At 42.2% G+C, this 144179-nt stretch overlaps 6 protein-coding genes and 2 long non-coding RNA genes across 9 annotated transcripts; 4 read left to right on the top strand and 4 right to left on the bottom strand.

Moving 5' to 3' along the window:
• Window positions 1-10578: 10578 nt before the first annotated feature.
• LOC135516144 (cerebellin-1-like) lies at window positions 10579-16294 on the bottom strand. Of its 2 annotated transcripts, none has more exons than XM_064940213.1 (4): window positions 16167-16294; window positions 14574-15336; window positions 14258-14377; window positions 10579-11114 (listed from the first exon to the last, which is right to left on the bottom strand). In XM_064940213.1, the coding sequence occupies exons 2-4, from the start codon at window positions 14889-14891 to the stop codon at window positions 10917-10919; spliced, it is 636 nt and encodes a 211-aa protein (XP_064796285.1). In that variant the 5' UTR covers window positions 14892-15336; window positions 16167-16294; the 3' UTR covers window positions 10579-10916. The 2 variants fall into 2 exon arrangements, with proteins under 2 accessions (XP_064796285.1, XP_064796286.1); XM_064940214.1 differs by having other exon boundaries at window positions 14574-15264.
• Window positions 16295-18396: 2102 nt separating this feature from the next.
• On the bottom strand, window positions 18397-21531 carry LOC135516145 (uncharacterized). The gene is made up of 3 exons (XR_010451899.1): window positions 21197-21531; window positions 20189-20296; window positions 18397-18665 (listed from the first exon to the last, which is right to left on the bottom strand). It is a non-coding gene; the product is annotated as an uncharacterized LOC135516145 (long non-coding RNA).
• A 15340-nt stretch (window positions 21532-36871) lies between these two features.
• Window positions 36872-46884, top strand: LOC135516143 (E3 ubiquitin-protein ligase TRIM39-like). Its single transcript, XM_064940212.1, has 8 exons — window positions 36872-37126; window positions 40089-40666; window positions 40891-40986; window positions 42069-42302; window positions 42834-42981; window positions 43191-43217; window positions 43390-43571; window positions 45584-46884. Exons 1-8 carry the CDS (start codon window positions 37120-37122, stop codon window positions 45947-45949), a joined length of 1638 nt encoding a protein of 545 aa, XP_064796284.1. The 5' UTR covers window positions 36872-37119; the 3' UTR covers window positions 45950-46884.
• Window positions 46885-71382: 24498 nt separating this feature from the next.
• LOC135516140 (E3 ubiquitin-protein ligase TRIM39-like) lies at window positions 71383-76828 on the top strand. Its single transcript, XM_064940210.1, has 8 exons — window positions 71383-71452; window positions 72073-72650; window positions 72807-72902; window positions 73126-73359; window positions 73517-73664; window positions 73760-73786; window positions 74064-74245; window positions 74524-76828. The coding sequence occupies exons 2-8, from the start codon at window positions 72075-72077 to the stop codon at window positions 74920-74922; spliced, it is 1662 nt and encodes a 553-aa protein (XP_064796282.1). The 5' UTR covers window positions 71383-71452; window positions 72073-72074; the 3' UTR covers window positions 74923-76828.
• On the bottom strand, window positions 73942-80818 carry LOC135516142 (uncharacterized). Its single transcript, XR_010451898.1, has 3 exons — window positions 80642-80818; window positions 79846-80021; window positions 73942-74256 (listed from the first exon to the last, which is right to left on the bottom strand). It is a non-coding gene; the product is annotated as an uncharacterized LOC135516142 (long non-coding RNA).
• rpgrip1 (RPGR interacting protein 1) lies at window positions 79636-91783 on the top strand. The gene is made up of 27 exons (XM_064940211.1): window positions 79636-80040; window positions 80274-80327; window positions 80705-80822; window positions 80954-81165; window positions 81632-81734; window positions 82769-82915; window positions 83147-83252; window positions 83362-83385; window positions 83481-83627; window positions 83736-83809; window positions 83957-84177; window positions 84473-84579; window positions 84727-84777; window positions 84895-85074; window positions 85361-85478; window positions 86480-86992; window positions 87244-87539; window positions 87796-88147; window positions 89006-89190; window positions 89296-89355; window positions 89481-89819; window positions 90240-90315; window positions 90437-90534; window positions 90650-90839; window positions 90955-91039; window positions 91227-91360; window positions 91536-91783. Exons 1-27 carry the CDS (start codon window positions 79953-79955, stop codon window positions 91781-91783), a joined length of 4326 nt encoding a protein of 1441 aa, XP_064796283.1. The 5' UTR covers window positions 79636-79952.
• Window positions 91784-93349: 1566 nt separating this feature from the next.
• fam113 (family with sequence similarity 113) lies at window positions 93350-110925 on the top strand. The gene is made up of 11 exons (XM_064939112.1): window positions 93350-93422; window positions 93746-93825; window positions 94374-94454; window positions 94607-94758; window positions 107578-107728; window positions 107953-108199; window positions 108415-108480; window positions 109291-109395; window positions 109613-109752; window positions 110067-110238; window positions 110494-110925. The coding sequence occupies exons 1-11, from the start codon at window positions 93350-93352 to the stop codon at window positions 110643-110645; spliced, it is 1419 nt and encodes a 472-aa protein (XP_064795184.1). The 3' UTR covers window positions 110646-110925.
• Window positions 110926-111113: 188 nt separating this feature from the next.
• Window positions 111114-137774, bottom strand: LOC135516139 (dynactin subunit 1-like). Its single transcript, XM_064940209.1, has 31 exons — window positions 137688-137774; window positions 135587-135841; window positions 134186-134270; window positions 133840-133871; window positions 133644-133661; window positions 132956-132979; window positions 131596-131766; window positions 131256-131279; window positions 130658-130855; window positions 130240-130444; window positions 126327-126405; window positions 126027-126186; window positions 122882-122986; window positions 122346-122537; window positions 122008-122124; window positions 121661-121813; window positions 121358-121524; window positions 119926-120094; window positions 119530-119598; window positions 119230-119351; window positions 119058-119148; window positions 118726-118887; window positions 117917-118048; window positions 117585-117710; window positions 117272-117414; window positions 116768-116934; window positions 113114-113244; window positions 112619-112817; window positions 112428-112501; window positions 112230-112319; window positions 111114-112134 (listed from the first exon to the last, which is right to left on the bottom strand). Exons 1-31 carry the CDS (start codon window positions 137757-137759, stop codon window positions 111997-111999), a joined length of 3870 nt encoding a protein of 1289 aa, XP_064796281.1. The 5' UTR covers window positions 137760-137774; the 3' UTR covers window positions 111114-111996.
• Between the last annotated feature and the right edge of the window lie 6405 nt (window positions 137775-144179).

Genomic DNA, 144179 nt, shown 5'->3' with positions numbered 1-144179 from the left:
TTTACGAGGGTATGTTTGGCAGCATGAGTGAAGGATGCTTTGTTGTGAAATAGGAAGCCGATTCTAGATTTAATTTTGGATCGGAGATGCTTAATGTGAGTCTGGAAGGAGAGTTTACAGTCTAACCAGACACCTAGATATTTGTAATTGTTCACATATTTTAAGGCAGAACTGTCCAGAGTAGTGATGCTGGACGGGCGGGCAGGTGCGGGCAGCGATCGGTTGAAGAGCATGCATTTAGCATTTATTTGAAAGATTGGGATGACATTCAATAAATAGATTGTTTCCTTGTTTAGGGATGATATGCAATGAATATGTTGTTTTTTAACATGAGGGAAAAGTGCAATGAATAGTGCCAGTTTCAAGGATTTCAATATAAATTAATTAATTTATGGTTGTTTGTAATTTCGTCTTGCCTTTTAATCATTCTATGGGGTATTACTTTTGCCACCGAGGACCGATTTGGAAACAATTGAATCAATACTTTGTTAAGTGTTATCCTCTGGGTCCACATTGTACATTTGTTATATATGTCTATTACCCAAATAGATTCAATTCAATTCAACAACGTAAATTACTGTAGGCCTAATTAATCCATGTATTAACAGAAAAGAATGTTACCAAATGACAGGGATTAAAGGTACATTTACTACTGGTGAGATACTGTATTTAATTGGGAATTGCTAAAAAATAAACAATCAAATGGCAAACTAGAACAATAAAACAATGAATGCGCAAAAATTGTCGGGAGACAGCTCAGTGCACTCTGGAGCGCAGCATCTCAATCAGCTAAGCAAGATGCCCTAATTGCGGGCTTCCTAACAAGACATATAAGCCTACTCATTTGTGATTTGAAACAATCCACAGCAAGAAGCTCATGATCCTCTGTGGCTAAGTCATGCTCTTCCCGCAGCTATGAATAAGGGGGCAGTTGAAATTGATGAGGGGCACAGTTTTGGGGGGTTCTTGCATCATAATTATATAGAATTCTGCTTACAGTGCATTCGGAAAGTATAAAGACCCCTTTACTTTTTACACATTTTGTTACTTTACAGCCTTATTCTAAATTGGATAAAATAAAAAAATTAAATACATTTTTTACTCATAGATCTACACACAATACCCCATAATGACAAAACAAAAGCAGGTTTTTAGATATTTTTCAAATGTATAAAATAATTTAAAAAAACTGAAATACCTTATTTACACAAGTATTCAGACCCTTCGCTATGAGACTCGAAATTGAGCTCAAGTGCATCCTGTTTTAAATCAAATCAAATTGTATTAGTCACATGCGCCGAATACAACCGGTGTAGTCAAAACAGTGAAATGCTTACTTACAAGCCCCTAACCAACAATGCAGTTTTTTTAAATTATAAGAAATAAAAGGGACATTGAAAAGGGGCATTGGTTAGTTGAGGAAATATATACATGTAAGTAGAGTTATTAAAGTGACTATGCATGATGATAACATGATAACAACAGAGAGTAGCAGCGGTGTAATAGGGTGGGGGGATGCAAATAGTCTGGGTAGCCATATGATTAGGTGTTCAGGAGTCTTATGGCTTGGGGGTAGAAGCTGTTTATAAGCCTCTTGGACCTAGACTTGGAGCTCCGGTACCGCTTGCCGTGCAGTTGCAGAGAGAACAGTTTATGACTAGGGTGGCTGGAGTCTTTGACAGTTTTTAGGGCCTTCCTCTGACACCGTCTGGTATAGAGGTCTTGGATGGCAGGAAGCTTGGCCCTAGTGATGCACTGGGCCGTTCACACTACTTTCTGTAGTGCCTTGCGGTCGGAGGCGGAGCATTTGCCATACCAGGCGGTGATGCAACCGGTCAGGATGCTCTTGATGGTGCAGCTGTAGAACCTTTTGAGGATCTGAGGACCCATGACAAATCTTTTCAGTCTTCTGAGGGGGAATAGGATTTGTCGTGCCCTCTTCACCACTGTCTTGGTGTGCTTGGACCATATTTGTTTGTTGGTGATGTGGACACCAAGGAACTTGAAGCTTTCAACCTGCTCCACTGCAGCCCTTTCGATGAGAATGGGGGCGTGCTCTGTCCTCTTTTTTCCTGTAGTCCACAATCATCCCTTTTGTCTTGATCACGTTGAGGGAGAGGTTGTTGTCCTGTCACCATACGGCCAGGTCTCTGACCTCCTCCCTGTAGGCTGCCTTGTTGTTGATCAGGCCTACCACTGTTGTGTCTCTGGCAAATTTAATGATGGTGTTGGAGTCATGCCTGGCCTTGCAGTAATGAGTGAACAGGTAGTACAGGAGGGGACTGAGCATGCACCCCTGAGGGACCCCTGTGTTGAGGATCAGCGTGGTGGATGTGTTGTTACCTACCCTTACCACCTGGGGACAGCCCATCAGGAAGTCCAGGATCCAGTTGCAGAGGGAGGTGTTTAGTCCCAGGGTCCGTTGCTTATTGATGAGCTTTGAGGGCACTATGGTGTTGGAACGCTGAGCTGTCGTCAATGAATAGTATTCTCACATAGTTGTTCCTTTTGTCCAGGTGGGAAAGGGCAGTGTGGAGCGCAATAGAGATTGCATCATCTGTAGATCTGTTGGGACGATATGCAAATTGGAGTGGGTCTAGGGTTTCTGGGATAATGGTGTTGATGTGAGCCATGACCAGCCTTTCGAAGCACTTCATGGCTACAGACATGAGTGCTACGGGTCGGTAGTCATTTAGGTAGGTTACCTTAGTGTTCTTGGGCACAGGTACTATGGTGTTCTGCTTAAAACATGTTGGTATTACAGACTCGGACAGGGAATGGTTGAAAATGTCAGTGAAGACTCTTGCCAGTTGGTCAGCGCATCCTCGCAGTACTTGTCCTGGTAATCGGCAAGTAGCCTAGTGGTTAGATCGTTGGACTAGTAAGCGAAAGGTTGCAAGATCAAATCCCTGAGCTGACAAGGTAAAAATCTGTCATTCTACACTTGAACAAGGCAGTTAACCCACTGTTCCTAGGCTGTCATTGAAATTAAGAATTTGTTCTTAACTGACTTGCCTAGATAAATAAAGGTAAAATAAAAAAATAACCTTGTGAATGTAGACCTGATTAAAGATATTACTCACATTGGTTGCAAAGAGCATGATCACACACCAGAACAACTGGTGCTCTCATGCAGTTCAGTGTTATTTGCCCCGAAGCGAGCATAGAAGTAGTTTAGCTTGTGTCACTGGGCAGCTCACCTGTCTATGTTTCCATTGATCATCCTTGAAATGTTTCTACAACTTGATTGGAGTCCACCTTTGGTAAATTCAATTGATTGGCATAATTTGGAAAAGCACACACCTGTCTATACAAGGTCCCACAGTTGACAGTGCATGTCAGAGTAAAAACCAAGCCATGAGGGTGAAGGAATTGTCCGTAGAGCTCCGAGACAGGATTGTGTTGAGGAACAGATCTGGGGAAGGGTACCAAAAAATGTCTGCAGCACTGAAGGTCCCCAAGAATACCGTGGCCTCCACTATTCTTACATGAAAGATGTTTGGAACCACCAATACTCTTCCTAGAGCTGGCTGCCCAGGCAAACTGAGCAATCGGTGGAGAAGGGCTTTGGTCAGGGAGGTGACCAAGAACCCGATGGTCACTCCGACAGAGCCCCGGAGTTCCTCTGTGGAGATGGGAGAACCTTCCAGAAAGAAAACCATCTCTGCAGCACTCCACCAATCAGGCCTTTATGGTAGAGTGGGCAGACGGAAGCCACTCCTCAGTAAAAGGCACATGACAGCCCGCTTGGAGTTTGCCAAAAAGCACCTAAAGACTACCAGACAATGAGAATCAAGATTCTCATGCCAAGCGTCACGTCTGGAGGAAACCTGGCACCATCCCTATGGTGAAGCATGGTGGTGGCAGCATCATGCTGTGGGGATGTTTTTCAGCTGTAGGAACTAGGAAATACAGAGAGATTCTTGATGAAAACCTGCTCCACTCTCAGACTGGGGCGAAGGGGTGATGGTCAGATTCGCGTTTATTGTCGAAGGAATGAGTGTTACACTGAGGTCTGTACTCTGGAGCTGGATCAATTTGGCGGTGGAGGGTCCGTCATGGTCTGGGGCGATGTGTCACAGCATCATCGGTCTGAGCTTGTTGTCATTGCAGGCAATCTCAACGCTGTACGTTACAGGGAAGACATCCTCCTCCCTCATGTGGTACCCTTACTGCAGGCTCATCCTAACATGACCCTCCAGCATGACAATGCCACCAGCCATACCGCTCATTCTGTGTGTGATTTCCTGGAAGACAGGAATTTCAGTGTTCTGCCATGGCCAGTGTTACGAATCCCTTTTGGCCCGACAGTCTAGGGGGGATGGTAATGAGACTCGTAACATAACTCATGCAAATTATTATTGTGACAAAGGAAAAGTGTGAACGAAATAAGCACGACAACTGAAATCTACCGTCAAACTCTAGGTTTATTTATAAACACATGGTAATGGGGGGAGCAGGAAAAGGGGCTGGGCTGGACCCAAGGAAAGAAACAATAAGTATTCAAAAACACCCCTAAGCTAGACTAGCCTACTTTAACAACAGCTAACTAACTAACCAAAAATACAGTGGGTGGTCCGCCCAGTTCTAACTAGTGTATTTAACAAAGTTCACCTACGGGTAGTGTATGCCCATGGGCGACTTGTCTTGGTTTCCCCCTTTTCCACCAGCAATCAAACACAAACACCATAACCAAAAACAATACTCACAGGTGATGACAAAGTGCTATGAGGTGCTTAAACAAAAGAGAGAGGTTACGACACAAAGCGAGAGTGAAACACAGAGACCTACAGACATGGCATTTACAGAGAGATTGAGCTGAGCTGAGCTGAGCTGGGCTCCAGAACAAACAAATGATGGGGTTTTTAAAACATGGGAAAGGAACTGTGATAGGTCAGGAAATATGAGGAGGTGTGTCTTCTGATTGATGATTGATTGTTGACTGATTGGGGAGTGATGATTTTCACCTGTGAGGGGAGAAGGAGAGAAAAGAAACACACACACAGGATACACACACACACAGGATAACTGTATCCGTAACAGCCAGCAAGGAGCCCAGATCTCAAGCCCATTGAGCACGTCTGGGACCTATTGGATCGGAGGGTGAGGGCTAGGTTCATTCCCCCCAGAAATGTCTGGGAACTTGCAGAATATACGCAGGGGAGAAGCCATACCACTGTGACATATGTGGGAGAGATTTCCCCCAGCTAAGTAACATGAAAGCGCATAAATAAAATCAACAAAATACGTTTGTATGCAACAGGTGTGGCAAGCGGTTTGCCTTAACCGGGCCTTGACATATACAAATAGCCACCAATGCTGAGCCCTTGGGGCATCCACATTTAACAGTCTAAATCCATTTCATAATTAATAAATCCATTTAATATACACCATCACAAATAAATCCATTATTGTGTTTAGGCAGATCATAAGTAACATTATTATACTAAGAAAATCTATTTCAAAAGAACAGAATAGCTGAGTGTCGCGAGAGCTCACATGTGGAACCCGTGTAACTGGTTATAATTTGTAAAAAAATGAAAAACATGTGCTCCGTTCTCTCTGGGTCAATTATACACTGCACTGTTCATCAGTCTCTTCATACACTGTTTAACAATTTATCATAATGTCACTCATCAGACTATTGTTAATTCATCTATTAGTATATGCGTGAAATTAGTCTCAATGTAGTTTAGATGTAGTTTCATTGGGCCATTATCAGCTGGGCCGGCAACTGTCGGTGAATAACAATTTAAAACTACTTATGACAGCTTATAACAAGAGTCAACATTTTGCAATGACCACAAAATCAACATTTTACAAGAGCCAGATCAACCTTTGAACTCGAACCTCATTGAAGACCCCTGGTTTGAACTGAAGAGGAGAGTCGATAAGCGCAGACGAAGAATATCAATTATCTTTAAAAGATTTCATATGGGGAAATGGTCTAAGATCCCTCCCAACGTGTTCTCCAATCTCATAAAACATTTTTAGAAAATAGCTCAGTGTCGTTATTCTTGCAAGGGTAGGGTTCTGGAGTACTGAAACAGAGGTGGCAACAATTTTGACATATCTTTTTTAGATTTTTTAAAATTACTTGTTAAACACATTTTTTTGTTCTGAGCAATTGTATTACTATAACATACAATACTGTTTTTAAATGAGCATGTGATATAAGTTATTATTTATTTTAGACAGTATTTTCTCTCATTTTTATAATGAGTGTCAATAATTATGGACCTGACTGTATGGCATCTTCAGATGGGGATGGGGAGACTAGATATATAAATAGCTTCATAAATTGTTTTCATTTCATTTTCGACCAGTGCCTCTACACATTTTGCACTCGACAATCCTTAACGAACAAGTCTCTTTTTCTGTATGAGTTTATCTCTGACAGTGACTTTGACCTTGATATGCCTCACTGAAACATGACACAGAGAGGGTGGCTTTTACCATCTTTATGAAGCAGCTCAGCCTGGACACAAATACATTGAAAATGCGTGCAGCCTGACCACAAGACTGTGACACTGTCTGGGCACTGCTCCAACTCCTCTCTACTGCCCAAAGGAGACCATTCAATTCCTCAACCTGAGTAAACTTAACCTTTCCTTCTTTCTAGAACACATCAAGCCCACCTTTGCGTCTGACTGCCGTAAGATGGCCCTCGATGACATGGTCAATCTGTATAAGAGCACTCGGAGTAATACCCTGAACATCATTGCCCCTGAAAAAACATGGGAAGTAACATTCCAACGCTCGTCTCCTTGGTTCACTGATGAACTGCGCAGAAGGACGACCCATGGCTGTAAGCTTGAGAGACATTGGAGAAAGGATGGCCTCGTACTGGCCTATAAAACCACCAGCACATGCCTTCAAAGCAGCACGATCAGCCTTCTACTCTGCCACGATTGACAATAACGTTAACCCCAGAATCCTGTTCTCTACCATCGACCACCTGTTCAACCCTGCAAACTCATGCTCTCCTGCAGCCTTATCTGAGCAGTGCAATAGCGTCTCAGATTTCTTCACGACATAAATTGACACTACCAGGACAAACATCATCCTCTAAGACGGCCTGCACCACACCTCCTGAGCCTCAAACCTAGACTGCGCCTCCCTTCAGCAGCTTTACAGAAGTCACATCCGCCACTGAGCAGTCAATCATCTCTAAAATGAAGGCCACCACTTACCACATCCCTACTCAAAGCCTGCGCATCTAGCATGCTTATGTTCGTCACAACCCTGATCAGCAAGTCCCTGCTGACAAGAGAGGTACCATTGATCTGCAAAACAGCTGCAGTCACCCTCTTACTGAAGAAACCCAACCTTGACCAGGACATCCTAATCAACAAACAGGCCGATCTCCATCCTCCCCTTCCTATCAAATGTACTGGAGAAAGTGGTCGCAAAACAGCTTCAATTGCATCTGGCATTTAATCAGTTGTACCAGGTTATCCAGTCTGGTTGCTGATTCTGGATCTCCCAGCATCCTCCACCTCCTCTTAGATCTCAGTTCTGCTTTTGACACCGTAGACCATATCATCCTCCTGTGGTCATCTCAGAGCACACTTCTGTCTTTGGAACAGCTCTGAACTGATTCTCCACCTACCTCTCTAAAAGGAAGCAATACATAACTAATAGGGAATCCAGATTAGAGTAGTCTGCAGTCCCATGTGGCATACCACAGGAGTTAGTGCTGGGGCATATCCTGTTTTTTATGAACATGCTCCCCCTCGGCCAAATCCTCAGAGATTCTAACATCGACTTCCACTACTATGCTGACAATACCCAGGTCTACATTAACACCAAAACGGACAACATCTCTGCCCAAGAAAAACTCAGCAGCTGCCCAGAGGACATCAGTGTAGCAAGACTGAGGCTACACTTATTGGGACATCTAAGCAGGTCACCAGTGGTGGAAACATCTGCCAACGGCCAGGTCAGCTACCTGTCCTCTGTCATCTCCAACCTAGGAATCGAGTTTGACCCTTCTCTGTCCTTCGATACCCACCTAAAACAAATATGTAAAACATAATTTCCATCTTAAAAACAAAGAAACTCATCCCCCGCTTCATCTTCTCTCGGATTGACTATGGTAATGCACTAGAAGTCCTGAAGACACGTCTCTGAACTATGGGGCGAGAGCCTTCTGCTCCGTTGTCCCTCGCCTATGGATTGCTCTCGGAACTTTTGAAGCGGTCCTTAAAACCTACTTATACAGACGGCCTTTTTTATAGTCTTACTCCCTATCTAAAAATGTATTTAGCACCTAGCCCACTATTGCTATTTTAGCTGCCTTGATTCCAAATTAATGTTGTTTTTATTGTACTGTATATAAAATAAAGTAGAGCTTTAACATCACTCTGTAATGAAATGTGCTATACAAATAAAATGTATTATTATTTAAAAACAATTGAACAGTAAATCAGATATGGATGGAAATACCAAATAAAAGGTGACATTTGTAAATTTTGTCACCTCATATGAAACATTTGATATCAAATCCAAAATGCTGGAGTATAGAGACAAATTTAACATTCTAGCATCACTGTCCAAATACATACAGTGGAGAGAACAAGTATTTGATACACTGCCGATTTTGCAGGTTTTCCAACTTACAAAGCATGTAGAGGTTTGTAATTTTTGTCATAGGTAAATCCAGAAAATCACATTGTATGATTTTTAAGTAATTAATTTGCATTTTATTGCATGATATAAGTATTTGATCACCTACCAACCAGTAAGAATTCCGGCTCTCACAGACCTATTAGTTTTTCTTTAAGAAGCCCTCCTGTTCTCCACTCATTACCTGTATTAACGGCACCTGTTTGAACTCGTTACCTGTATAAAAGACACCTGTCCACACACTCAATCAAACAGACTCCAACCTCTCCACAATGGCCAAGACCAGAGAGCTATGTAAGGACATCAGGGATAAAATTGTAGACCTGCACAAGGCTGGGATGGGCTACAGGACAATAGGCAAGCAGCTTGGTGAGAAGGCAACAACTGTTGGCGCAATTATTAGAAAATGGAAGAAGTTCAAGATGACGGTCAATCACCCTCGGTCTGGGGCTCCATGCAAGATCTCACCTCGTGGGGCATCAATGATCATGAGGAAGGTGAGGGATCAGCCCAGAACTACACGGCAGGACCTGGTCAATGACCTGAAGAGAGCTGGGACCACAGTCTCAAAGAAAACCATTAGTAACACACTACGCCGTCATGGATTAAAGTCCTGCAGTGCACGCAAGGTACCCCTGCTCAAGCCAGCGCATGTCCAGGCCCGTCTGAAGTTTGCCAATGACCATCTGGATGATCCAGAGGAGGAATGGGAGAAGGTCATGTGGTCTGATGAGACAAAAATAGAGCTTTTTGGTCTAAACTCTACTCGCTGTGTTTGGAGGAAGAAGAAGGATGAGTACAACCCCAAGAACACCATCCCAACCGTGAAGCATGGGGGTGGAAACATCATTCTTTGGGGATGCTTTTCTGCAAAGGAGACAGGACGACTGCAACGTATTGAGGGGAGGATGGATGGGGCCATGTATTGCGAGATCTTGGCCAACAACCTCCTTCCCTCAGTAAGAGCATTGAAGATGGGTCGCGGCTGGGTTTTCCAGCATGGCAACGACCTGAAACACACAGCCAGGGCAACTAAGGATTGGCTCCGTAAGAAGCATCTCAAGGTCCTGGAGTGGCCTAGCCAGTCTCCAGACCTGAACCCAATAGAACATCTTTGGAGGGAGCTGAAAGTCCATTTTGTCCAACGAAAGCCCCGAAAGCTGAAGGATCTGGAGAAGGTCTGTATGGAGGAGTGGGACAAAATCCCTGCTGCAGTGTGTGCAAACCTGGTCAAGAACTACAGGAAACGTATGATCTCTGTAATTGCAAACAAAGGTTTTGTACCAAATATTAAGTTCTGCTTTTCTGATGTATCAAATACTTATGCCATGCAATAAAATGCAAATTAATTACTTAAAAATCATACAATGTGATTTTCACAAATCGGCAGTGTATCAAATACTTGTTCTCCCCATTGTACATATAGTACCAACAGTAACATAGAGAAGTGTATCTGTATATATTAAGCTTGATAGTAACACAATTCCATAATCACTCACTCCTATATGTGCTAACACATGCCTCTGCTACACCCTCCTATGTGGTAAGACACACACACACGTCTATGAAGAATGAAAAAGCACTCCTATGTGCTTATAACATTCCTCCGCTGTGTATTCGAGCAGCGAAACAAATTGGTTGTGACAGTGTACGGTGTGAACCCCACAGGTTCCTGGCAACACACACACACACATACATACACACACGGCCCTCGCCAAAACTCCCATCTGTCACCGGATCCACCAGGACGAGCCGCATGAGCCCTTACCCAGAATCCTCCTCTCGGGGCGTTGAAGGTGGATGCGCTATTTACAGGACTAACAGATGCACCACTGGGAGAAAATGAAAGTTTCCCCTAATCACTGATTCAGGGTCAGATTTTCTTCCTAATGGAGAAAAGGAGGAGCAATTGTTTCAGCTAGTGATGGTCACCTTGAAGAAAATCCCGTATTTACTGTATGACCAAACCTTTTTATTAGCGCGTACAATTATTTGCATGCAGACAACAAAAGCCAACACATATTACATATTACTCAAGCATAAACTGTACACACTACAGTATCATTTAAATAATGGAGCAGTGTATTTAAAAGTGCATTGAAAAATCGGAGCATTCAGGATTTTCAGATACAAAGCGAGTTGTAAACTCATTGTATCTCTCATACATACACACTCATCCTCCTAACCCTAGCTGTGTCCTTACTTGATGTCTACCCTGTGTCACCTTGCTTGCCTTTCCCCTGACCCTCTCTCTTTTTCTCTTTTACTCTCCCTCCCTCGTTCCCTCTCTACAAAGGAAACACCAGAAACCCAGAGAAGGTGGAGTATTTCCATCCCCCCATCAGGTTCCCTCTCTCCAGTTTGAGATAAGCCTTGTCTCCTCTCTCCATGGTAACCAACCCAGCGTTGGTGGCTGCTTCCCTGGTCACGTCCTGGTCCCCGGCGAATGCTGAAATCACCGGGTGTCCGTTCAATACCAGACTCACCTGAGAGAGAGGGATAGAGGCATAGGGGGTGGGAGGGAGGGGGAGAGAGAGAGTAAAGAGTTGTTCACATTGGCAGTTTGAAGTGACTCATATCCTATTATTTTACATTTGAATCTTTTTCCTGCAGTCTAAAGAGCCAAAACGCACACGGAATCAGATATTTAAAGCCACATTTCAAACCACCTTCGTAGGTTTGACAAGAACATGTCGTAGCTAACTAGCTTGTTAATTATTTACAAACAAATTAGTGAATGTGCTAGAAAGCTAAACAGCTACCTAGCTAACTAGTTGACTGCTGTGGTTTGCCAAAAAGTACTTGTTTTGAAAGTTGAATCATCTTATTCAGTGAGGCTTTAAAAGTACTCTTACACTATGATATTGAACATTCAAAGCAACTGGGAAACTTCCATGGCAGGCATTGTTGTCACCTTAGCTTGCTACATTGGCCTCCTGAGTGGCACAGCGGTCTAGGACACTGCATTGCAGTGCTAGAGGCGTCACTACAGACCCGGGTTTGATCCTGAGTTGTATCATAACCGGCCGGGATCGGGAGTCCCATAGGGCGGCACACAATTGGCCCAGCATCGCCCTGGTTCGGGGAGGGTTTGGCTGGTGGGGGTTTAAAAGTAGGCCGTCATTGTAAATAAGAATTTGTTCTTAACTAACTTGCCTAGTTAAATAAAGGTTAAATGAAAGATAATACAATACAAATAACTTCTGAGTTATAGGAAGCACAAGCACCATCAGCAATCAGCCTAAAACACTGCGCACACACTCCTTGTTACTAGCATAGTCATGTCAGCATATTACTGCTGTCTGAACACACACAAATCCAATTTGGTCACTTGTAACTTGCTGTTTGGACAGTCAGTATTTCAAAACAGATTTGAAAAACATAACTGATTTGAGCATTAAGGCCTGCTGTGTGAACAAGGCTTTATGTCCTGGTCACCGGTGAAAGCAGTGATCCCAAATCGCTTTGTCCGTAAGGGAGGGGAGAGAGAGAGAGAGAGAGAGAGAGATAGGGAGGAAGAAGTGGTAGTCGGTGTCATTTAAGATTAGGGATGATGATTATTTATTTTTTATGAGCATGGCCTTATTTGTATTACAGCATATTGGATGACCGTCATTCATATTCCATTCACCCAGCTCAATGTAACATTGGTAGGTTTAGGCTACTACATGATACTCACATTTTTTCCTATAGCCATCACGAGGTTGCTACAACGTAGCCTACGAACACACAGTGTCTTCAGAAAGTATTCATACATCTGGACTCTTTCCACATTTTGTTGTGTTACAGCCTGAATTTAAAATGGATTCAATTGATTTTTATTTCTCACCCATCTACCCATATTGAAAATGAAAACTTGTTTTTAGAAGTGTTTGCAAACTTATAGAAAAGTAAATTCATAAATAATTTGCACCCCTGAGTCAATACTCTGTGGAATCACCTTCGGCAGCGATTACAGCTGTGAGTCTCTCTGGGTAAGTCTCTACGAGCTTTACACACCAGGATTGTGCAACATTTGGATGTTGATCAATGCCGTACAACCATTTTCAGGTCTTTTCATAGTTTTTCAAATAGATTTCAGTCAAAACTGTAACTCGGCCACTAAGGAACATTTACTGTCATCTTGGATTATTGCACCACTGAAAGGTGATTTCATCTCCCAGTGTCTGGTGAAAAACAGACTGAACCAGGTTTTCATCTAGGAGTTTGCCTGTGCTTAACTCCATTCCGTTTCTTATCCTGAAAAACTCCCCAGTCCTTAACGATGACAAGCATACCTATAGCAAGATGCATCCACCACCATGCTTGAAAATATGTTGAGTGGTACTCAGTAATGTGTTGTATTGGATTTGCCCTAAACATACTAATCTTTTTGTAGTATTGCTTTAGTGCCTAGTTGCAAACACAATGCATGTTTTGGAATAATGACACATTCAATACGGCATTGCACACTGCATCTAGCTGATATAGGGTGTAATCATTATTCCAAACAATTGCAAACAATAATTTCAGGTAGGTTTATCCCTGTTTTGCTCCATTTGCTTCCATTTTAGAAATATTTTTTTAAACATAATCGGCAGAATGAATACACCCCTGATCACCCGCACACACCGATCACTTTTATAGCACCCACATACAAACAGCATCATCACTTTGCTCATTGTATAATTATTTCTTGCATCTATGCACTCTCCTCCTCTCATCTTTTCCCTTTGCTAGTGGACTTCTGTGCACCACACAACAGCTGTCTGTGGCCAGGCAAAAATAACTTTCATAGCATAACCGCTAACTGCTGCACACAGCCTACATCGTTGTCAATGTCACCATATTAGCTAACATCATAGTCAACATAGCTACTAGAACTAACGTGCAGGTAAACCCAACAAATCTGTGGCAATAGATGAACAAAACCGAAAGCTTACCTTGACTTGGAAAAGTTCCAGTGTTGGATAGCCTTAGCCAGCTCCCTAACATAAATAGCATTCCTCTATCTTTGAGCCAGGTGTTTGAGTAGGCTAAATTAGCTAGCTGTATTAGCTAGCTAAGTAAGTGAACGTGCTGCTTCTCCTTGATTTTTCATTAATTTGTTCAAAACTGTTCAACTATTGTCTTTCTCTCTCTTTGAGTCAACTTACTTACCATATTTTATGCACTGCATCACTAGCTAGCTGTAGCTTATGCTTTCAGTACTAGATTAATTATCTGACCCTTTGATTGAGTGGACAATGTCAGTTTATGCTCATCATAATTACTGTGTATGTCTAAGAAAGGGAGTAAAAACTGAAAACCATGAGCCTCCTAAGTTTTGTATTGAAGTTAATGTACCCAGAGGAGGACAGAAAATAGCTGTCCTCTGGCTACACCGTGGTGCTTCCCCAGAGAGTGCTTTTGAGGCTACAGTAGACCTTCATTATAAAACAGTGTGTTTTAGACCAATAACTTGGTGACTTGAATATATTTAGTATTATTATCTAACTTTTGAATGTTATACTATTTTTATTTTGATGAAATCCACTAAGTAGGATGGTACTCCCCTTCCTCCTCTGATGAGCCTCCACTGGAAGGGATAGAGAGAAAATATACATCAATTTGCGGTAATATTATTTGTGTTTTCGTGTGTAACCCCTACCTGTATTGTCTGTCGGTTGTATACTTTGACCACATGGAAGCAGAAACTGAAGACTCCTTTTCTGGGAGCCACAAAGATGCTGCGTGCTGGGTCAAAATGGCTGCCCACATTCACCAGGATCTGAGAAAGAGACGGAGAGAGAGAGGTGGGGGGAGAGAGAGAGGGATAGAGGTGGAGGACCGAGAGGGAGAAAGAGAGGGGGGAGAGACGGAGAGAAACAAGTTGATAAAAGTTGACAAAAGTAGATTTTTTTATCATGTAAAAGTTGACCACAGTTATTCAGTCTATTGGATGGTCATGGTATGGTCTCACTAACCTGGTCAAAGTAGATGGTCATGGTACGGTTGCTCATCTCAGAGGGTTCGTGGTTAGTGTTCCGGACAGCGGAGAACGCCACTCGACCCGCCCCTGACCGCACAGACATCCCCAACGCGTTACCTGACGGTTCCGACGACGGGGTGGAGTCACAAACCACCAGACACTTCCCCTCCAACACGATTGGCTCAGTGTCATTCTGAGCTCTGGCCCCCAGGGGACCCCATTGGAGGATTAAAATTAGTCCAAGGAAAAGGGCGTGGTTAAGTGTTGTTATGGGGTGGGGCAAAGATGAACAAGAAAGAGGAAGGCGGTGCATATTGTCTCAAATGGTTGTAAGGTCTTGGATGTTCTTTGGATGTTGGTTTTTCAATTTTGACACAGTTGGAAATGTCAGTTTCCCACACAGTTTCAGTAGAAAGAAACAATCATTTGTGAATACTAGACAAATTTCAGTAAACCAATGTCTGTCTTTTCAGTCTTGTCTAAACCACACGGTAATCAGCTAGACCACAGTTTAAATCCTTCCGGAATCTTCAGTTGGCTCTGAAAGGTTGAATCCCAGATGGTCAATTGATCCAAACTCACTGAATCTGAATGGTGGATGGTGTATGCCCAATCACTTGAAACCCACCTTTGGGCGACAACCCAAACCTCCTGCAGGTACGGCCAAGTTTGTCCAGGTTCCCAACCTGTTTTAGAAGATTTGTAATACAAGTCTCAGTGGAGTTGGTCAGATGGTTTTTCACAGGCCAACCTTGACTCTGCCAAAGATTAAGATTCAGAACAGAAATTGATTCACTGAGGAAGACAGTCTAAAGTCTTAGAATCATAGTATACAGCATTAAAATATCAAAGTATCCTAGACAAACTCTTGAAGCAGGCCTAAAGTGAATGTAGTGCTCAAATGTAAACGATAGTTAAATTTTTGGGTGGTGTAGATGGAGAAAGAATTGAGGGATGAGAAGGAAAGGAGGAGGAGGTAGAATAAGGGATAGTTTAATGGATTGGCTTAAAGAGGGAGGGGGAGGGAGGGGGCTGAGGCTATAGAAGCCAGCTGGACACAGGAGGAGGGCAGGAGAGGGGGAGGGGAGGGAGGCGGAGAGGCCTGCATCATCACTTCTGAGCTGCCATCTGTAGGACACACTCTCCTCACATTCCTTTACACACACACATGCATGCACACACACACATAGACGCACGCATGCGTAATCGCCCATGTATTTGCAATTCAATATATTTATCCATATACAAAAACGCACATAGAAACTGTACATTTCCCCATTGTTCCCCATAGTCTAAATTCCTTTAAGGTCATTGGATGGTGAAGGACACACAGTTCAAAATGAGCAGTTTTACATAAGACGTCTATATTTGCCCCATGTGGAAAATGTTCTCTTTATTGACAAAGATTATTTCAGAAAACATAAATGAAAGAGTAGTAAAATGACAGAAATATGTCATGACAACAATATTGAACCATTTTCAAAAAAACATCTCACATTACCATGGAAAAAGTTTTTTTTTGTGTATAGCGGGAAAAAATAAATAATAATAATTATAACAGTGAAAAAAACGAAATATTTAATCTTACCTTATACGATGAATATATTTCCTGTATCGACGTGGAAGTTACTCTGTCCCAAGAGGCAGATTCCCCTTTCTCTGTCTCTTTTCTCTCTCTTTTCACCGACTCCCTCTCCCTCTCCCTCTCCCTTTCTTTTTCTCTCACTCACACTTTCTCTCCCCCTCCCCACCTCTCTCTCACACACTCACTCACCCACTCTCACACCTCTCCCCCCTCTCTTCCCTTTCTCTCCTTCCTCGATCTCATCCCACCCTCGCTCCTTCCAACTCTCTCTCTTTTTCTCTCTCCCTATCTCCTCCCCCCTCTCTCTCTGTCAGGGAACCCCTGTGTTCAAACAGACGTTTAATCATATCACAACCATCATACATCGTCTGTTTTCTCACCCCCACAAACGCCTACCTGTTCCACACTCCTCCCTCTTCTCTCCATCATCTCAGATCCTCTTTCCATTCTCTTTCCTTTCCCACTCCCTTTAATGCCATTGAGCTACTGATAAAAGGTGATTTTTGCTTACCCTTGTTGCGCATTTAGACACTTAGATTTAGAAAAATGTAAGAATTGAATATAGACTTCTCACAGTAGAATAAGAATATCTATATCAGTAATTTGACCTTACAAAATGTTGATTACATTTTTTTTATCCGTCCATCAGTAGAGTTAGTTATTTCTATTTCTGGCCAGAATTGAGAGACGATCTCCAGTCAGACAACAGTCTCAGAACAACGTGATGTGATCGAACGGATGATTGACGGCTCCTCACAGCTATAGACAGGACCACGGGTGGGAATATAGACCTAACAACTGTATAAGCCCTTTCCACCAAACAGGGCTGTGTTCTTTCCTCCACCATGGAGACGGGCTAAAGTACTGATACAGGGTCTCGGTGAAGACACACCAACTATAACTATAAATATGGGCCTTATTTTCCACATTATAAAAGGAGACCAATCCCTCCTCATAATCCAGAAACGCCCCCACCTTCGTGGGCTTGTCTCTCAGGTTGCCCGGCACAGGGATGGATGGTTCTGCACAGGCATAAACCATGGAAACAGTGCCAAGTAAACTTAACCAAAGCATGGATTACTGTCATACCTTGTCTAAGAATACCATTATGTCATTTTGTAATTTTGGGGAACGATCCATTTAAGTTCAGTTCATTTCAATTCTATTCAATTTATTAACATTACTTTATTTATCCCATCTAGGGAAATTTAGAAAGGCAAAGTCAGTTTACAAAATAACATGTTATATCAATGTATCAGTATTGAGATAAAAGAGACACTGACCTGTATGAAGTGTTGTTGGTCCTCAGTGTGAGAGCTGCTCCAGCTCAGTGCTTTTGTTTTTTACCTCAGTGATTTCCTGATCCAGCTCTTTGATTAGCCCCTAAGCCCACCTCTCTGCTGCTTTCTGCTTCTCCTCAATCACCTTGATGAGCTCAGCCTGGCTTCTCTCAAGCCTGGCTTATCTCTTTTTCAGCACAAGACCAAAGAAAATAGAAAATAATGCAATATTAAAGACAATGGTTTTGAACAAGTGTTCTTGCTGAAGTCCTGCATATTCATCAAACCACGTTAAATTAATACAACTGCAGAGGACTCAGAGTTGAGCCCTGGGGTACCCCACATAGATGAAAACAATAACAGTCAGGATGCTTATCATAAGAACTCACTCTACTGAGCTTACGGTACTGTATATTTAATCAATATTATTTATCAAACCAGATTGAATTAATACAACTTTAATGGACCCAGAGTTGAGCCCTTGCGTACCCCATAACATTCAGGATGCTTATCATGAGAACTCACTCTGCTGATCTCAACTGAGTGTTTGATCTCATCCATCTTACTCAGTATGTCCTGAACCATCCTCAGCAAATCTCCTTCAGTCTTTTTCATAAGTCTCTGAAGACAACCCGGAAACTGTAGGATTACTAGCCTGTAAATTTGGAAATGTCTTTGGATAATACTGAAAATCACATTTGTTGGAGAGTATGTGCCTGAATTGGCAAGATACAATTTAGTAACACTTTATTTAAAGCTTGCAGGTATAATGTTTTATTATGAAGTTAACTATACAGCTTTTAATATTTAGAGCTATGTTCAACTTGCTCCCATCTTTTTTTGCGCTCTCTCTCTCTCTCTCTCTCTCTCTCTCTCTCTCTCTCTCTCTCTCCATAGGAATAGTGTTGGAGCCCTTGTCTCGGTGCACCTCGCACACACTGGTTGTTCCTGGTTGTTCCTGGTTGTTCCTGCAGAAGAGGCCCAGGGGCCGCTCGTGCTTCCTGCATAAGGCGGGCGTGGTGAAGGTTGCTGTGTCTGTCAGCCTGTGCATCTGGAGGGACGGCTCTCTCTGGTGAGGCCCCAGGTGTGTCTTGCAGTATGACCCCAGGCTTCGTCCCAGTCCAGAAATCGCAGGAAACTGCATCGGGCTCCCTGGGGAACACTGTGCCACTGATAGTCCTATATCTTGATAATCGTCTTCCTCCGCCTGCCGGGCTTTGACCTTTATAAGATAATATAAAAATTAATAATAATATTAATAATTATATAAATATAATATACAGTTGAAGTCGGAAGTTTACATACACTAAGTTGACTGTGCCTTTAAACAGCTTGGAATATTCCAGAAAATGATGTCATGGCTTTAGAAGCTTCTGATAGGTTAATTGACATCATTTGAGTCAATTGGAGGTGTACCTGTGGATACACTTCAAGGCCTACCTTCAAACCCACTGCCTCTTTGCTTGACATCATGGGAAAATCAAAAGAAATCAGCCAAAAGAATTGTAGGCCTCCACAAGTACATCCTTGGGAGCAATTTCCAAACACCTGAAGGTACCATGTTCATCTGTACAAACAATACTACGCAAGTATAAACACCATGGGACCACGCAGCCATCATACTGCTCAGGAAGGAGATGCATTCTGTCTCCTAGAGATGAACGTACTTTGGTGCGAAAAGTGCAAATCAATCCCAGAACAACAGCAAAGGACCTTGTGAAGATGCTGGAGGAAACAGGTACAAAAGTATCTATATTCACAGTAAAACAAGTCCGATATTGACATAACCTGAAAGGCCGCTAAGCAAGGAAGAAGCCACTAGTCCAGAACCACCAAAGAAAGCCAGACAAGGGTTTGCAACTGCACATGGGGACAAATACTTTTTGGAGACATATCCTCTGTTCTGATGAAACAAAAATAGAACTATTTGGCCATAATGAACATCGTTATGTTTGAAGTAGAAAGGGGGAGGCTTGTAAGCCGAATAACACCATCCCAACCATGAAGCACGGGGGTGGCAGCATCATGTTGTGGGGGTGCTTTACTGCCGAAGGGACTGGTGCACTTCACAAAATAGATGGCATCATGAGGTTGGAAAATTATGTGAATATATTGAAGAAACATCTCAAGTCATCAGTCAGGAAGTTAAAGCTTGGTTGCAAATGGGTCTTCCAAATGTACAATGACCCCAAACATACTTCCAAAGTTGTGGCAAAATTACTTAAGGACAACAATGTCAAGGTGTTGGAGTGGCCATCACAAAGCCCTGACCTCAATCCTATAGAACATTAGTGGGCAGAACTGAAAATGCGTGTGCGAGCAAGGAGGCCTACAAACCTGACTCAGTTACACCAGCTTTGTCAGGAGGAATGGGCCAAAATTCACCCAACTTATTGTGGAAAGCTTGTGGAAGGCTACCCGAAACATTTGATCCAAGTTAAACAATTTAAAGGCAATGCTTCCAAATTGTAATTGAGTCTATGTAAACTTCTGACCCACTGGGAATGTGATGAAAGAAATAAAAGCTGAAATAAATAATTCTCTCTACTATTATTCTGGCATTTCACATTCTTAAAATAAAGTGGTGATCCTAACTGACCTAAGACAGGAATTTTTTTATGAGGATTAAATGTCAGGAATTGTTAAAATTGAGTTTAAATTTACTTGGCCAAGGTCTATGTAAACTTCCAACTTCGACTGTATAAACACAATACATGCCATTTATCACCTTCAGTGATCCCTTACAGTGCTCTGTGAAGTCCTTCAAAGCACAGTTGATGCATAACTCGAGTCGGCGGCGGAAGCACTCCTTACAGAGGGGGCACTCAAAGCGGTCGCTGGTGTCCCAGTAGCCTTTGATACAGGCCAGGCAGAAGTTGTGGCAACAGGGTATAGAGAAAGGGTTAGTGAAGATGTCTAGGCAGATACAGCACTGGAACTTGTTACAGGAATCAGGGATCGAAAGAAGAACATTCACTCTGTTACATCACCTTGTATGTGTGTTTTGCACATGTGCAATTATGTTAAATAAACGTGAACCTGTTTCTTTGTTTGCATGAGATTTACAACTAGACTACTTTACAACTAGCTGAAGCATTAAAGGGTAGGTAGTATAAACGTAACCACATATAACATATGCATTTGCATTAACATACACATCAAAGTCCCTATGCAAAGTTCTACCTTATTTTTATTTTTTTGAAGTTATTACATAAAATCGATCAGAATTCCGAAGAATACCAAAGCCATGTCGAAAAATATTTTTCTGGGGTGTGATGTCATATGGAGGACCAGGCAAGAGCCTATTCCCTATCATGTAAACTCCAACAGAAATAACTTAAAATGTACAACTTTAAATTAAACCAAATTGTTGGCACTCATCACTACTGGTTTTAATGATATTTTTTGCCAATTTACAAGCAAACACTTTATGAATGTATTGTTACAAATCAACTTGCAAGGTTGCTAGCCAACTAGCCTGCTAACAGTAGCCCTACTATTCTGCTAACGTTCAGCCTTACCAGCCCGCTAATGTTACGTTAGCACTGAATGAGTCAGCCAGTTGCTATAAACACCTAGCTTACAGCTACATTAAAGTGTTCGCCAGCTAACATGAGCTATTTAGCCAACTAGCTATTAGCCTAGCCAGACTAGCCAACCACCACGGTTATGCTTGGCAAGCTAGAGCCCAACAGCTAGAACACAACTAACACACCACAACACAACTAAAATATAAATAGAGGAGAGACTTACAGACTAATGCTTGGGGCCCCATCTGATGGTAAAACTTTTAAAAGAGTGCAGACTGAGTTAGCTGCCAAAGTGAGGGGGAGGTGGGCGCTTCACCGGGCCGAAATCCCCAAAAATAGATTCCAGATATCAGTCAGCTAGCATGCTAGCACTAAGCCAAGGTGGTAAAAGTTACAAAACCCATAACCTACTATACAGAGAACATGTTGAAAAGTAAAAAATAAAATAAAAAGTCATTTAAAAAAAAAATGTTTTTAAAGCAGAACAGACAAGGTACTACACAATTAGAGCAAGCAAATATGATTTTCTCTTTAGTTTTTCTAACGTTTTCCCATTAGATAACCCAGCCACAAAGTCTGTGAATAGTTTGAGGTGTGGCTAATGTTAGCCAGCTTGAGCTAGCTACCGAGCTAGCATTTAAAACTCGGTATCACAGAGTAGATCCTCCAAATGACGTTGAGAAATAGTGCATTGTGAGAAGTTTAGAAGTTATCCGGAAATAAATAAATAAATATGTATTAATCCCAAAACATAACTATGTTTGTACTTACAAGTAACTAGATTGTGACTACAACTAAGTTACTAAGTAAAAACTCATGCTTCCTACCCTTTAAATAACAACCAAATTGACCTCAGACAGGAGGCCTTAAGTTGTACAGAATGGACCTAAAGATAAGTACAGGAATCCTAAGGCCTTGGAGTTCCATTTCATGTGTTTTGTCATCCAAAAGACAGGGAGGGGGAAGTTGAGTGACATGAATCAGGATTCAGGGTAGAGTACTATAAAATAGCCTGTTGATGCCTAAGGGAGGACAGAACTCTTAACTGTGTTTGTTTTGTTTATTTGAATACATGCTGTTACCCTGGATCTACCACAACACCCTTAGCAAGGGCAACACTATCAAGTAACAACCAAATTGACCTGAGGAGAACATATACTGAAAAGCTGCAGCTGATGATTTGAGTCATTACCAGAATGTCAAACCATTAACTGGTTAGGTAGCACACAAACTGAAACCTTAGGAAAACAAAACCGTTTTTCATTGTCACATGACTGGAAATTCCTCGTCCCTAGCTTTCTCCTACAGTGACTCAACAGTGCTTGGATCACATCCTGTGAAATTGCACAACAATTCTTCTTCTATTCTTGTTCTTATTTTTTTACGCTACCAACAATGGAATGCTGTTGAGCTTGTGCAGGAATGATGGTGTGAGAGAGATGGTGCAACAGTGGTGTAGTGGTGCCCGGAGTAGTGCGTATACTCTAATTTTGTCAATTTGTTCAGGTTTTCTTTTTCAAAGTCACACTTTGGAGGCCTCTAAGACATGTTGATTTTTGAGAGCAGTTACCCTTTAATTGAAGTGTGCAGGCACTGAACACTATTGTTTGATCAGCAGGGTTTTTGTAGAACATGAGATGTTAAGGGTGTTGAGCCAGTAACCAAAAGGTTGCTGGTTTGATTCCCCGAGCTGACTAGGTACAAAATCTGTCGATGTGCCCTTGAGCAAGGCACCTAACCCTAATTGCTCCTGTCTCTTTTGATGAGAGTGTCTGCTAAATGACTAAAATGTCAACTGCATCATAACAAGCCAATATCTATGAAGAATATGTGTATATGTCTCTATACGAGATGTGTTTTTCATTGATATTGGATTACACAAACAATGTAAGATTGACTCTATCACGTTCAAGGGGGTGATACAATTGTGCAATGGATATAATTACGTAAAAGTTGTTTTAAAGTGTTCGTCCCATGTTTCATGAGCTGAAATAAAAGATCCCAGGAATGTTCCAAAGCCTGTTTCTGTTTGTTAACATACCTGTTAGTGATAATTATATCCTTTGGCAAGATAATCCATCCACCTGACAGGTGTGGCATATCAAGAAGCTGATTAAACAGCATTATCATTACACAAATGCTAATTGTGCAGGGGATAATAAAAGGCCACTCTAAAATGTGCAGTTTTGTCACACAACACAAAGCCACAAATGTCCCAAGTCTTGAGGGAGCGTGCAATTGGCGTGCTGACTGTAGGAATGTCCACAAGAGCTATTGCCAGAGATTTAATGTTCATTTCTCTACCATAAGCCACCTCCAACGTTGTTTTAGAGAATTTGGCAGTGCGTCTGACCAGCCTCACAACCGCAGACCACATGTAACCATGCCAGCCAAGTACCTCAACATCTGGTTTCTTCACCTGCGGGATTGTCTGCGGGGTATCTCTGATTGGCTGGGCCTGGCTCCCAAGTGGCTGGGCCTATGCCCTCCCAGGCCCATCCATGGTTGTGCCCCTGCCCAGTCATGTGGAATCATAGATTAAGGCCTAATTAATTTTTTTCAATTCACTCATTTCCTCATATGAACTGTAACTCAGCAAAGTATTTGAAATTGTTCCATGTTGCGTTAATATATATATATATATTTTTACCTTTATTTAACTAGGCAAGTCAGTTAAGAACAAATTCTTATTTTCAATGACATCCTAGGAACAGTGGGTTAAACTGCCTGTTCAGGGGCAGAATGACAGATTTGTATCTTGTCAGCTCAGGGATTTAAATTTGGAACCTTTCGGTTACTAGTCCAACGCTCTAACCACCAGGCTACCCTGCCGCCCTGGCTACCCTACAGGCCTTCATATTTATGTTCAATATATACAGTACTAGTCAAAAGTTTTGACACACCTACTCATTGAAGGGTTTTTCTTTGTTTTTACTGTTTTATACATTGTATAATAATAGTGAAGACATCAAAACTATGAAGTAACACATATGGAATCATGCAGTAACCAAAAAAGTGTTAAACATATCAAAATATATTTTATATTTAAGATTCTTTGAAGTAGCCACCCTTTGTCTTGATGACAGCTTTGCACACAATTTGCATTCTCTCAACCAGCTTCATGAGGTAGTCACCTGAAATGCATTTAAATTAACAGGTGTGCCTTGTTAAAAGCTAATTTGTGGAATTTCTTTCCTTCTTGCGTTTGAGCCAATCAGTTGTGTTGTGACAAGGTAGGGGTGGTATACAGAAGATAGCCCTATTTTGGAAAAGACTAAGTCCATATTATGGCAAGAACAGCTCAAATAAGAAAAGAGAAACAGCAGTCCATCATTACTTTAAGACATGAAGGTCAGTCAATGCGTGAAATGTCAATAACTTTTCGAGTTTCTTCAAGTGCAGTCACAAAAACCATCAATCGCTATGATGAAACTGGCACTCATGAGGACCTTTACAGGAAAGGAAGACCCAGAGGTACCCCTGCTACAGAGGATGACTTCATTAGTTACCAGCCTCAGAAATCGGCAGTTAATTTCTACCTCAGATTGCTGCCCAAAAAAATACTTCACGGAGTTCAAGTAACAGACACATCTCAATATCAACTGTTCAGAGGGGAACAGGCCTTCATGGTTGAATTGTTGCAAAGAAAACACTACTTAATTAACCTGTTTGGGATAGGGGGCAGTATTTTCACATTCGGATGAAAAGCATGCCCAGAGTAAACTGCCTGCTACTCAGGCCCAGAAGCTAATATATTATTATTAGATTTGGATGGAAAACACTCTGAAGTTTCTAAAACTGTTTGAATGCTGTCTGTGAGTATAACAGAACTCATATGGCAGGCGAAAACGTCGGGAAAATCCAACCAGGAAGTGGGAAATCTGAGGTTTGTAGTTTTTCAAGTGATTGCCCATCCAATATACAGTGTAAATGGGGTCATATTGCACTTCCTAAGGCGTCCACTAGATGTCAACAGTCTGTAGAATGTTGTTTCAGCCTTCTACTATGAAGGAGCAGTGAATAAGAGCTGTTTGAATCAGGGGTCCTGCAGAATGCCCTGAGCTAAGTCTCGAGCGCAGCCGTGAGCGCGAGCTCTGTTCCTTTTCATTTCTAAAGACAAAGGAATTGTTCGGTTGAAACATTATTGAAGATTTATGATAAAAACATCCTAAAGATTGATTTTATACATCGTTTGACATGTTTCTACGAACTGTAATGGAACTTAATTGACTTTTCATCTGGACTTATTGCTCACGCCTTGTGAATTTTGATTGGTGAACTAAGCGCGCTAACAAAAAGGAGGTATTTGGACATAAAGATTAACTTTATCGAACAAAACTAACATTTATTGTGGAACTGGGAGTCCTGGGAGTGCATTCTGATGAAGATCATCAAAGGTAAGTGAATATATGGCACGTTCGTTGTATGAAGGAAACCAAGCGTACCCAGCGTGGTATGCATACATTCTCTTTATTAAAAGCATGAACACTGACCAAACTAACAAAATAATAAACGAAACGTGAAGCTATACAATATAGTGCTGACAGGCAACTACACAGGCAACTAGACATACAAAAACCCCTAGACACACAAAAGCTAGAGTACCCACCCTAGTCACACCCTGACCTAACCAAAATATATAGAAAAACAGAGATATCTACGGTCAGTGCGTGACAATATCTTTATAATGCTATTTCTGACTTTTACTGACTCCACAACATGACGGGTATCTGTATGGCCTGTTTTTGTGGCTGAGCGCTGTACTCAGATTATTGCATGGTGTGCTTTTGCCGTAAAGCTTTTTTGAAATCTGGCACAGCGGTTGTATTAAGGAGAAGTATATCTTTAATTCTATGCATAACACTTGTATCTTTCATCAAAGTTTATTATTAGTATTTCTGTAAATCGATGTGGCTCTCTGCAAATTCACCGGATGTTTTCGAGGCACAACATTACTGAACATAACGCGCCAATGTAAACTGAGATTTTTGGATATTAATATGAACTTTATCGAACAAAACATACATGTATTGTGTAACATGAAGTCCTTTGAGTGCCACCTGAGGAAGATCATCAAAGGTTAGTGATTAACTTTATCTCTATTTCTACTTTTGTGACTCCTCTCTTTGGCTGGAAAATGGCTGTATGTTTTTTGTGACTCGGCGCTGACCTAACATAATCATATGGTGTGCTTTCACTGTACAGGATTTTTGAAATCTTATGGCTAGATTAACAAGTAGTTAAGCTTAAATTTGGTGTATTGCACTTGTGAATGTTTGAAAGTAAAAAAATAAAAAATAAAAATGTGAATTTCGCGATCTGCCATTTCAGCGGATGTTGTCGCTAGTGGAACCCCTAGCCATAACAGGTTTTAAACCAATAAGAAAAAGAGACTTGCTGGGGCCAAGAAACACGAGCAATGGACATCAGACCAGTGGAAATCTGTCCTTTGGTCTGATGAGTCCAAATTAGAGACTTTTGGTTCCAACCGCTGTGTCTTTGTGAGACACAGAGTAGGTGTACGGATGATCTCAACATGTGTGTTTCCCACCGTGAAACATGGAGGAGGTATGATAGTGTTGGCGTGCTTTGCTGGTGACACTGTCTGTGATTTATTTAGAATTCAAGGCACACTTAACCAGCATGGCTACCACAGCATTCTGCAGCGATACGCCATCCCATCTGGTTTGCAATTAGCGGGACTATCATTGGTTTTTCAGCAGGACAATGACCCAAAACACACCTCTAGGCTGTGTAAGGGCTATTTGACCAAGAGGGAGAGTGATGGAGTGGTGCATTAGATGATCTGACCACAAACAACCGACCTCAACCCAATTTGGCATTTTGGTATTGTATTAGTATCCCCATTAGCTGTTGCAAAAGCAGCAGCTACTCTTCCTGGGGTCCAAATTGAGATGGTTTGGGATTAGTTAGACTGCAGAGTGAAGGAAAAGCAGCCAAGAAGTGCTCAGCATATGTGGGAACTCCTTCAAGACTGTTGGAAAAGTATTCCAGGTGACTACCTCATGAAGCTGGTTGAGAGAATGCCAAGAGTGTGCAAAGCTGTCATCAAGGCAAAGGGTGGCTACTTTGAGGAATTTTGAATATAAAATATATTTGGATTTGTTTAACACTTTTTTTGTTACTTAATGATTCCATATGTGTTATTTCATAGTTTTGATGTCTTCATTATTACTCTTGGTTTTTCCGAAATAGCGCTAACTTCTGTATACCACCCTTACCTTGTCACAACACAACTGATTGGCTCATACGCATTAAGAAGGAAATTAATTCCAATATTGAACTTTTAACAAGGCACACTTGTTAATTGAAATGCATTCCAGGTGACTACCTCATGAAGCTGGTTGAGAGAATGCCAAGAGCTGTTGAGAGAATGCCAAAGCTGTTATTGAGGCAAAGAGTGGCTACTTTGAAGAATCTCAAATATAAATTATATTTTTATTTGTTTAACACTTTTTTGGTTACTACATGAGTGTGTGTTATTTAATAGTTGTGATGTCTTCACTGAATGGTGTGTCCACACTTTTGACTGGTAGTGTATATTATACAATATTCTACATGAATGTGACTCACCTGTGTGTAATTACACCCAGGTAAGCAGAAAAAAAACGTGTTCAGTCGATTCCAATACAGGTGTTCCTGATAGGAGGTGGGGAAATGGTAATATTTAACCACACCTATCCAATCAGGGAACATACTGTCCCCTTAAACCCGCCCACCTCTGCCCTCACTGCTCTGGGTAAGAGTTGCCCTTTAAAGTATGTGTTGACAAAGAAACAAAAACAGTCACAAGTGAAGTAGTCATCCTTTATTATAATTTGCTTCCAAATTACAAAGAACAACACTAATTCCAGAAAATGTGTACCTTATTTATGACGTTTTTTTAAATTAATGTAATGTCATGATTATAATTAAATAAAACAAGAGGACCAAAATGGAAATAGGTTTTTACACTATGTACATATTTATCCTCAATGATTTTAAATGAATTCTATTCGTGTTTTTAAATTGTCAATCAAATCAAATGAATAATCTCCCCACAAAAAAAAGTTGAGATATCTTAACACACGTTTATAATACACACTCAAATGATATTTCATACAAAATGTCAGATGATATCTCAAGCCAAAAGGTTATAAGTCACTTATATGATCCGACATCATTTAGAGTTAGATCTTTGTCTTTCTCTTCGTTCTCTTCTTCCCCCTTTTCTCCGCCTCCTTTTTTCCTATCTGCCTGTTAATTGTTAATGATTGCAACAGCATATACAGTAATATAATATATGTAATGTAATACATACTCTAGGACAGGGTTCCCCAACTGGTGGCCCAAAGGATGAATTTGTTGTTGTTGTTGGACATAAAAGACTGTAAAAATACCCGCAAATCAGCTCCAAGTGATTTTACTTTGGGGAATCTGTTCTAAAGTATTCTAAAGCAAATAGAATGATATACATTGAGTGCACAAAACATTAAAAGCACCTTCCTAATATTGAGATGCATTTCAAAGCAAGGTTTGAAATGTTTATGTTTTAGTCAAATATTACGTCTGTTTTGACTTAAAGGTCAATTTGCTGTCTACAAATGATTTGAAATGATGTTCCGGCCCCCTGACCATCCGCTCAAGAACAAAATCGGCAAGCGGCTGAATCTAGTGGATGATCCCTGCTCTAGGAATACGTAGATGTTCACAAAATAATGAATAATTTTAAATCATTTAATTAATTAAGGATAGTAACAATCTTAATGTGTGAATGTAAAATATGATCATTCCATATAGTTGGAAACATACAAAACTCAAAATCAGCTCAAATAATATATAGGAGGTGAGTTTTCCTACGAATCAAGAAATATAATAACATTTACAATCCTCTTTTTGTCATAACTGGTTCTCTCTCCATCTTTTGGGAACCCCCTTTTCTTATTTGTGGAAGATCTTCCCATCGGGTTGCTCCTTCCATTTCAGTTTGACGTCATCAGACATCCCCTTCTCCCTCAGCTCCTTCTTTATCTGAGGAACAAAAATACACAGAACACAGTATAATGTGCAATGCTATAATATAATAATGGATTATAATATAGTGCATCATGTTATCTTTTTTATACTTTAAATGTGTCAATAATAGACCCCAAAAAGATACCACGAGACTCACTTGCTGTAAGATGGCCTCCTGTACGACAGGATCATTCATGTCCGTGTTTTGGTCATTTGGGGTCAGTCTCACTCGCACCACCTTCTGAGTCGTCTTCACTGTCGGAGCTTAGAAATAAACAGACACGAGAATTAAGCTTTTGTCATGTTTATCTCAGTGCATGTTATATAGGAAAGTGAAGGGAGGGTTACATTTACATTTTGTGTAGACCCTAATGCTCAAGACTACAATTAGAAATACATCATGTATTTTTCTTTTTTACAAGCAATCCAGTTGTTTATCACTTTGTCAGAATAGTTTATACATTAACTCACTGCTGTAGCAAACAAATGGTTGCCAAGTATTATCACAGGGCCAATCTGTCCATTCGTCTGACACCGTGTTTCCTTCCTTGAACACTGCTCCACCACATCGAGGTTTACTGTCATTGTTATTGGGTTCTCCCAACTTCCAGTGCCTAAATGAGGAACCACTGCCATCTGACCACTTCCAGGAGTCGCTAAACAGGCCAATCCACACGTCACTATCACCAACCAAGGTCTCAATCTCCTGGTTCTCAGCCTGGTTCCTCACACTGGCCAGGTCTCGGTAGCGATTTCTGCAGTATTTCTGAGCTTCACCCCAGCTTTTTTTTGTTTCATTGACGAAGATAAATCTCGGACTGTTATTTTTCTCACCTGCAAATGATGGATGTATTTAGAAATCAGGATGAGTGGGTACTTTCTTACAAATCTACATTTTGCACTTCAAGTAAGGTGGTCATGTGTGACTCAGTTGGTCGAGCATGGTGCTTGCCAGGCCAGGGTTGTGAGTTCAATTCCCACAGGGAAATAGTAGGAACATTCATGCATTTTGGATAAGAGTGTCTGCTAAAATGTTTTTAAAAAATGTACTTGACTGGATTACACTGAGGCTGCTCATCAGTGTTTACAGTATGCCTGTTTGAGTGTGTGTTTGTAAACATGAAAATTACAAGAAAAGTGATTAGCATAGTAATAGTCTACTTCAAACTCTAGACGGAGGAATACAGCAAAGAAAAAAATCACATTTCTCACCGGTGCAGCAGATGAAGGAACGATCCAGCTTGCAATCCTGATTTTTCCACATCCCATTTTTAATGACCACACAGGGTTGTTCCGCAATGTTATCAGGTGCACCGCTCTGCCAGTGTCTAAACTCAGCCTCTCCCTTACTGTAGTAGTCACTGTCTTCAAGAGACCACCACCAGCTGTTAACCATATCATCATACAGCCCTATCCACACAGTGCCTATCCAATAATTAACACTGAACCTGTCCATTTGCATCAATCTGTTCATATCCTCAATATTGCCTATGGTGGCCAGGTCAGTGTACGTATCTCTGCAGTAGGTCTGTGCTTCCTTCCAGGGTATCCATCTTTCCACAAAGTGGTACTGATAAGGAAGGCATGGAGAAGGCAAATACAACCCTGGGAATAAAAGTCATTTAGTACATACATATCTAGTCATACATGGTCACATACCTTCCATCCAACGACACAGAAATATAACATACTGTACAGACACACATTTACTGTACTTACCTGTAAGAAATAGTAAGAGATGGGTTCCCCACCCCATCGTTTGGCTGACTAATGGAATATAAAAGGGATTAATCAATTAAATGTAATAATAATGATATAGTACATATTTATTATATATTTGGCATCTATTTCTTCATCATCAGTGATTGCTAACAAGGGCTAACATCTACCGTTTCTCTTTGGTGAAATTTTCTCAAGTAGGAATTCAAATTTCACAACTCTGAAAACCAATCATCAAAGTGGTTCATGTTTTAAAACTCTAAAGACAATTTCCATTGAGTACAACAAATTCATATTCCTTTGTTAACTGAACCAAATTGCTCTTTCACTGTTTTCACAATGCAATTCTCACACCACATTATAGTCATTGTTGTCACTTCTTAATCCAACTGCTCAAAACGGATAACTACTACAACTAGTTTGAGAATTGCTAAATTCAGTCAAATATATACAGTATTTTAGATAACAAATATCAATTAAAATCAATTTACTTTGGAAGGTAAAACATCTTTACCAAAAGATGTCAGGAATGAGTACCTTCGTCAGCCACTGTGCATCAATATATAGGACAAGGTGGAAAGAGTCACGATACGCTAACATTTTAAACAGAGAATCCAATTACGAAAACTTAGCTCTCACACTTCAATTCAACGTATATTGCGACAATATCACTTAAGAAGATCGGTGTTTAACTTAAAATGAAAGATTTGGGGTCAGAAATAGTTTTTTTTATGTCAACTGTTTGTACTCAAATTGGGTGCATTGTTTACTTCACAGGGCTTAAAATAAGACTAATAAGTAAGACTCATAACGCATCCAGAGATAACAAAACAATTAAGATTGGGTTACAATTTCAGAGAACTATCCCTTTTCACCCCCTAGAGTCGATTGACCAACCTGTGCATCAATCTAAGTTACACAAATCCGTCAGTTTAAGCTAGAGAACAGTATTTGTTGTATTGGATGCATCTCAATCCACTGCATCTGCCAGTGTCACACTTCCACATCTGCCAGTGTCACACTTCCACATCTGCAGTGAAAGGTGGCATTGCAAGAGCGGTGTTTGTCAGACCATAAGACATCCTGAAAAATCAATCTTCTCACGAAAACATATGTAGCATCCGAATAGTTTGACCTACAAACTCTATGGAAAGTGGAGCTTCTCATTGAACATTATGGTGTTCTATTTTAACGCTAGGGTCCCCACAAGTGTCACGGGACTGTCTGAATGTAACTGGTACAGGTTTTTTTTTTTTTATCAAATGAAAGTATGAAGGTAGTTGTGCCTAGCCAAAAAACGGGGTTAAATGTATACGTAAAAACTACAATTGAAAAAAAGTATATACAAATGGAAAGTATTCAGACCCCTTGACTTTTTCCACCATTTTTTACTTTACAACTTTATTCTAAAATGTATTCAATAGTTTTTTCCCCCTCATCAATCTACAAACAATACCCCATAATGACAAAGCAAAAACAGTTTTTATAATTTTTTCAGATGTAAAAAAACTGAAATATCACATTTACATAACTAATCAGACCCTTTTCTCAGTACTTTGTTGAAGCATCTTTGGCAGCGATTACAGCATTGATTCTTCTTGGGTATGATGATGCTACAAGCTTGGTACACCTGTATTTGGGGAGTTTCTCCCATGTTTCTCTGCAGATCCTCTCAAGCTCTGTCAGGTTGGATGGGGAGAGTTGCTGCACAGCTATTTTCAGGTCTCTCCAGAGATGTTCAATCGGGTTCAAGTCTGGGTTCTGGCTTGGCTGTGTGTTGAGGATCAGGTTTTCATCAAGGATCTCTGTGCTTTGCTCCATTCATCTTTTCCTCGATCCTGACTAGTTTCCCAGTCCCCGCTGCTGAAAAACATCCCCACAGCATGATGCTGCAACCACCATGCTTCACCGTAGGGATGGTGCCAAGTTTCCTCCAGACGTGACACTTGACATTCAGGCTAAAGAGTTCAATCTTGGTTTCATCAGACCAGATAAACTTGTCCCCCCTCACCTCCCCCAAAGTGTTAGACTCTAAGGAATTAAATACTGGCACCTATTTTAGTCCAATTGAAGCACTGAGTAAGCCTCATAAAAATGAATGACATTGGGGTAAAATTTCAGAAAACTATCTCCTCAATACATTCACTGCAAATAAAGGTCAAATCTATTATAAATCTATAAAAACATTTAAAACATTTTATTGGTCCATATTTACAAAAAACATAAACTGATGAATTACTCAGTTTGGATAATTCAGTTTATATTCAGAAATTTGAATTAAAGGATATTAACCTGTTGAGTGGGTCTGGCCTGGTCTCTCTCTGGTCTGTGGACTGAGGTCTCCCTCTTGTTGTGTGTCTGGTGCCGTCTCTGTCAGTGGTTGTCTCTCCTCTATACAGAGGTCCTTTAGAGGGCTGAGATGCAAAGTAACCCTCCAAACAACGCGTTACAGTGTCTTTCCACTTCGACAGGTGAAACAAAATGGCCGCCGCTGCCGTGACTCTAAGTCATCCATTAGAGACTCCTAATGACTGGTCATTTCCCTAGCCTCGCTCACCATGTTAATCGAATTGCATTGCTTACCATGGTAATAGGCACTCCCTATATTAGCCTGTCAAATGCCAGTGGTCAATGATGAATATGGCTACAAAGGCACTTGGGTTGGAACCTGGGTAACCTGTGTTCACCAGATGACTGTGTTAGCCCTATGAGCTAAAGCATATAGCATAGGCATTAGGTTGCCAACATGGGGCGTTGAGTGTAATTTTTAGCACTTTGTGACAACTGATGTAAAAAGAGCTTTATATAATACATTTGATTGAAAAACATGTGTTTCTACTGTGCTCCAGGATGATGTTACACCTAGGTACAGATCTATGATTAGCTCCACCTCCCCCAATCCTTACCTTTAACATTAGTGGGGGAAATTCAGAACTGTCCCTGGATCAGCATCTATGGGCAACTTCCCCCTACACCTTCCACTGTCCCCCCCCAGCTGAGACTGAGGATGGAGCATGTTAGAGGTCCAAGTGCACCAGGTCCAAACCTTCATGACATTGTCACACAGGCGCAGAACCATTATAGGCCTGAGGGACTGATGAGGGGGATGAAAGGGGGGTGAATGAGAGAGACTGGTGTAGGGTGAAGTTTCCCCTAGACACTGATCTCGGGTCAGTTTCTCATTTTCCCTACTAATGGTTACGTTTGGGATGGGGGAGGGGAAGCTGATCCTAGACTTGCAACTAGCAGAAACTTCACCCCAGAGCGAAAGAGACTGAAGAGAAAGAGGAGAAAGTGAGGGGGGAAGAGGAAGATGAGTAAAGGCAGAGATCTGGGCCTTTTCTCGTTTGGGCAAAAGTCCATCCTCTGTCCTCTCTACTCTGTCCTTTCTCCTCCAAGACCCGGAAACCGATAAGTGGTCAAGTGGTTCAGAAGCATGTCAATTCATTAGTAGGCAAACGGAAGAAGGTCCTCCCCTCCTCGATAGCACAAGTGTATCATACCACGGAAGAGTTTTGACATCTGCCACACCCCCTTTGATGTTGCATTGTTAGATGACAAAAAGCATGCACACAATTTTTTTCAATATGCTACTTACAGTGCCTTCAAAAAGTATTCATACCCTTTGTCTTAATCCACATTTTGTTGTGTTATAGCCTGAATTCAAATGGGATCACTTTGTTTTGTTTTTATCACCCATCTACACACAATACTCCATAACGACAAAGTGAAAATATGTTTTTATAAAAAAAATTCGCTAATCTATTGAAAATTAAGTACAGAAATATCAATACAAGTCAATTCAGGTTACAACTGTGAGTCTTTCTGGGCAAGTCTCTAAGAGATTTGCACACCTGGAATGTACCATATTTGCCTTTATTCTCTTAAAATTCTTCAAGCTTTTTCAAGTTGGTTGTTGATCCATTTGCAGATGTTCAAGCCCAATTTAAGTCAAAACTGCAACTAGGCCACTCAGGAACATTCACTGTCTTCTTGGTAAGCAACTCCAGTGTATATTTGGCCTTGTGTTTTAGGTTATTGGCCTTGTGTTTTAGGTTTTTGTCCTTCTGAAAGGTGAATTTGTCTCCCAGTGTCTGTTGGAAAGCAGACTGAACCAGGTTTTCCTCTAGGATTTTGCCTGTGCTTAGCTCTGTTCCATTTCTTTTTATCATACCCATAACATGATGCAGCCACCACCATGCTTGAAAATATGAAGAGTGGTACTCAGTAATGTGTTGTGTTGGTTGTGCCCCAAACATAATGCTTTGTATTCAGGAAATGAAGTTCATTTCTTTGTCACATTATTTGCAGTTTTACTTTAGTGCCTTATTACAAACAGGATGTAATGTTTTTGAAAAATTGAATTCTGTACAAGCTTCCTTCTTTTCATTCTGTCATTTAGGTTAGTTTTGTGGAGTAACTAAAATGTTGTTAATCCATCCTTAGTTTTCTCCTATCACAGCCATTAAACTCTGTAACTGTTTTAGAGTCACCATTGATCCCTGAGCGGTTTCCTTTCTCTCTGCCAACTAAGTATCTTTGTAGTGACTGGGTGTATTGATACACCATCCAAAGTGTAATTAATAACTTCACCATGCTCAAAGGAATATTCAATGTCTGCTTTTACATTTTCTACCTGTCTACCAATCGGTGCCTTTCTTTGAGAGCAATGAAAAACCTCCCTGGTCTTTGTGGTTGAATCTGTGTTTGAAATTCATTGCTCGAGCGAGGAAGCTTACAGATAATTGTATGTGTGGTGTACAGAGATGGGGTAGTCATTCAAAAAGCATTTTAAACACTATTATTTCACACAGAGTGATTCCATGCAACTTCTTATGTGACTTGTTAAGCAAATTGTTACTCCTGAACATATTTAGGCATGCCATAACAAAGGGGTTGAATACTTACTGACTCAAGACATTTCAGCTTTCCATTTGTAATTAATTTGTAAAAATGTATAAACACATAATTCCAGTTTGACATTATGGGGTATTGTGTGTAGGCCAGTGACACAACATCTCAATTACATCCATTTTAATTTCAGGTTGGAACACAACAAAATGTGGAATAAGTCAAGAGGTGTGAATACCTTCTGAAGGCACTCTATTATTTTATTCATAAAATGTCTTGCACAACTAACTTCATTTGTTTTTATCACTTTACACATTTATTTTGGGATTCACCCCTGTAAACATAATTTGCTTCATGATGCACGAATGGAGAAGGAGCATCTTGTTTCATACAAGCGCATTTTCGACCACGTTCCCTCTCCTCGCCGCTTCTCCTCGATTACCTTTGACCTTTTTTAATAAAAGAAGGCGAGGGAGGACACATTAGGGAGGACGCAGGAGTTGATCAAATCTAATTGAGAGAAGGCCCTGGTTGGATTGAGGATGGGATACTCATATCAGGAAATGAACAAGAGGGTATGGAGGAACCAGTCCTGACAGACACAGATATATTGATTACTACCCCCTCGAGGTTGCTGTTGAGATGAGCAGCTCTCTTCAGTCATTCTAAATAATATGCTAGTATTGATATTGAAAGAGATCCAATTGCCTGGGTTGTCTGAGTTCCCATTTGTCAGTAAGAGCTGGAGGGGGAGGGACTTAATAGATGCAGGAAGCTCAGGTGCTGCAGTCGAGTCCTGACACAGTCACACTGATTCCACATGACCTCATAGTCACACCCATAGCCGAGTCAGTGAACACACCTTGGACTATTGGACTGGATGCATCATTTGATTTATGATTCATTAGTGCCTAGAGTTTTGCAATTGTGTTACTGTAATGAACTTCAGTTTGTCAGTGTTATGTTACTCTGACCTCCTTGCTTGGTTGTTTGTGTGTGTGTGTGTATGTGCGTGCCTATGTTTGTTCAGCTTTAATTTGGTAATGCAGCATTCCACATGTCAGGTGGTCAGCCGCCCATTTAGGTGAGTCATCATGGCTGGAAAACGTTGCCACATGGACTGAATAGGCACGCCTCTAACACACACACACACACACACACTCACAAAAATAAGTCATTGCATTGTAAAGTGAATGCGTCTACGCAAAACAAATAACCACGATTGTGTTTTGTGGTGAATGCTGTCGCATTAAGGCAGGTTTTAAACAGAGAGAGAGACAGACAGACAGACAGACAGACAGACAGACAGACAGACAGACAGACAGACAGACAGACAGACAGACAGACAGACAGACATGCACCACTGAGGCACATGAACGGGAGGGGTTAACTGACCTGTGAATAACTGCATTGATACCTTATGACCTTTATCTGATTTACAGCTAGCCTTACAAAGTCTACCTGCCACACTCACAAGTCACCTTTCCCGGTGTGCGTTAGAAGAGATCTTCAGGGCTGGCTGCTGCTAACTGCAGAGAGCTGAAGTAGGTACCCAACACAATGAAGAGTAAGTATCGATATTTAACATTCAAGAAAAATTGACAGTGTAAACAGATACTGTTATGTTGACAGCTACAGTGCAAGGGACTGTTTGATCTATTGGAGGGACAGTAGTTATATGCTTGAACTGTCATTATGTGTCAGAAAATACATACCGTACCAGTCAAAAGTTTGGACACGCCTACTCATTCAAGGGTTTTTCTTTATTTTTTACTATTTTCTACATTGTAGAATAATAGTGAAGACATCAAAACTATGAAATAACACATATGGAATTTGTAGTAACCAAAAATGTGTTAAACAAATCAAAATATATTTTAGATTTTAGATTCTTCAAAGTAGTCACCCTTTGCCTTGATGACAGCTTTGCCCACTCTTGGCATTCTCTCAACCAGATTCATGAGGAATGCTATCCCAACAGAATTGAAGGAGTTCCTACATATGCTGAGCCCTTGTTGGCTGCTTTTCCTTCACTCTGTGGTCCAACTCATCCCAAACCATCTCAATTGGGTTGAGGTCGGGTGATTGTGGAAGCAGGTCAATCTGAAGCACCACTCCATCACTCTCCTTCTTGGTCAAATAGCCCTTACACAGCCTGGAGGTGTGTTGGGTCATTGTCCTGTTGAAAAACAAATGATAGTCCCACTAAGCGCAAACCAGATGTGATGGCGTATTGATGCAGAATGCTGTGGTAGCCATGCTGGTCAAGTGTGCCTTAAATTCTAAATAAATCCCTGACAGTTTCACCAGCAAAGCACCCCCACACCATCACACCTCCTCCTCCATGCTTTACAGTGAGAATCATACATGCTGAAATCATCCATTCACCTACTCTACATCTGACAAAGACACGGCGGTTGGAACCAAAAATCTCAAATTTGGACCAGACCAAAGGACAGATTGCCACCAGTCTAATATCCAATGCTCATGTTTCTTGTTTCTATGTTGATTGGCCCAAGCAAGTCTCTTCTTATTGGTGTCCCGTAATACTGGTTCCTTTGTACAAATTTGACCATGAAGGCCTGATTCACACAGTCTCCTCTGAACAGTTGATGTTGAGATGTGTCTATTACTTGAACTCTGTGAAGCATTTATTTGGGATGCAATTTCTGAGGCTGGTAACTCTAAAGAACGTACCCTTTGCAGCAAAGGCAACTCTGGGTCTTTCTTTCCTGGGGCGGTCCTCATGAGAGCCAGTTACATCATAGCGCTTGATGGTTTTTGCGACTGCACTTGAAGAAACTTTCAAAGTTCTTAAAATGTCCCAGATTGACTAACCTTCATGTCTTAAAGTAATGATGAACTGTCATTTCTCTTTGTTTATTTCAGATGTTCTTGCCATAATGTGGTCTTGGTCTTTCACCAAATAGGGCTATTTTCTATATACCACCCCTACCTTGTCACAACACAACTGACTACCTCATGAAACTGGTTGAGAGAATGCCAAGAGTGTGCAAAGCTGTTATTGAGGCAAAGGGCGGCTACTTTGAAGAATCTCAAATATATTTTATATTTGGATTTATTTATCACTTTTTTGGTTACTACATGATTCCATATGTGTTATTTAACAGTTGTGATGTCTTCACTGTTATTTTACAATGTAGAAAATAGTACAAATAAAGAAAACCCCTTGAATGAGTAGCTGTGTCCAAACCTTTGACTGGTGCTGTACAGTATGACATTAAAAAGGCACTGTCACGTTTTACTATTTCAATGGTGAGAAATATACTGAACAAAAATATAAAAGCAACAATGCAACAATTTCAATTATTTTACTGACTTACAACGAAATCCATTGAAATAAATGAATTGAGCTCTTATCTATGGATTTCACAAGGCTGGGCAGGGGTACAGCCAATAAGAATTATTTTTCTTCCCCCACTAAAGGTCTTTATTTACAGACAGAAATAGGTCCTGGGGTGACGTAGTTACACGTGGTCAGCAGTTGTGAGGCCAGTTGGACGTACTGCTAAATTCTCTAAAGCAACATTGGAGACTGCTTAAGTTAGAAGGAGTAACATTAAATTATTTGGCAACAGCTCTGGTGGACATTCCTGCAGTCTTTGGCATTGTGTTGTGTGACAAAACTGCACATTTTAGAGTGGCATTTTATTGATCCCAGCACAAGGTGCATCCGTGTAATGATCATGCTGTTGAATCAGCTTCTTGTTATGACACACCTGTCAGGTGGATGGATTATCTTGGTAAAGGAGAAATGCTCCGTAACAGGGATATAAACAAATTTGTGCATACAATTGGAGAGAAATACGCTTTTTGTGCGTATGTAACATTACTGGTATCTTTAATTTCAGCTCATGAAACATGGAACAAACACTTTACATGTTGCGTTTATATTTTTGTTCAGTATAGCTATTTAGAGTATTATAATCCGTAAATTGCATCGCAATGCCAAGGGTGTTGTGCTAATAATGTTCATGTTCAAGTAGTGTCACAAGGGTTTGTCTTTTTAGTTTGGAAAACAAGGGTGAATACAGGGTGTTATCTGTAAGAACGAAGCTTGACTCATTTCCCAGTGTAACCTTATGTATATAACAATCAATATAGGAAAGACAATCTACTAAAATGATTATCAGGTAAAGAAATTAGAATACTGAAGGCGGAGGAAACGCACACCTGGTTAAGCGAAGTGCTGGCTGGCAGAGTAGAACACTATCAAAAATAAAGGAGAGCCACACCCTGTAGGACCTCAGATAAGATATTTTAATACCAACGTTTCAGAAATGAGAAAAAACACTTTTTTGAATTGTTATCAAACCGATCTTGTATTGCTTGTCATTGGTCATCCACTCAACACTGACTTCCTCTCTCAGTGATCATTATGGACTGTATAATGTCAAACTGTCTGTGTCCTAAATGTCTCCCTATTTCCTAGGGCTCTGGTCAAAAGTAGTGCACTTACATAGGAAGTAGTTTGCGACATACACTATATGTTCCTCTTTTCTCTCCAGGGATGGCTTCCCCTACTAGTCTGTTATCAGAGAATCAGTTCCAGTGTTCTGTCTGTCTGGATGTGTTCACTGACCCAGTCACGACCCCATGTGGCCACACCTTCTGCATGGCCTGTATCAGAGGGCTCTGGAAGATCAGTTATGGCTGTAAGTGCCCAACCTGTGAGAATACCTTCACAGTTAGGCCCCAAATCAGCATCAACGTTGCATTCAAAGAAATCACCGATCAATTCAAGAGGATTCAAGTTGGCGTCTCAAACCTAACTGTGACTAAGCCTGGTGAGGTGGCCTGCGATGTCTGTACCGGAGGGACGATCAAGGCCCTCAAGTCCTGCTTGGTGTGTCTGACCTCTTACTGCGAGCCTCACCTGGAGCCTCACAAGAGAGTTGCTACTCTGAAGGTCCACAAACTGATTGACCCTGTGGAGAAGTTGGAAGACAGGATGTGTAAGAAGCACGAGAAGCTCCTGGAGTCGTTCTGTAAGACCGACCAGATGTGTGTCTGTCAGTTCTGTACCGAGACGTGCCACAAGACTCACCACACAGTTGCTATAGAGGAGGAGTGTGGGGAAAAAAAGGTACTGTAGGCATCGGGGGATGAATGTTGATACACAATAGTGATTCATTTTTTTCGTGATCAATAGGGCCCAAACTCTGATATTGGGTTTAACCCCAGTTTGGAAAAATCTACTCCTGCCAGCTCATCTTGACCCAGATCTTCACCCAGAATTGCAACATTTACTTCCAGACTAGTATTACTACACCTTCTTCTTAGATGGTTTGCCTGTCCTTCTTTCGGTAGGCTCAGATAAAGAAGATGGAGTCAGGAGTTCAGCAGATGATCCAGGCCAGACAGAAGAAGGTGGAGGAGATCAAACATTCAATGGAACTCAGTCGGGTAAGTTCTGCAAACAATCACAGATGGATGCGCAATCAATACGGCAGGGTTGAATTATTGTCCAAATGTATTTAAACTAAAAGGTGCAACCCTATATATGTAGCTGTAAGCTGAGCATTTCTGTCTTTGTGGGGTAACATAGGGTCAGTGGTATAAAATACTTAAGTAAAAACACACGACTATCTTTTACTTTTACAATCCCAAAGGAAAGATGATACTTTTTACTCAATACATTTTTCCCGGCACCCAAAAGCACTCGTTACATTTTGAATGCTTAGCAGGACAGAAACATGGTCAAATTCACATACTTATCAAGAGAACATCCCTGGTCATCTCTACTGCCAGATCTGGCGGACTCACCAAACACCAACGCTTCATTTGTAAATGATGTCTGAGTGTTGGAGATAGCCCCTGGTTATCCATAAAGAATAAATAACAAATAAAATAAAAATGGTATCGTTTGGTTTGCTACATATAAAGGAATTTGAAATGATGTTTACTTTTGATACATAGCCTTTCCTGCAGTCAGATGACCTAGTGGACTCATGGGTGGAATGTTATTAATAGTTTTCATCATTTCATCATTAATAATCATTATTTTAAAGATCCTGCCGAATACAGGATGTTTCTATTTCACACAGTTTTGCTATATTTCAGTGTTCTGTGCTGCATATAAAGTGTAATATTGGGATTCAAACTTGAATACATTTCAACTCTATATCTGACATGGTACAGGTGTCTTCTTTTTTTAAGCCCATAACCATGTGTGTGAGGTGTATACTTTTGTTCCAAAATAGATTTGTTTAAAACTACTAAGAAACACTCTGCGTGACCCTGATTTAGTCCTCTTCAGTAAATTAAGTATATTTTAGCAATTACATTTACTTTTGATACTTTTGATACTGAATTATATTTCAAACCAAAGCCTTGTAGAATTGTACTGGGTGACTTTCCATTTTACTTGAATCATTTTCTATTAAGGTATCTTTAATTTTACTCAAGTATGACAATTGGGTACTTTTCCCACCACTGCACATGTTTTAAGTCTCAGTCCAACTTTTTTCAAAATGTATTTCATTTAGATAACTTCTAAGAAAGAGATGGAAGATGGTTCACAGATCTTCACTGCTCTGATGAAATCCATCGAGAGAAGCCAGGTCGAGCTCAATGAGGGGATCGAGGAGAAGCAGTCAGCAGCAGAGAGGCGAGCTGAAGGGCTTGTCAAAGAGCTGGAGCAGGAAATCACTGAGTTACAGAGGAGAAGCACTGAGCTGGAGCAGCTATCAATCACTGAGGACCACCTCCACCTCTTACAGGTTAGTGTCCCTCTATCTGGTCAATATGGACAATTGAACTTATACATTGATTTTAAGACTTGACGAACCAATAGACCAGGGGTCCCCAACTACATTCAGTCATGGTGGTCGGGGGACCGGAACTTAACTATAAATCATTTGTATATTGTAAATTGACTGCAAGATGCCCAAACAGACATAGTACTTGACAAAAACATAATAATTTCAAACCTTGATGACATTGATGACATTGGTATACGATCACATAATGTCTCTCTATTTATGTGTGGGAATATTTGGGGAGAGATTCACTTCATTGTAATCACTTGGAGCTGATTTCCTGGTGAATTACAATCTTTTAGGTACAACAATGAAAATTTTTATCAAATAAAATCCTCCGAAAACTTGGGTGACCAAATAAAATCCTACACAGGCAGAATTTGGCCCCCAGGATGCAAGATTGGGAACCCTGCAATAGGCCAACTAAACAATCACAAGACAAGACATCATTCTCCAGAAAGATGGACGTGTTTCTTTTTTGTCCTGTCTTAGAGTTTGCCATCGCTGTGCACCACTCCACCCACCAAGGACTGGTCTGAGATCAGTGTTGACTCTGACATGTGTGTGGGGAATGTGAGGAGAGCTCTATCTCAACTAGAGGACACACTTAAGAATGAGTTAGATACCCTGAAAGAGAGAGGTAACTTAAACGCATTATACTTTTTTTATGACTTGCGGAAAACCTATGCATATGCACAGATACAGTATCAGTGAAGTGGGAAATTATACTAATCAAGCACATGGCTATAATATTATACTGAATGTTACTTTCATGATGAGAATAATATGTAGTTCTGGTAATGTATTCCTGTAACAACTGAGAATATTTCATTTTCTATTGTGCCCCAGAATTTAAGAGGATCCAGAAGTATGCAGGTATAATTTCCCTATTACTATTTTCATAATGACTCTCACTATCTTCATCATTCTCACTATCTTCATACTGCTCTATGCCTGCAACTCTGAGGTGCTATGACTGTTTCTAAAAGGCAATATAACACTTCATAAAGCATTTACGAGAATTTCCATGCTCTCTGTATCTCAACAGTGGACGTGACTTTGGACCCAGACACCGCACACCCCAATATCGTCCTGTCCTCTGACTGCAAGCAGGCACGGCGCGGTGACATGTTGCAGATTCTCCCTGACAACCCCCAGCGCTTCGACCCGGTGCTTTGTATCTTGGGGAAGAGAGGTTTCTCCATTGGGAGGTTCTACTTTGAGGTTCAGGTAGACAAACATTGGGCGAATCCTAACTTCCACTGATATTAGATCAGTTTCTGCAGTTTTTCTTTGCCTAAACCGTGTAGTTTACCAAGCTAACCCTGTGTTGGGGAAGCTACTCTGAAGATGAAGTTTACCAAGCTACCAATTACTTGACAATAGAAGAAGTTAAGCTGCCCTGAAGCTACCATTATGAAAAATATTGTTTAGTTAAATAAAGTTACTTTGAATAAGTAGTTCACTACATCTAAACTATCACATCTAAATCTGAAATGTCATAGACTACAAATTGCAAGAACAGATCACACTGCAGTCAGCCTACAAAACAAAAAAACTGTTTGAAGTGATAATTTGGCATGTCTGACATTCTTGCCTATGTAGCCGATGTGAAATGGCTAGTTAGCGGACGTGTGCAGAGCGTCCCTGGTTCGTGCCCAGATCGGGGTGAGGGGACGGATGTAAAGTCTACACTGTTACACCTACTTCACCCATATTTTAATTTATTTTTTACAAAAAAGTGGGGTGTAGTTCAGTGGAGGCTCCTCAGAGAAGGAAGGGGAGGACCATCCTCCTCAGTGAATTTCATAAAAATAAAAATGGTAAAAAATAAAAGTAATCCTTTTTAGATAAAACTACACAAAAATATTTTCACATACCAACAAATAATTTATAAAAATACACGGTTTAGCAATGAAGTTCTATAGTAGCCTCAACAGCACTCTGTAGGGTAGCACAATGGTGTAGTCGGAGGACAGCTAGTTTCCGGCCTCTTCTAGGATACATTGACTTCAATACAAAACCTAGGAGGCTCATGGAACTCTTCCAAGTCAAGGTAAACTTTTGTTTTTATTAATTTATTGCCACCGGGGCTCACCGGTATGACTGCTAAACAGATTGCTAACTGTACACCGCACTGCATGATTGTAGCAGGTTTACTAATGCATTAGTTCTAGTAGCTATGTTTACTTGACGTTAGCTAATATGTTTGTAGCGTTAGCTGTTATGATTTTTTTTTTGCCTGATCACAGACAGCTGATGTATTGAACACTGAAGTCCATAGGCGAGGGGAAAAGGTGAGAGGAGGAAAGAGCGTAGATGCAAAAAGGAATTATACAATTATTAAAGGGATCATGCTGTCTGTATGTGGCTGCTATGAAAGCGAACTGTTTGCGTGTGATCAGGGGGGTATTTATTCCACAGATTCTGTTGAAAAACATTTCTTAAGTGGAAGCAAACAGAACAGGGATAAACATGCCTGAATTTGTCCAATAGAAACTCTATATGTTTCTTTTTTTACCTTTATTTAACTAGGCAAGTCAGTTAATTAAGAACAAATTCTTATTTTCAATGACAGCCTAGGAACAGTGGGTTAACTGTCTGCTTAGGGGCAGAACGACAGTCGGCTCGGGGGTTTGAACTTGCAACCTTCCGGTTACTAGTCCAAAGCTCTAACCACTAGGTTACCCTGCCACCCCTGTCATTAATGATAGTGATTACACCCTAAATCAGCTAGATGAAAAATGAAGGCAAGAGTGTGCAAGGCGGTATTGAATGTGTCAGTCTGTCCCCTTGGTAAAGTTTCATTCATAGGCTAGGTTGTAGCAACTTCATGATGGGTGTAGAGACAATTCGGTTATCATGTAGTAGCCTAAAACTATACACTGAGCTAGGTAAGTGGAATATGAATGATAGTCATCCAATATGCTGTAATAGAAATAAGACCACGCTCATAACTAAAATTACCGTCTTCCCTTATCTTAAACGGCACCAACCGCCACTGGTGTAGTTCCAGTAGCTAGCTACACGGCTACATGGCAAAAAGTTATTAATTACTGAAAACACTACCTAGGTTTAAATTTAGCTCAACTACCACCAAGCTACTGCAAATTTGGTTTGATTACTTGTTGAACTACACGTAGTTCACTACCCAACACTAAACCTAAGCCTAAACCTAAGCCAAAACTTAACCCTAACTCTAACTCTAGCCATAGCACTAATCCTATTTTTGGTCTTCACAGGTGGGGGACAAGACCTACTGGGATCTGGGCGTGGTCAGAGGGTCCGTCAACCGGAAGGGGATGATAACTTCGACCCCAGAGAACGGCTACTGGACCATTAGGCTCAGAGGAGGGGAAGAGTACCGGGCCCTTGCATCCCCCTCCATTCTCCTCTCCCTGGGGGAGAAACCCCAGAAGGTTGGGGTGTTTGTGGATTATGAGGAAGGGTTAGTGTCCTTTTACAATGTGGAGGCCAAGGCTCATATCTATTCTTTCACTGGATACTCCTTCACTGAAAGGCTCTATCCATTCCTCAGCCCCAGTGTTAGTGATGATGGTAAAAACTCAGCCCCATTGGTCATCTCCCCTGTCAATCATGAAGGTTAGGTTTCTGATTTGCCTCTAACCATTCCTCAGTTCCAGTAGGTGTGTTCAGCAGGACACAACGTTTTGGAACTTTCAGATAGAAATATGCAATGTAGAACACACGTGCCTCTCTGACATGTAGAATAACGGTTCACGTCAGCTCTATTTATGGCATTTCAATCTGCAACATTCAACAATGTTTGGTTATTTAATGTGGCACACCCGACACAATACGAATGCAGCCATTGTAAAAACATATTTTACTTGTATTTTACCTGGTTGACTGAAAACACATTCTCATTTATAACAGTGACCTGGGGAATAGTTAGAGGAGAGAAGGTCGGAATGAAATGAGACAATTGGAAGCTGGGGATAATTAGGTGGCCATGATGGTATGAGGGCCAGATTGGACATTGGGATTAACACCCCTACTCTTACAAGTGCCATGGGATCTTTAGTGAACACAGAGAGTCAGGACACACATTTAACGTCCATCCAAAAGACAGCACCCTACACATGGCAATGTCCCAATCACTGCCCTGGGGAATTGGGATCATTTTTTGGACCAGAGGAAAGAGTGCCTCCTACTGGACCTCTACCACCACTTACAGCAGCATCTGCTCTCCCATTCAGGGATTGACCAGGACCAACCCTGCTTAGCTTCAGCCAGCAGTGGGATGCAGAGTGGTATGCTGCTAGCCCCATTGGTCATCTCTCTTGTCAATCATGGTGTATGCATGTAAAATAACTTTGTGATTAAAGACAAACAAGTCGCTTAAATGCTTTGATTGACATTGCACTTAATCTTGACCAGTTGTCTACAAATTCTAATAAATGTATTGTTTTAGATTTTTCAATTAAACTGTCTCTGATAAAAGTTTGCATCAATATTTGTCACATTACTTATTACGCCCTATGTATTATAATACTCAATGGGAATAAACATTATGAATGTGCTCATTTACTGTAATGTCATACTTTTCCTTCCATCTGAGTGTAACTTACTAGTTTGCATCCACCCAGAACCAGAGTTTCCATGTGTTTTGCATAGGCCTACTGGTGCTGAGAGCTCAAATGCATGCAGAGACCTCAGAGGACATTGTCTGCATCCCAAATTACACCATATTCCCTTTATGGTGCACCACTTTTCACCGGGGCTCTGGTCAAAAGTAATGCACTATTTACTGTAGGAAAGATGGTCCTATTTGGGACTTGATCATTTGCTAAATGAACCATGGATATAACCACATACTTTTTTTAAAGGGGCAATCTTGGATTCAAACAACAACAAACACTTGTTTATTGTAAACGCCTCAAATTACCGATGGTAGTGTTCTTCCACGTCTTATCAGTCAGTGAACCATACCAGGAATGCTCAAAAAAATGTACATTCTCAGGTTCCAATTCCAATATTTATATATGCTTCTATTCTAATACTTTACTATGGGGTTCTCAAAGTTTTTGCGTCCGGGGACACCTTTCGTGTTGGCAAATTTTTCAGGAATCCCCTCCATAATCAGAACACCACTCGAGTGCGATTAAAAATAGCCTACAAGGAGTTGTACTACGACGTCTTCAGTACATGTCTGTACGAACCAAGTCTCTGGCCCGGAGAAAGAACATTTAAAAGGCCCACCTCTTGGCATCGGAGAGAACATTTAGCAGTTGTCAAGCTAATTACCTGCAATTCAAGGGGAAGAGATATTTTTTGTTACTGCAGCTTATTACATAATATTGTATTGTATTACACACTTTACACTTATTTAATGGATCCCTTGGCTTAAAGTCACACTTTTTTTGTTATGTATTTTTTGATCTAACGACGGACTCCCAGCAATAACTGGGCGGACCCCACACTTTGAGCAAACCGGGGCTAGTAGACCCTACAACTCTAACGGCCCACAGAAGGAGATACCTATTGCATTTTGAAGGTCAGGTTCAACTTGTGGACTGGAAAATATGTCTTAGAAACAGCATGTTTACTCAATAAAGGAAAACATGATTTGGTTGACATAGTGACAGTGATCTAGCCCTAACCCTAACCTTAACCATTACCCTAACATAACCTTAGCAAGCAGTTGCTTAGCAACATATAGTTTGTTGATAGTACTACAGATTAAAAAACAGGACTATCCAAATAAAGTGTGACCTGCATTTCCCCCACTAATGGTTAGGATTGAGGAAGGGGAAGCTGATCCTAGATCTGTGTCTAGGGGTAACTTCAAGGAGCCTAACACACATGCTCACATACAGGTGCCTGAGTAAAAAGGAAGGAGGCCATGTCACCTATATGTCTAATGTTTGCATCTTTCCATTTAATCCCAAATGGCACCCTATTCCATAAGTAGTGCATTACTTATGACTAGGGCTCTGGTCAAAGGAAGTGCACCATGTAGGGAGCTAGGGTGCCATTTGGAACACAACCTCCAGGTCAGAGAGAGAAAAGACCCAACTGCAAAGGAGGAGGGACAGATAAAGAAAGAGGGAGCGAGAGAGTGCGGCAGTGTATCTCTGGGGTTGTCTTTGCATCATACACAGAATTGCATTTCTCCACAGGGCTGTGCACCCTCTCCTCCTGCCTCACCCATGAGTACAACTATGTTAACAACCCTAAGAACTGGACTGAGGCACAGAGCTACTGCAAAGAGAAGTACACTGAGCCGGTCACCGCATTGAAGACATGAACCTGCTGATCAACACTGATAATGGATCAGTCTAGATACGCTGGAGAAGGGAGACACCATGGTGTGGCAGTGGTCTCTGGCAGACAAACATTACTACAGGGATGGATTAACCAGTATTTTCCATTCGCGCCGGTTGTAGGCAATGTCATTTAATTCTAATTAGCTCCATGTAATTTAATTCTGCATTTAGACGAGGTACGCAAAAACTGTCACATCAGTCGTTATAGAGAGCCAAGAAAGCAAGAAAGATGATGGTGGCACAAGCATGGTATGCGTTGCCATGGTAATTACAGTAAACAAACAGTGCAACTCAACATCCGTAGATAACAACGCTACAGCAGACGCCAAAAGTTTAAATATTTGAACTCAACAGCATTTACGTTCGTTCTCTCATTGAAAACAATGACATCTGGTTTGCTGTCTACCGTCTACCCGGTTCCATCTAAACACAACATAGTTGTAAAGAGTCGAAAATCACTAATTATTGTTTTCTGGCACATTCATTTATTTTCTTTTGCGTGTTTCACATAGCCAGCCAAGCGGAGTCTAGACGTATTTAAACTATTGACTGTGCTTTGATTGACAACTGAACAGCAAGTGTTTACTAATCGATAAAAGATGTCGAACTGACTGAATAAACTCGATCTCCTATATCCCTTTGCCATTCATAAATCATGCAACGTGGTTAGATGTCCATGGTATCACATCCCGAAAAGTAAATCAAATTATTTCCTAGGTTTCCTTTCTTAGGATGTCGGGGCTTGCTAGACAGTGGCGCTAAAGTGAGTGACTCTCCCCTTGTCAGTCAGTGTAGCCTACCGAATGAGAGCCGATCATTTAGCTCCCTAATTTGCATAGGCCACTGGTAGTAGATCTAGACATTTTGGAGATTATCTGCAGATAAATTATGAAAACATTCAATGAGGATGGTGAATCATCACTGCAGGAACAATAGAGAGAGAGAGAGAGCCTCATTCAGGTCCAAATTATGTATCAGGGCCGTCACAAAATCCAGGCTTTGAAACAGAATTCAATAATATTCAAAAATGTATTGACCTTAGTAGAGAATTAACTAAATGTAACTATATCCAAAAACCTAAATTTCTCTGATTGGTCTCCTGGTGTGATTTAAGAACTGTTTTTATTTTACCCGTCTACCAATCAGTGCCCTTCTTTGCGAGGCATTTCAAAATCTCCATGGTCTTTGTGGTTAAATCTGTGCTTGAAATTCCGTGCTCGACTGAGGGACCTTACAGATAATTGTATGTGTGGTGTTCAGAGCTGAGGTAGTTATCCAAAAATCATGTTAATATTGCACACAGAGTAAGTCCATGCAACTTATTACAGGACTTGCTAAGAACATTTTTACTCCTGAACTTATTTATTTAGGCTTGCCATAACAAACAGGTTGAATACTTATTGACTCAAGACATTTCAGCTTTTCATTTTTTGTTATCTGTAAAAGAATTCTAAAAAGTCAAGGAGTATGAATACTTTCTGAAGGCACTATATTTCTCTGGGAATGAGTGGATACATAGCATTTAGCAAAAAAACATTATTATTTGTCTGTAATAGATTTTCACCAAATACATGTCTGTTACTATCTAATCATGCCATGATTAGATAGCAAAAAAAACTAAAATCTCTTCTAGAATTTCTTTAAACAATAAAAGCTAATTTACCAACATTTCTGAAAATGGACATATAGCATTTTGGAATTAAACTCTTCATATGTATGATCCATATAAATCATGTTTGAAATTAATTATAAACGTGTTTGTAAAGTACTAATTCAATACATTTGAGTTAAACCTTGTAACTCTGGGCAGTGAAATAATTTCCACTTCTGTGTGATGATGTCATGGCCGCTGGTAGTGTGACTGTGAAGGTTTGGGCCTGATGCACCTTGACCTCTCACCTGCTCCATCCTCAGTCTCAGCTGGGAGGGACAGTGGAAACACTGAGCTTTTCCGGTCTGTCATTCAAAGCCACATGTTGGCAGCCTAATGCCTAGGCTTTAGCTCAGTGGTTCTCAATCCTCTCCTTGGGGACCCTCAAGCATTTAAACATTTCTGAACTACCTTATAAAGGGCTTGAGGATGAGTTGAAAAGGTGATTCAGGTGTTGCTAGCTCTGGAAAAATGTAAAATCATGGAATGGCTGGGGGTCCCCGAGGAGAGGTCTGAGCATCACTGATTTAGCTCATAGGGCTAACAGTTGTCTGGTGAACACAAGTGACCCATGTTCAATCTCATTTGGTCACCTTGGTCACATTCATCACTGGCCATTGGTATTTGCTAGGCTAATGAAGGGAGTGCCTATTACCATGGTGAGCGAGGCTAGGGAAATGACCGGTCATTAGGAGTCGCTAATGGATGACTTGGAGTTTCACCTGTGTTAGTCTGCTTACGTGCATTTTCATGGTAATGGAATTATGCTTTGAATCGGATTTTTCACTTTAGAATGTATGCCAAACAAAAACCATGGATTTCTAACTGCTTTGAACAATTTACACATTTATTGGAAGAACTGTGCAGATGCAAAGTTTGTTAACAGAATTAGGGTAACATCTCCCCCAGTTTCTTTATTCGACCACATTTTCCAAAAACTCCAACTTGAGATTCAAAGATGTCTGCAGAAAGAATGGCGTGTCAGTTATGTGAAGTGGATTTACATCCGGTAACCAAATTACATCATGGGTCCATGATCTGTACTATACAGAAAATTAGTCACATATTAAGCACATTGCTTTTCTTAACAACAGGAGTATAGCCTACCTGGGCTCCCGAGTGGCGCAGCGGTCTTAGGCACTCCATCTCAGTGCTAGAGGCATCACTACAGACCCTGGTTTGATTGTATCACAACCGGCCGTGATTGGGAGTTCCATAGTGCGGTGCTCAATTGGCCCAGTGTCGTTCGGGTTTGGGTTAGGCCGGGGTTCTTAACGGACTAGTTAAATCAAATAAAAATGTAATACCTGGCTGGCATGAAAATGAACCATATGAAAAGCATCCTCCATTTACATTACATTTTCTTCAGCTGCCCCTGTTTCGAGACAGGTGCATGATAATGGTCCATTCTAAATCAAAACACATTTCAAACATATATTATTTAGTATGTGTAAAAACCAGATTAAATCAAGAATTGTGTGATGGGTGACAAAACTAGCCTGTCACTCATGAATGATATATTATCACTTGTGGATGATGCCCAGTTTAAGGCAAGAAACAGTGCGTGCTTTTTTTACGACTTTTTCAAATCCTAGTCCCTGTTGGTAAATTATTCAGTTATTTCTTCACATTATAAGCACAGTTATGCGCATATGGCAGTAGGCTATAAGCGCAAAACTTCCATTAGCAGGAAAACACCTTTCTCAAAAATTACCACAAATGTGACCACAAATGTATGGAATGCATGGAATGCTTTTATTATAAAGGTGCATTTTTATGGTGAAAATTATCTTCCCCAAACTTGAAACTCACACATATAGCCCAAAGGCGTATACGTTTTTAAAAGGTTTGTATCACAACTAAAGTGGCTAAATAACTTCTTAAAATGAAGCACATTAACCCGCTTTACAACTGGTGTAGAGCCTAACTGGCAGACATACGCAGCGTGTGAGTTTCAAGTTTGGGGAAGATAATTTTCAACATAAAAATGCACCTTTATAATAAAAGCATTACATGCATAATCACATTTGCAGTCCCTTTTAAAAATGGCGTTTTCCACTAATGGAACATTCGCGCTTATAGCCTACTGCCGTGTGCACATTGCTGTGCTTATAAGGTGAAGAAATAGCCTCATAGTTTATCAACATTTTAAGCTAAACGTTCTCATCTGTTATGTCAGGCTCATTGCTTAAAACTGTTTTTTATGCTAATGGTTGTATTAATTTGGGATCTATCACATCCCACCACTGTTCTAGACTATGTTTGGAATATTTATTTTTCGCACAGAATAGAATAGGTCAACTTTGGTACTATGGGGGATAGTAGATTGTCACAGGCTAGAGCTTTTGCTGTTCGTTAGGCCTACCCATTTTGTTGGCAGAAGAAAAGTAAATGTCTACAGTTCTTCCAATATCTTCAATATAAGCGCAGTTGCGTCCCCGATGTGTCTGTCTTCACTTGGAGCCTGTGAAAATGACCCGATCACGTGGCGGAGAGACATGTGAGTGAGAGGTGCTTCGGCATGCAGCTGGGAGAAGGGAATTATAATTACTATATTCAGCCCAAGGGCACAATGGCCAGGGGCTGCAAAAGGCCTGGATATTTTAGGGGGTATTACAGCCACACAAAGGGGATGCAGTTGGGAAATTCGAGGCCTTATCAAGTGCTCGTCAAATTGGGAATGAGAGACTGATGAAGTGTGTGCAGCCTGAGCAAAAAAACAAAGCAGAGCTGATGCCTTTCATGCAACTTTTTTCAAATCATCATTGGAGTCACATCATGCAGCCTTAGAATGTATTAAAAAATCTAAACTTATAGCCCAACATTTGTATCACAACTAAAGTTACATAAATAACTCTAAATTAAGCATATAATGTCTTTGTTAACTTCTCAACACAGAATAGACACGTGCGCACTCACTCAAATCATTTGGAGAAAATATCCTTTCTATTTTATTCAGCGATGTTAAATTGTATTCCTAATACTATAAAAAAATATAAAATAATGCCAAGGAATTCTAAGCAAATCTTGTCTGCTATGTGAACAAGTGTAGCCCACAGCCATACGGCATAGCCAGATCAGGCCCTAACATAAGGACAACTCAGAGTATGCTATTCATTCTGTTTTTCTGATATAGACTACATTTTCTTCATATCATGTTTCTTTAGACCTGTCTAAAATAAATAATGGATTTATTGTGGTGTGGGCTATATTAGATGGATTTATTATACTTTTTAAAATGTAGATGTTCCAAAGGTCTGCATCAGTGGCTTGTAGGCTATGCGTGGAAGCCAGGAGATGCTAAATGTGTTTATATTCATTAACGGTCAATTACCATGAGGCTGTCAGTTATTTGCTTGACAATCACCAGCTGACAAAATTACACGACCGCCACAGCCTTAGCTCCACCCCCAAACAAGACCACATTATGTTGGTCCGACCAGACCAAATATGGAACAATTATAGATGTCTGTGTTTCACAAGTTTGGACATCACAGTACAGCACAGCACAGTAGAGTACAGTACAGCACAGCATGGTAGAGTTTAGTACAGTACAGTAGAGTACAGTACAATACAGTACATTATACTGTACTCTACTCTAGTGTGCTCTACTGCATGTACTGAACCCCACTGTACAGCAATCTACTGTACAATACTGCACTCTATTTGTCTCTACTGTACTCTGTTGTGCTGTCCAAACCTGTAAAACATAGACGTCTATAATTGGTTCAGATTTGGTCTGGACTGACCAAATTTCAACTACTTTTCAACGTCCATAGACGCCCGGTGTCGGTCGGTGCTCAGGCATGAGGATGCTTGTTACAGTAAATGGAACGGTGGTAGGTGGTAGGTATCATGGTACAGTAGGTGTCAGTTAGAGCCGGGAGAGTATACATTAACTGGAGAGAGAGAAGATAGAGAGCGGCAGAGAGAGAGGGAGGTTGAAAGTGAGGGGGTTCTCCAGACTGTTTTCAAAGTCTTGCTGTGACCACCAGACAACAGAAAGATAAAATGACTCAATAATTCATAATGTAAGGTTCTGAACAAATAGAGTAAACATTCAAATGAACGAGTAGGAAAAAGCTCAAACCAAGTTTATTCACCCCACTGGGTCATACAACTGCAAAGACAACATACAAGTCACACAAGCACATCTTTATACCGTCCAACTAGGTGGAGTCATCTACTTGTATGTCTAAGATAGACACTCCTCTGTTGTTAGGAAGGAACACAATGGGTTCCTCTTACTGGTATTTTCATTGCCCTTCCGAAGTCTAGGACTCTCATGGGCGTGGAAATGTGTCTGCTAGATAGGACTGTAATCAGATGGTCTTTGAGGTGGGTCTTGTGGCCAACCTCCCAGCAGTCTTCTCTCTTCAACTGTTGACGTTATCTGGAGTTGAGTTCCACATCCCTCAAGGTCCTGGTCCCGCACGGGAACTGCCTTATCAGGAACTGAAACTAGACTGTTGCACTTTGCATCCCTCCTTAGGAACATTCATTTTCAACAGCAACATATTAGAACAAAATATGAACTTTCTGCACTTCCCCTTTTCTCACTCAGTAACTTTCCATATCACTCAGTAACTTTCCATATCACTCAGTAACTTTCCACACGCAAAGTTCTAATTTACCCTTGCTTGACCCTTAACATATACATTCCTTATACATAATTAATAACATAATTAATAATTAATTAATCCATTAATCATTTCTGGTATGGTAACATGAATAAGTATATTTCAAGCTAGAATCCAACAGTCCCTGCTTTTTGAAAAGTAACTCCATACTGTTCAACGTTACACAAACTTGAAATTACTTATAAATGAACAGAAAAAACAACATGATTAATATTCTCACAATGAATTTGTATGTTCACACCTCCGAGGCTTCTGACTATGTAATCTGCTTCCATGGCATAAGGCCCTGGTCTCAACTTTTCATCACACTAAGCACACTCCTACTTCCCCCTATCTGCCATTACTCCTGCTATTGTAGAACTGATAATGACATTTCAGCTGGAGCTTTTGACTTTCTCATCCCTCTTCGGGCTCCTAAGGGAGTGATAGCAAAAGACTTGAAAAGAAAAACACCAAATATGACAAGTGTTGGTAATGCGTTAACCTATGTACAGGTTTGATAGGTTCTCCCTTACTGACTATATACGTTAGGGATACTATTCTACAGGGGTCCACAAAAACGAAGGCTCTATACAACTCCTCATGCTAATACCCAGACGTCCCCCTCCTGGCTGCAGGTTTACAAGAGGTGTTCCCATGCGATGTCATCCTCACTTCGCCCTCTATTCCCAGACAAACCCTCCCCCCTCTTGAGTCTAGGATGTACAATGAATTTCTGTGGCTAGACAGGTGGTGTTTTCGTCCCATCCCGAGTCCAGAACATTTGGTACTCCTCCACACATCTCTCAGTCTTCTTACAAGTAGGGAATACACGTTATTGCACCCTGCCCCAGTCCATTGTTAATTATCCAGACTCAACCACAAAGAGCTATTTGAGAATAATACTCAAGTGAATATCATGATGCAAAACATAGAGATAATACAATAATATAAAACAGGGAAGCTATAAGACAATGGTATAGGGCTATAGTTCACTATCTATAGTATTTGCTCTATCATATGACTCCTATCTCACCCTTACAGAAACACTCTGTCTCAGAGACAGGCCCCCTTTGTACTTTGCACATAGTACATTCCATCTAACCCACAACAAGTTAGTCACTACTGCTAGGCCACTTACAGTGCCTTGCAAAAGTATTCATCCCCCTTGGTGTTTTTCCTATTATGTTGCATAACAACATGTAATATAAATATATTTTTATTTGGATTTCATGTAATGGACATACACAAAATAGTCCAAAATGGTAAAGTGAAATGAAAAAAATAACTAGTTTCAAAAAATATAAAAATAAAAATGGAAAAGTGGTGCGTGCATATGTATTCACCCCTATGATAGAGAAATTAACATTAAATTATCTGGCAACAGCTCTGGTGGACATTCATGGAGTAAGCATGCAAATTGCTGGAGACATCTGTGGCATTGTGTTGTGTGACAAAACTTCAGATTTTAGAGTGGCCTTTTATTGTTCCCAGCACAAGGTGCACCTGTGTATGATCATGCTGATTAATCAGCTTCTCGAAATGCCATAATTGTTAGGTGGATAGATTATCTTGGCAAAGGAGAAATGCTCACTAACAGGGATGTAAAGACAAACGCAATTTTGTGAAAATTATGCATTTTGTGCATATGGAACATTTCTGGGATCTTTTATTTCAGCTCATGAAACATGGAACCAACACTTTACATACAGTGCCTTGCGAAAGTATTCGGCCCCCTTGAACTTTGCGACCTATTGCCACATTTCAGGCTTCAAACATAAAGATATAAAACTGTATTTTTTTGTGAAGAATCAACAACAAGTGGGACACAATCATGAAGTGGAACGACATTTATTGGATATTTCAAACTTTTTTAACAAATCAAAAACTGAAAAATTGGGCGTGCAAAATTATTCAGCCCCCTTAAGTTAATACTTTGTAGCGCCACCTTTTGCTGCGATTACAGCTGTAAGTCGCTTGGGGTATGTCTCTATCAGTTTTGCACATTATTTTTACCTCAGATTGGTGATATTTGTATAAAAGTTTAAAAACTTTTTAAAAAGTCAACACAATAACACAAGATCAGTTGTGTAAAACAGATCAATATATTTGGTTTTGTATTGTTGATTTTGTCATACACGCTGGGGGTGTAGGACTGAGAATGGAGCTATCATTTTCTTTCTCAAAATAGAACGGATAACTTGGGGCGGTCTCTCTATAAAAGTCACTAGCCCCACACCAATAAACTGATTTGAGAGTCAAACTATTACTTAAATAGCAGCCAACCGTTGTCACTTTTGATATCATATGCCGGGTCGTGATTCCTTGAAGTTAAACTAACAACAACAACAAAAAGTGGTTTTCAAAAATAAAGGAGGACCAAGGCACTCTTCATCTTCAGATAATTCATTAAAATGGCTTTATTTGTATGGCATGTTCGATGGACACGCCATAGAAATAAAGGCATTTTAATTAATTATATGAAGAGATCCTTGGTCCTCCTTTCTTTTTGATGACCAATTTAACCCTTTTACTAAAGAGCACATTCTGCCTACCAAAATCTACTATTGTGTACCTTAGCAGCGCTTCCCTTCCTCATCTTTTTTTTTTTACCAGAAAAAGTTGTTTGTTCCCTTTTACGTGATGGCAGCCTCCTTAAATCAACATCCACTATTCCAAAATATTGATAGAAGCCTTCTACCAATTCTCATCTAACCAACCACGTATAGGCTATTCCAGGTTTCCGTGTGTCCTTTGAATAGCGTTAGCTTTAACAGCTCTATGTTTGTACCATTCTATTGATTTCAGAGTGATATCTATGGGAGTCATTTTTAAAAAGGTGTTGCGTTACACTAACCGCACTGGTGACCTACTTGAATCAAAAAAGCAAATCTTCAAAATGTAGCTATCTGTCTTCTACAAATTGTCTTCTAAACAGTGATGTACACGCTATTCCTGGTCTGTGTGCTTTATGAGCTGTGTTAGTTTTAACAGGACGTGCAACCTCATCTACCCCCTCAATGTGATAATCCATCTGAGTTATTTGACAAAACAGTTTGTTTCTCTTTCTGCTACCAAAATGTTGCTGACTGTGTTCGGTAGGTTGTCCTCTAACCAGTGCTGTAAAAATATGTCCAACAGCACATATCCCTCCTAATCGATGAGTGATTTATTGCCACTTGACAAAACAGGGGTTTTGGTTTGTGTGTAGTTTATAAGGTGGTTGTTTAAAAAAATACAAGTAATATGATTACTAGTATCGTTTTAAGGAAACCAATGCTAATACACTGCACCGTGAAAGTCCAGCATGTTCGTTGCACTTGGCCAGTCAAGTTAATTTGAAGTGCAAACATTTGTTTAAAAAATACCCACCCAGGATGATTTTAAAACCCATCCACAACAAACATCTGAGATTTATCATAGTAAATGAACCCCAAAAAAGCTGGTGTGATGCTCAGAGCTACTGTAGAGTTCGCTACACAGACCTGGCCAGTGTGAGGAAGCAGGATTAGATACAGACACGAGTAGAAAATGAGGCTGTGTGGCTCGGCCTGTTCAGACTCCTGGAAGTGGTCAGACAGAAGTGACTCCTCGTTCAGATACTGGTGGCCTTGACAACCCAATAATGACAGAGGGATTCAGTCCTGTGATGCTGCAGTGCACAAGGCACGAGACACGTAGTCAGACAGATGGTTCAATTGGAACTGGAATGACAGCTATCCTTTCGTTTGCTACAGTTGTGAGTTACTGTATACTCTTTTACTAAAGTGACAACTGTATTTCTTGTGAAAGAAATAAAGTATTCTGTATTCTTCCATTTGTGGTCTTTGAGTGTTATACAAAATTATAGTGTTGCAACCGTGAAATATAGTTATAAACAGTTTTCCATAAACAAGGTCTAAAACATGTTTGATGCAATTTGTAAGTAAAAATTTGTGCAGAACAAAAGGACCGTATAACTTTCCTTTTACTTTGTAACATTCACTGCGATCAACATGACGTTTTATCCACGTCGGTGTATTTGTAAGCTCCTCCGGTGAAGAAGACAAAGTCGGTGGTGAGAATGAGGCTGACCCCAAATGACCAGAACATGGACCTGAATGAACCTTGACTCATTCCACATTTTGTTGTGTTACAGCCTGAATTCAAAATGGATTAAATCGATTTTTTCTCTCTCTCCCATTTACACACAATACAGCATAATGACAGAGTGAAAACCTGTTTTAAGACATTTTGCATATCTATTGAAAATAAAATACAGAAATATCTAATTTACATAAGTATTCACACCCCTTTGCTATGGCACCCCAATTTGGGCTAAGGTGCATCCAATTTCCTTTGATCATCCTTGAGATGTTGCTACAACTCGACTGGAGTTCACCTGTGGCCAATTCAATTGTTCGTACATGATTTAGAAAGAAACACACGTCTATATAAGGTCCCAAAGTTGACATTACCTGTCAGAGCAGAAACTTTACCATGAAGTTCAGGGACCTGTCCGAGATCTCTGAGATACAATTGTGATGAGGCAAATGTCTGGGGAAGGGTATACAACTATTTCTAGAGTGTTGAAAGTTTCCAAGAGCACAGTGGTCTCCATCATTGGCAAAATTCAAAAATTTGAAACTACCCAGACTCTGCCTAGAGGCACGTGAAAGACTCTGTGATTATAAGGCAAAAGGTTATGTGTTTGGCTTAGAGAGAACTGTAACTCTTTGGCCTGGAGAAATCCAGGGACAGCTCATCACCCGTCTAACACCATTTCTACCGTGAAGCATGGTGGTGGCAGCAGCATCATGCTATGGGGATGCTTTTCAGCGGCAGGGACTGGAAGACTGGTAATAATAGAGGGAACAATGAATGGAGCCAAATACAGGCAAATTCTTAATGAGAACCTGCTTCAGAGTGCAAACGACCTTCGACGGGGCGAAAATTTACATTCCAACAGGGCAATGACCCCAAGCATACAGCCAAAGCAATGCTGGAATGACTTCAGAACAAGAATGCAAAAGTCATTGAGTGGCCCAGCAAAAGCCCAGACATGATTCCCATTTAAAAAATATGTGGAAAGACTTGAAGATTGCTGTTCACCACGTACCGTTTCCAGCTAAAACAGTCATTTACAACATTAACAATGTCTACACTGTATTTCTGATCAATTTTATGTTATTTTAATGGGCAACAAATGTTCTTTTCTTTCAATAACAAGGACATTTCTAAGTGAACCCAACATTTTGAATGGTAGTGTAGGTCCTGGATAGCAGGAAGCTTTGCCCCAGTGATGTACTGGGCTGTATGCACTACCCTCTGTAGCGCCTTACGTTCAGATGCAGAGCAGTTACTATACCAGGCGACGAGGCAACCGGTCAGGATGCTCTCGATGGTGCAGCTGTAGAACTTTTTGAGGATCTGGGGATCCATGCCAAATCTTTTCAGTCTCCTGAGGGGGAACATGTGTTTTGTCGTGCCCTCTTCACGACTGTCTTGATGTGTTTGGACCATGACAGTTCAATGGTGATGTGGACACTAAGGAACTTGAAACTCTCGACCCGCACCACAACAGCCTGTTTGGCCCACCTTTTACTGTAGTCCACGATCAGCAACAAAAGGTTGTTGCCCTTAGTTTGAAGATGTTATCCGTAGCCTTCTGTGTTCTCTTTTCGACCCCATCTGCATATTTGCAAACAAACGGCAGAATTGTCGCCATCTCTTTAGCTATCACACTCTAATTCCACTGATGTCAACACTTGGTCCTCCAGAAAGTGGAGAGCATCACTTATGCAGTTCCACTACGTGACATCTTTCAAAAAAGCTGTGTCAGAAAAGATTACCTACAAATACTGACCAGCTCATATTATAGCTAGAAGCGTGCTACATGGCAGACCAATCCGAACTCATTCTCGGCATGTTCAGCCCACTCATTATCTCAACCAATCATGGCTAGCAGGAAGGTTTGCCATATTTTTCCATGGCTAAACAAACTTTTTAAAACAATTTATTTCATATTTACAGATGGCATACAAGTTTGCCATTAAGGCACATTAAAGTTCACATGTTCCAGAAGGCATTTCTGCCAAAAACATGCGTTTGGATAAGAAAATGGTGCTCCAAATGGCGCTCCTGTGAGGTAGTGACACATGACATATGCTTAGCTTACTGAAACGAGTCACATTTGGATAATAATGCATTTAAAGACTGGCAATTAGTTGATTTCCAGATTTTAAATATATATATATATATATATATATATTTTTTTTTTTACGATGATCGAAGGGAAAAGTATCATCATACCCATTGGGTATCTCACTGGATCATCATTTACCATGTCTTGAAATATGAAGACAGACAAATTAAAAGTACATTTCCATTGTAATACTTCTGACAGTCAACTCTCTAACTCCGCCCATAACCTTTGTACTTTATAACATTCCCAGAAGGCATGGATTTTTATTATGCAATGAAAAATTAGCCTGGTAATCTAATTTAATTTACTGTGGGCCTAAGACCTATGGGTTTAACCTTATGAATTCATTATTATATGAGTTCCCGAGAGCCCATCCATTACACAAAAAAATAACAGGAATATATTTAGCCTAATTGTTTTTATGACTATATACAGTAGGCTATTAAACCTATTTTCCTGCATGAATTAATTTGTCTGCATGTCTATTCAACAGCATCAATATAGCTTCCCTCCCTCTCCTCGCCCCTACCTGGGCTCGAACCAGGGAACCTCCGCACACATCGACAACAGTCACCCTCAAAGCATTGTTACCCATCGCACCACAAAAGCCACGGCCCTTACTGAGCAAGGTGAACAACTACTTAGCCTAAAGTAGGCTACTGCAATTGAAGGCAATAAAAAGTTGCTTACTAAAACACCCAAAGTCATCCAATTTTTTTATTAGGATTTGAAGCAATAGCCTACCCGCGTGTGGTCAACTATTTCAGCACCGTTTTGCGCTTCTTTGAGACTAGCATGGGGATTGGTTTCGATAAATCCGATTTTTATTTTCACTGAATCTTCGTTTGGATATTGGTTAGGCTACAATTAGGCTGTGGAAATGCAGTGGTGGAAAAAGTACCCAATTGCCATACTTGAGTAAAAGTACCTTAAGATACCGTAATAGAAAATGACTAATATAAAAGTGAAAGTCACCCAGTAAAATAATACTTGAGTAAAAGTCTAAAAGTATTTGGTTTTAAATATACTTAAGTATCAAAGGTAAATGTAAAAGTATGAATCATTTCAAATTCATTATATTAGGCAAACCAGACAGCACATTTAAAATAAATGTTTACAGATAGCCAGAGGTACACTCAGACAATTTACGAACAAAGCATTTGTGTTTAGTGAGTCCGACAGATCAGAGGCAGTAGACCAGGAATGTTTCCTTGATAAGCATGTGAATTTGACCGTTTTCCAGTCCTGCTAAGCATTCAATATGTAACGAGTACTTTTGGGTGTCAGGGAAAGTATATGGAGTAAAAAGTAAATTATTTTCTTTAGAAATGTAGTAGAGTAAAAGTCGAAGTTGTAAAAAATATTAAAAGTAAAGTACAGATACCCCAAAAAATGACTTAAGTAGTACTTGACACCACTGTGGAAATGTTAGGATTATTTAGGCGTACTAAATGACTGGTCAACGGAAACCCTGAGGCCTACATATGCTACTATAAAATGCATTTTTTGTTTTTCTTGGAATAGAAACACCATAATATTGATCAAAGATGCCCTCTGGTGGTTGAACTAGCATTAATGCAGCAATGGCTGACAGTAAGATACTATGATGTCATGCACTCAAATATGCCATGCCATACCATACTTACAGCAAGCTGTGCTGTGGTATGACGCAACTTTTAAATGAGGACCCACTGTAGTATTTGAAATAAAGGTTTTAGTTTATCTACCATACTGTAATGTGTGTTTATTCTTGGATAAGTTTTACTATATGAACACTTTTTTCTACTGTATGGGGGGGAGGGGGAGGATAAAATAGAACACTGTTGTCATAGCATGTTCTACCCCCATTGGACTCTTGAAAACAATTTACTGTGTTATGCTTGGGATACGTCCCAAACAGCACCCTAGTCCCGGCCTATATAGTGCATTACTTATACAAAAGTAGTGCACTATATAGGGAATAGTGTTGCATTTACAGCACCCTAGTCCCGGCCTATATAGTGCATTACTTATACAAAAGTAGTGCACTATATAGGGAATAGTGTTGCATTTGGGATGCATATGTAGCGGTCTCCAATTCACCATCTGACAAGATGTTCGACAGAGGAGCATGAAGAAAGGTAAAACACATACCCTGTCTTACATCTCCAATACATTGCTAGGTGCTTACAGTGTTAACAGTATTAAAATACAACAACTCATGTACAAAAACACCGTAATACAAACAAGCTACAACGTGAAATCGCATTTATCCCGTTCAGACCTTTGAGGGTTAAAACTACATCTCCCATAATGCAATGCTAGAATAAATAAACAGCTCAGCTAACCATCTGCACCACAGAAAGACATGCTAGCTCTGTAAAGCTATATCAATAACGATAAAACTCTGAAAGTTACATGTTTCAATAGTCTCACACTCCCTTATAACAATACCTATAGCATTAACCTTGGGATGCTTTATTAGTTAACGTTATGGACTTCTAATCTGCAACACACCTTTCTCTCAGTGTTTTCTCTGATTGATGAGAACGGGAGCTACAGGTAGTACCAGGGTGATTGTAGGTAATGTATGCACCCAGATGAAATAAAACACATTTATTTATTTTTTAAACGAAGATGTTAATATCATCCAGCTACTGTAGCTGCCTACGTAATATCAACAGGCAGTACTAGTAGTTCAACAATTGAAAATAGAAACCAAAAGTAAAGTTCCTGTTGATCATAGCGATCTGACTCCCCCTTCTGTCTGAACTTGGAATATTCCCTTTCGCGGGTCTTGGCAACTGATCCTTAACCTGGATATATTTTCTGCGTTGTGTACTATTCTAATAATTTTAAATTTGATGGAATAACCATATTAACTCTCATACACATCCATGGTCCCAACAACTACAAGGAAACATTTGGTAAGGAACAGAGAGGGGAAGCCCTTAAGTGAGAGGAAGCCCCAAAGGTTTTCTGAGATAGAATGACATCCTGGATAGTATGTACATTATGTAATGTTCTGAGTGTACTGCATTTACATGGAAAGGTGTCTCGAGTCAGCTCCAGAATTCATGCTCCCTTAATGTACAGCATGTGTCACATTACGACCTGTGACTATAAATGGAAACAACAGTAAAGCGTCACATTACAGTGCCCTTTTTACTATGTAGATTTTATCCAAGTGTTACCATAATTGGCTTACTGGCATGGTGAAACATGGCACTCATAAACATGTGACAGAATGTCTGTGGTCTGTCTGATGATAATGTTGTAATGTAGTTCATTCATCCTTGTGGAAATATGTAGTTACTGTAGCTGCCAGAAACTAAGGCTGTGTCCCAAATGTCACTCTATTTCCTATGGGTCCTGGTCAAAATTAGTGCAATAGAAAATAGGCTTCCATTTGAGGCACAACCTGACAGAGAAAAAAAATATTTATAAAAGAGATTTTGATGAGGAGCTCGCAGAACCCTGAACACTGAGGAAATGCAAATAACCATTGCCATATATGGATCTGTGCCATTCACTTTGAACTGGGCATGTATAGGTCGGAATGCGGTTATCAAAGCAAAGGCTCCAAGTAGCCACATGTGCACATTTGTTCATATTCTTTGCTAGTAAGTGAGTTATTAGCCCAGTTATAGCTAATTTCTAGTCAACAGTAGTTGCTTTCAACAAGAGCACAAAATGTGTGCATTTCTAGCCATCTTTGAAAAGCATTCAGGTTGAGCGTTTTTTTTTTGTCTTAAAGGGGCAGTGTTGTATTTTGAGACATCTTGAAAAAGCTAAGTAGCCACTAGGCAGAGTTTAGCGTAATTTGTCTGATTCTCTGTAAAGATGGTATGTGAATAATTATGCACTTTCTTTTGTAAATTGATTTCTTTCATCAAACACAACATTTTCAGTCACCTTGTCTGAAAGACAGGTGGATAAACGGGTTAATGTCAAGCTCTGCATGTTTTTTTTTCCAGAAGTCTCATGGAATGTAGGCCTACATTGAACACCACACATTGGCTGCTACTGTAGGCTGAATGATAGAACAGCTATTTCCATGTTAAAATGTTATGGGATGCATTTTCTCCACGTTTTTGATGGCAGGCCTCTCTGGTAGGCCTACATTATGATCAAATAGCCACAGTAACTTACTTGGCCACTGTTAAAACTGGAACTTTGAGCAGGTACAGCCTCAGTGTTCACAGTAAACGCGCACCGGATGTTGCACATCATTTTTAGTTAGGGCTCAGCAGACCTGAAATCAGTGCTGAAAATTCTTTGAGGGAACATTGGTAGGGGTGCTATCCTGGCCACAGAGTAAACCTAATCATGGAATAAAAAGTATTTTCAATTGAGATTCTCCATTAGGCCTAGTAATAGACGTAATTTAACAGTAACAATGTATTACTGCCACGTTGTATAATGATAGGAGACAAGCGCAGGAATACGTAATAGGGTTTTTTATTTTCTCCACCCAAACAAAAGAGCGTGGTGTAACCCTCTAAATAATACACAGGACGAGACCCGTAAAACAAGTGCACAATAACACATAGCATGGAAGCCGATACAACAGCACAGGTGCTCACAAGACCAACAGACATGGTAACAATAACCGACACGGACAATGGGGAACACACATATACACATACTAATCAGGGGGAATGGGAACCAGGTGTGTGTAATGAGACAAGACAGTCCGGGGTTGCTGGTAATGAATCCAGTTCAGTGACGCCTAGAAGGCCGGTGACATAGACCTCTGGAGCTGGTGAGCGGAATGAGCAGTAGTACAGGGGGATCCTTGACAATTACCTGATTGTTAAACAAATCACTTAAAAAAAGTAGGCTACCTGTGCATGTTTGGCCACTCCAAAATAATTCCAGCAAACAGTGCGCTGCATGTACACTCGCTCCATTTGATGAACGGAAATAGACATCTGTTAACAAAACACCAAGCAGTGTGCCTTATGACATTCAGCGATTGCCATTGATTAGGCCTACATTAATAGATGCGTCTTGCTGACAAATTGACTTTTGTTGTAGCCTGAAAAGTTGGGACACCTGAAATGAGGCTGAAACTGTCCAGGGAAAAATGGGATGGTCACCCTAACACACATGGCCATGTAACGGATCTCGTCCTCCTCTTCTGAGGAGGAGTAGCGAGAAGGATCGGAGGACCAAAACGCAGCGTGGTAAGTGTTCATGATGTAATATTTAATAAATCAAAACTGAACGCTGAAATACAAAAACAATAACGTGAACGAACGAAAACCGAAACAGTCCTGTCTGGCGACATACACAAAGACAGAAAATAAACACCCACGAAACACAGGTGGAAAAAGGATACCTAAGTATGATTCTCAATCAGAGACAACTAACGACACCTACCTCTGATTGAGAACCATACTCGGCCGAACACAAAAAACCAGCATAGAAAAACAAACATAGACTGCCCACCACAACTCACGCCCTGACCATACTAAAACCAAAGACAAAACAAAGGAACTAAGGTCAGAACGTGACAGGCCAGTTTACTAGACTAGGCCACAATGTGTATTACCATGAACATTAAATAGGCCTACCGGTAACAATGACGTGGTGGTAAAGAAATAGGTGGGTAGACTCTGATCGCCGGTCACAGTGAAAAAAGTACTCTCCCTACTCTTTCAACAATGCATTTTTTGGGGGGAAAAAGTGGGTAAACTGTGTTACTTGCATTTACGCCTGAGTAACAGGCAGTTTACTTTGGGCATGTCAGTCATCTGAAATTCAGAACAATAACCAGTATGCCATAGAAGTTAATAAAGCAGCAGAGAGACAGGCTGAAGGACTTGTCAAAGAGCTGGAGCGGGAAATCACTTGGTGACAGAGAAATGTGTGTGTGTGTGTGTAGACAGAGGTTTCTGGACATCATTAAGAAGTAGACGGGTACATATTGTTATCCCATGGTGTGGGACTGCCAAGCTATGATTCACACTCAGTGGAATATCACATCCTTGAAACAGTTCAATTCAACTCTTGTCTAGCTAAAGTGAAATCAACCCAGTTAAGCCATGGTTTATTTTTTACCTTTCACTACTAAATATTTCACAGGACTAACAAATCATTGTCTTCAGTAAGGTGGGGTTTAAGACATTCTTTTGAAGATACTGTAGATAATGAATCATAAATAATTTTGCACCAAACAACTCACCTGAAGATAATTCAGGCTAAGATAATTCCAGGTGTTTTCCCCTACCTTTATCATGGGATCACTTACAAATGTCCTTGTTTTTGAAAGAAAAGGTACATTTTTTGTCCTTTAAAAATACATCAAATTGATCAGAAATGCAGTGTAGACATTGTTAATGTTGTAAATGACTATTTGTAGAAATGAATGAATTTATCGTCAGATAATCTACACCGGGAGACCTTGGCTCGGTCATAAATTATATTTAATTGGTGGGAGATGATGTGGGAAGGCTTGAGATACTGCCTTTGTACCAGGGTGGAGAAGAGACGGGACAGTTCGAAAACTAATGACGTCATTTTCAGTTTATAACCTGTGGTAAACTGGATCGTGTTCAGTACTCTCGAGAATAAACGCTACTGATTGATTTTGAGACTGGTCTCTGTCCATTTTATGCAAATGAGGGTATTATAAATTCTTAGGAGTGGACAGAGTGTTTAATTGAATTGGTTAAATAAAACAAAGGAATTTAATTCCTGTAACAAAACGGCAGATTTTTTATGGAATATCTACATAGACGTACTTCTAGACAGAGTTGCAAAGAAAAAGCCATATCTCAAATTGGCCAATAAAAAGAAAAGATTAAGATGGGCAAAAGAACACAGACACTGGACAGAGGAACTCTGCCTATAAGGCCAGCATCCCGGTGTCGCCTCTTCACTGTTGATGTTGAGACTGGTGTTTTGCGGGTACTCTTTAATGAAGCTGCCAGTTGGGTACTTGTGAGGCAAACTGAAATGGTCCACCCACACAGACAGCATAGTGAAGAAGGTGCAACAGCGCCCCTTCAACCTCAGGAGGCTGAAGACTTTTGTCTTGTCACCGAAAACACTCACAAACTTTTACAGGTGCACAGTCAAGAGCATCCTGTCGGCCTGTATCAAGGCCTGGTATGGCAACTACTCCACCCACAACCATAAGGCGCTCCAGAGGGTAGTGCGGTCTGCACAACGCATCACCGGGGACAAACTACCTGCCCTCCAGGACACCTACATCACCGGATGTCACAGGAAGGCCAAAAAGATCATCAAGGACAACAACCACCCAAGCCACTGCCTGTTCACCCCGCTATCATCCAGAAGGCGCGGTCAGTACAGGTGCATCAAAGCTGGGACTGAGAGACTGAAAAACAGCTTCTATCTCAAGGCCATTAGACTGGTAAACAGCCATCAATAACATTGAGTGGCTACTGCCAACATACAGACTCAAATCTCTAGCCACCTTAATAATTAATAATTGGATGTAAGAAATGTATCACTAGACACTTGAAACAATGCCACTTTATATAATGTTTATATACCCTATAAACTAATCTCATATGTATATACTGTACTCTATACCATCTACCTGATCTTGCCTATGCCACAAAGCCATCACTCATCCATATATTTATATGTACATATTCTTATTCATCCCTTTACACTTGTGTGTATAAGGTAGTTGTTGTGAAATTGTTAGATTATTTGTTAAATATTACTGCACTGTCGGAACTAGACGCACAAGCATTTCACTGCACTCGCATTAACATCTGTTAACCATGTGTAACAGTACTCTTCTTGCGTTGTGTACAATCAGTCATCGACACGGAACTCCAACATGTAGCACCAGTCATGTAGATTTATTCTGATAGGAATGGCACAAAATTACATGTCATGCAATGCACGTCTCACCATCCAACTCTGCACTCACGCACTGTACAAAATATATGAACCCCCCCCCACCAGACCCAGTAAGTTGCTAGCTAGTACTGGCGGGAATTCTTTACAACAAAATGCAGAACAAATATTCTCCAAAAACCGCTGCATCTTATGTGTGATGTTCGAATAACATTTACAAACAATTTGATATAAATTGTACATTTAAATCATCACTTGAGAGTATAAAAATCACTTTTGATGTACAGTGCTTTGCAACCAACAACTTACCGCTGGTTTGGTGCTTGTTCACTGGAACGATTCTAATTGAAACATCCCCCCTCGTAAGCAAGCTACGCAAACCAGCCAATAAGATGCCATGTTGAGTAGGTGAAGGCAAGACAAACTCAAACCAAAAACCCATTGGCTTAACAATAAAGTGGCAAGGGGAATCACCAATATAACCCTGTTACACATGTGTATATGACCAATAAAATTTGATTTGATTTGTTGTTGTCATGTTGTGTTGCTACCATGCTGTGTTGTCATGTGTTGCTGCCTTGCTATGTTGTCTTAGGTCTCTCTTTATGTAGTGTTGTCTCTCTTGATGTGATGTGTGTTTTGTCCTATATATATATTGTATTTATTTATTTTTTATATCCAGGCCCCCATCCCCGCAGGAGGCCTTTTGCCTTTTGGTAGGCTGTCATTGTAAATAATAATTTTTCTTAACCTCTTGAAACTAGGTTGTAAATAAGAATTTTTATTAACTGACTTGCCTAGTTAAATAAAAAATTGAGTCCTGTTCCTTGAAAGCGACAGGTTTGGCTTCTGTTGGCTTCTGTTTGGGGTATGTACGTACAGTCACTGTGGGGACGACGTCATCGATGCACTTATCAATAATGCCAGTGACTGATGTGATGTACTCCTAAATGCCATCGGAAGAATCCTGGAATATATTCCAGTCTGTGCTATCAAAACAGTCCTGTAGCTTAGCATCTGCTTCATCTGACCACTTTTTTATTGACCGAGTCACTGGTGCTTCCTGCTTTCATTTTTACTTGTAAGCAGGAATCAGGAGAATATAATTATGGTCAGATTTACCAAATGGAGGGTGCGGGAGAGCTTTGTACGCGTCTCCGTGTGTGGAGTAAAGGTGGTCTAGAGATTTTTTCCCTCTGGTTGCACTTTCAACATGCTGGTAGAATTGAGGTAAAACTGATTTAAGTTTCTCTGCAATAAAGTCCCGGGCCACTAGGAGCACCACCTCTGGATGAGCATTTTCCTGTTTGTTTATGGTGGGACACAGCTCATTTAGTGCGGTCTTAGTGCCAGCATCGGTCTGTGGTGGTATGTAGGCAGCTACGAAAAATACAGATGAAAACTCTCTAGGTAGATAGTGTGGTCTATAGCATATCATGAGATACTCTACCTCAGGCGAGCAAAACCTTGAGACTTCCTTAGATATCGTGCACCAGCAGTTGTTTACAAATATACATAGACCGTCACCCCTTGACTTACCAGTGGCTGCTGTTCTTTCGTGCCGATACAGTGTGTAACCCGCCAGCTGTATGTTGTTCATGTCGTCGTTCAGCCACGACTTGGTAAAACATAATATATTACAGTTTTTAATGTACTGTTGGTAGGATATACTTGCTTTTAGTTTGTCCAATTTATTATCCAGCGATTGTACGTTGGCCAATGGGACCGATGGCAAAGGCAGATTAGCTACTCGTCGGCAGATCCTCACAAGGCACCCGATCTCCTTCCGCGATATCTCTTCGGTCTTTTTCTCCTGCAAATGACAGCCTGTTCAGGTATTTGATTTTGAGAAATCATGGAAATGTATTTTTTGTCCTTCTGAATACCTGTCTGTTTTTATCCTTCTAGTTTTTTTATTTTTTATTTAACCTTTATTTAACTAGGAAAGCCAGTTAAGAACAAATTCTTACTTTCAATGATGACCTAGGAACAGTGGGTTAACTGTCTGTTCAGGGGCAGAACAACAGATTTGTACCTTGTCAGCTCAGGGATATGAACTTGCAACCTTTCGGTTCCTATTCCAACACTCTAACCACTAGGCTACCCTGCCACCTCAATACCTGTCAGAATATCTGTCTGTTTTTTGTCCTTCTGAATGAATACCTGTCTGTTTTTAGATGTCTGTTTTTTGTCCTTCTGAATACCTGTCTGTTTTTAGATGTCTGTTTTTTGTCCTTCAGAATAAAAGGAAAGGGAAAGGGAACACCAATACCTTCCTGTTTGACAGTCACTTTTTACATTGGAGTAGCACCAGGAAGAAATCTTTACTATTGTTTGTGTTTCTTCAAGTATTGTGATGCAATGTTATAATGTGTGTCAATGTAGCTCAGTGGTGAAATGGAGTGGAAAGAGTTAATACATCAGGAAGTTCCCATACATACACTATCCCACTGTATGAAGGGGAGGGGCTTAAGCAATTGATTGGAACACAGCAGAATCTAGATAACTCTACTCTGCCACCTGAGGTCAAACCCTTGGCTGCCAAGGTAAGTGACAACTTTGATGAGGATAAGTTTAGTTTCAAGGAAGAGGTTATGACTTCACACCGAGGCAAGAATTAAGGAGAGAGAAACTCTTCAATGCAGTTATTTCCTATTGACTCTAACCTAAAACGCTGGGTTGGCTGTCACAGTACACTGGTTTCCTGCTCTGAGTATGGGCCATGATGACTATTTGTACTTTGACCGCTGATGTTTTTCACAGACAGCTGATAAGGCACAAGGGCTGTATTCACTAAGAATCAAACAGGTCAAAACGGGGAGGGACTAACCTGAACTTTTCCAATAAGAAACGCTAGATTTCTTAGAAAAATGTTCTGCTATGGTGTGCACTAATGAATACACCCCGGGACTGAGTTTTAAGGTCATGGTTTGTCGCTAAAGCAACTGCATGCAGGGAGCTACACTATAAGTTTGAGTTAACTGTTTGATTTACTTTCTCTGAAGCATAGTGTTTTACATGGGATTATAATACATTTGAGATTTTTTTTTAATGATCAAATTAGGGAGTATTTGATTCCATTTACAGCCGAAATACATTTGAAATACTGCTTTATTTTGGGCTGCCTTTCTGAAACGGTGTTTGATCCTATCTGTTCTATCTGAAGACATGGCTTCTTCAGGCGATATATTATCTGAAGAGCAGTTCCAGTGCTCTATCTGTCTGGATGTCTTCACTGAGCCAGTCTCCATCCCATGTGGCCACAGTTTCTGCATGGCCTGTATAAAGAGACACTGGGATAGCAGTGATGCCTGCTATTGTCCCAAATGTAAGAGGGTGTTTGCAGGACGCCCTGATTTCCTCGCAAACTCATTCGCTAAAGACATTTCAGAAAAGATCAGGGCGAACAGACGGAACGGAATCAAGCAATCGGATGCCAAATCTGGAGGCGTGCACTGTGATGTCTGCATGGGGAGAAAGCTCAAGGCCCTGAAGTCCTGCCTGGTGTGCCTGACTTCTTACTGCGAGACTCACCTGGAGCCTCATCAGAGAGTGGTGACTCTGAAGAGACACAAGCTGGTGGACCCTGTGGAGAAGCTGGAGGACAGGATGTGTAAGAAGCATCAGAGACTCCTGGAGCTGTTCTGTAGGAGTGACCAGAGATGTGTGTGTGTGCTCTGCACGGAGACGGAGCACAGGGCTCACGACACCGTTCCAGCAGAGAGAGAGAGTACGGCCAAGAAGGTAATGCTCTGATTATTCTTTCATTTAGACTAAATCTCATATGTATTTTTAGCCAAGACAAATTCCTACGTTCCTGATTTTCATTCGGAATCTGATTCCAATTCTGGTTCCATTTCTGGTTTCAATACTGGTTCTTCATCTGATTCTGATTGACAGGCTCAGATGAAGAAAACTGAGGCAGAGGTGCAGCAGATGATCCAGGCCAGATTGAAGAAGTTGGATGAGATCAAACACTCAGTCAAACTTAGCAGAGTGAGTCCTTATGTTGAGCATCTTGTTATCTACTATCACTGATACAGTTCCATAGGCACACCCGAATGTGACTGTTTTCTACAGTATTTCCTTGTTTTCATCAAGCAAGTTCCAAGAAAGAAATAGAGGGCAATGTGCACAACGTCAATGTTAATTTCTGGGTGGGGTACCATAGGGTCCAACTCTCAGCCTAACTGTTTTCAAATGTATGTCATTTGATCAGATAAATTCAAAGAAAGAGATAGAGGATGGAGTGCAGGTCTTCACCGCTCTGGTGCGCTCCATCGAGAGAAGCCAGGCTGAGCTCATCGAGTTGATCGAGGAGAAGCAGTCAGCAGCAGAGATGCGAGCTGAAGGGCTCGTCAAAGAGCTGGAGCAGGAAATCACTGATCTACAGAGGAGAAGCACTGAGCTGGAGCAGCTCTCACACACTGAGGACCACCTCCACTTCCTAAAGGTCAGTGTCCCTCTCTTAAGTTGAATTTTCACCTACTCCCTCATTTCCATCAATGAATGACTAAATGAAAATCCGACTTAAGTGGAAATTAGGATTCACCTCACTGTCAACATCAGAGGATGTTGTCTGGAAGTGTTTCTCCTGTTTCCCATGGTAGATTTTTCCATGCCTGTGCACCCCTCCACCCACCAAGGACTGGTCTGAGATCAGTGTTCACTCTGACCTGTGTTTGGGGAATGCGAGGAGAGCTGTATCTCTTCTGGAGGAGACAGTGGAGACAGCAAAAAACAAACTGTCAATTAAAGGTCGTTGTCATCTTCTGCCTTCTCACTAGAGTTATAAAATCCATTGTAAGACGTACATTTTTATGTTGTGTTTTCTGTGGTTCCTTACCTTGCAGAGCATGAAAAGATACAGCTGTGTGCAGGTAAAGTTTTCTTTGGTGTTGGAAATGGAAATGTATCATTTGAATTAATACTTTTTCTCTTCATTGTTCAGCTGTTGCTTCCGTGATGGTGATTCCCTAGAAGAATGGCCATGCAGTACAAATATAACAGAATCATTTGAACGTTGACACATGTAAATGTTCAATGTGTTTAATGTTATATGCCTGTTGTTACCTTTTGACCCTGTAAATTAGAGCACCAAAGAAAAAAATGGACAATAACATTTTGTTTTCTTATTTATTTTCTGTCTCCTCAAAGTTGACGTATCCCTGGACCCGAGCACTGCCAACCCCTGGCTGGTCGTGTCTGAAGATGGTAAGCAAGTCTGGGACGGGGACATGGAGCCGAGCCTCCTGAACGGCCCTCAACGATTCGACACGGCACCCTGTGTCCTTGCCAAGGACGGCTTTGCCACCGGGAGGCACTACTGGGAGGTCGAGGTGGGTTTGTACTGAAATTAAAAGGAAAAAGCATGTTATATACGTTGTTTAATTGATGTAGGTCTATCAGACTAAAACATTGGTTAAAATACATCAAATCTGTGGGGCATCATGATCACCAAAGTTCTGGAGATTCTTTTATTTTTCAGTGTACAGTTTTTCTCCATACCCCTGGTAATACTGTAGGTATAGGTAAGCCTATAGGCACCTTACCTTTAAGTATTGGTAAAGCTACTGGACTATAGGGGTGTGAGTTATACTTTTTTCAATTGGTCAAGGTCGGAGACAAGACGGCTTGGGACCTGGGTGTGGCCAAGGAGTCCATCAACAGGAAGGGCATGGTCACACTGAGCCCTGAGGACGGCTATTGGACGATATGTTTGAGGAGAGGAAGTGAGTACAGAGCATGTGAGGGACAGTCGGTGTTGCTCCACTTCAGAGAGAAACCACGGAAGGTTGGGGTGTTTGTGGATTACGAGGAGGGGAAGGTGTCGTTTTATAATGTAACCGACAGGTCTCATATTTATTCGTTCATGGGCTACCAGTTCACTGAGAGGGTGATCCCTTTGCTCAACCCAGATATGCGTGACAGCGGGAACAACATATCACCGCTCATTATATGTCCTGTTGGTGTTTTCAATGGAGGCGGTAGTTTGGATGATGACATAACAATATGAAATTTCCTTTGTCATGGACAATACATTTCATTTTGAAAGTGTCCTAAAGAGGAAAATAGAAAACAAAATGGACTTAAGTTGCCATGGACTAAAATTGATAAATGGGTTATAGAAAGATTCAGTAAGATTCACTCCATTTCATTTTGTTGAATTCAATTAAATTATGAACGCTCTTTTAAATGCAGATAGGTTGTGTTTTATTTATTTATATTTTATGTCATTGTCTGAGAAGAAGACAGAAGTTAATGCAAATATCCAAACCAATCTTTATTAGCTCATGTCATGAGCAACTGTCATCAAAATTGTCAAAACATTTTTTTATTTTTTATTATTTGAATGAATGCAACAGTTATACAATAGATGAAGATATTCCAAACTTTTCAAATCCATCATATACTGACTGAATAAAACATTGTTCTAGCATGGACAAATCGTTTATAGATTTGGGGTATTTAGGTTGAATTCAGGTATTCAATGTACTGTAAAATGTTTTTAAAAATATATACGTTGTGAAAAATAAATCTATATGTGCCTCATTTGCATACACTATCTATACACTATATGTATTTGCATACATTAATAAATTAATATAAAGGGGTGGAACAGGGCTACAACCACCAAAAAATATATCTGTCTCGGACTACCTGTCTAGACTGCCTCATTAATACTTTTGTCACATTTTATTACATAATTTAACAAGTGTGTCAAGAGAAGGATGATGTAGTAAACAAAAAAGGGTTAAACAAATCAAAATTGGTAAAAGTCCATATTATGGCAAGAGCAGCTCAAAAAAGCAAAGAGAAATGACAGTCCATCATTTCTTCAAGACATGAAGGTCAGTCAATCTGGAAAATTTCAAGAACTTTTAAAGTTTCTTCAACTGCAGTTGCAAAAAAACATCAAGCTCTTTGATGAAACTGGCTCTCATGAAAGGAAGATCCAGAGCTACCTCTGCTGCAGAGGATATGTTCATTAGAGTTAACTGCACCTCAGATTGCAGCCCAAATAAATGCTTCACAGAGTTCAAGTAACAGACACATTTCAACATCAACTGTTCAGAGGAGACTGTGTGAATCAGGCCTTCATGGTCAAATTGCTGCAAAAAACACTACTAAAGGACACCAATAATAAGAAGAGACTTGCTTGGGCCAAGAAACACGAGCAATGGACATTAGACCGGTGGAAATCTGTCCTTTGGTCTGATGAGTCTAAATTTGAGGTTTTTGGTTCCAACCACTGTCTTTGTGAGACGCAGAGTAGGTGAACGGATGTTCTCCTCATGTGTGGTACCCTACCGTGAAGCATGGAGGAGGAGGTGTGATGGTGTGGGAGTACTTTGCTGGTGACACTGTCAGTGATTTATTTAGAATTCAAGGCACACTGAACCAGCATGGCTACCACAGCATTCTGCAGGGAAACACCATCCCATCTGGTTTGCGCTTAGTGGAACTGTCATTCGTTTTTCAACAGGACAATGACCCAACACACCTCCAGGCTGTGTAAGGGCTATTTGACCAATAAGGAGAGTGATAGAGTAGTGCATTAAATGACTTGGCTTCCACAATCACCCGACCTCAAACCAATTGAGATGGTTTGGAATGAGTTGGGCCGCATAGTGAAGGAAAAGCAGCCAACAAGTGTTCAGCTTATGTGGGAACTCCTTCAAGACTGTTGGAAAAGCATTCCAGGTGAAGCTGGTTGAGAGAATGCCAAGAGTGTGCAAAGCTGTCATCAAGGCAAATGGTGGCTACTTTGAAGAATCTCAAATATAAAATAGATTTTGATTTGCTTAACACTTTTTTGGTTACTACATGATTCCATATGTGTTATTTCATAGTTTTGATGTCCTCACTATTATTTTATAATGTATAAAATTATACAAAATAAAGAAATTCCCTTGAATGAGTAGGTGTGTCCAAACTTTTGACTGGTAGTGTACGTGTGTGAGATCAGACATAATATTACTATAATTCGAGTGCTCATTTTTGGAAGATGCTTTCATCTGCAAACATTTCAACTGTATTAAATCTTACTTTTTCAATTGCACAAAGAATTAACACCCACCAAAATAAAGTTCTTTCTTCTCTTTCTTGTGATGTAACTGTCGAGCAAAGCGTTTAGCGCTCTTATCGATGCAACAGAAAGCCAATGTATTCCATTGAGCCCAGTTTAGCCATTGCTGGAGTGTGTTTGACAGGTCATTACAAATGTTTCCGCAATCGTTATGTTAACAGGAAAACACTAATGTTACAAGCACGTGTGGGAAAGATTTAAGATTTAAGTGACACATGGATTTTTAAAAGCAATCAATCCAGCGAGATGTAGGTGCAGTAGCAATTTTAGCATGTATATCTTGGTGTGGCAAAGCAAACAAAAAGAAATGCATGCCAGCAAAGCCACTACAAAACACAACACCAAACAATACATTAATAATTGCACTATAATGGTGACAAACGGTGCCCGCAAACTGTTAGGGCCTACATAAAGCTGTTCCAACAGCAGTCCCAACACCTTACTACTGCTACACCTGGCTATCAGCGGAGCCTTGTCTGGCAGCGAAACAGTTCATTCAGCCTCATTTACTGCCTTTAAAAAAACATACCTGATATGGCTGACTTGTTTAAACAAATGTGGTTTCTACTGAAAATTGAGATGTACAAACTATGGCATAAGGGAACGATGAGCGGACAAGAGGCAATCCGTAATGTAGATTAAAATATTAATGAGCAAGCTAGGACGGACGTAGTGAATATAACTATTTGTTCAGCACTTTTGAAATGTACAGCGACATAATTCAGGACATGGCCCGTTCTTACCTTATTCTCCCTGTACACCAAGTCAGAACCATAGGATAAATAACAGAAGCAGACAATGAAAGCTCTTACAATATTCAATGGTAACATTTCTCTAAAACAAGCTATAAGATACATGTGCACCACCAAGTCAGAACAGTAGGTGAAATCAAGACCAGAAAAGGGACCAACTTATTATCAAGAGGCACATAGGCTACTAACAGGTTACTACACAATATACACTTCGTATTACTTTCTTTGCTACGGTATACATATCTCCCTGACATATTACATAATTTATGCAGCAACATACAATACATTTTTGGAGCTGTGTTCACTTCCTTCCAAACAACTCATTGTTGAATTTGCGATTTCCAACTTGTTGTGTAATGTTTATGTCCATGATACGTTTTATCTATAATTTCTCTTCATTATTTATCCTCATATGACAAGGATTGAAATGGATTTGCCAGTAGATTGTTGACTTGATTCATGATGACGACTGCTAGCTAAGATTTTGAAAGTATGTTGATGGCATGATCAGTCCAATCAAAGCTACTGTACATATAACGTGATTTGACATCATTTTATCTGTGGCCAATGACATTCCAATGTAACTCTATGGCAGCTCCCAAAGAGCTAGAATTTTCGATGTCTACCCTTAGACTTTGCAGTGACGTAGTGTCCCCAGTGACAGAACACTGAGCCAATCACGGTGCAACGCTCCGTATTTTCTGCTGGCTTGCCCCACCACCACAGAAAGCACTGAGCTGGGATGAAACACCTGCATTTTGGAGCTGCCTAACTCAAGAAAACAAAAAAAGAGACCATGTTTGTGCATATAGCCTAGCTCAAACTGTATTAACTCAATGACATATATATATATTTTTTTACATTGTTCGCGAACTGATGTGTTACATGTATTAATATTTATACTTTTTTTGCTAAAAATGTGGGGCTCAAAACATGTTCTGCCCCATCTGCCTTTAATGACAGGTTGCCACTGATTAGGTGATTACGTGGATGTTGCACCCCTCAAACACAGGAAATAGATTGCTGAAAAGGAAAGATCCTCAGGTGGGCGGGGCATGCATGTTTCTAATGTCATGTATCCCTCCTTCTTCCTTTCCTTCTCTCCTCCTCCCCCTTCACCTAATAACCACAAGTGCCCCTGCCCACCTCTCTTCCTCCTTGCCCAGTTGTCTGTACATATCTAGGATCAGTTTATCCTCTCCTAATCCTAACCTCAGCCAGTTTAGCCAAAACCTACAAACTGACCCCCAGTGTCTAACTTCATCCTAGACCATTTCTTCAGCCAAGCTAATCAGATTAATACTGAGATAGGATTAGTAAAGGAGCAGGTGGGACACTAAGACTGTGTCCAAAATGGCACCTTATTCTCTACATAGGGTCCATTCGGGCTCTGGTCAAAAGTAGTGTACTAAATAGGGTGCCATTTGGGATAGAAACTGAGACAGGCTGGAGGCTGTACACCAAGGAAGAGAGAGAGAGAGAGAGAGAGAGAGAGAGAGAGAGAGAGAGAGAGAGAGAGAGAGAGAGAGAGAGAGAGAGGTGGGGGAAGGGATCCTAAGGATTAGTTCTATTGGGCTCTATCATAGTAGCTGAGTTAGAGACACTTATAGTGCCTGGAAGATTGTGACTGGACAAAATGTAACCCTCAACTACTTCATTTTTATAATTGGTATCGTCATCATAACATTTAACAGCATCGACTTGGTCATCATCAACACTTCTTCTGTAACTGATTACCTGCATGCTACTGTGACGAAACAGGTAGGTGACAACACTGCTAGCTACCATACTGACACTGTGCTGTGCTCAATGAGCTGTAAAAGGAATTCAGCTTAATGTCTGGGCTTGAAATGTCAGTGAAGTAGAGGTAATATGCTCAAAGGTAAGGCCCTTACTATCGTTTATGTTAAAAGTACAGAGTGAATAGGCATGTTTCTTGAGATCTATTCTCTGCCAGGTATGAGTCATCTGTGTGTTTTCTCCTAGCTCAGAAATGATTGTAAGGGACAACAAACATAATATCTGGAAGTCTACTGCATCGTATTCTGTTGTTTATCAGGAAGCACCAAAAGAAAATGGATTCTGTGATCATACCGACCCACTACGTGTGATGTCAGTCCCATCCTCTGTGATGACATCACCACCAGAGCCCCATCTCCATAGAAATAAGCATGGTGATTGGCTGAACCTTCATTAGGACCAATCATGTCTCTGACAGTGGACGAGACAGCCGGAGATCTACCAGTGAGGGACGTAGGGCTGTTGAGAGGAGGGCTGATGCCCACCGTACCAGGTAAGAACGATGGAGTGGGGGAGAGTGAGATGGGAGGGGGTGGGGGGAGAAGAGTGATTGGGACAAGAGAAGAAAAGAATGTAGAAGAAATGAGTAACTGAACAAAACAGTGCATTTACATTTTAGATTCATGTCGTATAAAAGGTTAGTATCAGGAAATAAATAGATTTGATTGAAGCAATGTGGTTTAACACCCTGTCTCCTTCGCTTTCTGTCTGTCTCTCCTTTGCCAGACTCTGTGAGAGACGGAAGGTCATGGAAGAAACCACAGGTGCTCAAGTTAAAAGGTCAAACAAAACCAGGAACTCACAGATCAAAAGCAGGAACTCACAGATCAAAAGGACAATGTATCTATTTCTTGGAGTTTTTCACCTCTAATCCCTTCTCTATCTTTCTCTCCTCTTGTCTTTCTTCTCTTAGTCTCTTCCTCTATTTTTTCTCCCCTCTCTCTTTCATCCCTCCTAATTACATTTCTTTCTCCTCCTCTTCACTGTCAGTTTCTTCCAACTCTCCCTCTCTCTTTATTCCCTCTCTCTTTATTCCCTCTCTCTTTCCCCTCTTTCTCCCCTTTCTCTCTCGCTCCCCCCACACTTTTCCTCACCTCTGTTCCATTCCCTTATTTTCCCTCTCCTTCTTCCCTCTTTTTCTTCCTCCTCTCCATCAGACCGTCAGAGGGTGTTCCAGGTGCCCAGGGAGCAGCTGGAGGACCAGTGTTTCCGTCTGCAAGAGGAGAACAACCTACTGAGACAGCACACACGCACACAGGAACAGAGGCTACGCCGGTACTTTTCCAATGAGACACGTTTCTTTTTGTTCTGCATTACATAACATTTTGCTACGGTGTGCCCTAATCAACACAACCCTGCTGAACCAGACCACCCAGTGTATATCCTCCATTGTCCTCTTTCCTCAGGATGTCCACCAAGTTGATGCGTCTAAGGGAGGGGCGTCCGGGTGAGGCCGGTACCAGGGTCAGGGAGGGGGACATGGAGGACATGATCCAGGAGCTGGAGGCACGTGTGGCCACCTTGGAGAGCCAGAAGGGGGCACTGCAGAGCAAACTCAGCATGGCCAGGCAGCACATCATGGACCTGGGGCCTGGACGGAGTTACCACAGACTCAGAGGTACTTAGCTGTCTGTGTAACTATAGAGCGATATTTTGAGTCATGTATTTTGAGTCATCTATGTGAAAATAATTCTACACAATATTGTTTATGAAATTATATTTATTGTCCTCCCTCCCTGTACGTCATCACTGATGTGACATGACTAAATCTCCACCTGGTACAACCAGAAGAGGAGTGGCCAACCCTCAGAGCTTTGTTCCTCTCTAGGTTTCTTCCTAGATTCCTGCCTTCTAGGGATTTTTTTCCGAGCCACTGTGCTTCTGCATCTGCATTGCTTGCTCCTCGAGGTTTTAGGCTGGGTTTCTGTATATCACTTTGTGACAACTACTGGTGTAAAAAGGGCTTTATTAAATACATTTGATTGATTGAGTAAATGGGTGAAAGCTATCCAGTGGATCCTCTGTAGGCTTTCACTGATCCAATCACATATCCAATCATACACCTTTCCCCTTTCTCCTTTCAGGGCGGGGAATGGATGGGCAGGGAGGAGTCACACGAGCAGCACAGACAGCTCCGCCCCACTACGGCCTCAGCCTGGAGGACACCAGAGGAGAGACAGAGAAATTGTAAGGAGAGAGCGAGGGAGAGGGAGAGAGTGGGTGTGTGTGTGCACGCAAGAGTCCATGAGCAAAAAAACAGTTGAGTAGAGAAGCAAGTGTCCAACATTCGTCCAATGTTCTTCCTTCCACCCCTCCACCACTGTACCACTACTAAACAGACATACGCTCCTCGGGTCTGTGAGTGAATGCCTGTCTGCATAAAAACAGACCATTACAATTGCAAATCACTCTGATGTAGAGCTGGGGAAGCAACCCATGAGGCAGATCACAGGCCATGTTCCAATATCCACACAAGCAAACCACTTAGAATACATGCTTCATTTAATACATTGCTTCATTCTAAGTGGTATTACTATGAAACCACATCAATTTCCTAACAGTACTGTCAGGACCCGGTTAACCCGGGTCTCCGGAGTGAGAAACAGCCACGAATAGTCAGCAGAACCCAGAAGATGAGGCAGACACAGCAGTACTTGAGACGGTGTATTTAATAAAGTAAAAACTGAAGTCCTTCAGGAAAACATGTAACTCCACAACCTCAAAAGGAATTCCACAAGAACAAGGTAATTCACAAGGTAATCCTCCAAGACAAAAAGGTAAATCCACAAGGTGGTAGGTAAAGCATAAAAAGCCTCAAAAGATACTCAAAAATAAATAAACAAGAACAAAAAACAGAATTCCACAAGAGCGTTCACCGGGATCAACAAGAGTACACAGAATACTAGGGCTGGGTGCTAACATACAAACACAGAGCAAAGAACTGAGGGAAACTAAGGGTTTAAATACAATCAGGGGAAACGAGGCACAGGTGCAAATAATAATGGGGATCAAGGGAAAGCAAAAGGTCAAAAAGCACAATGGGGGCATCTAGTGACCAAAAACCGGAACAACCCTGGCCAAATCCTGACAAGTACACTAACAGACCCATAGATGACAATGCTTTGCTGTGAGGCCTGTGTGATCTTGCCTTACCAGAAGCATAACTACTCCTCTTTCCTCTCCCTCCTATATTTCTCCATCTTCTTTCCTCTTTGATCCAGCAGGTCCAGTGTGATCGAGACCCAGAAGGTGAGGGTGACAGAGCTGGAGCAGGCTGCCCAGTCCCTGAGAGACACACTTGGGGAGAAGGAGAGAGAGATAGAGGACAGTATGAAAGAGATGAGGAGACAACAGGCCAACGGACACAGGTGGGGGCAGTTCACACACACACACACACACACACACACACACACACACACACACACACACACACACACACACACACACACACACACACACACACACACACACACACACACACACACACACACACACACACACACACACACACACACACACACACACCCATCCCTACTTCTTAGCACACCTCTGAGCTGTAGTATTTTGTGAATCTGAACGATGACCTTTTTCCTCTCCAGGATCACTATAAAGGACAATGTGGACGTGATCCGCCTGCAGAAGCATCTGTCAGACAAGAGCGCTGCCCTGCGTGTGAGCCAGGAGAAGTTCAACGTGTTGCAAGAGGTGGGGGGAGGGGCTCTCTCTACCTCGTTCATCCTTCTTTCACTTCATCATGATGAGAAACTGACAACTTCTACATTGTTCTTTATTTTTCTCCCCCCACCATTTCTAGGCTTATGAAGCTCAATTGGAAGAGGTAGTAAGAGAAACCTTCAGTGTAACTATGAAATATCAGTCAATAACATGAAAGAACTTGTATTGACCGTCTAATATTCCCTATGTCCACTAAAGGGCCAGAGGTCACTGAAGGAGAGCCAGGGGGCATTGCTGGAGAAGGTAGAGGAGCTGAGTGAACAGCTGAAACAAGAGAGACAGAGAGCGCTGACACTGGAGGGACAGCTCACAGCTGCCACTCTTTCCATGCAAGCCCTCGAGGAGGTATTGCAACGAGTCTGCAAGTAGGGGTGGAGGAAGTAGGTAGAAGTTGTCCCTCCCTACCCATTAATACAAGGCCAAATACTTCTAACTGTATACTATTCCATTCAGTTCCAAGAGAGAGTGTCAGACCTGGAAGGAGAGAAGAATCTACTGAAGGACAGCTATGATACACTCCTGGAGAGGTGAGGAATTAATTAACTATAGTAAATGGACTGACACTGTTTCTGTCTTTCTCTTTCTTCACCTGCCCACCTCTCTCTCTCGCTCTTTCTCTTTCTCTCTCTCTCTCTCTCTCTCTCTCTTGTGCTCTCTCTCTCTCTCCTTCTCAGCACTTTATCTGCTCACAGTCATGTGGAGGAGAAGGTGGATAGAGAGAGAGAGCGGGAAAAAGATAGGGAGAGAGAGAAAGAGGAGATCTGGAGGAGGGACATAAAACGGCTTGAGGAGATTCTGCGAGTGGAGAGGGAGGAACGAGGGAGGCTGGAAGAGGAGAAAGAAAGGTTGCAACTGGACAAAGAGAGGATAGAGGAACAACAGGAGAGGGAGAGAGGTGAAGGAGAGAGAGATTAAGTTCAATACTACTTATTGGTAAAGCCAAGAGTTTCTTCTTGACCATGTGACCTGACCTAGGATGTGTTCCAAATGGTACACTGGCTATTCCCAATTTTAGTGCACTACATGGGGAATAGGGTGCCATTTGCACAAAGCTCTGGCATATAACTAGGACCTAGGGTTTTTCCTGGTCAGGTCATGTGGTCTAGAAAAACTCCTTACTTATTGGGTATCAATTGTGTTATAAATATCATAGGCAGTCTATTCTATTGTTTTTATATTCATTTTCATAGAGTCCGTTGAGTCGATTAGAGGAAAACATGATCGAATGGAACAGGAAGTTCTACAGTACAGACAGGAAGTGACATCACTGCAGGAGAGACTGGACTCAGTCACAAAGGTGAGAGATTATTATTGACACGAATAACATGTTAAGAATATGTTAATAACAACTTAATAATATACTGTATTTTATAAAACTGTTTTACTCCATTTTTCATGTCTCTCCATTCTCTCTTTTTATTCTTTCTCCCTCCATTTCTCTCAGGAGTTTGACATGAGTGTTGAGGACCTCAGTGAAACCTTGATACAGATTAAGGTTAGTCCCTTCTCAGATTAGTTAAAAAACGACAATATAACGAGCTAACAATATAAGAGGTCCTTTAAACCTTGCTAACTTTCTCTCTTACTGTGCATTTTGAAATCCCTTTCGTAGACATTTAGGTTACAGCAGGAGGGCCGCGAGGGTCTGCGGTTCCTCGGGATTGATGGGAAGGTGGAGGACTCATCGAGAGAGCTGAGGGACCTCCAGGCATCCCAAGCAGAGACTGTGTTAGAATTACAGAAGACCAGAGACTTACTGTTATTGCAGCACCGCATCAATAATGATTTGCAGGTAGGCAGATAGGCCTACCTGTTTTTCTTTTTAATTTCTTTCTAAAGCAATTCTGGGTCCTTGAAAAGAGATATATAAATCCCATGTATTATTATTATTATTATTATTATTATTATTATTATTAACACACACACACACACACACACACACACAGACACGCATGGACGCTTGCATACACACAAAGGTAATTATAAAGGTTATCTTCAATTACTCTCCTCTTTCCTTCCTTCCAGCCTTCCATCTTAACCCCCTCTCTGTTCTCCTTCCTATTCCTGTCCTGTCACAGGCTGAGTTGAACACCATGATAGAGAGAGCAGAAAGAGAGAGGGAGGAGACCAAGAGGAGGGTAGTGGAAAAAGATAAACTACTTGGAAGAAGAGCCTTGCAGATCAACACGTTACAAGGTAAGAAGAAAGTGGTAACACTTTATTTGAAGGTGCACATATTAGCCACTAATTTGTAGTTTATAAGTGTGTAAATTAATAGCTTATAAGGCCTTTATAATGTCTTATTAGCCATATATTAGGTCTTAAGGAAGTGTTTTCTAATTCAAACACTATAAGTCACGTTTTACCGGCCAATCCTTAATAACCTCATTGTAAGCCATAAGAGCAAGTTACACAAGAAACACACTCTTAGTAAGCGGTCTCATTGTGGGACTCATAAGGGCATAGTACCTCAATATGTGATCCCTATCATAAAGTGTGACGACTTACAATGTTTGAATAAGATATCACTAATTCATTCAAATGGTATCGAAATAATTATTCTTTAAAGGAATAGTCCGCTCAAAAATGATCTTTCGTATTTTTTTCATTACTCTACTGTTGATACAGTCCCAAAATGTTTTGCACGTCAGCAGTCAAGTTTTCACGATATATGACTTTAAAGAAGCAAAGTGTAATGCCGCATTCACATGCTAGTCGGAACTAGGAAACTCTGAAATATCCAACTTTTTTTTTTTCCCCCCCCACCTTTATTTAACCTGGTAGGCTAGTTGAGAACAAGTTCTCATTTGCAACTGCAACCTGGCCAAGTTAAAGACTTGCTGATTCATTGAACGCGGCAAGTGTATAACTACTAACAGTTAGCAAGTTGGAAATGTCAGAGTTTCCTAATTCCAACTAGCACGTGAACGAGGCATTACTTGCCACATCATCATCATGATGCGTTTTGCATCATATGATTCATTTTCATGATGTGGCAAGTTACGCTTTTCATTTTAAAAGTCGAATATCTTGAAAACTTGACTGCTGACATGCAAAACACTTTGGGCAGAAATGAAAAAAATACATATAGTTTTCGAGTGAATTATTCCTTTAATATCAAACATTAAATTGAGCGTTATCTACTAAAGATCAGCTCAATGAGTTTAAAATCACTATTTTCTTCTTTTTCTTTAAAGCGCAGCTGAAGGAGTTAGCCTACAGCCCTAGGAACTACAAACGGAGCATACCACTACAGTACACCTGGCCGGGGTGGGACCAGGAAGTGGTACAGTCCATTGAAGACGACACCACTTTCTCTCAACTACGAGCGGGGGAGTCCCTTTTGGAGATCCACCTCAGGGGGGCAGCTTTCACCCCTGGGGGGCTACGGACCATGGGGGGCGCCGGGAAAGGGGCGGGGTCAAAAGATGAAGCGGTCGTGACCTTTTGCACTTACGCCCTCCTGGACTTTGAAATGCACTCCACACCCCTGGTTTCGGGAGGGCAGCCCAACTACGGGTTCACATCGAAGTACCCCCTCTCTGCCCGTGATTTGGGGAGGCTGGGTGGTCAGGGGGGAGGGGTGCTGGTGGAGCTGCACCAGGCTTTGGGAGGGGTGCGTTTTGTGACCCGAGGGGGGGCGCAGGTGCCACTGGTTGGAGCGGTAGAGAGGAGAGGGGAGCAGGTGAGCGGACGAGTCAACATCGCAGGTAAGTCTTAGCATCAACTGGTGTCATTATATTGCAGCAACAACGGTTTCAGTTATCATGGATCAACCACTGTTATAGCCACAATTGTGGCTTTATTATGTGTTCTAATGTGCATCATTATTAGCAGACACTATGCGAGGCCATGCAAATGTGGCCCAGTAGAACTGAAACATTAGATATACAGTATACCAGTAATATGACATACTGTGTGATTGCGCCCATCACTGATACTCACCTATTATCCCTTGAAGGATCGGAGGGAGATGTCATAGGGATCCTGGACTTCTGGGTGCGTCTCTTCCCTCCTGCGGAGCCCGTGGACACACTGATAGAGAGAGGAGTGGACAGAATGACAGAGAGAGGAGCAGACAGACGGATAGAGAGAGGAGCAGGCCGAATGACAGAGAGAGGAGCAGACCGATGGATAGAGAGAGGAGCAGACAGGATGACAGACAGACTGATGGACAGAAGGACCATCAGTCCACAGAGACAGTGGAGACCCATCTGGGCCCAGAGAGGTCGAGGCTTGGAGGACAGTGTGCGTGAGGTAGGCTACTGAGACAATTTTACAACTGGTCTGTCATTTAAAATCCCCAGATTTTATAGAAATCCCACTTGGAAGATTTCCTGATATCCAGCTTATTCCCTCCTGATTCCAAGAATCTTCTAACTGGGATTTCTGTAAAACCTGGGAATTTAGGGAAAGTTACCGGAATATTGTAAGCCTAGCTCTGCTCTTAAAAGACCAACGATTCACTGGGTGGTTGAATTCATGCAGAGCACAATGTTATTTTCCGCTACAGCAGGAACTATTTGACTATGGCAGAGGTATACCCAACGAGCTGGAGGTGGTGCTAGAGCATTGCGTGGATCTAAGCCCCCGCTGGCCGGAACTACTTCCAGACTCCTACCTCATGTACCGTCTCTACGACCTGCCGCCTCACACCTCCCCCACAATACCGTGCAGCGCCGACCCACTGTTCAACGACACGGTCAGCTACCCTCTGGCCGTGACCACTGACGTTCTGGAGTACCTAAGAGGGTGCAGTCTCTGGGTCTATGTGTTCGATGACAATGATGATCAGACTCCACCTGCTTACCTGGCCAAGACACCCATACCACTCCGCCCACTGGCAGCAGGACGACCTATCAGAGGTGAGAAAATTACAGTTGTCATCAACCCTAATCCTACCCTATCTATCACCAATTCTGTAGAGCTACAGGGTGCCCTTGATTAGATCCGTCAGGTGTCTTAGTGCTGAGTTGGAGTAAAACCCTGCAAAACCTTAAACTCTACACATTGTTAGAGACATAATAGATCATATTAATTCATAGAAATAAAAAGTATGTCTCACCTTCATGCTCTGACCTCTCAGGTGACTCATCCTAAAGGTCTGTGGTTCCCAAACTGTGCCTCCCCCTAGCTCCCAAACTGTGCCCCCTTCTCCCCCTATGGAACTCTGTAGGGCTTTCAACTTACTCCTGAAAGTTGTAATAGTTGAATGCACAAGGTGCAATTTTAAAACTGGGTATTGAATCAGCAGCTTTCCTCTTGTCATGTCAGTCATTGCAGACCTTAGAGAGCTATTTATAACTTGTCAGAAATGTCCAGATCAACTAGCCCATGTCAGCTACTCAAATATCACATGAACACACATAAGAGATGGCAAAATGTGCAGAATTGCAGGAAATTAGCTTTAAATCTGCAAAATTGTCTCTGCACACCATGACAAAATGTGTAGAATTAAAGGAAATAAGAATTAAAACGCACCAAAAAAAAGTATCCATCCTATGGCAAAATGTATACAATTGCAGAATATAAGCTTTAAACCTGCAAAATGTTCTCTCCGTCAACAAGAGGGGTGTGAACAGTGTGTCATGAAGCTGATCCTAGATCTGTACCTAGGGGAAACTTTGGTCGCACCCCGAAGCCATGCTTCCTGCTATACTTCGCTTCCATCTGCATCTTGCTTCCTTCCTTCCTCCCTTCTTTAATTCCTTCCTTACTCTCAGGTGACTATGTTCTGAGGGACACGGGTGGCGGCCGGCGGGGGATGGTCCGCGTGTTCATACGATGGATTTACCCCTTCCAACCACCAGAGGGCAGCACCCAAAGACACAAGGAGATGGACAGGATGGAGAGGAGGAGCGAGAGAGCAGAGGAACTGCCAAGGCCTATTGCCAAGCCTAGGGTGAAGGTATGGTTCACATTTCATTTTTACATAGACTGGTCACATTAATTGTAAGCATCTCCTTTCTCTTAAAACCTTTTTCTACCTCTCGTTATATTCTCCTTATTTCAGTCAAAGGCTGTTGAGCCCAGAGTGGACAGACCTGCTGCACATAAAGAGACCAGCATTCAGGTATGGCACACACTTGCACACAAACAACTAACCATTGTCATCTGAATATGCAACAAAGTATTTGCTCTATTATGAGATTTGAAAAACTCAAGAGATACTGAGTTATCACTCTCTGTACTTGTTAGCCCAAGCCCTGTCCTCCACCAATCAAGCTGCGATTACCCCAACCCAACGCCCAATCAGAGCGAGCCACATCTGTGACGTCCCCGGAACCCAGTGTCGCCACACCCCTCCAATCTCCAGCGAGAAAACGGGCCACGCCTCTTAGATCACCTGCCACACTCTTGACACCTGGGACGAGTCAAACCACACCCTCCCAGTCACCCACCAGGAAGCAGGCAACCCCTCTGTGGCTACCTGAGGTCAGAGGTCAGAGTTCACCTGTGTCCGAGTTGACCCCATCTCGACCTGACTCGGCTCGTTCCACCAGGAGTTCCGCCAGCGATGATAAGAGTTATTTTAAGGTGAGTGGATATAGATAGTATAGCAAAAATGTAAATGCAGACAAGGGCCATAAGCAGTGCAGGAAAGACAATTGGGCTCCCGAGTGGCACAGCAGCCTAAGGCACAGCATCTCAGTGCTAGAGGTGTCACTACAAGACACGCTGGTTCGAATCCAGGCTGTATCACAACCAGCCGTGATTGGGAGTCCCATAGACCGGCGCGCAATTGGCCCAGCGTTGTCCTGTTTTGGCCGTCGTTGTAAATAAGAATTTTTTTATGTCTATGTCTAGTTAAATAAAGGTCAAATATATAACGAAGTATAGGGAATAATTGCAAAAGCAGGATCACATTTAAAAGGTGTGTACTAAAAGGACTAATGATTTGATCATCATACGTTTAAGAGTGAACGTTTGACACCTTTGTCTCTTCCTCCCTCTCAGGACACCCCCTCACTGGAACAGGTATCTATGGAAGAGGAGGAAGAGGAGGAGGAGCAGGAGGAGAAAAGTGACGAAGGTGATCATTCATTACAGTGCTATCTATATCCCATTTAAGAACAATAAAGTACTCTTGTCCTGGAGTTGAATAGGAATCTCCTGATGTCATGAACAGTCATTGGTTCTACTTCGCTCTGTAGCCCAAGTGGATCGTGAGGTCATGGAATCCAGAGAATCAAGGACCTCCAACCGTAGTGACGTCCTCATTATTCCTCCATCTTCAAGGAGAATCAGAAAGGTAAGAATCAATCAATCAATTGGGTCTGGTGACTAAATGATTGAGGTAAGAATGAGAAAAATAGACATCTTACATTTTTCTCATTTTCATTGAAGTCTTTATTTCTGTGTTTCAGGGAGACAAGTTGAGAGTGGAGATTCTCTCTCTCTCTTTTGAGCCCACCTCCCGAGTGGCTCTCGATGAGTCAGTGCAGCGCGTCTATGTGGAGTACCGCCTCCTGGGAGTTCCCATGGAAACCACAGAGACACCCATGTCCCTCCGTAAACCATCGGAAGGGGAGGAGATACATTACAACTTCACACGAGGTGTGTGTGTGTGTGTGTGTCTCTGTGTGTGTGTTTGGATGGGTGTAGGTGTTGATACTCAAAATCCCTGTCTCACCATATATTCTTTATTTCCCTCATTCTCCCCTTCTCCCAGTCATCTATGTGGATGGCTCTGAGGCAGCCCCACTACGACAGTACCTGTACACCATGCTGGAGGGAACTGACCCAAACCAGGGCAGGTGAGAGAGAGAAAGAGTGAGTGAGTGAGTGAGTGAGTGAGTGAGTGAGTGAGTGAGTGAGTGAGTGAGAGAGAGATGACCCCCCCCAATTTATAGTGCCACCAGCCATCACTGGATGATACCCCTGAATGTGTATGTGCCCTTTTCAATAGAGTCAATACATGCTATAATGTGTGTGTCTACCCAGGTTGAAGTTCACAGTGGTCAACGAGCCAATGGATGATGACAATGACGAGGAGTGTACCGACGTTGGCCACGCTTTCCTGGACTTACAGGAACTGCTGCTAACAGGAAATGACATCACCGAGCGGCAGATCGACAGTGAGATTCTATATTTCTATTGTTGTAAATATTTCTGTGACATATTCTGTCATTTCTCCTCCCTTATGCACTGCATTTCTTACTCTACTCACCCCTATTTCTCTACCACTCCACTTTCTCTTCCTCTCTCCTTCTCTCCATCTCGCCCTCTCTCTCGCTCTCTCTCCCTAAATAGTTGTCAGTGTGGATGTAGAGAAAGAGGTGATGGGAAAACTCAAAGTCTCTCTGGAAGCAGCAAAGACTTTGACTGGGATATACTGGGACTATCGCCAGAAGAGAGATCAAAAGACCAAGAAGGATGAAGAGAATGACGAGGAGGAAGATAAGGAGCAAGAGGAGGAAGAGAAGGAAACATTAAAGAAAGAAGACGAAATACAAGTGATAGATTATGACATTGATGATGATGACAGTGACTTTTACTAAAACTAAAAGGTGAAACAGAAATTGTGGTATGAAAAGGACAAATATCTTAAATAAAGAATATTGAATAACCGTAAACGTCTGACCTTGTATAATAAAACATATTACTGAGGAAGTACAGTTCCCGCTCAGCCCAGTCAAAATAGCCCCCAATTGGTGTGACAGGACAGTGGAGTCAAAACTGAAACCACTCTTTAAATAAAGAATATAAATGAATAGATGCACTATTGTAAAGTGGCTGTTCCACTGGATGTCTGACCTTGTATAATAAAACATATTACTGTCTGATAAAGTTATTATTTTTCGGCGTGTAAACTAACAAAATACTCTATTAATAATATTTGTAGAATATTGTAGAAATGGAGATCAAACTGCATCTAAAAAAATAGCTGCATGTTTGTTTGATCAATGAGTCCAATTGCAATGATACCGTTTATCATCTCGTTATGATCACAGTGACTTCAATTTACTACCATCTGCTGGACAAAGTTGGTCATTACGACCAATGAGCGCTCTTTACGACTTGTCATAATAAACTCGACGCCCGCTCCGCCAAGTTCACACATCAAATTTCAGGGTGTGAATGGTTAGCAGATAGATGGAAGTCATCGGACCCAAAGATTAGCCACATTTCGATGCAAAATTATTACAGTATTTTATCAAACCATAGAGAACTTATCGTCTGACGCTAATTGAAAATACATTTATGTTGATGGCTTTCTCGCAGGTGGAATTGGACTTCTCATTCCCTGTCTTGCTTGCTGGCTACTACTGGCTAGCAATACAGGTGCAAATTGGTATTGCAATTAATTCGCGTGCGAATGACGAGTCATATGTTCAATAAAATCAGATGAGGATTGTTGTGGCGAAAGAATCACGTACAAAAACTGCATATTTAACCAAACCGCTCTGGAAAATCAAGTTACCAGCAAACGGCATTATTTTTTTCGCTCCAAAAACTCAACGGGTTTGCTAACATTACTAGCTAATTGTAGTAGTAGCAGCAGCCAACTAATAATTGGATCATTTGGACAATAACTCGATTATTCAGATCAGGGGCGTCCTGGTTAAGACAGGTTTGACTTCAACCACCTGCCTACATTTATTAATGTTAATAGCTAAATCAAGATAATTAAAGTTCAACCAATCATGGTAAGTATGGTGACCTGGTTGATAGCTCTGGTCCAGTGCGTTAGTGTTTGTGAGGAACGGGCACGAACGCCTTGAACCAGAGCTAACCTGAGACATTATCAAGTATTTAACATCCTTGTTAATAACAGTCTGAAATAGTTGCAATGAGTTACCAGATAGCCTTTTGGCCTGCTTAGCAATGTGTGTTAGCTTTATGTGGAATCTGCAACAATTGGACCCCATGCATTGGTGACTATTGAAGTGAGTAGGCTACTTCCCAGCAATGTCTATGAACACACCACTAACTATATAATTGCTACTCTGTCCTCTGAACCTCTGTTATCCAATCAGTGCTCACACAATTTTAAATCAACGTCTGATAGGCACTCCTATAAATATTGGGAACCTAATCTGTACTTTAATGAACAGAGGGAGAACATGAAGGCTGTGAGCCAGCAGCAAGCCAGCCAGCTCTTACACAACAAGTTTGTTGTTGTCCTGGGGGACTCGAGTAAGTGAACCACTGACATACATTGTTTTGTACAGTCTTTCATATCTCCAGGCCCAAGATGTCTGGATACTGCAGGTTTTTTTTGTTCAACCTGTTAATGAATTGCACCCACCTAGTGTCCCGGGCCTAAATCATTGCCTGATTTGAGGGGAAACAAATAAACACTAACAAACAAAGCAGTAGAACTGGCTTCCGGGGTCCAGATTTGAATTTGAGTGCTTGCCTGTGGTTATCAAGTTGAATGTGCAGTGCGCCCTTTGGATGACAAATTGCCAACTGAACTTACGTTGTCAGTCAATGTCCATAATTTGTGTTCTCCACAGTTCAGCGCTCAGTGTATAAGGACATTGTGCTTCTGCTGCAAAAGGACAAATATCTCAGCTTGGCTCAGCTCAAGAGTAAGGTAAACCTTGACTCACAGATTTGGTAGGTGAAGGTGAGATATCCCATGCAACAATTCTAGAAAGAAATTTGATCTATAGATTAAGTCTGGGTGATATATTGTATTTTAAGGTATAACGGTATGGATCCACATACCGGTATGGATTTTTACAATACAGTGCTAAATAAATTCAAACTTCACTGTCAGATTTGTTATAGTTTGGTTGAGTAGAAAAACAACATTTGATTGGCAAAAGCACAATAAAACCATTTAGAATGCATTAGTTGCCATCCTAGGGTCATGCACGACTCATAAAATAGAAAACTTGTATTATTCAGAAACATAAAATACTATCATAACACCATATTGTTAAAAAACAAACAAAAACATTTATATTTTGACCATATTGTCCAACCCTACTGTAGATACATTCTATCTCTCTATTGTAATATTTTTGCAGCTTTTCTTTTGTGTGTCCTTAAAAAATCAGATCCATGATTGATTTAATAATACCAGGACTAAAGTGGCTTCTCGCTTCTTCCCATCACAATCTACCCCCTCATCACCAGGGAGAGATGAGCTTCGAGCAGGACATCCTGGTGGAGGGCGGACGGCTGGGTCAAATGACCAACGGGACGGAATACCGTGAGGTGCGTCACTAGGATGAGAAGACGGTGATTCTTTAGGAAGTATATCTGCACTGGGAATGAATGGTCCTATTTGTCACAATTATAACTCTTGGCTTCCACGTGCACTCCCTGATCACTTATGACATCGGTCTTCTCCTTTATCTCGTCCTAAGGTGCGTCAGTTCCGCTCAGACCACCACCTGGTGCGGTTCTACTTCCTGACGAGGATCTACTCGCGCTACATGCAGAGCATCCTGAGGGACTTTGAAGACGGTCTCAAACCAGACGTCGTCATCGTTAACTCCTGTCTCTGGGACGTCTCCAGGTGACCAGTCTGTTAAGGATGTCTGCAGGTTTTACACACACTTTTTTTTCCCCCGTCAAGCATTCACGATACCTACGAGGTCTGTTTTATAGTGTTGACATTGTTCATCTTCTCAATCTGAAAAGTCCAAGAAGAAAAGGGAGCAATCAACTAAAAGGCAAGACGAGGACAGTCTGCTTATGGATAATTCCTGTTTTCTTTTCATGTCTTCAAATCCGAAATAAGTTTAAGTTGTCATATTGCTGAAAACAAAAAAGCACTCATTATACAAGTAGATAATGATGAGCGAAGATAAAGAATCAGTTCCATTTCTCATTACTGGTGATGCGGGTGGGGCTAAATCTCTAGTCCTGTATCATTGGTCAAACGCATATCCTTTCCAAACCAAGCCTTCAAAATAAGAGTTTGGTGTGTTGTGCGACAAATCTTTGTTTTAGTTGCAGATGCCAATGCTGAATAAACCAATAAGCCATTAGAGACTGAATGGTTTTATTGGTTCTGTAGGGATGTGTAATGGACTCTAGTTTTCTTATTATGGTAAAGTGTTTTCTAAAAATGTTTTTGCTGTGGCGGTTGACTTTGCATTGCCTCCTTGAGGGCTGGCTGCTACAGTCATAGCTTTAGGTTATTGCATTCGGAAGATATTCAGACCCTTGAATTTTTCCACATTTTGTGACGTTACAGCCTTCTTTTAAAATTAATTTAATAGTTTTTTTCCCCACCTGAATCTACCTCATAATGACAAAACCATTATTATTATTTTTTAAATCACATTTAACATAAGTATTCAGACCCTTTACTCAGTACTTTGTTGAAGCACCTTTGGCAGCGATTACAACCTCAAGTCTTCTTGGGTAAGACGCTACAAGCTTGGCACACCTGTATTTGGTGAGTTTCTCCCGTTTTTCTCTTCAGATCCTCAAGCTCTGTCGGGTTGGATGGGGAGTATCGCTGCACAGCTATTTTGAAATCTCTCTAGAGATGTTCGATCGGGTTAAATTCCGGGCTCTGGCTGGGCTGCTCAAGGACATTCAGAGACTTGTCCCGAAGCCACTCCTGTGTTGTCTGGGCTATGTGCTTAGGGTCGTTGTCCAAAGCACAGATCTCTCTGTCCTTTACCCTGTTAATCTTTCCCTTGATCCTGACTAGATTCCCAGTCCCTGCTGCTGAAAAAATACCCACATCATGATGCTGCCACCACCATGCTTCACTTTAGGGATGGTGCCAGGTTTCATCCAGACATGACGCTTGGCATACAGGCCGAAGAGTTCAGTCTTGGTTTCATCAGACCAGAGAATCTTGTTTATCATGGTCTGAGAGTCCTTTATGTGCAAACTCCAAGTGGGCTGTCATGTCTTTCACTGAGGAGTGGCTTCTCTCTGGCCACTCTACCACAAAGGCCTGATTGATGGAGTGCTGCAGAGATGGGACAACCTTCTCCAGTGACCGTCGGGTTCTTGGTTACCTCTCTGACCAAGGCCTTTCTCCCCCGACTGCTCGGGTTGGCCGGGTGGCCAGCTCTAGGAAGAGTCTTGATGGTTCCAAACTTCTTCCATTTAAGAATGATGGAGGCCACTGTGTTCTTGGGGACCTTAAATGCTGCTGAAACTTGCTGGTACCCTTCCCCAGATCTGTGCCTCGACACAATCCTGTCTCGGAGCTCTACGGACAATTCCTTCGCCCTCATGACTTGGTTTTTGCTCTGACGTGCACTGTCAACTGTGGGACCTTTTTATATAGACAGGTGTGTGCCTTTACAAATCATGTCCAATCAATTGAATTAACCATAGGGGGACTCCAATCAAGTTGTAGAAACATTTCAAGGATGATCAATGGAAACAGGATGCACCAGAGCTCAATTTTGAGTCTCATAGCAAAGGGTCTGAATACTTATGTAAATAAGATATTTCTTTTTTTATACATTTGCAAAATAAACTGCTCGCATTGACATTATGGGGTATTATGTGTGGATTGAGGGGGGGGGGGGGGGGTGTTTAATCAATTTCAAAATAAGGCTGTAATGTAACAAAATGTAGAAAAAGTCAAGGGGTCTGAATACTTTCGGAATGCACAGTATATATTACGCTAGGGATTCTTAGCTACATGTGATCTACATAACATGCGGAAAACCTATGCCAATCTTGTGCCGATTTTCTTAATTTAGGCTCAAAAGAAGTGTCCCCCTCTTACATCCGGTAGGCCACTTTTATATTTCGCTGTGTTTCGTGTTTTGTTGTATCTGCCTGGTTTTTGTGCTTTGGATAGGCACGGTAGAGCCGCCCTATATAATGAAGCCAAAGCAAGTCTCGGTCATTCATAGTCTTACCTAGCCTATCAATCACAATGTCCAGAAGACTCAGACAAACCACCAGCCACCCTGTCCTCAGGAGCCGCCGTCCCAGGTTGTTCAGTCAAGGCATTGCAGGAGCGAAGGTCGCGGGAGGCGTTAGTCAGTCCGGGTAACCTACGTGCTCTAACCGTCCCCTCACAGGTTTCCCTCCCAAACCGACCCCTAGTGTAGTTAGTCTGCTTAAATAAAAGACGGGCTTTATATTAATGCTATTATGATGTTGACCTTTTCATTGTTAGATGGCTTATGTTTGTTTTAGGTAGTAGAAATATCTGAAGTTTATAATGTAGGCCTGAGTTCATGAACCATTGTAGAGGTAAATCATTATTATCAAATCGAACTATATTTGTCACTTGCGCCGAATACAGCAAGTGTAGACCTTACCGTGAAATGCTTACTTACAGGCCCTTAACTAACAGTGCAGGTCAAGGAAGAGTTAAGGAAATGTTTACCAAATAGGTTAATGTAAAAAATGAGTAACACAAAATAACAATAACGATGCTAAATACAGGGGTACTGGTACAGAGTCAATGTGAGGGGGTACAGGTTAGTCGGTAATTTGTACATGGAAGTAGGGGTGAAGTGAATGCATAGATGATGAACAGTGAGTAGCAGCAGTGTACAAATCAAATGGGTTTGGGGTGGTGTCGTCAATGTAAATTGTCTTATGGCTTGGGGGTAGAAGCTGTTAAGGAGCCTTTTGGTCCTAGACTTGGCGCTCCGGTACCGCTTGCCGTGCGGTGGCAGAGAACAGTCTATAACTTGGGTAATTGGACACTGCCTAGTACACTGCTCAAAAAAATAAAGGGAACACTAAAATAACACATCCTAGATCTGAATGAATGACATTTTCTTATTAAATACATTTTCTTTACATAGTTGAATGTGCTGACAAAATCGCACAAATTATCAATGGAAATCAAATTTAGCAACCCATGGAGGTCTGGATTTGGAGTCACACTCAAAATTAAAGTGGAAAACCACACTACAGGCTGATCCAACTTTTATGTAATGTCATTAAAACAAGTCAAAATGAGGCTCAGTAGTGTGTGCGTGTGACCTCCACGTGCCTGTATGACCTCCCTACAACGTCTGGGCATGCTCCTGATGAGGTGGCGGATGGTCTCCTGAGGGATCTCCTCCCAGACCTAGACTAAAGCATCCGCCAACTCCTGGACAGTCTGTGGTGCAACGTGGCGTTGGTGGATGGAGCGAGACATGATGTCCCAGATGTGCTCAATTGGATTCAGGTCTGGGGAACGGGCGGGCTAGTCCATAGCATCAATGCCTTCCTCTTGCATGAACTGCTGACATACTCCAGCCACATGAGGTCTAGCATTGTCTTGCATTAGGAGGAACCCAGGGCCAACCGCACCAGCATATGGTCTCACAAGGGGTCTGAGGATCTCCTCTCGGTACCTAATGGCAGTCAGGCTACCTCTGGCGAGCACATGGAGGGCTGTGCGGCCCCCCAAAGACATGCCACCCCACACCGTGACTGACCCACCACCAAACCGGTCATGCTGGAGGATGTTGCAGGCAGCAGAACGTTCTCCACGGCATCTCCAGACTCTCACGTCTGTCAAATGTGCTCAGTGTGAACCTACTTTCATCTGTGAAGAGCACAAGGGCGCCAGTGGCGAATTTGCCAATCTTGGTGTTCTCTGGCAAATTAAAAACGTCCTGCACGGTGTTGGGCTGTAAGCACAATCCCAACCTGTGGACGTCGGGCCCTCATACCACCCTCATGGAGTCTGTTTCTGACCGTTTAAGCAGACACATGCACATTTGTGGCCTGCTGGAGGTCATTTTGCAGGGCTCTGGCAGAGCTCCTCCTTGCACGAAGGCGGAGGTAGCGGTCCTGCTGCTGGGTTGTTGCCCTCCTCCTGCCTCCTCCACGTCTCCTGATGTACTGGCCTGTCTCCTGGTAGCGCCACCATGCTCTGGACACTACGCTGACAGACACAGCAAATCTTCTTGCCACAGCACGCATTGATGTGCCATCCTGGATGAGCTGCACTACCTGAGCCACTTATGTGGGTTGTGGACTCCGTCTCATGCTACCTCTAGAGTGAAAGCACCGCCAGCATTCAAAAGTGACCAAAACATCCATTAAGCATAGGAACTGAGAAGTGGTCTGTAGTCACCACCTGCAGAACCACTCCTTTTATAGGGGGTGTCTTGCTAATTGCCTATAATTTCCACCTGTTGTCTATTCCATTTGCACAACAGCAAGTGGAATTTATTGTCAATCAGTGTTGCTTCCTAAGTGGACAGTTTGATTTCACAGAAGTGTGATTGACTAGGAGTTACATTGTTGTTTAAGTGTTCCCTTTTATTTTTTGAGCAGTGTATATAGATGGCAAGAAGCTTGGCCCCAGTGATGTACTGGGCCGTACGCACCGTCCACTCGAGCCCTATGGTCAGATGCTGAGCAGTTGCCATACCAGGCAGTGATGCAACCGGTCAGGATGCTCTTGATGGTGCAGCTGTAGAACTTTTAGGATCTGGGGATCCATGCCAATTCTTTTCAGTCTCCTGAGGGGGAAAAGGTGTTGTCGAGCCCTCTTAACGACTGTCTTTGTATGTTTGGACACCAAGGAACTTAACTCTCGACCCGCTCCACTACAGCCCTGTGAATGGGAACGTGTTCAGCTCACCTTTTCCTGTAGTCCATGATCAACTCCTTTGTCTTGCTCACATTGAGGGAGAGGTTGTTGTCCTGGCACCACACTGCCAGGTCTCTGACCTCCCTATAGGCTGTCTCATCGTTTTCGGTGATCAGGCATACCACTGTTGTCATCAACAAACTTAACGGTGTTGGAGTCGTGTTTTGCCACGCAGTCTTGGGTTAACAGGGAGTACAGGAGGGGACTAAGTGCACACCCCTGAGGGGCCCCAGTGTTGAGGATCAGCGTGGCAGACGTGTTGTTGCCTACCCTTACCACCCAAGGGTGGCCCGTCAGGAAGGCCAGGATCCAGTTGCAGAGGGAGGTGTTTAGTCCCAGGGTCCTTAGCTTAGTGATGAGCTTTTAGGGCACACTGAGCTGTCGTCAGTGAACAGCATTCTCATAGGTGTTCCTTTCGTCCAGGTGGGAAAAGGCAGTGTGGAGTGCAATAGAGATTGTGGATCTGTTGGGGCGGTATGCAAATTGGATTGGGTCTGGGTATCCGGGAGGATGCTGTTGTGTGCCATGCCCAGCCTTTCAAAGCACTTTATGGCTACCGACGTGAGTGCAATGGGGCGGTAATCGTTTAAGCAGGTTACCTTTGCTTCCTTGGGTACAGGGACAATGGTGGTCTGCTTGAAACTTAGGAATTATAGACTCAGTCAAGAAAAGGTTGTAAATGTCAGGGAAGACACTTGCCAGTTGTACTCAAAGCATGCGCGGACCATGTCCTGGTAATCTGTCTGGCCCCGCGGCTTTGTGAATGTTGACCTGTTAAGGGTCTTGCTCACATTGGCTACCGAGAGCGTTATCACACAGTCGTCCAGAACAGCTGGTGTTCTCATGCATGCTTCAGTGTTGCTTACCTCGAAGCCAGCGTAAAAGGCATTCAGCTCGTCTGGTAGGCTCGCGTCACTGAGGAGCTCGCGTCTGGGTCTCCCTTTGTAGCCCATAATAGTTTTCAAGCCCTGCAACATCCGAGGAGCATCAGTCGGTGTAGTAGGATTCAATCTTAATTCTTTATTGGCGCTTTGCTTGTTAGTCTGAGGGCATAGTGGGATTGCTTACAAGCGTCCGGATTAGTGTCCCGCTCCTTGAAAGCAGCAGCTCTAGTCTTTAGCTCTGTTAGGTTCTATTTATCAGAGTAAGAACTTGACGGACACCTTGAAAGCTTAAACTAGTGATGCACCGATATGAATTTTTTTTGTCCAATACCGAAATCCAATATTTTCTTGCCCTAAAAAAACGATACTGATAACCGATATTAAAAATGTTAGTGGCCTTTTAAGCATTCTAGTACAGTTAACTATTTAACAGGCACACGGACACAGCGGTCTAAGGCACTGCATATCGGTGCAAGAAGCGTAACTACAGTCCCTGGTTCGAATCCAGGCTCACATCCGGCTGTGATTGGGAGTCCCATAGGGCGGCGCACAATTGGCCCAGCGTCGTCCGGGCCATCATTGTAAAACTGTCTTAGTTAAATGAAGGTTATACCCACACACACACATACACCACACTGACCAAAATGTTATTTTGTTGGCATTTACTTTTTCTCCTCATTACCAGTAAAACCGATTTCTTTCACTTACTTGCTGTGCTGTTTTGTTCAGCGTATCATTCTCAACCAGGATTTCTATTGAACGGCGTTTGTTTTTGCGTGTCAAAAAAGATACACGTCAAGTAACACTTTTTACCAATCAGGACCTGAATACAACATAATATGACATCCCATAATTTAATACGTTAGTTCATTTGTTACTTAGTTATTACACATTGATTACACTTTCCCTCGTATTTCATATGTCACAACGATTCATATCGTGAAGCTGGTAAAGTTGTCTCGGGCACCTGCAGGGCTGGTCATTTAAAAAAAAAATGCTAGCTAGCTTATGGAGGCAAACAATGTTCTTCCCCAAAACATAGCAAAATGACAACCGTTTCAGTAGCTATAGTTAGCTAGCTAACTATATAGCTAGGTGTCATCTAAAATAACCCTCATTTATAAGACAGTTATTTGATTAATGGTGGTCGGACCCATCTATGTGAAGCTAGCCACAATAAGGATTAGCCACAATAGTGGATTTTGCTGTTAGCCTTAAATCCTATTTGTGTTAATTTGCATCACTGTCAATGACACTTATTTTGAAGGCAAACTTCAAATTCCACTTTTGTGCCTAATCCTTATTATGGCTTGCTTCACAACACAACTCTGTCGGGTCAAGCTATCTAGACTGATGAAGTTAGCTGGCTGCTTATAACGTTAGCTTTGGGCAACAGGGTTAAGTAGATGGCTAGCTATTTATTTTCATGAACTGAAGTTAAATTTCAATAGACTTAACAACAAGTGGCAACCTAGCTAATACTTACTCACAAGGATTCCTACATCATTGCTAAGAATAATGAAAATGACTGCAGTTTCAATTGGTCATTGTTTTCAGGCTGGTTGCATTGGTGCTTGCTAGGTACCACAGAAGTTGCGGTATTGTAAACACATCATTTGTGGTCTGTGTTTGCTTGTTTGCAGACTTTTTTTGTACAGCTTTGACTGTGCTACTGTATCTTTTTTGACACTCAAAGACCCAAACGGCGTTCCATATTATGTATGTATGTCGTGAAGCTAATACTGTGTAACTCTGGTAGGGCAACATCTGAAAAATAGCGCACTTGGTAGTGTGTACCGGTGCTCGACCAGTTGGCAAAAGCCAACATCCACGACAGAAAACGGTTGATTGTCAAGGGCTTTAATGGATTTCACCTTTGAGTTGTTTCGCTGAAATTCTCTTACTCTTTCAAATGACTGCTCGACTTGTTGACTGCTCTTTTCACACAGCAGTCATTGTGTGTGCTTGGTTAGGAATTCTGTGTTGCCGCGTTAAATGTTGCGCTACACGTGCGTCATTGCGCCATGGACCTACGTTATATGGGTATGCATGCTAGCTTTGACATCGGTTTTTAACATCGGTGTTAAACTAGACATCGGGCCGATACCAATGTTGGCATTTTTAGCTAATATCGTCCAATTCCGATATGTTCATCCCTATATTGTGCATCCCTAGCTTAAACCAAGTTTATTCTTCCTAGAGGGTCAATACAGCTGCATCAGACACACGGTTCCACCCGTGGTAGTATGCATACCCCAATTTGGGTGGAGTCTCCTCCTTATCGCTAAACATTGCATATTTATTGCTTGGCAGGAAACTAAGTGATACGGGCAATAAACGGTTCCCTTGACGTGACCTGACCTTGACCCCCTTATCCAAGGCTCTCTCCCCTTATCAGTACTTCCACATGTGACCATTTTCCCTGCACTCAGCCCATTCCAAGCTTAATTGCTCCCACCATAACCCTTCACCCTACAGATAACCACTAAGACCCTCGGCTATGGCACCCCTCATGTCTCTATTATAACTAATGATTAATAATGGTTAAAGCTCGGAAATCCAAACCCATCAGCTCGATGCAGATATTGCCTGTGGGTTCTGGTTGGGATATGTACGTACGATCACTGTGGGGACGAAGTCGTCAATGCACTTATTGATGAAGCCGGTGACTGAGGTGGTATTTATAACAGTTAAAATGGCCAAGACGTAGCCAATTCTTATGGAGGCCTATTCATTTTCTAGAGTACAGACACAATTAAAACATTGACAGATTAAATTGTTTCTGTAGGGCCTATAAGCAAACAATAAATAAATGGGCACATTTGAAAAAGGGCATAGAGCCACTTGGACCATGAGATCAAATCTTTCCCCAAAATTGCTTTTCTGGCCATCCCTTTCCATTTTCAACTCCCCATTTGCAGCTTTTTTCTTAACTGATTTACACATGTTAACGCCACTGAATAGTGGCTACAAAGCACAATAAGGCCGACATCAAACGACATAACGGCTACTCAGCGAAAGCAAACGCAGGACAAAAGTGGAAATAAAAGGCATAAATCAAAGGATTGGTTACACTAATCAAGGGAGCGAAGAAACTCGACTGAACAAATGGAAAAATCAGGAAGTAGGCATAGACTACAAAGGAAAACTCCACGTTTTTAAAAGGGAGCCGAGGCCACGCCTGGCCTTATTCAGCACAGCTTAATGGACAGCGCATCTCCTGCATCTCCACTCTGTGTCACTGGTACGCCTATAGCGGAGCGCTGTGGTGCTGAAATGGACAACTCCTCTGTTCAGTTGGCAATAGATACTGTATATCCCCTTTAGGGGAATTTTTTGACAGGTTATAGGCGTTGTCCTTTTTTGAACTTTTTCTGACCAGAAAGTTGACGCAATTGAGTGGCTGCAAGGGGAAGGTATTTGGTCCACTAACCGAAATGGAATAGAATGCTTAAAACCTTGGTATTATATCTTTGGCTTAAAACACAACCATTTTTAAGGTCACTTGTAGCCTAAGCTTGCCAAATCATGGTCCTTTGCTTTCACAACAAACGCTCAACTCTTATTTTGAAAGCTAGGTTGGACAGGATATGCACATGGTAAATGAGATGGGACTACAGATATAGCCCCACCCACATAACAAGTGATGAGAAAAATAACCAATTCCTTATTTTCTCTCATATTATTTTGAAAAATAGTGCTTTTAAATTTTGGGCAGTTTTTAGGCTAGTTCCAACCAAAACAACTTGATTTTTGATATTATGGATTTAAAGACATGAAAATGTGAACAAATGTATCGTACTTGGAAATATAATCAAATTCTGAATTATGTGGAAAAGCATTTAGCATCTGACAATTTTGGGCATAAAAATGGCCTAATGTTTTTCTTGTTTGGACCGATGACATAAGCACATTTTCACTTATTACATTTTGTTTAATTATTGGAGTGGCTCGCGACGCGAGTGAAGTGGATACGTAGATACCTTTTTCATTTTGCCTGTAAGAACAAGTTCTCCAGTCTGACTAGTCTTCGCTGTCACTGCCATAGAGGAATAACGGAGCACAGTGACAGTCATGCTTGCGCCTTAACATCACTGAAAACCGCAAGTTTCTATCCCAAACCCCATTCTACCGCGAATTGGCGCATATATGTTATAATTTTATAAACCATGTCGCGGGCCGTTTTTTAAATTACTCATGGTCTGTGAGGTTTTTGGTTTGATAACACACAACCATGTTTAGTCATGTTGCCTGGCTTGCTAGCTAACATGGTACCCCTTGGTGACGCACACATTTAGATGGCAAAAGAAAAAGAGATAGTTGGCCTACTCATAGTAGTGCCTCAAAAGTAGGAAGCGTATGTCTAATCAATGTAATTCTAAGCTAATTCTGAATCCAAAATCCATATTTTTCTGGTGTTCCTTATTCTGTTTGGTGCCTAACTTTAGGGAGCAGTGTGTGTGAGAGAGAGAAAATTGATGTGTGTGTGTGAGAGAGAGGGAGAGTGTGTAGGCTGTGTGTAAAGTTGTCGGAAGAGTAGGCTAAAGATGTGGGGTCCCCCAACCTTCCTTAATGTAAAGGCAGATCAAGGGCCTCCCGGGTGGCGCAGTGGTTAAGGGCGCTGTACTGCAGCTCTAAGACTCTGGGTTCGCACCCAGGCTCTGTCGTAACCGGCCGCAACCGGGAGGTCCGGGGGGCGACGCACAATTTGGCCTAGCGTCGTCCGGGTTAGGGAGGGGTTGGCCGGGAGTTGTAGCGATGAGACAAGATAGTAGCTACTAAACAATTGGATACCACGAAATTGGGGAGAAAATATGTATCATTATGTGTTTTATATTCCTTACTACATTCTTCCTGCCCACATGTAGGCCTTTGGATATGAGCAAATCAGCTATTTTCTGCTATTTTCTATTATACAGTAAAAAGTGCAGTGTTTCCCCTATATTAATTTAGCAGCGGCATACCACTGCTGCAAAATAAACTCAGCAAAGAAATAAGCGGCCCTTTTTCAGGACCCTGTCTTTCAAAGATAATTTGTAAAAATCCAAATAACTTCACTGTAAAGGGTTTAAACACTGTTTCCCATGCTTCGATGAACCATAAACAATTAATGAACATGCACCTGTGGAACGGTCGTCAAGACACTAACAGCTTACAGACGGTGGGCAATTAAGGTCACAGTTATGAAAACTTAGGACACTAAAGAGGCCTTTCTACTGACTCTTAAAAGCACCAAAAGAAAGATACCCAGGGTCCCTGCTCATCTGCGTGAACGTTCCTTAGGCATGCTGCAAGGAGGCATGCGGACAGGGCAATAAATTGCCATGTCCGTACTGTGAGACGCCTAAGACAGCTCTACAGGGAGACAGAACGGACAGCTAATCGTCCTGGCAGTGGCAGACCACTTGTAACAACACCTGCACAGGATCGGTACATCTGAACATCACACCTGCGGGACAGGTACAGGATGGCAACAACAACTGCCCGAATTACACCAGGAACGCACAATCCCTACATCAGTGCTCAGATTGTCCGCATTAGGCTGAACTGAGGGCTTGTAGGCCTGTTAGGCAGGTCCTCACCAGACTTCACCGGCAACAACGTCGCCTATGGGCACAAACCCACCGTCGCTGGACCAGACAGGAATGGCAAAAAGTGCTCATTGCTGACGAGTCGCAGTTTTTTTCTCACCAGGGGTGATGGTCGGATTCACGTTTATCGTCGACGGAATGAGCGTTACACCGAGGCCTGTACTCTGGAGCGGGATCGATTTGGAGGTGGAGGGTCTGTCATGGCCTGGGGTGGTGTCACATCATCGGACTGAGCTTGTTGTCATTGCAGGCAATGTCAACGCTGTGTGTTACAGGGAAGTCATCCTCCTCCCTCATGTGGTACTCTTCCTGCAGGCTCATCCTGACATGACCCTCCAGCATGACAATGCCACCAGCCATACTGCTCGTTCCGTGCGTGATTTCCTGCAAGAGAGGAATTGCAGTGTTCTGCCATGGCCAGCGAAGAGCCCAGATCTCAATTCCATTGAGCACGTCTGGGACCTTTTGGATTGGAGGGTGAGGGATAGGGCCATTCCCCACAAATGTCAGAACTTGCAGGTGCCTTGATGGAAGAGTGGGGTAACATCTCACAGTAGGAAATGGCAAATCAGGTGCAGTCCATGAGGAGGAGATGCAATGCAGTACTTAATGCAGCTCATAGCCACACCAGATAATGACTGTTACTTGTGATTTTCAACCCCCCTTTGTTCAGGGACACATCATTCCATTTGTGTTAGTCACATGTCTGTGGAACTTGTTCAGTTTGACTTAATTGTTGAATCTTATGTTCATACAAATATTTACACATGCTAAGTTTGCTGAAAGTAAACGCAGTTGACAGTGAGAGGACGTTTCTTTTTTTGCTGAGTTTGTGTATATCTTTATTTTTATGAGTCAGTCTGATGGCATAACAACATGGCAAAATGTACAGAATTGCAGGAAATTAGGTTTAAAACAGCAACATTTTCTCTGCGGCCAAGAGGGCCTATATAATCTAGTCAGAAACCGCTCTATTGTCCGCAGCCACTACTACGCCCCGCCACTGCCCCGTGCCAAATTTGCTGCTGATGAAAAATATCCTAGGGGAACACTGAACTGTGAAATTTAAATTCAATTTGTTGTATTGTGTAGAGGTGTAACTATCAGGGACAGGTTTTTGTGCAGAATGTATCCAAAACGGGAACATGCGTTCTGGAGGGGACAGGGCTAACCCCTTGGGTATCCCGATACTACTCTGTATTGCGACAACTTCATCCTGAAAATAGACACATTTTCTTGCATTATACAGCTTTTTTGTGTGCACATTTTAAACAACATTATACTTTTAGGGCCCTCACCAGTTTGTCCCTGGTCTTGTCACCCAGGTATAACCCTAAATGGCACAATGAGTACCAGGAAAACCTTCATAAGCTCTTTGACAAGATGAACTCCATCCTGCCTCCTGAATGTCTGGTCATGTGGAACATGACCATGCCCCTGGGGAAGAGGATCGTAGGGGGATTCTTCGTTCCTGAGGTAGATGGATGACGAGGCCGGGTCGTGTTCAATAAGCGCGGATAAGGAACCATCTTGATTTACTACCGAAACTTGAATGCTTATTTTTGGCTTTCCGCTTTAAGAATGTTTGCTCCTATTTAATGTGACCCAGTAATTTCTCAATTATAGTAAATGATGTACAGTGCACAACAATAATGGCTAAAGAACTATTATAGCTTCCCCTTTTAATTTCTCCCAACCAGCTAGAGCACAGGGGCCCAACGCTGTGCTACGACGTGATCCAGGCCAACTTCTACAGCAGCAAAATGGCCGACGCCTACGGCCTTGACGTCCTGGACCTTCACTTCCAGTTCCGCTTCTCGCTTGAGCACCGCATGAAGGATGGGGTCCACTGGAACTCTCTGGCCCACCGACGCATCACCACCTTACTGCTGCAACATGCTGCAGAGGCCTGGGGAGTGGTGCTGCACTGTCCTGCCACTACGATTGGTTAGTACACACACACATACACACTGGAACTCTCAAGCTCACTGATGCATCACATCCTTACTGCTACTGCACAGGTCTGGGGGTTTGTGCTGTCCTCTCTCCACCGTTAGTTAGAACACCACACACATACAGTATAAGAAATATACATACACACATCACCTGTCTGTTTTTGAATTTGACTGTCAGTTGAAAGACTGGTATTCTTCTCCCTGTAGAGCACATTGATCATTCAGAGCAGCAGCAGCTCAAAGCCTACACAAAACCCATGACCAAGAACACAGGTAAGTGGTGGCTTCCTCCTCACTGTATTGGTCAGTAGTTTTACCATGCCAGGATATCGTGACGTTGAGGTTATGAGAATATTTTGAAGATAAATACACAACACAGAGGATGAGAAGAGTAAAAACTAGAGTACTAATGGGGAATTTTAAATAGGAGTTGGGTTTCAGTTCAACATCTGTCGAACTCAGAGCTACGTGTGCTACGGTCTATACATTGAGTCTGGAGCAGGATACTTATTTGGCCATTGGCCCAGTTGTACTGCAAAGATTTCTGATTGGTCAACCCCAGGCTAGGGTGGGGGGATTATAAATGGCATCCTGTTCCTTTTTGTTCTGTGGACAAAAACTGAGGACAGGTGAGACTGAACATCTACCTCCCAGCATAACATCTATGATTTGTCCTTCTCAAATAAACCTATTTTTCTCCCCCTGATTTGCTTTGGAGTTGGTGTTATTCCCTCATTGCTACACACCTGGCACTACCCACCAGAGCCTCATTTCAGGAGACCAGACCCCAGGATGATGAACCCAGGTCACTGCAGTGGTAAAGTGATTGACTTGACTGCCTGGTTCACTTGACTACTGTGGAGTTTAACCTGCATCTTCACCTAATGCCACTTTTAAAAAGCTGCTGTCATTCACACCCACTTGACTTGCCTCCTTCACACCTGTCCCTCTGTGCACAGCACCCGAGTAACCAATTCATTCACAAGTCCCACAACTGCGTAATGATTCATGACCACAGGTTATGGGAGGGTTTGGATCCTAAGGAATCTTTCGGTGAGTGGAGACAAATGTATGTATAATGTGTACTGACCCTGCGATGTAATTCACCAGTTGCCTGGGCAACGGAGAGGTTTGGACACTATGACGGATACGAGCCTCAGGCAAACTATTTCACTCCCAATTCAGCAGGTATGAATCATTTGTATAATGACAACTTCATAATACAGCTCTTGTGAAACCTTTCTGGGAAGAACAATTCTTTAATTCAACTCACTCAACTGCAATATCCGTCTCTCCTCGTGTCCTGTATCTCTCAAGGTGGCAGCCTGCATTTGACTGTCCTTCAGATCTATGGAAGGATAGCTTACGTACATTAAACTGAACATCTTTTTCTTTTCTTTTTTAGCTCTAGGATGGCATCTTGCTAAAGGCTCGGGCCTTGAACCCTACAGACCAGCTTCGGATGAACCCTACAGACCAGCTTCGGATGAACCCTACAGGCCTCTGGAAGGGAAATACAATGACTGCGGAGAACAGTTCTACGAGGTAAGGGGCAAACACCATTGAGGGTTTTAACGGGAAATAGTGGTGAAGTGTCCCTTTTTCTCATGTAGATACTGGTATGTTGCTTGAAATTATGACCCCTTTAAAAGTGGTGAGGTTGAAATTGCACTTAACTCCACCGTTTTAGCTTGGCCTTTAATCTGTGATTTAATTGCCTTTTTGTTTGCTTTTATTTCTTCCATTTTATTTATTTTTATTGTGAAGTGTTGCGATTCTAAATGCACTTTTAAATTGTCAAGTCACAATGTCCAACACATTTGAAAATGAATAGACACAATTTGACTTGATTCTATGAGGACGCGCTCGCTGACTACTTCGGCTTCGAGGAGAACCAAGCCAACAGACCGGTCAACAGACGGCCGACTGCCCCAGTGCATCACAGACACACGGCGGTCTACAGACATCCCCCAGTCAGACACTCACTGAACAACAGATGCAGTGAAAATAACAGGATGGTCCGGAACAGTAGTAAGTTGAAACGCGTGCACACAGTAGTTTAATCATGGGACCTCTGACACTAATAGGCAAGACAGATTTGACACAGCCATGTAGTGTAATTCTTTGTACCTATCCCTCTAGATTCCATTGAAGTCTCTCCTCCCTTGCTTGATGCAAAATGGATTTACAAGTAGAGCCTCTGCTCTGTAGCCAAGAATTGTATCAATCCTGGGTTGATTGGGCTATAAATGACTGTTTTAGCACTCTCCCTTTTCTCTCTTCCAGCTGGACACTCAGGCCAGTGCAGCAGGCCGGTGCAGCATAATGAGGCCTACCACCCCAGACCCTACGTCCCGAGCCGTCCTGAGAACAAGTATGTGATGAGGAAGAAACAACCCAGGAAGCACTACGCCCCATACACATGCCAGAGATACTGACTGGAAAGCTCTTACAGGCCATGTAGCTCTTTGCAAACTAGGACAGAGCTTTTCCTGGTTGGGTTAGGGGGGGAAACTCCTGGCCCTAAGGAGGGAGTGGCACATTGGGTCAGGACTTTTTCCTGGACCATGTGTATATAGTTTTCAAACTCATGGTACTTGCTCATGTATGGGCAGTGCTTAAAGTTATTTCAATTCTGTCATTTGCTCGTGCCTCACAACTACATTCCTAGAGGGCTGTGTTGTCTTCTGCTCAATAGTGTTTTTTTTTTTACTATTGAGGCTGTGACATTCTGTCAGTCTATATCTTAGTATTTTCTTGCCCTGGTGGGGGTTGGTTGTATGTTTAGGCATACTGGAAAATTTTTACAATAAAATTACTGATTTAATGTTTAGTTCTCATTGAGTCTCTGTTTTAGTCCAGGTCTAGGCATGGAAGGAAGGAAGGAATTTCATGTTACCAAGTAATCAATTTTGTTAGGTAAGAACTTTATTGGTCCGTTTTTGGATATAGGACAGATGGATAGTCACTCAGTCCACAATGAACACTGGAGAGTAGGTTATATATGGTTGAAATGTTCTGCACTGAACACGTTATACAGTATAATGGCTTTTGAGATTAGGATGTGGCTAGTGCTGAAAGTTAGGCTGTCTTTTCCACCCAGACATACTTGCATTCATCTACCATAATGACACCGGTACATATGATAGACCAACACTATTTATAAATCAGTGAAACCTGGTTGCTGTAGGCATGTCAAACACCCTACATTTCTCAAATTAGCATCCCATCTCAACTTCAGTTAAAGATGTCTGAATTGGAACTTCATTGTCATAGGGTGCCTTGACACCCTAGAATACATTAGTCTTTCTCAAATGGGAATTACACATTAACGTGGTGAATTTGCTTGGCCCCGACTGCTGGATTACATGGGTGTAGATTTAAATAATCACCACAGTACAAAAAAAAAGTGCAATCTGCCGTTAACCAATTTCTGCTCCATCATCTCGCTTGGTGTGCATACATTTTGTTTCTCCATACTTTTAAATCAATTCTAGAGATGCAACATTTACGAGTCAAGTCGTTTTAAAGACTTCTGACAATCATGTAGAACGTGTTGGTAAAGAATAACAATTACTCTATGTATTATAACTAGACGAGAACACTTGTGTGTCTCTTTGGCATAGATCGGTAATACCTTTTGACCAGGTGGTGTAGTGTAACCGTGTCCTGAGAGAATCTGATGAACAATAGGAAATGGACTGGAACTGAAAACATTTTTTGCATCTGCTGTGATCTGATTGGAGGAGTTTGCTATCACTTGTGGACACAGGCCAATGGGATGGCATCTTAGGTCATGAGGAGGCGGTGCACTTGCTGCAGGTGCTGCTGTGATAGGACAAGACGGTGCACCTGCTCCTGGCCCTTGGCACATGGGATGGCCACGCGCCCTATGAACACCGTACCCCCCTGCTTCTCCTCCTTGGCCTGAGAGGACAAGAGAGAAGAACAGGTCAAAGGACAACAAATACAGACATACCTAAACCAGGTATTTATTTGAGTGCCTACAATGTGTGTGCTACCTTGACAAAGGAGGAGATGGGGAAGGTGGCAAAGTCAGAGGAGACCTTCGCCCCAGGCTGCTGAGAAACCACATGCTCTGACACTTCACCCTGAGAGAGAGAGATGTGTCCATTTCCATGATAGTATTTCTCTACACCAGATTTTGTCTATGATAATTACTAGGGTCAACTAGGGTTGATCATATAAATTCAGGTCACCTTCAGTTTGTCCAGAGCGTCACTCAGAGACTGCAGTCGAGCTGTCTGGTCCAGGAGCTGAGCACTCGCACTCACTGTAGGGAGAAAGAGATGGCACATGAGATTTTAATATCTAACTCAAATACACACATACTGAAAAACAACTACGCTACACACTCACAAAACCCTTCACACACCCACATCCCTCCCACCTGGAGTCTTCCCGGTGATGTCGACCACCTTAACGGCGGCACTCATCTTGAGCAGGGTCCCCAGGAGCTGGTCTGTCTTCCTGTAGAGAGCCCCGTGGAGAGGCCCCTCAGCAGGGGGAGAGGTGGAGGCCTCTCTCAGAGGAAGCTTGGGGATGTGGAGGGGAGGGAGGGAGGCTAACTGGGCTCTCATCTTCTCTGCCTGGAGGAGAGTGATATACAGAGTTATCAATAGAGACACAGTCATCAACACAGAGCCAACTACAGTCAAACATACGTGCATACATTAAAATGGACGACTAGTCAATATACGTTCCATGGTAAATAGACTTCAGTGAACTACATCAAGAGAAGCATACAACACAGACTTCAATGATCTGCAAAAATACAGTTCTCGTTTCTGGTAACAAAAGAAAGAACTAATCAAAATATGGATTCAGACAATAGAGATGGCACTAAAAGTGACACACACAAGTCAGTTCCCTGCAGTGTTCTAACCTTCAGTCTGTTGTTCTCGTTCTTTAGGTGTTTGATGCCCAGTCTCTGGGTCTCCACCTGCTGACGGAGGAGAGGGGAGTCCACCACCTGCATCGGCCCAGACAGGCCCCCTGCTCCTGGGGCAACACCCGCTGGAGAGGAGGAAGGAAGGGGTGGAGGAATAGGGAGGGGTAAGACATTTGTAAATTAAAACAGTCGGAACATATTTAGCAGATTATAAACCCTAATCACATGGCTTTAGGATTGGATGATATTACGATAGTATCATCTATCGAGGATGATTGACAGCCATTGATGGTGATGTGACAGACGATACTAAGCCTATTTCAGCTTGACTGTGGCCGCACAGTAAAAAGCAGAGTCAGGCAAAGCCAGCAGAGAATTTCATGGGTGACATTGAGAAAATGGCATATATATATATCTCTCTCTCTCTCTCTCTTGGCTATAGTCCATTTAAAAAAAATATGTTATATTTACAGAATGCAAGAGAACAGCGTAGACAGAGCGAAGAGTTTCACCAAAGCAGCGCGAAATCTTTTTTTTCTCGAATGTCAGCTGATCTGGGCCAATAAACATAGTGGACACACCGGTATCTTATTGATTTAAAAGCCTAATTTTCTCTCCATTTGATACGAATATGACTTGGCCTATTAAGGCACTCTTTCAGTTTAATGCATACTGGATTTCTCCCACCGCGCTATTTCCTGATCTCAGAAAGTTGCGTTTTATTTTAATAACCTGAATTGCCTAAAAACATGGTAGGCCTGAGGTATAAATGAGAGAACAAACCTTAGGCTACAGTTGAGCAAAGCATTATAAGACAGACATTATGCATGAGAGACCCTTATCCTACTAACTGAAATATCATAAAAGCAGTATCCCTTTCCACTCACAGTCCGTCATGCCTTATACGGGTTGAAATGGCAGATTGTCATTGACATTCGCTGTAGATTAACATGCTATACATGACGACAGAGCTCAGGTTCTCCGCTTCACAGCGCCGTTATAAACTAGAGCACCGCGCGTGATAAGACACCTCCCCCCTCCCTCCCGCTAATTGGGCTACTTTTGCACATTTGCTGTCTGAGTGAGGGAAATGCTGTAAATCGAGAAGAGTTGATGTGTTCTGAAAGATGAGACGTTAACAACGACAATAAATACCGCTTTGACGTCATACAAGCAAACCACACACGCCCATGAGTCCAAATGTGCACTCTACATTCCCATATTTGAAAACTCATGTCATTTTACACTATGAACTCATGACATTCTATGCACACCAAAATTACAACATTTTTGTCTGAAGTGCCTTTTGAAAACCTAACACTAAGATCATATTTTAGAACTGAGCTAGCCATGTTGGCAATAGAACCAGCTATCAAATGATGCCTACCTGACCCAGATTGCAATTTATAAATGGACCGTTTTTTGGGGCTAGCGTAAACAGCAATAGTAATGTGTGTGATGGGTGGGTGCTTCAATTCCTAAATGGCAAACCTATGAGCTCAACAAAAAAGCACCTGGTAGTTGAAGACTATTTCCTGGAGTCATAAAAGTCCATGGAAATTATTTAGTAACTATGCACAGTCTGGGAGAGGTGTATGGCCACTTGAAGACACCAATTAGACCGTTCGCTCAAAACCTTGCAATCGTGTTTTTTCTTATCTTGCACTACTTCAAAAAATATAAATTAATATTTGTATTGTTACTGGATGGAACACAGGTATTTTCAGATTTCGACATTTACAAAATGTTGTGAAAAGTACAGTAAATGTAAAATGCACATAAAATCAACAGTCTTGTATCAGGTCGAACAACTATTGCGTCCTCGCCTTTGGTCGGATCCTTTCCTCATCTCCAAAGTGTTCCCTGTCAATTGCTACCATGGTCATGCATATGCTTTTTATAGTTCTTCTATTAGGAACATTTAACATCACCTTCAGCATTCAAATGTTTGTAAAATAGCTTGTGCAAAATTGCGCTTTATTAGTTGAGCGACAACCAATGTAATATCGTAGGTTATTTTTTATCAAATGTGCTGTTGAAAATGGTGTTTTACCAGAATAAGAGTTGCATGAGCTACCGCCAGAGATAACTCATCTGGCTCACATGCTGATCGGGGGGCACTTACATTCAATTTCATTTTATTGCTGAGGGTGAACAATTAGTTTTGGTAGTTTTGCTTGAAACAAAAATCTGTATAATTTAGATATACATGGTAAAGTGGATAATTTCACAACAAGGACAGCAATCACCAAGTCTTGTCCAAACGTAAACTGTCTAAATCATTTGATTATGAGACGGAGTACATCCAAAGTTGTGCTTTATATTCATTGGCTATGTTATACCAAATGTTTTAATTCAATCTTGCTCTAACACTTTTTATAAAATGACAAATTAATTAGTGGGTGATGTTGATTTCAGATCAAAAGTGTGGGGGGCGGGTGGTTGGACGACAATAGCTAACATTTAACAGGCTGACTCATCTGCGTTGCCAAGAGCTAAAATAAAAGTCCATTCTGTTTGTGACGCAGATCGCGGTGCAAGTCCTGCCTCTCCCATCTCCTCATTGGTTTATAGAAGCAGGTACCCACGTGCCATCTCCTCATTGGTTATACCCACGTGGGTGACTGAACGAGGTCGGTGGCGGTAATGCACCTAATTTATGAAAGTTGCCAATCGCAATATAAAGTCAAGAGAAGAAAAAGCCTAGAAGGAGGAGATATGATTAGAAACTATTCGGTTGACCGTTTTATGTGTGGATTAATTGTCGGCGTAGAGGACCTTGTGCATTTTAGCAACTGCAAGCGAGCTAGCTAAATTGCCTTAAATGTTTAATGCTTTTCGACCTGTCCTCAAATTAATATAATTGGTTCAGAGTTTGTTTTGATATTTTAACCTGCGTGTTGTGATAGCGTTTGGTGTGGGGGTGGCAAAATAAATGTATGCACGATGGTGCACGCGCGCAGCCGGTTTGGGTTCCGTGTGATAGCGGGGTGGTAAGTTTCCCTTATGGCTTAGCTCAGGTGCCTACATACACCATACACACACATATCACCTCAGACAGATCCAGCTCATGATCTCCATCAGCAGAAGATTTTCATTTAGAACGGAAAGCTTGTGTGTGTGTGTATGCAACAAATGTTAATGCACCGGATTGTACCGCATCGATCCCTTCCTCTAATCAAACCAATCGCATCGCTCATGTAACGTTTCTGAGCCAATGTATCGAGATACGTATCAAATTGTCTTGAAAAGGGAAAGATGCATATCCACCCAGACAGGCCTACACACCTCTTTCGTGCCACAGCTCCACCCAAATGGAACAGGGCAGGCTACTGGAAAATATTTAGCTTCAATAATTTGCTTTGTCAATGTCATGGTAACCCTGTCTCTCCCGTAGCATGCGAGCTCGCCGTCTTAAAAAAAAAATGTACATTAGTATTTGACATTTTTGGGATGGCCGCTAGGAGGGGATAATATTGTCTATCGGGCGATTTTCTAAGTACAAACTCACGACTAAAGTTTATTTCATCCAAACCCCACATGGCTTTTTACATGTCAATCTTCTGAAACAGCTTCATCAGAATATGAGTGATGGTATAATGTGAGGTATAAAGGCGTGTGAGGTATCAAAAGACTCATGAGACTCACCTCCGGTGGTTCCGGAGACGATGGATGCGATGCCAGAGGCAGGCGGGGCCCTGAGGCCCTCAATGGTCACCTTTGACTGGTTGGAGAGACGCTGCTTCAGCTCTGCTTTCTCTGCCTCCAGCTGGTCGATGTCTGCCTGCAGGGCGTCCATGGTTTCCTCAAACTCCCTGGGTTGGGGAGGGAGAGTGAAAAAAAAAAAAACGTAGGTTATACACAAATACTTGATCAATGTAATACATTCACTATGTGAATTAACATAATGTCCTCTCCTGGCTCTACAGCAGGCAACGATGCAAAAACACTTATATTAAGTGAAAATATGCCATCTACCATCTTCACCCCTACTCCTCTCTTACGTCTCCCATATGTTGATCTGAACGGCACTGGGATAGGAGAAAGCAACATTCTTTGCACACAACTATACACAGACAGAAGTGTCCTGATTCTATAACATCCTCCTTCCTTCCTTAATAGTCCCACAGCCACCGTGTTCCCCAGTCCTACTTCTCTTTCTTCTTGAGCAGGGCGAGGTTCTCATCCAGTTTGGTCTGGATCTTCTCCACACGTTCGTCTGCATCTTTAGTGGACGTATCCAGCTTCTTCTCTAGCAGGCTGAGACGGACGTGGGCCTCACTCAACTCCTCTCCCTGGGTTAGAGAGACAGGAAGGTGGAAGTGAGAATGTGCGGGTGTTAATGTGAGAGATGGTGAGTGCATGCGAGGGAAAAATGTGTGTGTATAAGAAAAAGTGCAAGGATGAGAATAACCGTGTGTATCTTTGTGTGTGCGCGAGAGAGAAAGGAGAGACATGTCCGTACTTTGATCTTCAGGGACTTCTTGAGCTCCTTGATGACAGTGTCTCTGTCCTCCAGTTTGACTCCCAGACCCTCTGCGTCAGTGATCTCTGCCCTGAGGGCCACTGCACGAGCCTCTACCGGGGGAGTCTATGCAGGGAGGGGGGAGACAGGAAGGGGATCAACTGTGAATGTCAATTAAACGAGGGGCAAATGTGCTACAGATGTAGTGTTCTTAGTTTTGAAAAGGCTAGATTTTGAAGAATTTGAAGAAATTCTTTGAAGAAATTCAGTCTCCAGCCATACCTCCCACCTAGTGTTATACTCCCCCCAGCCCTAGCCCCGTACGTACATACCTTTCCCTGTGGTCGCTCGGCGTCATACTCTCCCTCCTGCATGGCGGTAGCCATCTTGTTCATGGTGGAGATGACAGAGCTGCAGGACTGACGCAGACACTCATGAGGATTCAGGCCATGGGACCCATACACCTGGACAGGAGGGAGACAGTCAGAGTGTTTGAAGGGGTCAGTTTGAGCAAGACAGAATCACTACTCTTGATCACAAAGTAGTTCTTCGGGATGTAAGGTGATATTTTCTGTTTATTATTGTTATTATTTTTATTGTAATTTCACCCCATTTTTCTCTCCAATATCGTGATACACAATTGGTAGCTACAATCTTGTCTCATCGCTGCAACTCGCCAACCAGCTCGGGAAAGGCGAAGGTCCACCAAAACATGACCCGCCGAGCCACGCTGCTTCTTCACACACTGCTCCCTTAACCAGGAAGCCAGCCACACCAACGTTCCAGAGGAAACACCTTTCGACTGAAGTCAGGCTGCAGGAGACCGGACCGCCACAAGGAGTCGCTAGAGCGCAATGAGACAAGGAAAGTCCCCCGGCCAAACTATCTCCTAATCTGGACGGCGCTAATCTGGACGGCGCCTAATCTGTGCGCTGCCCTATGGGGCTCCAGGTCACGGATCAAACCCCAGACTGTAGTGGCACCTCAGATCTGCAATGCATTGCCTTAGACCGCTGCGCCACTAAGGAGTCCCTCAAGGGGATTTTTAATATTAGATCAATGATTCCGTGCAATCCAACTGCAATGTAGTCAATCGCAAACATGCAATGCTCAATCTATATTCAGTATATGGTCACAGTACCTGTTCAACAGCCTTGAAGGCCACGTCCTCCAGTTTGAGGGTGTTGAGCCCCTCCTGTTCTCCTAGAGGGGCGACCATCTGCGCCCCCGCCGCAGCTACCTCCTGTAGCACGGCAACCACCCGAGTCAGCTGACGCGTGCAGTCTGTTAGAGTCTCTGACACCTGCCATTGGTCCACAGAACTGTCAGTCAAATTCTCATGCAGTAGTCCCGGTTCCACAAATGCAAAGTTGAGTTGCATTACTGTACTTTATGAGCTACTGTAAACACTTGTCCCAGGGCTAAAACTCCCCAACCTAAACTAAAGACCTAAGCAAAGCACTCGATACATACCGGTGCGCCAAAGGCCAGAGCGGCGGGCACCCCTGGCACGTCGGTCCCTGGCATCCTGCGTCTGATCTTCTTGCAGAACTGTTTGATGTCGCTGCAGGGGGGTAAATAACAAAAATATAAATTGAGATAAATTGATCTACATAGAAATGACATATTAAGTATTGTATTCAACCTGCAGGATGTGTCTAGGTCCTTCAGCAAGATGTTCAGGTCAGCCCCCTCTTGCCCCGGCTGCAGGAAGGCCCTGAGACGCACCACCTCTGCACCCATACAGTCCAATGCACTCTGGATGAACTGGAGGTCAGAGTTCAAAGGTCAGAGGTCAAATTCGGGTTCAGTGTTATAACTGATTTTATGGAAGCTATGTTTGTAATAGGCTACAAGGGTATTTTCTTTTTTTCTTTAATATAGTCTTTCTAACAATTGTATAATAAAATGTAATAGCGCTTTTGTTGATGAAGGATGGTTGTACCTTGATGTGATCAGCCAGCTGGACGGTGCAATCTTCAGTCTGATCAGCCAGGTGGATGCTGTACAGTTGCTGCAAAATAAAAGCAGATTAGTCAATGAGTGGCTTACAAGGCCTTACTCATAGCATTGATTAACTTGATAGTATGTCAGTGCTGGGGTGTACGAGTTGAGAAAATGAGCACAATTGAGTGGACAGAGCGTGTGGTGTTCTGTCAAGAGTGGCCAAATAATGGTATGGTGAAGCAATAGTACGTCTTGTTCCTAGCGCTTTCTCAAGAGTGTACAGCATGTGCGGTCAATTGTGTGTTATATATTGAGTGTCAACAAGAGTGTGTGTGTGAAGTGTGTGTTCTCTGTTGCGAGTGTTCAGGGTGTGAATGGAGTGTGTATTGCCTACCTGGTAGTACTTGATGGCCTTGGTGAGAGGCTCCACGTGTACAGTCTCATCCAGCTGGTCTTTGTGCAGCAGGTCTATAAAGAAGTCTAGAGAACGCTCATGGACACTCATCTCTGAGTAGAGAGTCCCCATCCGCTTATACACCTCCACACTGCAGCAGTTCAGAGATCTGAGGGAGAGGGGAGAGAAAAGGAAATGTATGAACTTCCTGATTTGGCCTCGTTTTCAGTAAGAAATTAAGTGGCCATGACTGGAGCCAAACAAGAGACGTCTTAGGGGGGTTTAATGTGGGTCTCTCGTGTGTGTTCGCACGTGGTACGCGTTTGTCCATTCACTCTGCCAAAACAGTACGAAGTTAGTCATTCACCCATTTAGATAACTTACCAGGTCTTGTGTCTTGAAGTCGCCTAGGCTAGCTAGTGCTAGTCAACTTTTCTCACCAATTAGTTTCAGCTGGCTGGTGTGTAACCGTGGTAAAGTTGGTTTGGGATTGGATAGCTTATCTCTGTGGCTAGTTATGGATCGTAAATAAATGAACACAATGTAAATGTTACACATCTTTTAATTCTCATTAAATGCTATTAATATTTGTATACGCATTTCTACAATGCATAGTTGGTTTGATGTTTTTAAGTCATTGAGATTTGGAGCTATCAACCTTTTAATATATTGTCCAATATTGTGTAATTTACTGATGGTCCCCAGCTACCCCCATGGGGATATCGAATGTCAAACCAAATTGACAATGGACATTAAGATCGGGCTGTGTGCAGCTGCACTCTACGTTGTAGTCCAGCTGTGTGCAGGATTGAAATAAACCCAACCCAAGAAAAACTGTTACGTTACCCTTCATTCCGTTACATTCCCTTTTTTCCTATCATCTTGCAAATCTGTTTTGGACGAGGGCGACTTCATGACCAAAACGTTCCTATTTACACGTTGTAGTCTATTTTTACACAAGAATAAATGTTTCTGACTCATAGATGCTACATAGGCCATTTTCAAAACGAGAAGTTTCTTTTTTAGGGGCATTCACTCTTTCAAGAACATGGCACTCCTTGATTTCCCCTTGCTCGATTATCATTAGATGTCCACTATTGGAAAACAAGTGTGATCAGGCAGGCGAGAGAGACAAAGCAACCACTTCAATATGCTGTTACTATCTTAGAAGTATAAGTGAGATTATAAACTGGGTGGTTCAAGCCCTGAATGCTGATTGGCTGACAGCTGTGGTATATCAGACAGTATTCCACAGGTATGACAAAAAAAATATTTGTACTGCTCTAATTACATTGGTAACCTGTTGATAATAGCAATAAGGCACCTCTGGGGTTTGTGGTATATGACCAATATACCACAGCTAAGGGCTGTATCCAGGCACTCCGTTTTGCCATGGTATATTGACCATATTGCTTAATTCTATCCTCCTTACTGTTCATATTTGTGCAGCGTGGCCTGTAGCAGGGTTAGAGAATACACCAGTCCAGAGGCAAAGCTGAGTTGTTCTCCAGGTGGTCCTCTCATCTTCATCCCAGTCCTCTCCACTGGGTTACCATTCAGATCAAACTTCTCTTGGGCCTGCTTGCTGATCAACTCAGCCTACAGAGAGGGAGGAACACACACATTAGGCACACTCACACACAGTATGAACCTTAAATACTCACACTCGTTCCTCGTCAAATTCTGAGCTTGTAATACTAATCAACTGGAACACACAGACACACACACACAATACCTTGCAAATGAGTCTTGGTATGAGCAAGAGCACCAGAATACAGTCGTGGTCTCCTCCATGACGCAGGAAGGAGTCGGGCATGAAGGAGGTGAGGAGAGACACCTGTCTATTGGCCTGGCCCACCTCCATCTTTCTCAGCTCCATCTCGATGGCCTGGGAAGACACATGTGAATAGGATAAACATGTTATTTGTTGTTGTAATGGTAGAATATCACACATCCTGCAATAATAGGCTTTTATTGGCCTCACTGATAAATATTTGATGTAAAAAAATAAAAACAGTGATCTAGTGGTCCCTGTAAAGGAACCACTGCACTAAACCGTATGTGTGTGGCTCACTTTCTTACCTTGGCGTAGGCCTTTGTCTCAGCAAACTTGATCTTGAAGTCAAACAGCTCAGCAGGAGGCTGTTGGACCTGCTCTGCATTGGCATTCTGAGCAATGGTCAGCTCCCTGTTGGTATCCTACACACACAATTCATATACAAATAACCAAAATAAACCAGTCAGACCTTTCCCATTTTGCCTAAAGGCTGATGTATTCAGGATGTCAGTAAAACCCTGACTGAGACAAAGAAGTTCACAGAAACGGTTTTTAAACTATTAACAACGATAGTGTTAAATGTCCTTCTCCCGATTGCATGTTGTATGACACTACACCGAAACAATGAATTCAAACTCTATACCTGTAGGCTGGTGGTGAGCTCGCGATACTTGTTGATGGTCTGCTGATAGTCAGCCACCGTCTCCTGAGCGGCCTCCACCCTCTTCTGGGCCTCTCTCACCCTGGCCCCGTTCAGGTCCAGCTGCTCCCTCAGCTCCATCTCCGTCTCCCTGCTGTTCTCCTGCAGCTCGTCATTCATCTCGTTGATCGCTTCCTGGAATGGGTCAGAGGTGGTAGAGGTGTCTTATGTGGTGGTGTGGGGAGTATTGAGTGGACCGGGTTCAAACGCATAGGGGTGTATCTCGGTCTCTAAGACAGTGTCCTTACCAATATAGTGTGCGCACATCAGGGGCATAGCGTTGACAGAGTTGGCTATTCAAAACATACCAACAGAGTTGGTATGGGTGTGTGAACTCAAATCACTGACTACTCAAACCATACAAAGTAACAGGGTTGACATTGATATTAAGGTAACAGGGTTGACATTGATATTAAGGTAACAGGGTTGACATTGATATTAAGGTAACAGGGTTGACAGGAGTATTGATTTGAACTCGCCAGGTCTGTGACAGTCTCTCTGAGCTCTCGGACTTTCTCCTCCAGGTCCAGATTCCTCTCAGTCAGAGTCTCCACCATCTCCTCTGCCCCGAGAGCAGCATCAACCTAGGACACACATATACATATGTTGCAAAGCTCTTAAAAGCAACCTAGGCATATACAAAAAAACATAATACACATGCAGATGAGAGTAATCCGAAATGACACTAGCATAGAAAAACTTCCTATGTTGTTCATGGAGATCATTAGGTAACCTCAACCTGCTTCATCACCTCAAGTAGTATACAGTGCATTCGGGAAAGTATTCAGCCCCGTTGACCTTTTCCATATTTTACGTTACAGCTTTATCCTAAAATGGATTAAATAAAAAATGTTCCTCAATCTACACACAATAACAAGGTGAAAATAGGTTTTTAGAAATGTTGGCAAATATATAAAAAAAATAAAAAGAGAAATACCTTATTTAAGTATTCAGTATTTAAGTATTCAGACCCTTTGCTATGAGACTAGAAATGTAGCTCAAGTATATCCTGTTTCCAATGGTCATCCTTGAAATGTTTCTACAACTTGATTGGTCAATTCAATTGATTGGGTAAATTCATTGGACATGATTTGGAAAGGCACACACCTGTCTATATAAGATCCCACTGTTGACAGTGCATGTCAGAGCAAAAACCAAGCCATGAGGTCAAAGGAATTGTCCATAGAGCTCCGAGACAGGATTGTCTCGAGGCACAGATCTGTGGAAGGGTACCAAAAAAAAAAAAAGACTCTTCCTTGAGCTGGCCACTCAGCCAAGCTGAGCAATCCGGGGGAGAAGGGCCTTCGTCAGGGAGGTGGCCAAGAAGGGAGGTGACCAAGAACCCGATGGTCACTCTGACAGAGTTCTAGAATTCCTCAGTGGAGATGGGGGAACCTTCCAGAAGGACAACCATCTCTGCAGCACTTCGAAATCAGGCCTTTATGGTAGAGTGGCCAGACAGAATCCACTGCTCAGTAAAAAGGCACATGACAGCCCGGTTGGAGTTTGCCAAACAAGATTGAACTATTTGGCCTGAATACCAAGCTTCATGACTGGAGGAAACCTGGACCATCTGTACGGTGAAGCAGCATTATGTTGTGGGGATGTTTTTCAGTGGCAAGGATCGAGGGACAGATGAACAATGATGAAGTCCTGAACGCTCTGGAGCAGGTTCTCAAACTGGGGCAAAGGTTCACCGTCGGTTCACCCTAAGCACACAGCCAAGACAACGTGTCTTCGGGACAATTCTCTGAATGTCCTTGAGTGGCCCAATCAACCCTATCAAACATCTCTGGAGAGACCTGAAAATAGCTGTGCAGCGACACTCCAACCTTTATTTAACTAGGCTAGTCAGTTAAGAACAAATTCTTATTTTCAATGAAGGCCGAGGAACAGTGGGTTAACTGCCTGTTCAGGGGCAGAACGACAGATTCGTACCTTGTAAGCGCGGGGATTTGAACTTGCAACCTTTCGGTTACTAGTCGAACGCTCTAACCTCTAGGCTACCCTGCCGCTCGAGAGGATCTGCATAGAAAAATGTGAGAAGCTTGTAGTGTCATACCCGAGAAGCCTCAAGGCTGTAATTGCTGCTAAAAATGCTTCAACAAAATACAGAGTAAAGGACACTTATTTAAATGTGATATCAGTACATTTTTTTATACATTTGCAAAAATATCTAAACCTGTTTTTGCTTTGTCATTATGGGGTACTGTGTGTAGATTGAGAGAAAAAACAATTTAATACATTTTAAGGCTGTAACTTAACAAAATGGGGAGAAGGTATAGGGGTCTGAATACTTTCCGAATGCACGCACACACTCAAAAGTTTGGGTCACTTAGAAGTTCCCTTGTTTTTGAAAGAAAAGCACATTTGTTGTCCATTAAAATAACATAAAATTGAACAGAAATATAGTGTAGACATTAACAATGTTGTAAATGACTATTGTAGCTGGAAACGGCAGATTTCTTATGGAAGATCTACATAGGCGTAAAGAGGCCCATTACCTGCAACCATCACTCCTGTGTTCAAATGGCACGTTGTGTTAGCTAATCCAAGTTTATAATTTTAAAAGGCTAATTGATCATTAGAAAACCCTTTAGCAATTATGTTAGCACAGCTGAAAACTGTTCTGATTAAAGAAGCAATAAAACTGGCCTTCTTTAGACTAGTTAAGTATCTGGAGCATCAGCATTTGTGGGCTCGATTACAGGCTCAAAATGGCCAGAAACAAAGACCTTTCTTATGAAACTCGTCAGTCTATTCTTGTTCTGAGAAATGAAGGCTATTCCATGCGAGAAATGGCCAAGAAACTGAAGATCTCGTACAACGCTGTGTACTACTCCCTTCACAGAACAGCGCAAACTGTCTCTAACCAGAATAGAAAGAGGAGTGGGAGGCCCCGGTGCACAACTGAGCAAGAGAACAAGTGCATTAGTGTCTAGTTTGAGAAACAGACACCTCACAAATCCTCAACTGGCAGCTTCATTAAATAGCACCCAAAAAAACTGGGTCTTCGATTCCTGTGGCGGTCCTCGTGAAAGCCAGTTTCATCATAGTGCTTGATGGTTTTTGCGACTGCACTTGAAGAATCTTTCAAAGTTCTTGACATTTTCCGGATCGACTGAGCTTCCTGTCATAAAGTAATGACAAACTGTCCTTTCTCTTTGCTTACTTCAGCTGTTCCTGCCATAATATGGACTTGGTCTTTTACCAAATGGGGTTATCTTTTGTATACCACCTCGACCTTGTCACAACAGAACTGATTGGCTCATACGCATTAAGGAAAGAAATTCCACAAATTAACCGCTTACAAGGCACACCTGTTAATTGAAATGCATTCCAGGAGACTACCTCATGAAGCTGGTTGAGAGAATGCCAAGAGTGTGCAAAGCCGTCATCAAGGCAAACGGTGGCTACTTTGAAGAATCTCAAATATAAAGTACATTTTGATTTGTTTATCCCTTTTTTGGTTACAACATGATTCCATGTGTTATTTTGTAGTTTTGATGCCTTGACTCTTATTCTACAATGTAGACAATGGTAAAAAGAAAAGAAAAACACTGGACTGAGAAGGTGTCCAAATGTTTGACTTGTACTAAAATATAAATAAACTGGCTGACTAACCTGCTCCTTCAGCTCATCAATGGTGGCCTCAGCCTGCTTCATCTCCTCCTGTAGCTTCTCTTTCTGGGTCCTCAGAGTCTCCAGCTCTCCATTCTTCTTCTCCATTTGCTTCTGGAGCTTCACATGCTCCTGCTTCTCAGAGGAAGACAGGTCACGCATCCTGGGAGGAGAGATAGTTATGTTAAAGCTCAAACCAAAGGAAAGAATGATGAGTTGGTTTTCTGGACACACATTAAAATGAATCCTGGAGTAAAACACATGTTCAAGGGAGATGGGTGTTTGTTTTTTAAACACACTCACCTGACCAGAGCCTCTTTCAGTCTGCTGTTCTGCTCCTCCAGCTGCTTGACATGGTAACTGGAGGCAGCTCCATCAGAACCTGGTGAAGAAATGCAGATAGGTTATGTCTCAACTTGCCAAGCAATACTGGATAAATTCTCTTAAAGAATAGCTACTTTGTTTGTTTGTCTAAGGAATTCTCAAGGTTTTGCTCACCTGAGGTAAAGTATCTCATGATAAGCTGTAGACCACACTATGTATTGTTCGTAGCTGTCTACATACCACCACAGACCAATGCTGGCACTAAAACCGCACTCAATGAACTGTATACCACCATAAGCAAAGAGGAAAACTCTCATCCAGAGGCGGCGGTCCTAGTGGCTGGGGACTTTGATGCAGGGAAACTTAAATACATTTTACCTCATTTCTATCAGCATGTTAAATGTGCAACCAGAGGGGGGAAAAATTCAAGACTACCTTTACTCCACACACAGACGCATACAAAGCTCTCCCTGCCCTCCATTTGACAAATCTAACCATAATTCTATCTTCCTGATTTCTGCTTACAAGCAAAAATTAAAAACAGGAAGCACCAGTGACTTGGTCAATAAAAATGTGGTCAGATGAAGCAGATACAAAACTACCGGACTGTTTTGCTAGCAGACTGGAATATGTTCCGGGATTCTTCCAATAGCATTGAGGAGTACACCACATCAGTCACTGGCTTTATCAATAAGTGTATCGAGGAAGTAATCCCCACAGTGGTTGTACGTACATGCCCCAACCAGAAGCCATGGATTACAGGCAACATTCAAACTGAGCTAAAGGGTAGAGCTACCGCTTTCAGGAGCGGGACTTATAAGAAATCCCGCTATGCCCTCCGACGAACCATCAAACAGGCAAATCATCAATACAGGACTAAGATCGAATCGTACTACACCGGCTCTGACGCTCGTTGGATGTGGCAGGGCTTGCAAACCATTACAGACTACAAAAGAGAAGCACAGCCGAGAGCTGCCCAGTGACACAAGACTACCAGATTAGCTCAATTACTTCTATGCTCACGTCGAGGCAAGTAACACTGAAACATGCATGAGAGCATCAGCTGTCCCAGACGACTGTGTGATCACGCTCTCCGCAGCCGATGTGTACGTTGACCTGTTTAACTTCTACGATATAGGGGGCGCTCTTTTAATTTTTGGATTAAAAAAACGTTCCCGTTTTAAACAAGAAGTTTTGTCACGAAAAGATGCTCGACTATGCATATAATTGACAGCTTTGGAAAGAAAACACTGACGTTTCCAAAACTGCAAAGATATTGTCTGTGAGTGCCACAGAACTAATGATACAGGCGAAACCAAGATGAAATTTCATACAGAAAATGCCCCAGATTTTGAATGCGCTGTGTTCCAATGTCTCCTTATATGGCTGTGAATGCGCCTACACTTTCTGTCGTTTCCCCAAGGTGTCTGCAGCATTGTGACGTATTTGTAGGCATATCATTGGAAGATTGACCATAAGAGACTACATTTACCAGGTGTCCGCTTGGTGTCCTCCGTCTAAATTATTGCGCAATCTCCAGCTGCGTGCACTTTTCCAGGCAACTGCCACGAATGATTTACCATCGAATAGATATGTGAAAAACACCTTGAGGATTGATTCTAAACAATGTTTGCCATGTTACTGTCGATATTATATATTATGGAGTTAATTTGGAAAAAAGTTTGGCGTTGTAATGACTGAATTTTCTTTTTTTTTTTTTGCCAAACGTGATGAACAAAACGGAGCGATTTCTCGTACACAAATAATATTTTTGGAAACACTGAACATTTGCTATCTAACTGAGAGTCTCCTCATTGAAAACATCCGAAGTTCTTCAAAGGTAAATTATTTTATTTGAATGCTTTTCTTGTTTTTGTGAAAATGTTGCCTGCTGAATGCTAGGCTTAATGCTATTGCTAGCTATCAATACTCTTACACAAATGCTTGTGTAGCTATGGTTGAAAAGCATATTTTGAAAATCTGAGATGACAGTGTTGTTAACAAAAGGCTAAGCTTGTGAGCCAATTTATTTCATTTCATTTGTGATTTTCATGAATAGTTAACGTTGCGTTATGCTAATGAGCTTGAGGCTATGATTACGCTCCCGGATACGGGATTGCTCGATGCTAGAGGTTAAAGGTCTTAATCACAAGGCCGCAGGGCCAGACAGATTACCAGGACGTGTACTCCGAGCATGCGCTGACCAACTGGCAAGTGTCTTCACTGACATGTTCAACCTCTCCCTGTCTGAGTCTGTAATACCAACATGTTTCAAGCAGCCCACCATAGTTCCTGTGCCCAAGAACACTAATGTCACCTGCCTAAATGACTTCCGACCCGTAGCACTCACGTCTGTAGCCATGAAATGCTTTGAAAGGCTGGCCATGGCTCACAGCTACACCATTATCCCAGAAACCCGAGACCCACTCCAATTTGCATACCGCACCAACGGATCCACAGATGATGCCATCTCTATTGTACTCCACACTGCCCTTTCACACATGGACAAAAGGAACACCTATGTGAGAATACTATTCAATACCATAGTGCCCTCAAAGCTCATCACTAAGCTAAGGACCCTGGGGTTAAACACCACCCTCTGCAATTGGATCCTGGACTTCCTGACGGGCCACCCTCAGGTGGTAAGGGTAGGTAACAACATCCGCCACGCTGATCCTCAACACGGGGGCCCCTCAGGGGTGCATGCAAAGTCCCCTCCTATACTCCCTGTTCACTCATGATTGCACGGCTAGGCACGAATCCAACACCATCATTAAGTTTGCTGATTACAACAATGGTAGGCCTGATCACCGACAACGATGAGACAGCCTATAGGGAGGAAATCAGAGACCTGACTGTGTGATGCAAGGACAACAACCTCTCCCTCAACGTGACCAAGACAAAGGAGATGATTGTGGACTACAGGAAAAGGAGGACCGAGCACGCCCCCATTCTCAACGACGAGGCTGTAGTGGAGCAGGTTGAGAGCTTCAAGTTCCTTGCCATCCACATCACCAACAAAATAACATGGTCCAAGCACACCAAGACAGTCGTGAAGAGGGCACAACAAAACCTATTCCCCCTCAGGAGACTGAAAAGATTTGGCAAGGGTCCTCAAAAGGTTTTACAGCTGCACCATCGAGGGCAACCGGACGGGTTGCATCACTCCCTGGTATGGCAACTGCTCGGTCTCCAACTGCAAGGCACTACAGAGGGTAGTGCGAACGGCCCAGTACATAACTGGACCAAGCTTCCTGCCATCCAGGACCTCTATACCAGGCGGTGTCAGAGGAAGGCCCTAAAAATGGTCAAAAAGACTCCAGCCACCCTAGTTCTAGAGCTAAATCGAATGGGTACCCCCCCCCCCACTGCTGCTACTCTCTTATTATCTATGCATAGTCACTTTAATAACTCTACCTACTGTACATATTACCTCAATTACCTTGACCCCATCTTTAATTATTTGTTATTCTTATCTATTTTTGGAGGGTATTTTCTTAAAACTTGGTTAAGGGCTTGTAAGTAAGCATTTCACTGTGTTGTATTCAGTGCGTGTGACAAATGTGATTTACAAATGACAAAAATGATTTGTTTAGGAAAAAAATAAAAATACATTTGAGTAGCTACTCAATAATCCCTGTAGTACAAAGGGATTGACATTAAGCTCCAGGAAGAACGAAACACCATAAATGTAGTAATTGTTCACACCAACACACTACTAGTGAACTCTGACCTTTCTCCTCAACCTCACAATCAGAATTGTATTACTTCCAAATTTGGTAACATTAGCCATAAGGTCCATTCAATCGAAACAACTTTATTTCCCCCCTTAAGAGTAGGTCAACATGCTACCAATCAATTAACACTACCACCCTGTAGAGTGAACTCTGACCTTTCTCCTCGACCTCGTGTTTGATGATCTCCAGGTCCATGGTGAGCTCCTCCACCTTCTCCTTCAATGACTCCACCTCCACCTGCAAGCTCTCTGACCGCTCCTCGGCCATCTCCTTGTCCAGTGTGGCCATCTCGATGGCGTCCGCCGTGTCTGACATCTCCTCCATGTAGCGGTCTTTAGACTCCAGGGCCTCCCGAGCATCCTGAATGACGAGAGTTGACATCAGTAATCGCACTTCACATACAAGACAATTACATCAGTTACCCTATAAGAAAAATAAGAACTTCTGCCAAATAGAATATCATGTTTTACTGTTCATTGAAAAAGTTTATCTAATAGGGAAAGTGGACAGGTACCCATAAAGAGACATCAACGTGATTTATTCATTTCTATGGTGGGTACTATTACTTGTTACCTTCTTGGCCTCCTTGAGTTGTTTCTGCAGGTCGGCCTGCTGCTCCTGCATCTTGGTCTTCCATTCCTGCAGCTGCTCCAGCTGGATCTTGTACTTCTCCAGCTCCTTCAGCTTGACCTTGTCCTCTGCCCGCTTCATCTTCAGGGTCTCCAGCTTCTCCTCTAGATCCTTCACCTGACCTCGCAGAGACTCCTCCTCCTGGGGGAAGAACGGAATAAAGAAGTGGAAAAAGAGAGGCAAGAGGCAGGTGCACACAGAGAATCACTTCATGTTGATGTGTGGTCAATTGGGAAAGGCATTTTTAACAACGAGAGAGGGGATAGTTGACATCTCAGAGAGTGACTGGAGTCTAAAGCACCCGCATATAAAACCCCCACATAGCTCAAATACATGCTCCCACCACCAAGGACCATCGTTACAGTGACACAGTTCCACTGACATGAAACTAAAGATGGAAACTATGCCCTCTGTGGACACATTGGGGAAGTGCAGTAGTAGTGAGGTTGAGGAGAAGCACTCTTCTGAAACACCCTGTGAACTCAGTCAAACAACATGCTCAGGCCAGATCTACGCATGCATCCAGGTAATGTTACCCTACCTGCTTCGCTACGGGAGGCTCAGCCTGTTTACAATGGCAACATGAATAGAACAGTCAACAGATGATATGACAAATGAGGAAACAATGGATTGAGGTGATACCTTGGCCTTAGATTAGTGTTCCCCAACTCTGGTTCTGGAGAGCTTCAGTTAAGGCAGGCTTTTGTTCCAGCCCAACACTAAAAACATCCATCAACTTATCAAAGTCATAATGACTATTTGACTATGGTGTTTTCTTGCTGTGCTAGAACAAAAGCCTACACACAGTACACACAGAACCAGAATTGGTGTACACTACCTTAGCTAATGATCTGATTGGCTAGGGTGGGTTGTGGACTGACCTTGCTAGGGGTGGCAGGGGGAGGAGCACCGAGCGTGGTGGGGGTGCCGCTGGGCAGTGGGACAACGGGAGCCCCCAGTGCACCCTTGGAAGACAGGCTGCCCTCACTGACATCCTCCCTGGAAAGAGAGCTAGACAGACCAGAGGCCGGGGTGGCTAAGACTCGGGGGGTCTGGGGAGGGGAAGAGTAGGGGGGCAGGGAGAGATGGAGAAAAGATAGAAAGAGAAAGGGGAGAGAACAGGAAGGAATCGAGAAATAAAAGTAAAACGCATGTAAAAGAGAAAACAACATCCGTGAGACAGTACCATTACCTGTTAATCCCAGTGATCATAGAGGAAACAGACTGCCACCCAGAACACAGGTACATAGCCTTATCCTAGATCCATTTGCTGTTATTTGCCCATAAGGATTTGGCAAGAGAGCAGAAACAGACTGGCACACAGGCTAAGAACAGACAAACAAACCCAGGTGAACTAAGGTCAACCCATGGTAAAGTGAACCGGTCATAGTGAGTCAACACACCTGGCACACAGGTGATAGAACGCCACACCCAGTGCCATATAAGTCTCCCCTTACAGTACTGATCTGGCCTACACTAAAAAAGTATCAACTGTCCTTGAAGGAACTGGCACAGGTTAACTGAACTATATTGAAAAAGGTCAACTCTGGTCGTAGATGGTTGCTAAACTACAGCAGCAAGTTACTATTTCCCTTTTGTGGGGACTTGGTTGAAAAACAAACTATATACACGCTGTAGTCATTCCAGTTACTGTAGGGATTTTGACCAATGACCAGATGGACCAGAGTTCACCCCTCCAGGATGTGAGTTGGTCTCTCCCTGGGGGAGGGGGTGGTTTGAGGCCTGGAACGTACCATGAGGAGGGAGGGGAGGGAGCTGGAGGAGGAGAGGCGATCAGGAGTGTTCAACTGTTGTTGTGTGTGATAAAGTAGACTCTGTTAAGGCTCGAAGAACTGTCTGCTGCTGTGATCTCTCTTCCTGTGGGCATTCTCTACATATCAACTTTACACACTACTACACCCACATTCTATAGTTAGGCCGATACACATACACACACTCCATGTAGTGTGTGTGAAATACTGCATGTTAATTATTGGCTACTATGAGATTAGACCTATATGATGTACACTGTAGCAGGAATATCGCACTCTGAACATAATTTATAGACTGTAGATGACCTTCTGCATTCCTAATCTGTTACATTCCTACAACATCCATATCTAAGAGCTATAACCCATGTTTCATTTCATGTGATACACAAAATGACAGACAGGTGAACTCTTCCCTCTTAGTACCCCTGTTACCTCACTGAATGCCTCTGCCTGATGTTCAAAGGCTCACCTTGGTACTACGGCGGGTTACGAACTGGAGGAGGGTGGGTAGAGGCGGAGGAGAGGATAGAGGACACATACACAGATAGACATACATAGGCCCAGCAGAGGACGCGAGGGCAGCAATTAGCAGTACGAGAGGAGCAGAAATACACAGGGTTAAGATTAGTCTACACACACAGATATCACTCTACAGGCAGGATTACTACTGTGTGTTACTGGATTAACCACCTAAGTCTTTATGCAAGTATGTACTGACCATAACTACTGTGTTCAAAATCTGAAGACATACTGTAATAGGTTAGTGGGTGAAGTTGATTTTTAAAAGTTTATCAAATTGGTTCAAATTCAAAACAAGTGATGTGCAGGCACAAACACAATGCAAGCAAGCATACACTTGTCTCAGAAAGGTTAACCAAAAAAATACAATCTAAAAAATGTGCGTAACAGCCCAAAAATGTGAAATCATGCTACCAAATGTCTCAAGAAATCAAAGGGGAAAAAATGAGCACAAAAAATGTCAATGTAAAACAGTTGAGGTATAAACTGCAAAAGACAAACTACAGAAAATATATTACTGTTGAGCAAAAATATAACCCAGAATAGACTAATTCTAAATTTAAAAAAAGTGTTGGAAAAGAAAACGTGACAAGCAAGCACCATGGCAAGGCAGATGAGCACAGTTTAAATATCTATACCTTCTTGGGAATGGGCATCTGTAACGGTATTCGGGGGGAAAGGAGAGGGAGAGAGAGAAGTAGGGGAAAGGGAAGACAATCGCTTGAAAAGGGAGAAATGGGAGGGAGGGGAAGAAGAGAGGTACAGGGTATAAATCAGCACAAGGGCACAAATCATTCTAAAACAACCCATATATTGTCTGTATTGTTACTGCACCTGTTTGACTGATTTCGGAGTCTCAGGAATGTCTGGGGGGGAAAAAAAGATTTATCTCAAACTCATTCTAGTTTATAAACTACTTATAAATCATTTTTTTGGTATCATCAATGTAAAGTTTTACAGTGTAGTCTTATGAGTGGAGCATACGAGGAGCACCAGGGTCAGTATTCACAGTCTATGTACAAGATCAGGTCCCCTCTGTCCATGTAATCTTACTAATAATCATTTGAAAAGGCAAAACTGATCCTAGATCACACTCCTGCTCTGAGACGCTGTATGAGCATGGGTCCAGACCCTGTAGGAGGCCTAAATGACAGTACAAAAGCTTTGTTATCCAGCTCACCTTTCTGCTTGGGCAGGAACTTGGCAGTGGCCGCCTCTGGGGTGTCTGGAGAGGTGGCACTGGATCCATCTTCCACTAGCTGGATCTGACAAAGATAAAGAGGGAGAGAGATGCTCAATACGTCAGTCCACCACAGTGTGTGTTTGTGAATACTATTGTTCCAATGCAAGTAGTTTATGCCCACTAAAATGAATGTCTCGTCATCGAATATCTTCTCTTCCCCTTATGCGTGAGTGCGTGCATCTGCATTGGAGTGCATACAGTGCATTCGGAAAGTATTCAGAACCCTGCTGTTTAATTATTTGTTACTTTTTCTATGTTTTTACTTAGCACATTTATTTTCTTAACTTCTTAAAGCATCGTTGGTTAAAAGCATTTCACTGTAAGGTCTACACCTGTGACAAATATGACAAATAAAATTGGATTTTTTTTCCACATTTTGTTACTTTACAACCTTATTCTAAAATGGATAAAATAATCCCCCCCCCCCATCTACAAACAATACACCATAATGACCAAGCAAAAAAAAAAATATATATATATATATATCACATTTACATAAGTATTCAGACTTTACTCAGTACTTTGATGAAACACCTTTGGCAGCAATTACAGCCACATGTCTTCTTGGGTATGACACTACAAGCTTGGCACACCTATATTTGGGCAGTTTCTCCCAGTATTCTCTGCAGAAGCTCTGTCAGGTTTGATGGAGAGCGTCGCAGCACAGCTATTTTCAGGTCTCTGCAGAGATGTTTGATCGGGTTCAAGTCCAGGCTCTGGCTGGGCCACTCAAGGACAGAGACTTGTCCCGATGCAACTCCTACATTGTCTTGGCTGTGAACCTTTGCCCCAGTCTGAGGTCCTGATCACTCTGGAGAAGGTTTTCATCTGTACTGGATCTCTGACTAGTCTCCTAGTCCCTGCCGCTAAAAAACATACTCACAGCATGATGCTGCCACCACCATGTTTCGCGTAGGGGTGGTGCCAGGTTTCCTGCACTGTCAAGGGTGGGACCATATAGACAGGTGTGTACCTCAATGTCCAATCAATTGAATGTACTACAGCTGGACTCCAAGTTGTAGAAACATATCAAGGATGACCAATGGAAACAGGATGTACCTGAGCTCAATTTCGAGTCTCATAGCAAAGGGTCTGAATACTTATGTAAATAAGGGATTTCTGTTTTAATTTTTAATAAATTGGATGACAGTTCTAAAAAACTTTTTCGATTTGTCATTATTGGGTATTGTGTGTAGATTGATGAGAACAAACAATTTAAATACATTTTAGAATAAGGCTGTAACGTAACAAAATGTGGAAAAATTCAAGGGGACTGAATACTTTCCTGAATGCACTGTATGAAGTGACTATATTGTGTGACGTGTAAACTCAGCTTACCTGGGACTGGCGCACGAAGATACCACAGTTCTCATCACACTGAAAGTATCTCTTCCCCTGGACCGTGCCGTCGTTCTTGCCCTTGGGCTCGTCCAGGATCACGCCCACCCACTTACCAGTGGCGAAGAGCGTGGCGCCCACGTAAGCCACCGTGCCACGCTGACCCTTACCGATCACCTCCACCACCGAGCCCACCTTGGCAGGCTTGCCGCCCCCGTCTGCACTCATCTTGCTCAGGAGGGGGCTGCTGAAGAGCTGGGGAGGGAGGAGAAAGAGGGGGACACAGCGGGTCATTAGAGGGTGGAGCAGAGTCCACTAATGGTTGCTGGAGGGACAGAGAGCAAGGACTGTTGTTATACACTGAGCCACTATAAGTGGTCAGTAAGAACACTTTGATTTTGTTATCATTAAGACTTTAAACCATGAAATGTGTCATTTAAGTGAATAATAGTTTGAAGGGGAATGGATATGCCATCAACTCAATGCCCCATTAATTGCCTGGCTACCCAGACTCCCTGCACCAACACTGCACCACGCCCAAGGACATTTGTTTCTTCTCTGCAAGCAGTCTGGATCAGAGTACCTCCCCGACCCTTCACCGAATGTGAACACATTTGGGCCCATCTGATTGGTCCAGAAACTGATGAGTTGGGTCAGAACACGTGGGTGAAGCAGCAGTTTGTAAATGTATCATTGGCTTTGATACTCTGAATAGTTAGAGCCAATCCAATCGCTGATGACTTTGTTTTGCACAATGCCTCACGTCACCAGAAACAACTTCAATGTTGGCAGTCTCAGACTCAAGTGAAGAAGTGGGCTCCCGAGTGGCACAGCGGTCTAAGGCACTGCATCTCAGTGCTAGAGGCATCACTACAGACACCCTGGTTCGAATCCAGACTTCATCACAACCAGCCGTGATTGGGAGTCCCATAGGACGGCACACAATTGGTCCAGCATCGTCTGGGTTTGGCCGGTGTAGGACGTCATTGTAAACAAGAATGCGTTCTTAACTGACTTGCCTTGTTAAAAATATATATATTTTTAATATTTTATATTTTTAAATATATATATATATTTTTGTTGTGAGTCGTCACGCTACCCCATTAGGCATAGTTCCCTGTGAATATCAGACAGCTGACTTCTGTCTACTAGCTAGGCCATATAGACAGCTCGGAAGAAGCTGAGAGGGAAAATATAAAAGGCCTATTCCACAACAAGAACTAGATTCAAAAAACATATTGTTGATGACATATCATTAGGCCTCGTTCCCTTTGTCTGAATGTCAACCAGCTGACTCGTCGATAGCTAGGCCACAGACAGCTGACTGCTAGGACACAGACAGCCTGAGGACACAGTCACACACCCAGTCATATGGTTCAGCACCCTGTAACCATTACAGCCAGCAGACACACAGAGAGCACCACTCACTGTCTAGACACAGAGGAACTCATTCATAAAAATGGTCAAATGGGGGCAGTGGAGGATCTTGAAACATATTTCGGTCTTCGGCGAGGCAATGCCATGTGAGAGGAGACCAGATTCACGGTAGCTAGCCTTCTGGATATCGTCCGAAGGGCAGACAACTGGGAGGACTAGCCAGGATCCAATCATGGCAGGAATGGTGTTAGAAACAAGAGAAGAAGGAGAAACTGAGCTCCCATGTATGCCATTGGTAATAACATTGGAATAAAGATGAACCACCAGGAAATACCCTTCAAAACTGGAATAGTCCACCCATCCTAACAATGACTTCTTCAAATGAAGAGGTGAACAGATCATGGAGCCACAACATGTTAGATCATCATCACCAACATCATCATCTACAAGACCTTGCTGTATCGCCTGCACTGTGAGTAAAAACATTATTTTATCTTAATTTCTTTGCCAGCAGTATCAACAAGAAAACTCCTCTTGATACAGTTCTGTTCTCAAAAGGTGGCACAATAACAAACAAAAAAGAAATGTAAATCAAATCCAATGTAGATAGCCAATTACTAGTCATAGGCAAAAATAGCTGACTGTTGCTGTTTGTTCAATCAAATAAATGTAACTATAGCCTAAAGACAAGCCTAGTCTTAGGCAGAATATCAGATAGACTCACCAAGCTGCCCCGGCCAATACCCAGGCCCATCGCCGGGACGGCCACAGAATGCCGCCTGCGCATTCCAGCCATATTGACTTGTCTTATTTATCACCAAAAACAATTGTATAAAACAAGGAGTGAAAGCTTCTCTCTCTCTCTCTCCTCTTATATGTCCATGCAAGAGGAGACAGGAGAGGGGTGCAAAAGAGGAGGGCCTAACCGGATGCTATAGAGTGGTGAGGAGTCGTCGTCTACCGTGTCCGGAAGAGACTTCACCATTCATTTTCTGGATTCAGGGCTCACTCAAACAATGTTTAAATCTTTCCTTTAGCATTAACAGTTACAAATTATTTGGGGACTGTAAATCGATTGGCTCTCTTTAAATAGATATCATCTGATGTAGCCTATTGTTTCAGTCTCTGAATTGTTTCATCGAACTTTCGCTGCCAGCTCCTGATATTAGGGGCTAAATAAAAAAATCTGTCTCCTGAATTAACCTAGTGTGCATGTGCGCCCAGCTAAATGCTGTTCCAAGCTTGTTTTTCCCAGTTTTCCCTTGCTAAACTATTCCAGTTATCACCAATGACCAACTTCATAAATACTAGACCCTCAACTTCAAAACTCCTTTGCTAGTTATACAATAATTTCACTAAGAAATCCGCTGGAAAGAAACTTACATTATTTATTGTTTGGAGAATAGTCATGACTGGTTCAAACCATCAGACAACACTGGCAAAGGATATCATTTCTACTTAACGTAGATCCATGTTCAATTTTGAGATCCACCGGCGTCATTGGATTTATTTAACCTTGAACTAGGCAAGTCAGTTAAAAACAAAATCTTATTTACAATGACGACCTACCCCGGTCAAACCCTAACCCGGACGATGGTTGGGCCAATTCTGCGCCGCCCTTTGGCACCACGGTCTGTGGTGATGCCTCAAGCACTGAGATGCAGTGCCTTAGACCACTGCACCACTCGGGAGCCCCCAAGGGTTAAGGTTAGCTGGACGTTTCTGACTGGTCTTGGAACTGTGACAACTGGCAGCCTCTCCCTGCTTGGCTTAATGGGATGTGTAGTGTTTTTTTTCCAACAAACAGAACACAGTCTGGTACCATTAACGTTTTATAAACTGACTATCATATTTCTTGATTAAATCAGACTTTATTCATATAATGAGTAATCCAAGAACGTCAAAGCTAATTGACACGAGAAAACTAGAGAAACTAGCAACTCTACAGAACGCAAAAGTTGTACAATGAATGGCTAAATTACTTCCGGACACAAAGAGTCTGCAAAGCTCCTCCTCACCATTATTTTTGGTGCTTCGGCATTCAACAAACGTCACAATTATTTGAAGTGAACCGATGGAATTCTGCCCAATCCCAGTAAATAAACAATAACATTGTAGTCTCCCTGTAGTAGACTGATAAGGATCTCTGTAGCTACTAAAAAAAAGAACATCACTCAGTCAGTGTGAAATAATGCGTTCCTGATTATGCTCACGCCAGCACTGTCATTGTCACCAATGGAAATGCTCACCCTGGGGAGTATCTATTTCAGAGGTTGTTAGTATCATCCTGCCCTGTAAGGTCAGGTGAACGTGTAATTTAAATGAACAATTTTGACTTTAAAAAAAAGTTACCTGTCACCTTAAAAGTAACAATCGAAATGTAATTGCTAGTTGCGGGACCAAGCTAGGTGAAAGCGTCATCAAGCACAAACATTATGACAGTTTGCAAACGAAGATAGCTAATTAGCCAGCTAGGTTCAGTGGTTCAAGTTAAGGGAAAGTCAGTTAGCTAACTGTGAGAGGGACATAACCGGCGTATGTGCGACTAGCTAGATAGTTAGGGTGTGTTTCGCGGAGGACGAGGCAGTTAACGTTACACCAAAGATTATGGTAACGTTTGCTAACCAGCTAGCTAACGTTAGTCAGTCAAAATATGATTGTAAAGTTAGCTCGAGCAAACACATCAGCTAACGTTAGCTAGTTAGTCTATCAGTACTGTTAGCTACCCTGACTACTCTACTAAATATCTCTTCATAGCTTCAGTTTACCAACAAAAAGTAGCACTAACGTTAGTGATTTATCAACTAAATTCATTTGCTGCTAGCTACAGTAGCTAAATCAACAACAAATGCAATTTCATTAGCTATCTAGTGAACGTTAGCTAAATGCTAACGTTAAATGGTAGTCTAAACGTCAATCATCTTGAGAAGATAGCTAGTTAAGCCACTTACTTGCAAATAGACAAAGTTATGTTCGTTGAAAAAAATCAACTGATTTCCCAACGAACTTGTTGATATAACACTAGAAAAATATCTACTGGTAGGGTTAGTTAGCTAAATGCAATGTCCACCTAGCTAACGTTACACCAATTTACAGTGTTCGTTGCACATTTTTGTCAGAATAAAAGTCGTCTACTTCCGCTTCTTTGGAATTCAGTATAAAAGTCCGTCTGACAAAAGTGACATTTGAAATGTGTTCATTAGAATTTTATTACAGTAGTTTCAATAACAAGGCCCAATACATAACACATTTCAAAACATCTGAGCCCTATACTATGAATCAGGTTTAAGTCATCAAGGTCAAATGAGTTCAACTCCACGAAAGTGTCTCACCTTTCAACTAACCTGCTCTGGGGCAGGTTAACTCAGGACTCCACAACCCAGCTAACAACAAATGTTCCCATAACTCCACAACCCAGCTAACAACAAATATTCCCATAACTTTTGGGGCAGTGGGTAGCCTAGTGGTTAGAGCATTGGACTAGTAACCGAAAGCTTGCGAGATTGAATCTCCAAGCTGACAAGGTTCTGCCCCTGAACGAAGCAGTTAACCCGCTGTTCCTAAGCCGTTATATTGAAAATAATATTTTATTCTTAACTGATTTGCCTAGTTAAATAAAGGCAATATAAAAAAACTTATAAATAACTTCCCCAAGACATAGACATATCTGATATTGGCAGAAAGCTTACATTCTTGTTAATCTAACTGAACTGTCCAATTTACAATAGCTATTACACTGAAATAATACCATGCTATTGTTTGAGGAGAGTGCACAATTTTGAACATGAAAAGTTATTAATAAACAAATTAGGCACATTTGGTTAGTCTTGATACAACATTTTGAACAGCAATACAATGGTTAATTGGATCAGTCTTAAACTTTGCGCACACCTTGACGCCACCTAGTGTCCGAAATCTAAATTGTACCTGGGCTGGAATAATACTTTATGTCCTTTCTCTTGCATTTCAAAGATGATGGTAAAAAAAATACAAAAGTACGTTTTTTTTATTTTTTTTATTATCTTTTACCAGATCTATTGTGTTATAATCTACTACATTCCTTTCACATTTCCATAAACTTCAAAGTGTTTCCTTTCACAGGGCCTATCCTTGCTTAAGGGCCTGAGCTACAGGTAGTTAGATTTGAGTATGTCATTTTAGGCGAAAGTTTTTAAAAAAGGGGCTAATCCTAAAGAGGTTTTAATGTTCGAGACATGTTAAATGAGAACTTTGCAAGAACATTCATGTCCATTCATGTCCAGTTTTCTGTGGGTTAGGAGAATAGTCCATCAACGTCCCACCAAACATAAACAAAACATGGATGCCTTGTTCTCAGAACATAAGATATTAATGTTCTAGATGCATTTTATAGGAATGTTTCAAAAAACATTTATGTGTCCCGGAAAAAACTAAGCTATATGGAATTATTTTAAGAAGGTCATATCAAGGATCATTTTGCTATTTGATTATGAATTTTAAGACCCCTTAGAGCTTCAGAAAATGTATTTACATTTTTGTATAATCTGGGCATTACATACTAAAGGGCACTCTTCGGCATTTCCCGTATGATCGATGAGGATCTCCATGTTGGAAATGTACGATTCCTTACTAGACGTACGCAGGTGTTATTAAATTAGGCCGACTGCCTCGGGTCGTCCCCCAGGGCCCGGTCTTCCGTGAAGTCATCGAATAAAGTATCTTGGACATTTGGTTTCCGCGTTGTAAAATGTTACATTTTTACCAGATAATTCAACCAGATTGTGACTGGCTGCTTATGGCAAATGGACAAAACGTCACCAAATGGACATGGCCGTTTCTCGTAAACGGAAAAAACTTGGAAGGCGAAACTGGGTGAGCACAGGTTTGGCCAAATGTACTTTTAGCCCAGAAACAAGATGGCATCGAGGCCTCAGCGCTCTTTGAGTTAATGCCCATTTTCTGTGATTAAAGGTTGAAATTGGTAATAGAGAGCTAATTCGACCACATCACGTCAAAGTACATAAACCTATGGTGTAAGGAAAAATAGAACCAGCCATTTATCTATCGTAATTTAGGTGAAATTGTACAACGTCCATTTGATGATGGTTAAACAAACGTGGGGGTTTTTTCTCCCAAAAAGTTAGTTCCAGTTTCGGCTTGTTAAGGTGAATCCGTTAAGGCGGGTTTTGGAGCTTTATGTGATTTCTGTGATTTTCTGTGAGGGCTTACAGATGCAGAGAGCCTGCAATAGTTACCTGCGTTCGAACCATCAAAGAAATGTCAGACCGGGCCTCCCAGGTGGCGCAGTGGTCTAGGGCACTGCATCGCAGCGCTAGCTGTGCCACCACTCTGGGTTCGTGCCCAGGCTCTGTCGCAGCCAGCCACAACTGGGAGGTCTGTGGGGCGGCGCACAATTGGCCTAGCGTCGTCAGGGTAAGGGAGGGTTTGGCCAGTAGGGATATCCTTGTCTCATCGCGCACCAGTGACTCCTGTGGCGGGCCGGGCACAGTGAGCGCTAAACAAGGTCGCCTGGTGCACGGTGTTTCCTCCGACACATTGGTGCGGCTAGCTTCCGGGTTGGATGCGAGCTGTGTTAAGAAGCCTTTCGACCTTCGTCTCTCCCGAGCCCGTACGGGAGTTGTAGTGATGAGACAAGATAGTAACTACTAATAATTGGATACTACAAAATTGGGGAGGGAAAGGGGGGAAAATTCAAATAAAATAAATACATTTTAAAAAAGAACCGTCAGACCTGGAGTTCTGAAACTTTTATAAACCTGTTCTAGAGCTTAAGTCAGTAGTACACTGTGAGTTATGTTGCTCTAGAATGTTCTCAGGCCGAGAAACAGCCTCGTCCATTTGCAATAAATTCAATTCATTTTATATGTCGCGAAAGTTCTTGTCTAAGGTTCTTGTCTAATAGCTCTTCCAGGGACCCCGTAGCAATGCCCGGAAAAAGTGCATTTTCAGCACTAGTTAAGGTCGCTGCTTCGTCACCGAATTACCTATCAAGCTGGAACTCGGGATTCGGGGTCGCCTCAGCTAGGCCTAGACATAATGTCAGAACTGGACCCGCAGCTAGAACGTAACTACGTGTTTTACGTTTTTTTTAATGGTTTTAACAGAAGGCGCTATAAATTTTGGGCCGGCTCTGAAATATGTGATAATTGGCTTCTAACGAGTTGGACAAAGTGGGTTTGGTGTCTGTATGTCAACCCCGTAAGGCTATCAAACAAGCTAAGCGTCAGTATAGAGACAAAGTAGAATCTCAATTCAACGGCTCAGAAACAAGAGGTATGTGGCAGGGTCTACAGTCAATCACGGACTATAAGACGAAATCCAGCACAGTCACGGACCAGAATGTCTTGCTCCCAGGCAGACTAAATAACTTTTTTGCCCGCTTTGAGGACAATACAGTGCCACTGACACGGCCTGCAACGGAAACATGCGGTCTCTCCTTCACTGCAGCCGAGGTGAGTAAAACATTTAAACGTGTTAACCCTCACAAGGCTGCAGGCCCAGACGGCATCCCCAGCCGCGCCCTCAGAGCAACTGAGCTAAACGACTACCACCCGTAGCACTCACTTCCGTTATCATGAAGTGCTTTGAGAGACTAGTCAAGGACCAGATCACCTCCACTCTACCTGACACCCTAGACCCACTCCAATTTGCTTACCGCCCAAATAGGTCCACAGACGACGCAATCTCAACCACACTGCACACTTCCCTAACCCATCTGGACAAGAGGAATACCTATGTGAGAATGCTGTTCATCGACTACAGCTCGGCATTTAACACCATAGTACCCTCCAAGCTCGTCAAGCTCGAGACTCTGGGTCTCGACCCCGCCCTGTGCACCTGGGTACTGGACTTCCTGACGGGCCGCCCCCAGGTGGTGAGGGTAGGCAACAACATCTCCACCCCGCTGATCCTCAACACTGGGGCCCCACAAGGGTGCATTCTGAGCCCTCTCCTGTACTCCCTGTTCACCCACGACTGCGTGGCAACGCACGCCTCCAACTCAATCATCAAGTTTGCGGACGACACAACAGTGGTAGGCTTGATTACCAACAACGACGAGACGGCCTACAGGGAGGAGGTGAGGGCCCTCGGAGTCTGGTGTCAGGACAATAACCTCACACTCAACGTCAACAAAACTAAGGAGATGATTGTGGACTTCAGGAAACAGCAGAGGGAACACCCCCCTATCCACATCAATGGAACAGTAGTGGAGAGG

Source organism: Oncorhynchus masou, chromosome 27 (assembly GCF_036934945.1).
Source record: "Oncorhynchus masou masou isolate Uvic2021 chromosome 27, UVic_Omas_1.1, whole genome shotgun sequence".
NCBI classification, from domain to species: domain Eukaryota; kingdom Metazoa; phylum Chordata; class Actinopteri; order Salmoniformes; family Salmonidae; genus Oncorhynchus; species Oncorhynchus masou.
Note: the sequence above shows the minus strand (reverse complement) of the source record. Positions and strands in the feature narration are given on the sequence as shown.

Bases quoted from the DNA above. Each gene is read 5' to 3' on its own strand.
- LOC135516143 (XM_064940212.1), top strand. The intron at 42,303-42,833 runs GTTAGTGTCCCT...GTCCTGTCTTAG, and splicing joins ACCACCTCCACCTCTTACAG to AGTTTGCCATCGCTGTGCAC. The intron at 42,982-43,190 runs GTAACTTAAACG...ATTGTGCCCCAG, and splicing joins AGATACCCTGAAAGAGAGAG to AATTTAAGAGGATCCAGAAG.
- fam113 (XM_064939112.1), top strand. From the start codon at position 93,350: ATGAAGGCTGTGAGCCAGCAGCAAGCCAGCCAGCTCTTACACAACAAG. The intron at 93,826-94,373 runs GTAAACCTTGAC...CCTCATCACCAG, and splicing joins TGGCTCAGCTCAAGAGTAAG to GGAGAGATGAGCTTCGAGCA. The intron at 107,729-107,952 runs GTAGATGGATGA...TCTCCCAACCAG, and splicing joins GGGGATTCTTCGTTCCTGAG to CTAGAGCACAGGGGCCCAAC.
- rpgrip1 (XM_064940211.1), top strand. From the start codon at position 79,953: ATGTCTCTGACAGTGGACGAGACAGCCGGAGATCTACCAGTGAGGGAC. The intron at 83,628-83,735 runs GTATTGCAACGA...TATTCCATTCAG, and splicing joins CCATGCAAGCCCTCGAGGAG to TTCCAAGAGAGAGTGTCAGA. The intron at 83,810-83,956 runs GTGAGGAATTAA...TCTCCTTCTCAG, and splicing joins TATGATACACTCCTGGAGAG to CACTTTATCTGCTCACAGTC.
- LOC135516140 (XM_064940210.1), top strand. From the start codon at position 72,075: ATGGCTTCTTCAGGCGATATATTATCTGAAGAGCAGTTCCAGTGCTCT. The intron at 72,651-72,806 runs GTAATGCTCTGA...TCTGATTGACAG, and splicing joins GAGAGAGTACGGCCAAGAAG to GCTCAGATGAAGAAAACTGA. The intron at 73,665-73,759 runs GTCGTTGTCATC...CTTACCTTGCAG, and splicing joins AAACAAACTGTCAATTAAAG to AGCATGAAAAGATACAGCTG.
- LOC135516144 (XM_064940213.1), bottom strand. From the start codon at position 14,891: ATGCACCGCCTTCCTCTTTCTTGTTCATCTTTGCCCCACCCCATAACA. The intron at 14,378-14,573 runs GTTAGTGAGACC...TCTCTTTCTCAG, and splicing joins TGACCATCTACTTTGACCAG to ATCCTGGTGAATGTGGGCAG. The intron at 11,115-14,257 runs GTAGGGGTTACA...CCTCTCTCTCAG, and splicing joins ACAACCGACAGACAATACAG to GTGAGTCTGGTATTGAACGG.
- LOC135516139 (XM_064940209.1), bottom strand. From the start codon at position 137,759: ATGGCTGGAATGCGCAGGCGGCATTCTGTGGCCGTCCCGGCGATGGGC. The intron at 122,125-122,345 runs GTATAGAGTTTG...TTGTGTGTGTAG, and splicing joins AGCTCACCACCAGCCTACAG to GATACCAACAGGGAGCTGAC. The intron at 112,818-113,113 runs GTTAGAACACTG...ACTCTCCTCCAG, and splicing joins ACGAGAACAACAGACTGAAG to GCAGAGAAGATGAGAGCCCA.